Raw genomic sequence first — 144,179 nt, 5'->3', positions numbered from 1 at the left:
GGGGCTAACATGTAACAGGAATGAGCCGGTTGGTATGCTCAGATGCCCCAAAAAAGGTCAGAGGGGTCAGCCTTACCCTTTGGCAAAATCCACCTAGAGGTCTCTGGATTAGTGGGGTGGAGGGTGAGGTTTCCAGACGTAGCAGTGAAAAAGTGTCCCAAGGAGCCAAAAATATTGTTACAAATGTGACATGGTCTCTCATAAATAGACCTGGTAATACAGTCTGACCCAGTTTATTGGAACCTGAGTAAATATAGCTAGATATACATATATTCTGAAGTTTCTTATTTGTGACAAGGTTTTCGATACACAGGAGATCCAAACTCAAAGTTCACAAATCCAGATTAAAAAGTGGCCATGTTAAGCAAGTTAACTATTGACGTTATTGTTGACAGATCACACTGTGAGTAAATATTGATGGGGTATTCATGTATTGTTTCTGGGCGGAGTTTAAATAAACCACGTGGATTGAACTGCGTGGATTGTTACGTCAACCAAATGCTTCAGTGTCCAAATCATCCAACTCTAAATTGTTGTGGGGTTATCAGTTTACAGTTTTTTTTTCTTACCTGTAAACTGATATTGAGGATCTGGCACTGTTTGCATTCAAGCAGATAGATAGCATAGTATCTAGTATGTAGCCAGGAGGCCACTGTAGGCTGTAGCTATTTTTGAGTCATCATGGTAGACACATGGAATTCTAATTCTTTATTATTAGGCCTGTGGCCGATCTACTAACCAACACCTGCTCAAGACTTGGGAGATGATTTGAAAATGTATCAGTGACACATAATTTGGTGTATGGTATTTTGTTTGACAGCAACTTTGACATCTATTTGTTAATTTCGGTGGTGGGGGGTTCCTACCCGTGACAACGAAGCACTCGAGTCAGACTTTAAGAAGTTTCAGAAGATAGTGAGGTAGATAACTCACACAGGAACAAAATGTTGCACTGCCACCCAACAGGTTCAGATGTTTCACAATTGGCCCTTCATTAATATCCAGGGATTGACCAATGGTCTGTAAATTTCGATAAATTAGCTAAGCTTTATTTAACCCAAGTTAATATTCCACATATAGTATGCATGTGGAAGTAACAACTCAACATCAACAGTTGAGTGAGATGTTGTAATTTTTGGAAAGAAATGTGTTTGTTGCACTTCCTCTTGTGACATCATCTACTATTGATCAGCATTAAATATTTTTCTCTCAAAACAGACAGTCAAAATGTGTTATATGGAAAGTAGATGTCATTCTTGTTGATATGTTTGATTTATCAATTGAATGAATAAAAAAAAATTGACAAAGATCCACATTTGTAATAATTGTATACCATTCTTGAGCTCCTTTCTTTGATAGGTCACATACGCCTCATAAGATGTGAAACTGTGGTCTTGAAAGCAAAGCTTTCAATTAAGTGGTTTAGGGTTATGGTTATCATATGCTTATGAATGTTTTTAATGTTAATGAATGAAAAAAGATCCAGCAGATATTTCTGTTTGAAGGGTCTCCCAGCCTGTTTTTGTGATCCAAAACAAACAACAACATCGGCCACCTTTATACACAGTGTTTGGTTTAGCTGTAGATGCAATATCCTCAAAAAAGAATTCATCTAGGCCTGGCAAAGATACTTCTGCCTTTAACCAACATTGTCATTTAACCCACATGACTAAAATCTTTCTTCTATTTCTTTCTTGTAATTCTTGTACGACGCTTCGAATAACGTTCTGTCTTCATCGCCGACTCCAGAGATTGCATCTCTCCGACTACGTACTAACAAAGACTGACTTTGGACTACAGACAAACTAACATTAAAAACCCCACTTAAGGGAGGGGTGGGGGTGCATATTAGCGGAAACACCTAGCACCTTCTGTCTTCTGAACAGCTGCAATCCCTCTTGGAGAATTCTGTGCAGTGAGATATTGTACCATTCTTTGAGAAGAAAAGCCTCAAGTTCTTTGAAGGATGAGGTAGGCTGAAATCTACTTCACCTGCCATAACATTTCATTTAGTTTTGGATCAAGTGAGTGGCGAGTCCATGGTAGGAGGCTCACAGCAACCTAATGTTCATGAAACCTCTCCTGAATTTAATCCTGGAATAATGGGGACATCATGAGGGAGCAGTGTTTGCACCATAGGGTGCACCAGGTGTTATAAGGTGGTATAATGTACAATCATGTACATTAGAGCAATTATTGGATGCACTGACTCACACATATCTCCCATCTTGTTCAGCAGTTTGCAACAGGCTTTGTAGTTTGAAGGCATCCCTTGTCCTTTTCCAAATAGAAACCCATGTGGATGTAGGAAATAGGGTGAACCACAAGATATTACATGTATTCATTGCTCAAGGGTCCAGGTTTTGTGTCACTTGTACTAGGTTATTTGTCCATGTGTGGAATGGCAGCCCAGCTCTGGGCTGTAAAGTCAAGCTTTATTTTTGTTGGGACTGGGTCTCAGACCTGCTGATTTAAGTACTTTAACTTTTTAGTAGTACTTGAAAGTACTTAATAATGCATTTTGAGACGGTACTTTTGTGGCATTTAACTAATATCTTGTAATAAGTGTCGGCCTGTCCCCGTCGCTGAGCTTCTACTTATGACCTCCAAGCAATGTTGTCTGAAAACTCGTATATCAAAGTGTCAGTTGTCAAATCTCTTTAATAGCTAACACATACCACTAATGGAATATGACTGAACATTGTTGCAACATTTTGTAATTAAACTATTTAAAAGCTTGAAAACTCACTTTAATTCCCTTATTTTGTCCATTCTCTGTATGTTCAACTGTTTAACATAATTTGCATTGGCTGCAACACATAATGATATTACTTAAAGTAAGGATTTGTTTTCCACCGATTGTTGGAAAGCATTGGTTACTTCTTAACCACACAGTTCACGTTTAAATATATAGTTAGAGGGCTCTTGCATTTAGTAACCTTTTGTCTCCATGGGGTCAAAGGCTTTGACCAGATGTATTACGGGAGCAAAACAGTGCGTTCTCAGAGGAAATTTATTTTTACATCCATCCATCATAGGCATTCTCATGCATACAGTGCAGTAGTGGTAAAACAAAAAAATAGTTGGGTTAAAAATAACCTTATATCCATGGCACTTTCGCATAACTTTAGTAACGCTATCTATTAAGCGCTGTCTGAAGGACGCAGTGTTTTGAATGTAGCCTAAGTACTAAAACCAGCGCTGATAAAACCAACAATAATAGGAGCACATTAATATTGACTCACCTAATGAGAAGGCTGATGTTGCATGGCAGACACCAAATGCGTGATGTCTGGCTTAAGGGACGACAGTCTCAGTCGAAGATCTGGCTCAACATTCAGTTTATTCCTGTATTTTGTCTTCAATGCCGCAAGGACCGAAAAGCCAGTGTCACAGAGATACGTCGCGGGAAGGCATCAGAAATTGCATAGCTCTGTTGGACAGATCGGGATACTCAGAAGCAACATGAAGCCAAAAGTTTGTCAGGTACATCTGTGAGAAAGTCAGTTATCCTCCTATTTTGCGCTCAGGCCTGCGTGGGTCTTGTCACTGTGGCTGGCGAAGGGGTTTTCGATCCAGCTGTACTGCACATCTGGGATAGGAAAGTATTCGCACAGCTTGGTCCTCAAACCATGCAGGTGCTCTTTGACATGAAGGATCACGGTGACAGGAAGCTGCATTTCTTCATTTGTCAAAAAATCTGACAGATTCTCAAATGAGTCTAAATTGGACTGGTCACCTTGCTGGTGGTCACTTATATTTTATTCTGGACATTCAACATGGTTTCCTTGGAGACTCCATGGTTGAGTCCATTTAAGTGGCTGAAAATGTTGGCCAGGTATCCCAATTTAGCCAGCTACTCAAAATCACTGATGCAATGTGCGAATTCAAACTTTGTGTCAAGAAAAAACACCCTCACCTCATCACACAATTCAAAAGTCAGTAACTTCCCCCTTGAGAGCCACTGGACTCAGTAGCTACTTATGCACATCTCGTCACATAAAACGTGATTGCAGTGGGCCGCTTTTGATGAAGTTGACATGTACTATTGGTGTTTTGTCTTGAGGTTATGGCGCAGTTTACATTGTTTCAGAGCTTTGTTTGATAAAATCTCAGAACACACCACACACAGCGTTAACCGTTCGTATTCTGTGCCTGCCCAAAACAATCCCAATGCTAAATATTCAGCGCTATACTTTCTGCCGGAACATCGCTTGTGGATGATGTACCAATGGCTTCTTTCCTTTTCAGTGAGTCTGATGCTAGCCAACTATCCATTTTGATTATCACCTCAAGTTCAAAAATGTACAGGTGAACGTCGATCGTGGTCCAGTTTGGTTGGCTTCAATAAATGTAGTAGGCCCTACCATAAGTTCCTATCTATCAGTGATGATGCATTTTTGAACGTTTTAAAGAAAAAATACTAGGACATTTTATTTTCCATATTTAAAAATGTACATTAAAATTCTTTTTGTAATTAATAATTTTTTTTTTTTTTTTTTTTTCAATAAAATCCATGTGTCTTGCCCATGATTTGGCCCACTTGCAATACCCAATGGTGGGCAGTGGCCCTTAGGTTGAGAATTGCTGGCCTACATAATATATTGCATCAATATCAAGTAGGGCTCCAGTTTAATAAAGACTGCGTGCTGACATCTTTGCCCTGGAAGGGCTGGATTGTATTGGGCTGTGGTTGGCCCAAATGAGGTTTGATTGCTTAAACCATGACCATTTATGAAGATAACAGCGAACACATGCGAATAGAACGTGTTATCAGAATACATGCTAGGCTTTAGTGAAAGATCAATAATCGAAACCAACAGCCAAGGCCTGGGTGGAAAATTTACTTTAAGTAATAATAGATGACGATTAAACTTACCACTCCATTTTGAGAAAATCTATACCTCAGAAATGGTGCTGGGTGACTGAGTACCTCTGACTTACCCTGTAATGATTTCAAATGGAGGCAGATCCATGGGCTCCACCTGCAAGTTTCCACCGTTGCTGTTGGCTCCGACAGCCTCCTCTGCAGTCACCATACCCTCGGCAGGAGCTCCCTCATCCTCCTTCTTTATCTCCTTTTTTACATCCTTGGTCACTGCTGCTCCTTCAAGCCTCTCTTTTCTCATCGCCTGGGTGCTCTTTCTGTCAGCCATGGAGTTCAATTCTGTCCAGGAAATTTGGCAGTGTGTGTTGAAATTGGGTGCAAAGTTTGAGGGCGACAAATGTAAGAAGACAGAGAGAGAGAGAGACAGAGAGAGAGAGAGAGAGAGAGAGAGAGAGAGAGAGAGAGAGAGAGAGAGAGAGAGAGAGAGAGGCAGAAGGGCCAGGGGTGAGACAAATTGGGAGTGGAATGGTTGAATGGAATGACGAGTGTAGAGGAGGATGGTAGAGTGAGAGGCAGGGCAACGGGTGAGTGAGAAAGAGGGGAGAGGGGCAACTGACATATACAGGCAGCTGCAACCCCGAACACCAAACAGATCTATTAAAAGACTGTCAGGCTAAGGGGCAGTGTTTGTGTGTGTGTGTGTGTGTGGGTGTGTGTGTGTGTGTGTGTGTGTGTGTGTGTGCAGCGTGCAGCGAATCCCAAAATGTCGAACAGTCCATTTTAAATGAAAAAACTTTAAAGACAAAGTTTAATTATTGAGTGCATTGAACTTGTCATGTTGGGTATTACATTTGGCATTTTCAGTCTGTAATGTAATGTCTCTCTCTCTCTCTCTCTCTCCCTCTCTCTCTCTGCGGTGCATGCTGGGAGTTGGGTGTGTCAGAGCATGTGGCTGAGAACGACACTGTCCCCCCCAAAAAATATATTTTTTGCTGTTTGTGTGTGTGTGTTATATGTAGTACTGTATAAAGTTTATTTCTAGTTGTTGTTTTATTTGTTTATAGTTAAGTGTTAGTTGGGGTAGGCGGTTAAGGGGATGGCGTCTCAGCAGGCAGTGTTCGAGTCCAACCAGACCCGTCGGTCACGGTGGAGGAGGTTCTCCTGGCCGTGGGGGAGGTGGTCGGACACAGCAACCTGTCATTCGCATCAAGAATGAACAAAGCGGTTGTGGTTTTTCTGAAGGAAGAACGATTCGTAACTCACCTGATTGAGAATAGTGTATTTATAAAGGATGTGTATTTACCCTGGCTGTGCCCTTGACCAGGTTCACGATGTCGGGTGTCCACCCAGTTTATCCCCACCGAGGCGCTGGCGCGAGAGCTACAGCGCTTCGGGAAGTTGGCCAGTCCAATCCTCACAGTAGGGCTGGGCTGCAGGGACCAGAATCTGAAACACATCCAGTCTCTCAGGAGACAAGTGTTTACGTTTTTAACTCCCCCTGCTTGAAATGGTAGCTAGAAATGCTTTGAATGCGGCAACATCAGCCACAAGCGATACGCTTGTCCGCACCGGGAGCCTGCCTGCAGCCTGTGATGCGGAAGCCGAGACATTGCCGCAGACAGAGAGGTATAATGACACAAGAGGTGATGGAGAAATCCAGACACCGCGATCTGAGCCCCAAAGTGATCCCAAGTGACAAACACGATGATAACAATAAAATAAGTGAAAATGAGGCTGGTCTCAGTGGTGTGAGTTTAGCCTGGGAGGAGAACTGCTGATCGGGACATTGTCGGGCAGTGGAAAGAGCACTTTGAGGAACCTGAACCTGACCAATACATCCTCAGGTGAGGGAGAGTCTGAAGGCTCGGGGGAAGTCTCATCTATATGCCTGGCAGAGGTCTCTGAGGCAGTTAAAAAGCTCCTCTGGGGCAAGGCGCCGGGGGTGGATGAGATTTGCCCTGAGAGGCTGAAGGCTCTGGACATTGTTGGACTGTCTTGGTTGACACGCCTCTTCAGTGTTGCCTGGAAGTCGGGTACAGTACCTGTGGACTCGCAGACATGGGTGGTGGTTCCCATTTTTAAAAAGGGGGACCGGAGGGTGTGCTCCAATTATAGGGGTATGACACTGCTTAGCCTCCCTGGTAAAGTTTACTCCAGGGTGCTGGAAAGGAGGCTCAGGCTGATTGTCGAACCTCAGATTCAGGAGGAGCAATGCGGATTCCGTCCTGGACCTGAAACAGTGGACCAGCTCTTTACTCTTGCAGGGTTGCTGGGGGGGTCGTGGGAGTTTGCCCATCCAGTCTTCATGTGTTTTGTGGACCTGGAGAAGGCTTTCGGGCGTGCTCCTCGGGGGATCCTGTGGGGGGTACTGAGGGAGTATGGGGAACCGCGGCCATTGGTACGAGCTATCCAGGCATGTACAACCAAAGTGAGAGCTGTGTTAGTATTCTCAGCAGAAAGTCAAACACGCTCTCAGTGTGTGTTGGACTCGCCAAGGTTGCCCCATGTCCCCGATTCTGTTTGTGATATTCATGGACAGGATCTCAATGGGCAGCCGAGGTGAGGAGAGTGTCCGGTGTGAGAACCTGCATCTCTGCTTTTTGCAGATGATGTGGTTTTTTTGGTTCATCAGACTGTGACCTCCAGCACGCACTGGGGCGGTTTGCAGCCGAGTGTGATGCGGTCGGGATGAGAGTCAGCACCTCCAAGTCTGAGGCCATGGTTCTCTGCCAGAAAACGGTGGATTGCAAGGCCTGCCCCCATCCCCATGGAGGAGCTAACAGCTGCAGTAATGCAGCTAAAACCAGGGAAATCACCACACATAGATGGATTACCTGTAGATTTTCTTTGAAGCATTTCTGGAGCTATTTGGGATTGGACCTGTTGGATGTGCTGCTAGACTGTTGGGAGATGGGTTCACCGCCCACATCCTGTCGGTGTGCCGCCCTCTTTTATTTATTTTAAGAAGGGAGATTTGGCGCTCCTTAAGAACTGGAGTCCAGTGGCCCTGCTATGTACAGACGATAGTTTTCTGTCTAAGGTACTAGTCAACAGACTTAAAGACTACTTGGGGATTCTAATTAACAAGGACCAATCGTACTGCATCCTGGATAGATCAATTAAGGACAAATTGTTTTTAGAGATTTTATAGAAATTTGTAATGAATATAAAATTGATGTTGGTGTTTTATCCTTGGATCAAGAAAAGGCTTTTGATCGCATTGACCACAGTTTCTGGTTTTCCACCTTAAGGGCTTTCGGATTTGGAGAGGGTTTCTTGTCTTGGGTAGGGTTACTGTCCAATGGGGCATGGTAAAGGTGGGAGGAGGGTTGAGCTGCCCAATTCCTGTCAAAAGAGGAATAAGGCACGGCTGCCCAATTGTTAGGCCCACGGCCTCCCAGCACCACTAGAGGCCGCCCTTGCCCCATCTGCAGCTCCCTTCCCAAGCCCGATTGCACACACCTGGGATCAATTACCTGCACAGTATTTAGTCCCAGCTTCCTAGTCATTCCTTGCCAGACCGCCAACTAGCTTTCCCCGAGTTGTATCGCTATTGGCTCCCTGCCTAGTGCCTAGTGCCTAGTGCCTAGTGCCTAGTGCCTAGTGCCTAGTGCCTAGTGCCTAGTGCCTAGTGCCTAGTGCCTAGTGCCTAGTGCCTAGTGCCTAGTGCCTAGTGCCTAGTGCCTAGTGCCTAGTGCCTAGTGCCTAGTGCCTAGTTTATGTCTCGTTGTCTCGTCTTCCCCTTACCTGCTTGTCTCCTCTCGTCGACCCAGTCTGTCTCTTCAAATCCAGCCAGCCCGGTTTACCTGCCTGTCTCCGCTCGTCGACCAAGGCTGCCCGTCCTTCTCCATCCAGCCTGGTTCCTCGTCTCTCCACCCGGATCCTGGACCCCATCTCCTGGTCATCATCATCCCTGCCCTGCCCTGCTCCATCCCTACCAGACCGGGTCACCCTGGCCAGCTCCACCGTCCCGGCTAATAAACATCCTTTGCCTGCCTTCCGTCTCTCTGTGTCGTGCATTTGGGTCTCTCCTAGTTCTGGTTGTGACACCAATATCAGAACAACTTTATTCCTTGGCAATCTAACCCTTTTTAAATAGACTGAGGAACAAGATGAATGGAGTCTCCCCACCTGGATTAACACAGAGCTCACAATTGGTCGTGTCATCATATGCTGATGATGTCAATATTTTAATCAAAAATGAAAATGATATAATCGTAATAAATGAATGCATAAAAATATATTAAAAAGCCTCCTCAGCAAAGGTTCACTGGAAGAAGAGTGAGGCTTTTCTGATAGGACCGTGGCAGGGCAGGGTATCTCCCAGTCTGCCAGGAGGTCTCATGTGGGGGAGAGAAGGGTTGAAAGTCCTTGGCGTGTTTTAAGGAAGTGATGCTTTCCAAATGAAGAACTGGGAGGGCGCAGCAGAGAAGGTGTGAGCCAATTGTCTAAATGGAAATGGTTGCTACCCCAGTTGTCATATAGTGGGAGAGCTCTGGTAGCCAACAACTTGGTTGCCTCGACTTTGTGGCACACAAATTGATACTTTGATTGATACTCCTACCTCCAGCTCGGGGCCTAAGCGAGGACATACAAAGGACGATTGTTGACTTTTACTGGTCTGAGCAGCACTGGATCAAGGCATTTGCTCTGCACCTGCCAGTGGAAGAAGGAGGACAATTCCTCTTAGACGTTCCATCCAGGGTGTTGGGTTTCAGGCTGCAGGCAGCCCAAAAGCTACTTTAGACCCCAGGACTAAGCTGGCAGGATACAGCTTGTCTTTTATTGAGGAAAGCTGGAAGTCTTGGATTAGATAAACACTGGTTCCTGCTGCAGCCTCAAGAGGTGGACTTTACAGGACTAACACCTTTTTATCTTTCAGTCTTGAAGGCCTGGGAGGTCTTCAAGATCTACCGCCACCCTTTTGCAACACCAGGAATGTGGCTGTTTGAAGAACCGTTGTTTTTCAACACATTCATCATATCTCAGACTTTGTCTGCTGCTAGACTGAGGTCAAGTCTGTTCCAGGCTGGATGTATCAAACTTGGACATTTGATGAAAACACCAGCAGAGCAGCTCACAAGAACAACTGGCATCAGGTGCTCAAGGCTGCTGGAGAGGATTGTGGAGGAGGCCTGTGCGTCCCTGCAAGGGTGCTTCAGAGCGTTTGCCAAAAAAAGGTACACTCTTTCTGACTGTCTCTCCAGCTGCTGGGGAGTGGCAAGGGGTGGGGAGCTTTCTTTCCCTCACAACTCCAGTGCTAGGGGAGATGGAGTCAGTAAGGAAGAAAGCTACTTACTACCCTGCGTTAAAGTATCACACTTATGCTCTCTGGCCAGGATGAAGGCGTCAAGCTGGACTGAGTCTTATGGCCCAGGCTCTTCACCGAAAGGCAGCTGGTGGTGCCTGTACAAACCCCGCCGTCGATAAACACATGGGTGACCTCCAGTGGAGGATTGTACACAGGGCAATAGCTACATATAGACATGTGGTACACCTGGATCCAAGCACTGGGGAGGGATGTCCTTTCTGCTCATTCAGCATCTTTTTATCCAGTGTTTTAGACTTCAGGGTTTGTTTAGACAGTTAGAGGAAGGTTCCAGCAATTAGGGGAAGACTTTTCTTTCGAAGTTTTTAATTTTGGACCAAAATAATCTGTGGCAAAGAGACATGTAGAAAGCCTTATAAACATGGTCACTTCACTGCACATATGTATGAAAGTATGTATATGTATGTGACGAATAAACCTCTTGAATCCTTGAATCGTAGGGAACAGCAAAATTATCCATCTGGAATACAAGGAAAATATGTATGCAGGGTCATGGGTCAGTGTAGCCCACCTTGATGATGGCAGGACCGCTGGCAGCCCGTCTCAGGGTGGAGTTGGAATTTTTATAGATTTTTTTATTAAGATAAAATTGACAATTTTGTGAGAACCTGGGAATCATGCTGTGTTCCGTTGAGGAGGATTTGTTGGTGCTTCTCTTTTGAAGCAGTTTTATTTTATCTTAGTTTCCTATATTACTTATCTTGTTGTTAAGGCTTCCTATTTTTTTTTCAAACTCTGCTTGGTCTTGTTTAATGATGGAGCAGATTAATAGATGTAGTTGCGTTAACAGATGTAAATAAAAGGTGCTTGAAACCTCAAAAAAACGCTCTCTCTCTCTCTCTCTCTATCTCTCTCTCTCTCTCTCTCTCTCTCTCTCTCTCTCTCTCTCTCTCTCTCTCTCTCTCTCTCTCTCTCTCCTTGTTCTCTCACTATCATGCTCTATATGTGTTTGTGTCTCTCTCTCTTCCTCTCTTTTTCTCTTTCTTTCCCTCTGTGTCTCTCTCTCCCTCTCCCTCGCCCTCTCTCTCTACCTCTCTCTCTATCTACCTCTTCTTTATTTACATAACAAGATTTTCTTATATTGCCCAAGCATTAAAGTATATTACAGTATATTACAATTATGACATTAATCATAACATACAATGAAGTAGAATAAATATATAATACAAACAATAATGAAATTCATACAAAAAATAACAATAGATAATTATAATGATGATAATAATAACGGCACAATTTACTACAACAAAACTGATTATATAATAAAAGTAATAATAACAATAATAAACTGAATGAAAATATATATTTTTTTACCAGTAAATTTAAAACACCTACATTTTTCCTGTAGTCTAAGGCTTTTGGCCTGTAAAAAGGTTTAAAAAAAAAAAAAAGAGATCGTTTCTCTTTAATAACTCTTTTTCCATGGGAATTATTAAATAGACTTGACATTGATTCTGCCCTGCATGCATCTGTATGCGTTGTTTGAGGTTTTCCTACAGTGATTCGCTTAGGGTGTTTTAAGATATGTGATTTGAGAGAGGACCTCATACAGCACTTGACTGCCATATAGACAGTGCAATGGGTTCAATAACTGATTAGAATAAAATGAGCCAGCTCCTAATTGGAATGTCAATGTGTACTGATTTTTTGACGGGCTATGGACATCTATGATCTATGGATATGATTGATTGCAGAGAAAGTAGCAAGATGGCAAAGAACAATTAACAAAAGGGGCTTGACTGAGTGCTTTTGTAGAGCTAACCGTAATGTTGACTTGTCTTTTTCTGGACCACATGACCCCCCGCCTCCCCTTACGGTAGCGAAAATAAATAAACCAAGCTGTACAATGTTCCACTAGAGGTCAGCGATGCATCGTTTGCATTAACTGCGGCCACTCATATTATACTTATGTTATATACTATATTACTTATATATAATATTTGAGTGCTGGATGAGTGGCTTCAGCGATGGGTTCCTGACAGAAGTGGTTTCTCATTGTTTAAAGTAAATTATTAGAATTAGAATGACTTTTTATTTGTAACAGGGATAAAATCTGGGATTTCACTCCATACCTAGCCAAACCCATTAGAATGTGTTGCAATGTGAATATTACCTTGGGTCTAATGCATAGTCTGTGACACAGCCCCAACCCCCCTTTTTAAAACCCTTTAGGCCAGTTTCTGTCTGGGTCTGTAAATTTGTCTAACTCGGGAGATTCCTCAATTACTCAACGTCAAAGTGTTGAAAATATTTCAACATCCCAAAGAGGGAAGCGAGCGCAGGTAAATTAGTTACCTGCCGCCTGGTGGTCTCTGCTTGACCGAGGGTGTGTAGCTTTTGCGGTCGGTCCAAGTTTGTATTCATTAACGAGCCTGCTGATGAATCAAACAGAAGTTACACCGAACTGGGAATGTTCTTATGTACAGGTATATTAATGAATATGTTAATACGGGAAAACAACTTTCAGAATGATTCTTTCACGTCCACGTCCTAAATGCATCCATTATTTCAACACGCAGAATAACAACAGATGTTGAGCAATAATTCATAAGATTCACACATGATCACACAAGCATGAACAAAGAATGTATTTGCTCTTTGAAACGAAGTAGTGCGGAAAGCCCCTTTGCAGGCCACAGTGTGGGCATAGCAAAGGATGAAGCTGATGTGATTTTACCATGCCAAGTCTGCGGGCCTTGAAAGCTTCCGCCTTGACAAACATAAACCAGTCCAGCGACATTCCTACTGGCGCTTTCTTCCAACTCTGTGTGGAAAGAGAAGGGATGCAAGTGATGCTGTGCAAATGCACATCAAGTCACATTCAAGTGAAGTTAATTGTCATTGAAGCAAAATATTTAACTCGGATTTTACCCCAGTAGTGCCTCTTCTTAAAAAAATTTTTTTTTTCACATGTGTATGTATCATATTGTTGTAAAAATGTACATGCAGGCCAAATAATCTCACAATTTCCTCAAACTTTCAATCTTTCAACTAGACTATGATGTTGAATTGTCTCTGTATGTTTTCCAAAATACTCAAACAATACTAATAGAGATTCATTTTGGTTTTCTCTGACATCAAACAGAGTTAGGGTATTTTTTATTGAAAAAATAAATTAAAAATTATTAATTACAAAACGTTTTTTAATGTAAAAAATACATATAATCATTTTATGGTATTTTTTCTTTAAAACCTTAAAAATGCATCATCACTGATAGATAGGAACTTACTGTATGTTAGGCGTACTACGTCCAAGCCGGACCACGATCGACGTGCACCTGTACATTTTTGAACTTGTGGTGATAATCAAAATGGATCGGACAGGCGGACCTGTCAAGCAAAAAAGAAAGTTCCGGAGAAAGTGTAGCGCACAATATTTATCATAAGGATTTTTTTACAGGCACAGAAGACAAACCGTGACCCCTGTGCGTGGTGTGTTCTGAGATTTTATCAAATGAAGTTTGAAAATTTTCAATAATAAACTCAGGGTGTATCAGCGCAAGAAGAAAGTCATCAAAATGTCATGTATGAGCACCGAGAACGCAAAGGCAGTGGAAGCATCCTATCGGGTCGCCCGACTCATAGCCAAGCCTGGTAATCCGCATACAATCAGGGAGAATTTCATTCTTCCTGCCACAAAATTGATCGTGGGAGTGATGTTGGGAGAGAAGGCATGCAAGCCAATCAACCTCATCACACAGTCTGATAACTCAGTCAAACGCAGGATTGACGAGATGGCAGAGAATGTGTCAGAACAGCTGATAACGAGCATTTGAGATTTTTGGTCGTTTTTATGGAAAAGGGATATGTGGGCCAGGCGAGGTGACCGGTCAAACTTCGACTCATTTGAGAATCTGTCTGATTTTTTGACAAAGAAAGAAGCTTCCTGTCACCATGATCAATCATGTCAAAGAGCACCTGCATGGTTTGAGGATCAAGCTGCACAAACACTTCACCATCCCAGATGTGCAGTGCAGCTGGATCGAAAACCCCTTCGCCAGCCACAGTGACGAGCCCCTCGCAGGCCTAAGCGCAAAGAGAAGGACAATCTTTTTCAATCAATCTTTCAAGACTTTCTCACAGAAGTACCTGACAAACGGCTTATTTGCTTCTGGGTATCCCGATCTGTCCAACAGAGCTATGCGATTTCCGATGCCTTTTCCGACGATGTATATCTCTGACACTGGCTTTTTGCAGTTGTGGCATTGAAGACGAAATATAGGAATAAACTGAATGTAGAACCAGATGTTTGCCTGAGATTATTGTCCTTTAAGCCAGACATCAAGCATATGGTGTCTGCCATGCAACATCAGCCTTCTCATTAGGTGAGTCATTATAAATGTGTTCCTGTTATTGTTAGTTTTACGTTACGAACGTTACGCGAAAGTTCCATAGATATGAGTTTATTTTTAACCCACCTCTTTTTTAGTTTTACCACTACTGCACTATTTGTATGAGAATGAATATGAGTTTTAAAATATACACCCTCTGAGAACGCACTGTTTGGCTACAGTATTACTTCTGGTTGGATGAACACTTTTGAGATTTTCAAGTGGGCCACGAGTCCAAGAAGGTTGGGAACCGCTGCTCTAAAGTCACGTTTGATCGTGCAAGATTTACGGTTTTGAGAGTTGGGACTCTGGTAATCTAAAGAGCCATACCTTGGTATGAAATCTTGCATGGCTTTGCGAGATAAAGACTCTATATAAAGACTGGTTGTTGGTGAATGGAATCTGTTGTGTGCTGTTTTGGAAAATCGTTGCTCTCCACACACTTTAGGAACAAAACTGTTATCATGATATCTTATTATTGGTGGGGTCCCACACATCTTAAACCTCTGTTAAGTTTTGAAAAGTGTTTTTGTGTGCGCCAGTCTTAATTCTGACTGATTCTGACGTACTCAATTTGTTTCTGTGCCATAAAGAAATTACCTGTAGTGCTGTTCATAAGGCGCAGACGGTCATCCACTGCATTTTATGCCTCCAACTTGCCCAATTCCTAAAAAAAATTTTTCATGAGAGTTTTAATTCAATTCGTAATGCACATACTCATAAAACAGTAACAGAGCAAATATTCAATTAAATTTAAAAAAACCCCACATATTTTTCTGTATAGATTTAAGGGAGGTGAGACTCGCAGGTTTACTGGCCACTGAGTGGTGACAGCAGGCCACCTCCCTGTCTAAAACCTGCACTAACACATTTAAAATCATCTTGTGTTTTTTTCTCCTTTTTTCATTATCTAACCTCAATGTCGACAGCTGATTTGAAATTTCTGTCTATCAATCCGGTCTAGTGTTCTGTGTTGTATTTAACCAGTGGCTGGTTAAATAGGGCAGAATTTGTTGTGGTGATTATTGGTGCATGTCTACAGACAATTAGAATTTGCAAATAAACCTTAAAAGTCTGAGAAGAATAAAAATAAAAATATATAAAAAGATAAAAATAATGTCAAAATCACACAAACCCAAAAACAAAAACAAGATATATAAATATATAAAAAATACAGAATATCCAATACAATAGACAATTATTTTGATGTCGATACTGAATGTAATGACTTTCAGATACATTAACATTCATTCAGATGTGGGCAATAAAAACAAAAACAGATTAAGATGATAGGATTGTGAGGAAAAAAAAACATTGTTTGGAAGGGTGAGGGTGTTCAGTGAAAGCTGATAGATATCACAGAGAGCTTCTTCGTTCCATCAAGATTAAGCCCGAAAGGGTGTACCTGTGTCAGAGTGGGGAAAGAGATGTTGACATGCAAGAGACCTGTCCGACCTGTGTTGTGCATTTCCACAGTTTTTTTTTTTAATGAATGATAATGATATTTTCACCTGACTTTTAGTATCACATTTTCACATGGAATGCGATAGGTACATGCACAGAACAGGCAGACATCAAGTTAACCCTGGAGATGGTAGAACATTTTTGTCCCATTGACCTTGAAGAATCTCTTCTCTAAAGTCACAGTTCTCTGGAACAATTGGATTTTTTTTTTCATTTTGTGTAGTTGGACAGGCGGCATGCAGGGCAGGTTTGTTTGGTTAATCGTGTTCTTGGGAAGTAGAGGAGGAGTACAATAAGGATGATGAGATGAAAGGCGTGGCCTCTTGGGCTTGTGTGGAAATCCCCTTAGCACCTGCAAGAGAAACTCACAAACTCACAAAAGCACAACAGCACACTCCACCCCTTTTCACCCACAAGGGTATATAAATTCTGTGCAGGTAAATGTGGCAACAGGTGCAACTTCTTGCTGTGAAGAGAGAGAGAGAGAGAAAGAGAGAGAGAGAGAGAGAGAGAGAGAGAGAGAGAGAGAGAGAGATCTTATTTTGAAGAATTTCAAATTGTGGAACCCATACGATCACACTGGAATATCTCCCAACACCCCTTTTTACTTGTTTGCCTCCAATTCAGGTATATTTTAATCAATATAAAAATATTGTAATGGTGATTTCATCTGCATCTTCGCATTTCAAACTTTTTATTAACTGACAACTTTCTTCGTCACAAAAGACGCTTAAAAGGATATACCTATATATATTTTTTTTCTTTTTTCAAAATTTGTTTCACTCTGTTTTGGTAACCAGCATCTCCCCTGTGCTTCCCTGCTGCAGCAAGGTCCATGTCGTCGCTGTGTTTGAGCAGCGTCCTCACCCACGCCAACCTGACAATGTACCAGACCGGTGGTGTGGACGCCCTGGAAGATCAGCCCAATCTGTACAACCTGCTGCCTTCCAGCGGCAACCTCCAAGCACCGAACTCAACCTACAGCTCAAGTTTGACAGGTAAAAATCTCTATTGTACCGGCTGTAGTTGTCCCCTTTTGTCAAGTTGTAATTTCTGTCACTTCTATTGATCAAGATTCAAGATTTTTATTTGTCACATACATCGATCTATTGCTACTGTAAGCATTATTTGATAAAATCTATTCTGGTGGTGAATTTTGCTGTGGGGTGTGTTATGTGAAATGTTGACACTCCATTGCATTGCATTGAAAATAAACAGAAGATCCTATTTTAAGCCGAACAGAAATTCCAAGAATTTTTCAACAAAACAAAAAACAAAATACTTTGCAGTTCACAGATTCTGAAAAACAAAAACAGTGGGCTACTGATAGTACACACAAACACACAGTACACACTTAAGTCCTCAGACCGAAGACCTGCAGGTCCATTAGCTTCCTGAACTTTGTTTTCACCTCCTTTAGACGCCGACAGGCTCAATCATTTACCAGGTGGGAAAATATTTAACTCAGCATAACCGCCAAATAAAAGAATGCTGCCACCTCATTGTTCAAACAGTTTTAGTTCTGTGTTTGTCTGACCTCGGCGGCAGCGACCTGCCATGTGTGACAAGACAGGCTGGGTATCAGTTTACACCTCCAGTGGTCGAGCAGGTAGATCATAAAGTAATAGGCTCAAGAAACACAGCGGCGTATCACAGGGTTTGTGTCAGTCAGGGCAGCTGCGGTGAAGACAATGTAACCAGCCAAACTTTTAAGTTATTAAACAGTGTCTTTGAGAATTTCTCACTTCTCTCATTGCTTGATGAAAAACACAAGCACGACCCGATCTGAATCGGAAAACACAATCTCTCTCTCTCTCTTTTTCTGTATCATCTATCTGTCTGTCGGTCTGTCTTATCCTGTAGGCCTGTGGTACAAGCAGATCAGCCCTCACTACTGGACGCTGGAGAATGTCCTGGAGTGGATCAGTGACCACATTGACAGAATCAAGTTTGACGCCGCACACCTGAGCCTGGCTTACTGCACAGTCGACGGACCCACTCTCTGCCATATGACCCACGAGCAGATGGTCGGTCTCTTTGGGCCACAGCTTGGCCCGGAACTCCACCAAAGTCTCCTGGATCACAAAACCAAGCACGGTAAAATCACACAGAATCAGTTCACCAATTTACCAAAGAACTAATCCCATGCTGTCTAAAAAATGCTGAACCCTTTCATTTCCATGTTTTTGTTTTTTATTTTTATTCCAGAACTCCAGAATCTGTCAGGGACTGATTTGAATGAGACGTGTCAACTCCTGGATAACTTCTTGGACAACCTCAGCTTCCCTTTCCTCAGCAGCCTGAAAGTCGGAGAAGGTATGCACACATGTAGCTTTGCATACTGTCTCCATGTGGCGCCAAAACGGGGTTGGGTTATCCTCGACTTGACATTGCCACATGTTCACAGCTTGCGATGATAAAAAGGAGTTTAATTACGACCTGGCCCAGCTCACCATGGATCCCATGATTTCTCTGAGAGAAACAGACTACCTTTCCGACAGCGAGTACTCCTCATCCCCACCTGGTATGTGATGTTTTCTCATCTCATCAAAGTGGTTTCTATTGTCTTCTTTTCAGCTTTTGGTTTACCTGCCTCCCACCGCTAGAGTGAGTTTGAATTGTGCTTTCATCATGTGTGAAAGGTTGTACATTTGGCATCCACATCCCCAGCTCTCCAGAGTCCGGAAGTAGTGAATCAGACCCGGAGTTCTCCTTCCCTCAGATCGCAAGTGAGTACAAAGACAAAGATCTACTGTTTTTGTGGTTTTTTCGCCTCTAAAACTACACTGGGAATAGAGCTAACAACTATCATGAGAAAAATAAATTGTTAATTACAATAAAAGTGACTTTCGAAAGAGAGCAGCTGACCGTTGATGCTCTCATTTTGTAAGAAGACATTTCAAGAATAATTACCTTATTTATGAAAGAATGATTTGGTTAAATTATTACCCAATTAGACCTTGTTTTCTGAATTAGGTTGAAGTAAAATTTCTTAGCCAACATAGTACTGGTACTTCACAGTACTTTCAAGTACCTAGTTGAAGACACGTGTATTATTTCAACAAAGTGAGTGATTATCAGTGAACTCTCCAGATGTCAATCTTGGTAATCTTTCTTTTTTCTCAACCTATCCAGAGGAGCAGATCAAAACCGAGAAGGAGGAGTTTAGAGCCAAAAGACCCAGGGGGCGACCTCCAAAGCTTACCAGAGAACAGGGGGAGGGCTTCTACGAGAATCCCAAGAAATCTAAGCACGGTAAGACCACGATTTGATGTGGAATTTATTCCTTGCTGCAGTTAGCTGGATAGCTAGATAGATAGATGGATACTTTATTCATCCCCGAAAGGAAATTGCAATGTCCCAGAAGCTCACATCAAAAAACAATAGAATAAGAAATATAGACATATAATAATTTAAAAAGTCAATATCTGGGGAAAAAGTGAAAGTGAAAATAAACTAAACCTCACAGATATCTGTACACAATATGGCAATATGGGAGGATAATGGAAAATAAACCAGACATTTTGGAAATATATAATTTATAATATAAAATTATAATATCAAATGTGGTATCAAATATAAAACGGAATAATTACAATTATAATTCTAATTAATTAATTATAATTCATATAAAATAAAATGGCGGAATAATGGAATATAAACCTGAACATTTTAACAAGCAGTTTAAACCTGAAATGTTTTAGTGGTATAAACCTGAGGAATTTAATACTATGCATTCTGCGTAATACAGCAGCGTTGTAAACAATCCCCATCAGTTTGATGTTTGCATGGTGTCAAACTGTTTGAGCTGTTTGACGCTTTGCATCCATTTTGCATTTTATCCAAGGCCACAGTTCCACATCTGTTTCTTTTGATCACACACACACACACACACACACACACACACACACACACACAAACACACACACACACAAACACACACACACACACACACACACACTTTAATACATTAACTATGTTCAAAGATTTTAGATAATCAAATTTGTTCTTCTTCCAATTATCTTGTTTTTTTAATCCCCTCTTTGTTCATAATTATTTTGAGTTAATTCAATCCCCTTTTCGCCATTGCAGCACCGCGTGGCACTCACTTATGGGAGTTCATCAGGGACATTCTCATCCACCCGGAGAAGAACCAGGGTCTGATGAAATGGGAAGACCGGCAGGAGGGTGTCTTCAAGTTCCTCAAGTCGGAAGCTGTGGCCCAGATGTGGGGGCAGAAGAAGAAGAACAGCAGCATGACGTACGAGAAGCTCAGCCGTGCCATGAGGTGAGCGACCTGGGAGAGACAGGATGTTTTGTTTTTTTAAATCTGTCAGAAGATGTGATGCCTCCCACTTATGATATATATCTAAGCATGCTTAGAATATTTCTAAGTTGATATAATGACTATTACCTTGGTCAAAAACTTAGGGACTCTTCCCTACATCCGATGTCTTGGAAGAAAACATACGATTTTACGTATATGAAAACATATGATACGATATGACGTATACAGTTCGGCATAAAGCCACTTTTGCGGGTTTCACAGTACATCTGGGTCAGCCTCGTTTTACGCGCCGACACCCTCCCTAAAAATAGGTCAATCAATAAATAGATCCCCGCTCTCTCTGCAGGTATTACTACAAGAGGGAGATTCTGGAGAGAGTGGATGGCAGACGTCTGGTGTACAAGTTCGGAAAGAACTCGCGTGGGTGGCAGACTGAAGATGTCAGCATGGTCATTCAGGGTCTCAGACGCCAGGAGGTTTGATCAACAAAGCAGCGTGGAGTGAAGTTTGAGATTAAAACATTGACCTCTCCAATCGTAGATTGGATGGCATCACGTCACCGACGAAGCCCCCCACTTGCGAAAAACACTTAACCTCTCCTTCTTTGAGGGGGAGGTGTTGCAGAAAATGTAAGCCAATGTTGTTGGCTCTAGTAGGTTTTATGAACCAATATTAACATTGTATTATTTGTTTGCTATATTTTTTGTATATTTTTTGTGACTTACAACATGGTTGTTATGGTACCCTCGACAATGGGATGGAAATGACAGTGGATGCAGCCGGATTTTTGTGGTAGGTGGTATTGTAACAACTAAAGAGTAAAAGGCTTTTAATAGGCGTTTTGAGAGGTTTGTTTTATTCATTCTAAAATATAAAATGTAACAGAACTTACTTTCGCCACAGTATGAAAACACTGAACTTTAAATAATGTGATGAAGTACATGATTTTGTGTGTTTACACATTGTGTGAAACAGTGTGTGTTTAATGTGATGTTCTTTGCATAATTTTACACTCGATCTTATATGTCAAAATCCATCAAAATCTCTTGAGTGGTATGCTGTTCATACTGTTCTCATCCGCCATGGATAACTTGTTATTGTATGACAAATAAATCCCACTTGTATGGTTTTTCTTTGGTTCCTCTTTTTTACATTTATGGAAATAAACTGTGAAATACAAAACCTGTGTTTTTTTCTTGTTTCTCTTATTTCCAAAGTGCAGTTTTTATTGGGGTATATGTTTGTTTTGGGGTCTGTGATGTGACATTTGAATGCATTTGGAATGAACATTAAGCAGCTTTCATAGTTAGTTTTCTCACATTTTGCTGTGGTGTGACATTTGAATGCATTTTGAATGAACATAAAGCAGCTTTCACTGTTAGCTTTCCCACATTTTGTTGTGATGTAACATTTGAATGTATTTTGAATGAACATAAAGCAGCTTTCACTTTTAGTATTCCACATTTTTCTTCAAACTGGACCTTCGATGGTTGTGGGTTGAATAGTCTTGTTTTTTTGCAGTTTGTTTTCAAATTAAATTTTAGGGTTAGCGTTAGGCTTAACCGTAACCCGTTATAATTATTATTCATAGTAGTAGTATTTGCATAGTTATTATTACTCTATAATCAAGATGGCCACTTTTGTCACCTGGTATCTTCAGGTCAAACCCTGCATCCAAAAAGACATACTATGTATGGTATACTATGCCCTACTGTGGAGTGGTTTTCACACCATCCGCAGTTGGGGAGAGCCAGCACTGCAACCGGAAGGGGACACAGCTGAAGGAGATTGAGGTAATCAGTATCAGTGTGTTTTCATCGGTCGCGCTCTCTCTCTCTCACTCTCTCTCTCTCCTTCCCGAAAGTCAGGCAGGATTTTGTTTGTTTGAAAAGACATTTCTGTGAAATAAATGCCTGGCAAAGTCTGGATTTCGTTTGACTAGCCTCCTGGTCGATTTCTCTACCCCGTAAACAACAAGAGACTTGTCACACCTTCATACTACATGTTCGTACTAATTGTCTTTTGTCAGGACTCTGTCCCTTGCCAGAGATCGTATTCGCCAACAATGGAAGACATGACATCAGCAAAACCACACACCTTTGTGTTCATATTTTAGTTAAGTAAATCGGCTGATCGGGTACACTGCACTTTTCCGCCCGCATCCTTTGGAACAACATTTAACACTCAATATGAAATGTGAGTCATGAGGTGAACGACCCCACTTTGTATTGTGTAGTTTTCCAAAAACTTACTGGCTGACAGTGTTACCAAGATGGAACCTGGGTGAACTGTCTTTTCATAAAGTGACTTTGCCCTTGTACACCTGACTACAAACAATGTTTTGCTGTCAATGTCATAGTGATATGTCTGAATAAGAACAACAACAGTTGGGTAAATGTCCAAAACATAATGTACAGGCCCAAATACGGGCCCTTCTGAATACTGTAGATACTTGCACCCAAAGCCTTATCAATCTGAACTGACAATAAGGGTGACATTTAAAATAACTTCAACTTGCAGTGATTTTCTGTTTGATAAGGTCATTGCGAGGCACTGAGCAAAGGGATGACTCGTCCCCTTGCGAAAAACAGATTCAGAAGATTTAGAGACTCCCTAATACCATATCATAACTAAGTAAATCAACTACCAGAAAAAGAAATACTGTGTGCACGACACACACACACACACACACACACACACACACACACACACACACACACACACTCACACTTTGCTCCCACACCTTAGCAGAGTGTTAGAGCGCCCCACCCCTCTAGGCTAACATACAGTACCTGTTTAACAGGTGAATGTGGCTGTGTTCCAGAATGCTTCCCGAGCACGTAGCTTACGGGAACTCCTATGATCTCTGCCAGTAAAACTCGGGAGAGGGAGGGGTTGGAGTTTTCATTGCAATGACCTCAGTCCATTTTCATTGGCCGCACAGATAGCTGCATACCGAGTTACGATATCCTTGCCCGGGTTTCTTACAAAACCTAACTTTATAAACTTGATTTTTTTATTTTTGCACACATTAACAGAGCCTGACACAGGGTGGGGCTTTGTGTAAACTGTTATATGCCCTATATTTATTATGGAAAGAATTGTTAAATTACCTTCATTCTGGCCAAGCCTGTATGATTTATAACTTAGTCTGAAAGCTTCAAGCTTGTCTTTGGTGCCAGCAGTAGCCAATAAAATATAGGGGGAGAGCCATGCTCCTTATATTCATCCAAAGCTCTCTTAGGCCATGTGACTTCATTTTATGGAATACGTGGCAATGTATGAAAACTACAGAGTGCAATCTGAGAGAAACCCTGTCTGATGCCAACCCCCACATTTGTAACTCAACAGGACAGAGGGTTTGTTTGATCTGCTCATAATAAAATTAAGATTAACAGTCGGTTGACACAATCTGTTATTTGGCAGCTTGCCATTGTACATTGTACATTGCCATGTAGAGCAACCTACAGAACACAAAACACCTCCATCTCCTTCAGAGGTCTCAGTCACCAAATTCAGTTTTGTGCGTATAAGAGAAGTGTTTGTCTGTAAACTACATCTAATTTGTCCCATGTCTAACCCATGAATGTTATATTCTCACAGTTAAAACATTGTACTCAGTTTCATTACAAGGAGCTGAATTCTCCACTTTAAAGAGCTTCAGTGATGCTTTTTTTGTGATTTTATTTGATAGTCACAAAATGAATGCGCGCATAAAAAATTAATATATATTTTAAGATTTAAGGTGTTTATTTGTATGTGATCCATCGTTGTTATTTACCTCAACTGCATCAGTAGGTTCAGCGTTGCTTGGTTCTCTTGGGCAGAGCAGGTGGTTCTGAGCTACTGTGTAGATTCAAACTGACTGCTACTGTATGGAGGTGTTTTCTCAAGTACAGGTAAGGGTTTAGGGTGGGAGACGGAGTCTTTCTGGCCGTAGTGCGCCAACATGGCGAGAGTTTTTATTGTCACCTTGAACGATAAGGTACGCTGGCCACAAGTATCAATCACAATTGATAATGATGAATATTAAAATAATGATGATGATGATGATAATAATAATAATAATAATAATAATAATGATCATCTCGGGCGTAGGAGGAATGGCGTTCTGCTGCTGGGCTGCTGACGAGCCTGTGTGCGGGCCTCCCCTGCAAGACAGACAAATGTTAAGAAATCTCCCTGCCTCGAGGTGGACCAATCAGCGCCTGGTGGCGCTGAGTGGGCCTTTTCAAGGCAGCTTGGTGGCCGCGGGAAAGAGAACCGTGCTTTTGTCCGCAGCCGGTGCTTGACCACGCCCCTTTGTCCGCCACATCCATATTTCATGACACTAATTTATCAATTAAGTTCTGCATGTACTGCATGTTCATCTATGATTTGCATCTACAAACAACCCAAAAATCTGGGTATAATTAGGGTTAATTGATAATAGTCCTGACATTGGAGGACTTCTGGGTGTTCCATAGTATTTGGTCACAAGCCCAGCTCCACTAAATATATTCTACTTTATCTTTGTTTTTGTGGTATCTAGGTCACTAATACTGTCAGTCTGTAATGGCTGTGTTTACTGACAACAACCATAAATGCCTGGTTGGAATTGCCTCCTGCCAAAACCTAGTGAAAACCACATGGTACACTCTGCACTGATGTGGCACGTGACTTTGAAACGTGATAAGAAATTATTCTCTGACTGGAAAAGATGCACAAGTGAAAGGGAGGTGCAGGATGTCAACACCCGATAAAAGAGGGTAGGAAGGTTGAGTGAAGGTAGGGCAAGAAGAGCATAGGAAAATAAAGCTCTTCTAGATTTACAATGGAAATGTGACAGAATGTGACTGTTTTATTGAAAGGGTGAAGTGCAGAACATGCAAACAACCTTGCAAAATTAGTTATGTACAAAATTGAAAAAAGACAAAAAGAAAAAAAGATTGTCCCTGATTAGAAACAAAAGGTCCTACAATTACTTATTTTAGGTATATAGAGCTCATCAGTAAGTTTCCGGAAGTGAAAATCCCATTCATATTCTGAATCGAGGATTTAGATTATTCGCCATAATGTCGTAACCATCCAAGGAAGACTCACCACGAGCTATGAGATTGTGAAACAATGGTATATGCTCCTGTAGAAGCAAAAGTCTGTATAATATCAACCTTGTTTTAAGAAATACATGCTATATTCGCAATGTCATAGAGAAGTACCACACTACCCACAATCCTAAAGTGTAACAGCGATGTCTCTCTCTGATTGGTGGAGCTTGCTGTTACCATGGAATTGTTTACTGCACCCGCAAATGTGACTGTCAGCTAGTGTGTTACTGCTACCACTGAACTGAAACACTATATTTTCTCAGACACACACACACACGCACGCACACACACACACACACACACACACACACACAAAACTACAATATTTTAAACACTATAAAAATGACGCTTCAAGAAGAAGCGTGTTAAAAATATTGTTGGAAGTCGTTGGAAAGGTATCATTAGATGATTTAAGAGATGAGTGGTTCCTTCACTATTAAAATAATTATGTACACAGTGTTGTACCTTTGCCTTTTTTTTCTGTTTTCCATTTTTTCTTGTTTCGAGTCCAATGTTTTATGGTACAATGTACAATTAATCTCATAGTTGGTTGACTTGGTTCCAGACTTAAAACCTGTGTAAATGAATAAAAAATTAACTTCCGGAAACTGAGACGTTCAAAAAGTGGGCTGTTGAGCTTTATAAGATTGGTAATACAACACGCTTAGGTTAATTACTCACACATGTCTGACAGATTAAAGGAAAATACCATTTAAGACAACTTTTAATTGAGCTGATATGATATAATATTTTCAGAAAGACTTTTCTTCGAGGCTTGCTATATAATACTATTTTTTGATTATTGATTATTTGATTATTTAATATACTGTATATACATACAATTTTAAATAATACATTTAAAATATATATAACTATTTTTAGACTGTGTTTTTTGTTATTTTTTACAATATATTGTATTTGAACATACTGTATATTTTTTCATTTGCCAATGTTTTTTAAATAATTTTCACTAGTTTCTCAGTGTTTCTAAATACTCGTACAGTATACAAATATATACAGGGGAGGTATGAAGTAATGCTCATTCAAGTATGTTGATGACTGAAGTTCCATTGAGGAATTCCATTGTACAACAAATCAATTGGTAGATCAATTAACAGGAAAAACCAGTTTCCTGGCACTGCCTTCGACCCTGATTCGTTGTTTCTAAACTTTGGACACACCTAAAACCATCGTTTCATTATGCTTTTGACAAAGCTTAGAAACTATCCTGCTGCGTAACCAAACCGCACTTAGAATAATGGAATCTATTATCACAAGGCCACGTGGAATTTTCGGTGTCAGTTTACTTAATGCCAGCAATGGCTGTCGGGAAGAGATTGGCTAGTCTGGACTCTCCAGCAAGAAGCCTAATTTGTACTAACACAAGAGTGGCCAACATACAGCTGTGTCACGGTCCCACCAGGACACCTGGCAGCATCTGGAGACAATTATTTTTACGACAATTTTAAGATCAAGTTGTTTCATCAGCTTGCCAGCCGCAACACTCATAACACATGGGACAAAGTCTGATTATACAGTATATTTAATCAATGCTGTGCACCGTGTTTGTGCATGATGCCAAAATAAACCTCTGAGTAAAAACAAACAAGTGTACACACACACACACACACACACACACACACACACACGCACACCCACACACATGCACACATGCACACACACACACACACACACACACACACACACACACACACACACACACACACTCTTTCATTTTTTCTAACAACTATGGGTGTTATGTAATTCCCAGAACTGGAACCCGAGCTCAACAATTGCCGGTGCGTTTTGTGAGAACTGGACACCCTCTTTTCTTAATCTGGAATCCCACTGGACTCCCTGAGGGGGAGTCAAAGGGTGGCTGTGTGTGTGGGAATGGGGGTGGGTTGTGTTAGGTTGCTAGAATGACAGGGGGGTCCGTCCCTGTGAAAGTCTTGTGAGCACATAGAAGTTTACTTAGTAGGTGTGAAATTCCATGAGACTAAAGGGATGTTAATTTAATTCCCAGCTTGATTCTACGGACAATTAGTTCTTGTGAGCCATTATTTATTGTGGCTGCAGTAGCCCATTTCAAACTCCAGCTAATCCATCCATTTTCCTCCGCTTATCCGGGGCCAGGTCATGGTGGCAGCGGGCTGAACAAGGAGCTCCAGGCCCCCTTCTCCCCGGCAATGTTTTCCAAGTCCTCCTGGGGGACGCCGAGGCGTTCCCAGGCCAGCTGGGATATATAATCTCTCCAGCGCGTTCTGGGTCTACCCCGTGGTCTCCTACCAGTTGGACGTGCCTGGAAAACCTCCAAAGGAAGGCACCCAGGAGGCATCATGATCAGATGCCAGAACCACCTCAACTGGCTCCTTTCGACGCAAAGGATATACAGGGGAAAATAAACACTGATTTTGGAAGCCCCTCTACTCCAAGCTCCCTCCGGATGTCCAAGCTCCTCACCCTATCTCTCAGGCTGAGCCTAGCCACTCTACGGAGGAAACTCATTTTGGCCGGTTGTATTCGCAATCTCGTTCTTTCGGTCCCTACCCAAAGATCATGACCATAGGTAAGGGTTGGGACGTAGATGGAGTGGTAAATTGAGAGCTTTGCCTTCCGGCTCAGCTCCATCTTCACCACAACGGTCCGGTACAACGCTCGCAGCACTGCTGATGCCGCACCAATCCGCCTGTCCCTCTCACACTCCATTTTCCCCTCGCTCGTGAACAAGATCCTGAGATACTTGAACTCCTTCACTTGAGAGAGCAACTCGCGGCCTCAGACTAGGAGGTGCTGACTCTCATCCCGACCGCTTCACCCTCGGCTGCAAACTGCCCAAGTGCGTGCTGGAGGTCACGGTCTGATGAAGCCAACAAAACCACATCATCTGCAAAAAGCAGAGATGCAATTCTGAGGTTCCACTCTTGTCACCTCGGCTGCGCCTTAAGATCCTGTCCATGAATATCACAAACAGAATCGGGGACAAGGGGTATCCTTGGCGGAGTCCAACACTCACTGAGAACGTGTTTGACTTTGTGTCGAGAATGCAAACACAGCTTTTACTTTGGTTGTACAAGGCCTGGATGGCTCGTACCAACAGCCCCGGTACCTCATACTCCCTCAGTACCCCCCACAGGATCCCCCTAGGGACACGGTCGAAAGCCTTCTCCAGGTCCACAAAACACATGTAGACTGGATGGGCAAACTCCCACAACCCCCCCAGCAACCCTGCAAGGGTAAAGAGCTGGTCCACTGTTCCACGTCCAGGACGGAATCCGCATTGAGAGAAGAGAACAATCTTTAATTGTCACGCAACACACCACACTACAACACATGCATAAACACACACATGCACATGCTTTGGATGGTGGCCGGCGAAATGTGGCCTCTGCATTTGACCCATCCTGACCCGTCCTTCCCCCAGGGGGGGGCAGCCAGGAGCAGTGGGCAGAATTTGTCTACGTGCCCGGGGACCTGTTACCAAGTGTCCGTTGCTGGTCAGACGATGATGTGTGCATGTTTTTAGTGGGGTCCTTACTGATGGCAGGTGGAGGAAACCCCATGTGAGCACGGGGAGAACATGCAAACTCCACACAGAAAGGCTCCTATTTGGGAGATAACACGCCGGAGCACGGTGCCAACAGCATGGAGCACGGTGCCAACAGCGCGCTCCGGCGCATTCTGGCGCGCTCCGGCTCCCCCTGAATCTGAGGTTCAACAATCGGCCGGAGCCTCCTTTCCAGCACCCTGGAGTAAACTTTCGTGGGGAGGGTGAGCAGTGTGATACCCCTATAATTGGTACATACCCTCCAGTCACCCTTTTTAAAAATGGGAACCACCACCCTGGTCTGCCACTCCAAAGGTACTGTACACAACATCCATGTGAGACTAAAGAGGCAATGTCAGCCAAGACAGCCCAACAATGTCCAAAGCCTTCAGCATCTCAGGGCAAATCTCATCCACCCCTGGTGCCTTGCCCCGAGAAGCTTTTTGACTGCCTCAGCGACCTCTGCCAGGCATGTGGATGAGACTTCCCCCGAGTCTTCAGACTCTGCCTCTTCCCCTGAGGACGTATTGATCGGGTTCAGGAGTTCCTCAAACTGCTCTTCTCATCGCCTTCTTCTTCTATCACAATATCCCCAGTCCGGGTCAGCTGAACACAGCCTGAGCCAAGCCCTGCTTTCCCTTTCTGAGTCGCACAACAGTTTGCCAGCACTTCCTTGATGCCAAGCTAAAGCCTCCCCGAACTCCTCCCACACCCGGATTTTTCCTTCAGTGACTGCCGAAGCCGCAGCCCTTCTAGCCTGCCATTACCTGTCTGCTGCCTCAGAAGACCCCTGGGCCAGCCAAGCCTGAAAGGCCTCCTTTTTCAGCTTGACGGCTTCCTTCACCGCTGGTGTCTACCTTCCGACCACAGCTCCTAGAAGCCGCCTCTGCAATGGATGTTTTGAACATGACCCACTCAGATTCCATGTCCCCAACCTCACCCGGGATGCGCGAAAAATTCTTCCGGAGGTGGGAGTTGAGTTCATCCACCAGGCGTTCCCAGTTCACCCTCACTACACGTTTGGGTTTACCAGGTCTGTCTGGCAGCCTCCCCCGCCATCTGATCAAACTCAGCACCAGGTGGTGATCAGTTGACAGCTCTACTCCTCTCTTCACCCGAGTGTCCAAGACATACGGCCACAGATCTGATGACACGACCACAAAGTCGATCATCGATCTTTGACCTAAGGTGGTCTGGTACCACACTTACACTTATGAGCCACCCTATGCTCGAACATGGTGTTTGTCATGGCCAATCCATTACAGAAGTCCAATAACAAAAGCACCACTCGGATTCAGATCAGGCAGGCCGTTCCTCCCAATCACCCCCTTCCAGGTTTCTCCATCATTGCCCATGTGAGCGTTGAAGTCTCTCAGAAGAAAGATAAAGCCCCTAGACGGAGCCCCTCCCAGGACACCACCCAGAGACTCCAAGAAGGCCGAATACTCTGAACTGGTGTTCGGTGCATAAGCACACACAACAGTCAGAGCTTTCCCCTTACCAACTTGTAGTTGCATAAAGGCAACCGTCTCATTCACTGGGGAGAACTCCAACACAGCGGCACTCAGTCAGGGGCTCGTGAGTATCCCCACACAGGCTGGTGCCTGTCACCCTGGGTAACTCCGGAAAAGGAGAGAGTCCAACCCCTCCCTAGGAGTTTGGTTCCAGAGCCAGTGCTGTGCGTAGAGGTGAGCCCAACTATATCGAGTTCGTACCGCTCCACCTCCCGCACCAGCTCCAGCCCCTTCCCTGCCAGAGAGGTGACATTCCACATCCCTAGAACTAGTCTACGATGCCGAGGATCAGCAGGCCCAGGCCCCCACCTTTACTTGCCGCCCAGCTGACATTGCACCCGACCCCAATGCCTATCCCTGCAGGTGGTGGGTCCACAGGGTGGACCCCAGCTAAGAAGAAGAAGAAGAATCTTTAATTATCACACAACACACCACACTACAACACATGCACATGCTTTGGATGGTGGCCGGTGAAATGAGGCCTCTGCATTTAACCCATTCTGTCTTGTCCTTCCTCCGGGGGGGGCAGCCAGGAGCAGTGGGCAGCATTTGTTGACGCGCCCGGAGACCTGGTGACGAGTGTCCATTGCTGGTCAGACGATGATGTGTGCATGATTTTGGTTGGGGTCCTGACTGACGTAAGGTGGAGGATACCCCATGTGAGCACGGGGAGAACATGCAAACTCCAGACAGAAAGGCTCCTATTGGGGAGATAACCCACCTGGAGCATGGTGCCAACAGCGCACCAGTATAGTAATACAGTAAAGGTCTCTTAGGTCTCCAAAACACGTTTATGGCGGCTTTTTTTTGCTGAAAATACCGCTGTTTTTACTATGCATTCTAGCCATTCTAACATCCTTGTAACCCATGCTGTTCCAGGACGGTCTGTTTAGTGGGTGGAGCCACCCTCCTGAGGCCCCTATTTCTGTGAGCCAAATGGGTTTGAGCACAAGTTATAGGTTCTCTGAGCAAATGTGGTTTGAGCCTTACTTCCGGGTTCCATTGTATTTCACCTTATCAGTCCACCAAAATCTGTTTCTGAAAGAATTTGAGGTGAGAAATACTCCATCCAGTTTCTGAATGTTCACTCATATTAGATCTACAAGGCCTCATTTAAAAGTTTGTTTCTACTTTCGGAACAAACCTTCGAGACTGAGACTGAGATAATTTTTTGTTTCATGTAAATGTTGAAAATAAAATACATCTACAATAAAAACATACAATCTTCATTGGTTTTGTTTGGAGAAGTGCAGTGGATTGTGTGCCACAGCCTAGAGTCTATATCTACCGCAAAGATTTGAACTGAGCAGTTACCAACCTCCAGCTGTGGATGGAGTTACTCAGATGGAGGGTTGTTCTCATTAAATTGAGGCCCTAAATGACAGAGCTAAGGGCTGCAAATCTGAGCGGCTTGTTTAAGTACATGTTTTCTGAAATAGACGGCTCACAAAAAACTGACTGGGTTGTGTTATTTCACAGTGTATGTGTTAATAGGCCCATCAGAGACCCAATGTACAAGCACTGAAAAAAAATGTTTTTTTTTTTTTTTACAATAGGTCCCCTGATGGGGCCACAGTTTTTTTGTTTTTTTTGTCTCTGACATTATTGCATGCTTAACCATGAGCATACTAATTTGCATTCAAATGTAATATTAAATGAATAATCAGAAATATTAGACAATTTGTTACGAATACCAAGGAGGAGGCCATTGGCTATGACACCAACATTGCCAGATGTGATTACTCTGAAACTCGAGGCAAAATTGTTAGCAAAATTGTCATGATGTGTAGTGTTGGCTTCGCCATGATGGCTGGATGATCACCACTCACATAACAGCCAATCAGAATTTTCTGTGATAACAGTAAAAAAAGAGCGTGCGGCTGGACCAATAAAACATGTTTGGGTGTGATTCCCCGGGTTTCCCTTGTTGCACATTTCACCGGCAGGTCAAGGTAGGCTCATTGTAACAAGTTTTAATCATTTTCTGTCCCTCACTTGATCATGTTGCTAGTAATGCAGAACCAAGATGGTTCTGGCTTTATAGCAGAGGGGACTTTAACGCCGGCCGTTTGGTAGCTGAATGTTGAGCCACGCTTGCACAAATCTCATGGGGGTACATCCAATCACATTGCCAAGCGGCACAGGTTTTTATACTTTGCAAATGCAGTTCTGGGTGCGCTGCAGTTTTGATTTTAACATACAATAGTAATTCTGGAGTCCGCCGATGTATTACGATTTTAAATACATGGGTTTATATTTCATTCTGACTAGCATGAAATAATAGCAGCCATACTGGTTTCGCTTTTTCTCTGAACGGTCTAATAAATTAAAGGTTTGGCGAGAATGAGGACATAGGGCCATACCCTCTGTTAGCATTTAATTCATGGATAGAGTACAATTTAAGTGGATATATACACTGTATATCAGCGTTTGCGTGCCTGTGTACTCATCAGCCAGTGTGGTAAACATTTCCATGGTAACAGCAAGCTCTACCAATCAGATATGTCACTTAGGATTATGGGTAGTGTACTTTCCATGACATTGCAAATAAAACATGTTTCTCCCTAAACAAGGTTGAAAACATATAGACTTGTGGCTTGTACAGGAGCAAAAACAAATTATATTCATTGTGTAATATTTACTCAATTATTTATAAACTTTTCAAACCCTAATCCTAGTGTGGCAGTTTCACCACCACACACCACACAAGTGGCGTGCTCAGGGACCTCCGGCACAGAGACGCAGACGACAGGGGGTTGTGAAGACCAGTTTATTGTAGAGATGAGGCTAGCTGGAATTAGCCAGGAGCAGATAGAACATGTCATGACAGAGGGCTTCCCTCTTGATTGAGTGCATGGACAGGGTTTTTAAACCTGATGCTCGTTAGCCCAACCAACGAGCATCAGGTGTGGCTACTCAAGCCACCCCATCCACCACATATCAACACCAAACTGAGGCCAGGAAGACTTCCTGGCCGAAGCCTGCCTGCCCCTCCTCCACCAAGCAGAGAAAAAAAAAGAAAATAAATGCTTTAAACAGACTCTGACCCAGGGTTATTATACTTAAAAACACAGACTCTGACCCAGGGTTCCTATACCTTAAATAAATAAAACACTGGACTCTGAACCAGGGTTCCCATACAAACAAATGTCCAAAAATATCCCAGAGGACCTGAGTTCCTCGGAGCAGCACGGTCGACCGGCCTCCTTCCACCATGGCGCCAACGGAATGCCCCCTCCTCCCTTCTGGAGCGTGTATATAATATAGCAATGTATATAATAATCAGTTTTTGCTCCTTTATGCTCCGAATGATATAAACCTTGTTTTACAAAAAACATGTTTTATTCGCAATGTCATGGAGACTACACTAGCCTTAATCTTAAGTGTAACAGCAACGTCTTCGATTAGTGGAGCTCACTGTTGCAATCGACATGTTTACCGCACTGGCTGATGGAGACACAGGCGCGCAAACGCTGATCTTTATATCCAGTTAAGTTGTATCTATGAGTGAAATTCATTGTGAGGGTATGACCCTATATCCCTATTGTCGCCCAACCATGAATTTTACAGACCATTCAGAGAAAATTATGTTTTTTCCAATTTTTCGTGCTTGTCAGAACAAAATTTTAACCCATGCCTTTTAAATTGTAATACATCTAATTGTTTTCAATGTTGATTTTTGTAGAATGAAAAAATCTCCCCATTCGAATGTATAGTTTTAAATTCCGTTATGTGTAACACAAAATAAGTTGGACAACCGTGCTCTAATCCAACCATGTTCAATCTAGTGAACACGATGAAAAAGTGTGAGACCAGTTTGGTAGAACATAATTATGTATATTTTGCATATGATTTTTCACTGAGAGATTTGCAGTTGTGTTACATTTGCTTGGTTATGCATGTCATTTCTCAGAGGTTGGTACTTAAATGCATAATGTGGGATTTAAATGAATAATATAGGACAACAACATGGATGGGAAATTACAGAAAGTGTTTAAAAACCTGCTTCTTACTTCCTAGGAACAGCAAGGGAAAATCCCTTCCGTGTATTGCATGCAAAACAGCTTCTTGTGACACACAGAGGGACTTGGTTCTGAGGTGGATATCAACTGCATTTAACTTGTTTGTTGAAGCCACATGGAACCTGTGACCTGAACTTAGACGTAGATGTGATTTGGTTAGCAGTCAGTTTCAACTTTACACACAAGAGAAAATTAAATCTTTACTTGATGCCAGAGGAGGGCTAAGACAAAGTTTGACAGGTGCACTGATGGCTAATGATTACAATTTTGATGGGGATGGGAATTTTGATGGGGGAGCTCATCTAATTAATGAGTTACCCCTTTCTACTGTATCTACATTTTGTAAAGTACATTCGCACAAAACATTGGACCTGATTAAATTACATTTGCACAATAAATTAAAAAATAGAATGGTCATTTTTCAATCCAGGACATTAAAATGTTGGTTACCATCATTTATAATTGTTCATAGCACAACCTAGCTGAACAGTTTATCATCTAAAGCTACTACGTTACTACTCCACTGCAACTTCCAACCGTGCTTAAAGAGAAATTAGTGTCAAATCAGGGTACTTTTTTTTAAAAATAAATTTACAATCTTGGGTTTATGGAGAATAAAAAAATGTATTTTTTAACCCACAGCTATGGTAAACAATACAGGACAAATGAAGGTTTGCGGGTCAAAAACAAGGCCTTTTTTTTCATATCTTGGCAGGTGACGTAAACAGTTATTTAGGATGGTGAATGTGAAAAGGTTCTCCCTTACCTTTTTACCAGACCCCATTTCCCCAAGAATGACCAAAATATCCATTTTTAAATTCTTCACTTTATTATCTTATCAAACTGGAAACCACAATACTAACCTCTTTAAAATAGAGTGCTACAGGGATGACATATTTTTCTCAGCCAACCCGGAAGTTAGCATCGGCCTGGGTCCGTTGACTAAAAGCCAATGGGACTTTTCCATTGGATTTTGGGTTATTGCAGAAGATAAGCTCTGTGGCAAACAAATGTTTATGATACTTACATGTTTTCATCAGCAAGATACCACACCACTCTTATGATTTTTGAAGCATAAATGCAATCGCCAGAAGTAAAAAGCTAACATTAGGCTATGAACTAACTACACCACCGTCACCGCACTGCAGAGATGAGATAACCTTTTACTCCTGGTGTTTATCCCCAAAACAACATTTTATCCAAAACTCCCAGCTGTAAGCTTAGCTTATTTCACCCCTGATGCTCCGATTTCGATCCAGTGTTAGGGAAGGGGCCATGAAAAGTAAGGCCACCATGCAACCTCCAACTCTGATTTATTCCCGGCCAAAAAAATGCAGACCACAAAAATAGTGAAAAACAGTGTTACTCCAACTCCACAATTCAGTACTACATCATTCACAGTCTTTTCACATGTTTTTAGCAATTACTTTCTAACATGTATAATGTGTTTAGAAACAAATCACTGAATTCACATTACAGGAACTTTAAGCTTGTATAAAGAAGCACACAAAGAAACACAAAGCTTATTTCAGGCATCTAATGTGGTAGATAAACGTTACTCTCACCCTTTAACAACATAAAAGAGAGATCAAGGAAGCCGAAGTTTGAAAGATAAAGACTTTTATTATCACTTGTGAACAACAACAAGTACTCCTCCTGGCCTTGAGCTTGTGTAACCACATATTGAAATCTGTCCACTGGATCCTTGTTCACCTCCTGGCCCTGAGCTCGTGTCTCCACATATGGAACATGTCAACTCTACACATTCCACAGAGCCACTAAACTCATTCATCCCTTAACATCTACAATGGTAGCATACTGTATCGGCACTGGGGGAGAGTGGTATCTTCTTTACTCAATATTTCCCCACACCTGATTCATATACTGGTAGGCAAGATAGTATTTATATTACCATTGAATGTTATAGTAAATTTCTCCCATATATCCCCCCTTTGGGGCTTACTAAGTCCCAATAATCAATTAACATATATTTGTCAATTTACAATCATATATGGCTACTTGCCAGACAGCTAGATAAATTATCAGCATTCACATTTGGTTATCAGAAAAACCTGCTTTTCTTTCTTTAATCAGAATTCACAACCTGTAAGTTTATCAGGTCTCACAACCTGTTCTATGAAAAAAGATTACCAAATGTGTTATACCTTTAAGTGTTTCCATCCCATCAATCAATTACCCTTTATTACGAAATATGTGATTAGAAAAACACATTATAATACAAAAGTAAAAAACATTTGGTATAATATAAAAAATATGTTCAGCCTTGCATGTGTTGTTTCCTTTATTAGTGGTGACATATGTGACATATAGTGGTGACACATTATATGATTATAGCAAAGAATACATGACACTCAAATAAAACTTGACCATTCAATTTCAATGTTTCAACATGCATTGATTCATCATGGCCTTTAAAAGCTTAGGCTTTTGTCAGTCCGTATTCCTCATCACCATCATCATCACTCTGGCTTCCATCTCCAACATCTTCCCATTCTAACTCTTTTGGCTTGACTATGTCCCTTGACATGAGGATCATTTGTTTCCTCAGTCTAGATTCTATCATGGATCTCAGTATGGGAATACAACAGCAAAAAATTAAACCCATTTTTATTAGTAGCACCAAGAATATTATACCTATTTTTGTCAACATAATTTTCCATCGTCCCATTTTTAAATCTAGCCATGCAAGCCAATCTTTTCCATAACCTGCGTTGTCTTTGACCTCCTGTCTTAGATTTTTAAGTTTATTCATTGCAAGAGTGAACGATCCATCTGGAGAGGTATTATTTGGGATAAAGGTGCGTCTGCATCCTGGTTCTCCTCACGCTCTTCCCTCGTCCTTGGCTGGGCGGCTTTGGTGCAGTGGGTGAGGTGGTACCAGGTGGCGCTCCCTTCCACCTGGATGGCTGTTGGTGTTGCACTGGTCACTTTGTATGGTCCCTCTCTCCTGGGCTCGTTCCACCGTCTCCTGAAGACCCTTAGGTACACGTGGTCACCGGGCTCCACCCCCCTTGGTGGGTCATCTTCTGGCTCTGGAACTCTGTCTTTCTCCTGTTGGAATATACGCTTGTGTATGGCAATTAGTTGTTTAATATATTCCCTTATTTCCAATTGCAATTGTTCCAAGGAGGTCCCTTATGGGGTCCTCTAATGTTAGGTGCAGGCATGAGTCGACCCGTGAGCATTTCATGCGGAGTTAAATGTGTCATTGTGTTATCTTGCATGCGATAACTCATTAGTGCTAGTGGGAGTGCATCTACCCAATTCAATTTAGCACTTGCACAAATTTTGTTTATTTTTGTCTTGAGTGTCCCATTCACTCTTTCCAACATCCCCTGTGAATGAGGATGGTACACACAACCCAGCCTTTGACATGCAGCTGCTGTATGACTTGTTTTACTATTTTTTGAATAAACGCCGAGCCATTGTTGAGCTAATTTCTGTTGGAATTCCAAATCTTGGCATGACTTCTCTAGTCAGAAATTTTGATTACAGTGGCTGCACTTTGATCTTTTCATGGGACTGGGTTAGCCGAATGCACAAGTCCTACATCGGTGTCAAACTTTGACCATACCTGTTCAGGTACTCTGGCTGCCATCTCTGTCTCTATCTTTATCTGCCTATCATTGTGTGGCTTTCCTGTTTCCATTGGTTCCTGTTGTTTCTGGACCACTTCCACTTCTTGTAAAACCCCTATCATGTGTGTATAAAACAAAATTTAAAAATACTTTCCGCAACATGACTGGAGAATTAATAGGTTATCTGTTCCCTCCCATTTTAGTTGTTTTTCATAGAACATCATTGCCCTCAAGTGTTTAGCTTCAAAACCCTTGTTTATCAGTAGAGTAATGTGAGGTGCTTTGTCAGTGTCTCTAAACCATTTTTTTATTGCTGATGATTGGATCTGCATCCTGTGCTGTCTTCGCTGCTCCTTGTGGTCCAATTACTATGTGTTGTGATTATATCATTAATTTTGGGTCCTGTTGTGGATCATACATTAGGGTGCAATGATATCCTAACCTTGACTCTCTTGCCTGAGGGATTTGAACTCTAATGTAGCTTCCCCACTTACCCATTGTTACATTGACTTACTCTTGAATGTCATCTATCCAATAAATGTTTGCTGTGTCTGGTTTTGATACTACCATTTGAGGTACTGTCCCTGTAGGTTCAACCAATATGCCTTGTGGTGTGCATAATATTTGTGTTCCTAATTTGCATAATGCCTCTCTTCCTATTAAATTGACCAATGTGGTGTCTGAAACCAAGATAGGTAGCGTAGCTACACGTCCGTGCAGCTTTAGTGTCACTGGAGCTGTCATAGGTGTTAACTGCGTTTGCCCCGAGAATCCGACAGTTTTGGCAAATTTTCCAGCCATGGGGAGGTGAAAGGCATATTTTGAACCTACACATGTGTAAGTTGCTCCAGTATCAGCCATCATTGGTGTGCCTCTGTCATTTATTAGAACCTGCAGTATTGGTTCCTCATCAGCCTGTTTCGTAATTGCTACATGCTGACCCTCCCCCTGTGGATTCTCTGGGCACCCATAGTACCCTTGACCCATCCAGTGTCCTACTTGTCTCTGTTGGCCATTTCCCTGTCCCTGCAGCTTTGGTGGGTAGGAGTTAGTTAAACAATCCCTGCTAAAGTGTCCTTCCTGGTTACATTCCCAACATACTATAGGCCCTCTGCGCTGTCCAGGGGGTCCCTGCTTTTGAGCATATCCAAGACTGTCCTTGCTGCTAAGCAAACTTAGGCTGTCCCTGCTGCTGAGCATACTTAGGCTGTCCCTGTGGTCCCCTATATTGATTCTGTTTGTTCCCAAATTTTGGATTCCCACTATATGTGTGTATACATTAACAACAGGTGGGGTGGGTGGCCCTTGGCTCTGAGGCTGTTGTGCCAGGGGAGAGAACACCTGGGGTGAAACCTGTGCCATCTCAACTCTTTATGGGATTTTGATGAGATCAGTCCCACCACATCTTCTAGCTTGTTTTTAATTGAGCTAGGCATTGTCTCTATTATTGAGGTTCTGAACAAGATAGAGACCAATGGATCCTCCTCAGGATCTTTCTCTGTTTCCATGTGCCATCTCATGACTTGTTTCTGCAGGAACGATGCAGGATTCTCTGTGCCGCCGATTGTATGGCCCCTCAGGCTCTTGTGATCCACATGGGTTGGGTACTCGCCTCTGAGTACACCCAAGGTTATTTGTCTGTATCTGTCAAACGTAGTCCCATCAAAGGCCTCATCCAGCAGCTGGCCCAAACCCCCCTTCCCCAGTATGCTCTCCAGCTTGGATATCCCTAGCACTCTGGCCAATAAAGCTTTCAGGTCACCCACTGCCATTCATTTTCCCACTGTATGTTAATCAAATATCCTAATTCACTTTGAAGCCCCATTATTTATATTAGGTAGTTTAGATACTAGATACTAGTTTAGATACTAGTCCCTCCAACTCCTGGGATCCCCATGCGGCATACTGAGCTTAAGATTCAAGATTCAAGAGGTTTATTCGTCACATACATATACATACTTTCATTCATATGCAGTGAAATGTAATGCAACGCACCCAGTGATTACACACAATATGTCCTAGGAACATTTCTTTCTACTAGACCAACTAACTGATTCCTAAAATGTAATACAGTAAGTCGAATACTTATAGACTAAAATAAAAATATATAGAATAAAATAAAATAAATTAAATAAAATGGAATAGATAAAGGGAATAGGCTTAGGTATATGGGATAGACTTATGTATATCGGATAGGCAATTATGTATTTACAGATACAGTATGTGCATTAAAGTGGCATGTGAATAAAGAGAGGTAGTGTTTGTGGGATAATACAGCACAGTATACAACAGTATGGCGCAGCAATACGGTAACACCAAACAACCCAGAACAGTGACACAGGATGCGGTAGAGTATGCTACATACAGTACAGAAGGGAGTGGAGCCTATGTGTGTGGCTCAGTCAGGACCCCTGGTGAGGTCAGCATTGACAGTTCTTTTGGCTTGCGGTAAAAAACTCAGTCTCAGTCTCTCTGTTCTCGCTGTGTGACTGCGAAGGTGCTTGCCTGACCGCAGCAGCTGGAACAGTCCATTGTTGGGGTGATGATTCAAGATTCAAGATTCAATTCAAGATTCAAGAGGTTTATTCGTCACATACATATACATACTTTCATATATATATGCAGTGAAGTGTAATGGTGAGGATCCTTGATGAGGATCCTTCATGATCCTACGGGCTCTGCTACTACACCTCCTGGTGTATAAGTCGTGCAGGGAAGGGAGGGTAGTTCCATTGGTACGTTCAGCTGAACGCATCACCTTCTGCAGGGCCCGCCTGTCCTGAGCAGTACAGTTCTCAAACCAGGCAGTGATGTTGCCTGTCAGGATGCTCTCCACTGCTCCACAGTAGAAGGACTTGAGGATCCTCACCGAGACCCGGAATTTCCTCAGCTGCCTGAGGTGGTAAAGATGCTGCCTCGCCTTTCTCACCAGAGTGTCTGTTTGTAAAGTCCATGTTAAGTCCTCTGTGATGTGGACGCCCAGGTACTTGAAGCTGCTCACCCTGTCAACAGAAGTCCCATTAATCACCAAGGGCATGTGCGTCCTCGATTGTAATCCTCGCCTAAAGTCCACAATCAGCCCCTTAGTTTTGCTGACGTTCAGGTGTAGGCTGTTGTCCTGGCACCAGAGTGACAGGTCAGCCACCTCCTCGCGGCAGGCCTTCTCATCGCAGTCGGTAATCAGGCCCACGACAGCGGTGTCGTCAGCAAACTTGATGAAATGTTGGAGCTGGACTTGGTCACACAGTCATGTGTGTACATGGAGTACAGTAGGGGGCTGAGGACGCAACCCTGGGGGAATCCTGTATTCAGGGTGAGGGAGCTGGACATGTGCTTCCCCACCTTGACCACCTGGGGCCGGGCTGTGAGGAAGTCCAGGATCCAGGCACACAGCGGAGTATTCAGTCAGAGCTCCTTCAGCTTGACAGCCAGTCTGATGGGAACTATGGTGTTGAAAGGTGGACTGTAATCGATGAACAGCATTCTCACATAGGCCCCCTTCCGGCCATCCAGGTGCGTGAGCGTGGTGTGCAGTACCTGGGAGACCGCGTCATCCATGGATCTGTTCTGCCGGTACGCAAACGGGTTCAAGTTGCGGGGGAGGGAGGCGCAGATATAATCCTTAATCAGCCTCTCGAAACACTTCATGACCATCGAGGTGAGGGCCACTGGACGGTAGTGATTCAGGCAGGCAGGAGAGGCAATCTTCGGGACAGGAATGACGGTGGACCTCTTGAAGCAGGACGGGACCAATGATTCAGCCAGGGAGATGTTGAACAGCTGATATATATATAGGGGGTTCCTAACCCCTCCTGGGAAGGGAGACCAGAGATTACAGTCCTGGGTGTGTACGCTACAATAACCACTAATTAAATCCATTTAAGACATGTCAAAGCTTCCTTCTCTGGGATACCGATTATCAGTCCATTCAGCCAATTCTGTTAAATATGGTTGTGGTAGTCTCTCTCCACCAGTACAGGTTTAGGGATGGAGACGGAGACTTTCTGGCCCTTGTTGTGGTTAATGAGTAACCCCACATGAAAATAACCTATTACATGTTATAACACATGAAAAAGCCAATTACATGTTATACTCAACCACCGATGCGATAAAATGAAAATTGAGTGTATCAAAAACCTTTCAAAAAATGTATTTGTTATGCGACCAGTAGAGGGAGCCAAAGTCTAGTACTTCATGCAACCAGCAGAGGGAACCAAAGTCTAGTACTTCATGCAACCAGCAGAGGAAGCCAAAGCCTTTCATAAAGAGGGGGATCAAATGCACCCCAAGATCTCATGCGCATGTACGGGGCGGCCGAGAATTGTAGAGTCAGCTCTTTACTGAGAAAGGAACAGCTGTCTGGAAAATTACCCCCTCCCCTTTCTTCCAAAAAAGGGGAGGGTGCTCAGCTACGAAGGCAGCGACTGGCTGTCTGGCTAAATCCTGTCAAACAGGATTTAGAGTAATTCATGACACTGAAAAAGGCAGAACATGTAAATGAGCAAGCTTCTCCGGGACTACAAAGCGGAGAACAAAGAGAAATAAGATCAGTTGGTTTTGCAATGCCAAATTAGAGTTTATTGGTGTATTTGTCCCTTTGATATACAAATAAACTTTTTTTGCATCAGACTCTGTCCGGTTCCACTGTTTTTTCTTCTGAGTTTTTGAAGCCAGAACAACATAGAAATGTTGTGCAAAGATCCAGATTTTTTACTGGCCTGAGATCTGGACCTTTGTTTAACCAAGACACCGGGTTTGCCAACATGGCGAGAGATTTTTATTATGAACATGAACAAAAAGGCTTGCTGGCTGCCTGTATGAATAGTAAAGAATAATGATTTTGGGTGCAGGAAAAAATGGCCACTCTGTCTCCTGGTCGGCTGACAAGCCCGTGCGCCCGTGCCCCTCTCCCAGACAGACAAACATAAGGAAAGCTCCCTGCCCCGAGTGGGCCCAATCAACGTCGTCCGGGCGATAAATCGGCCAATTTGAGGAAGCTTGGCGGCCACAGGAAAGGAAGCCATGCATGGTTCTATTAGTAGAATCCTATTGTATTCTGAATCCATTCCCTAGGGGTCATATTGCTAACAGGCTTACTTGAAATATCTAAAGGTTGCTGGTTCGATCCCAGGCTCCTCCTGCTAGCATGCTGTAGTGTCCTTGAGCAAGACACTTAACCCCTAATTGCTGATGGCTGCGTCCGTCGGTGTTTGAACAATTGTAAGTCGCTTTGGATAAAAGCATCTGCTTAATGTAATGTTAGTAATTCCAAAGCTTTTCGTTCCCTCCTGGACAGATCATGTTCAGATTTATTCTTAATGGTAACAAGTTTGCATTTTGATTGCTTACTGGCTTGTGAACCCATGATTATGATTAGTCAATTACATGCACTTGAAATGTATACACAGATTAGTAAATGTATCACATGTACTAATCTGTGACTGTATATGTATTTGCTAAATAAACTAGTCTGTAGGTCTTTTCCAAATGTTTTTTCTTTATTTTTCTTTTGTTTATTTTGGATAGTGGACTGGAATGCTATTTCACCAAGCTACTCGAGTCTTTTGTCTTATTTTATTTTATTACATTCCCATTTCAAACGCAGAGTCATGGTTAAGTACAATCTTGTCTCATTTAATTATAATTTTTATTTCTTTCTTATTTTAAACGCAGATTATTAAATTTTTTTTTACATATACGCAGGTTCATGTTTGATGTCATCAGTCTTGCCTCGTACCTTATTAATTATTATTATATATGTGACACACCGCAGCAAAACCAGATTTGTCGCACATTTCTAAAATCGCTGAAAAAAAGTTGAAAAAACCTTTCTAGGAGGAAAATAAGATTTTTGGTTTTTGTGTTTCTTTGTGGGGGTTTTTTTTGTGTGTTTTTGTGTTTGTGTAAAAAGTAGATACATTTTAAACCACAGAGTAAAATATTCCTGTTAGATTACATAGGGAAACACAGTTCACTTACCAAGACACGATAGAGAGTCAATTTTAATATCAATGTTGTTATAAATACCTTGTTTGGCTGGGAAGACCAGCAGTTCCGTTTTCACCAGGTTTAGTTGAAGATGATAATCCTTCATCCATGTGGATATGTCAGCGAGACAATCCCAGATCTGCGTCGAGACAGTGGGGTCGTCAGGCAGGAAGGACAGATAGAGTTGAGTATCATCCGCATAGCAGTGATATGAAAAGCCATGTGAGCGGATGATCGGGCCCAGTGAGGTGGTGTATATGGCAAAGAGGAGGGGTCCCAGCACCGAGCCTTGGGGCACCCATGTAGTGAGGTTGTGAGGCACAGACAGCTGGCCTTGCCATGTCACACTGAATGAGCGCCCAGTAAGGTAAGATTCGAACCAGGAAAGTGCACTGCCAGATATGCCCCTACTTGAGAGTATGGACAGGAGTATGCTGTGATTGACAGTGTCAAACGCAGCTGATAAGTCTAGCAGAATGAGAACAGCAGCAGCTCTAGCAGTTTTTTAAGGCCTTTGTCACAGACAACAGGGCTGTTTCGGTGGAGTGACCACTTTTGAAGCCAGATTGAAGTGTATCAAGAAGGTTGTTTCTTGACAGGTATTCTGTTACCTGTCTAGAGACCGCCCTCTCTATGGTTTTGGAAAGGAGTGGGAGGAGTGAGACCGGGCGATAGTTTTCTACTTGAGTGGGATCGAGTGAGGGTTATTTGAGCAGTGGTGCGACCCTAGCCACTTTGAAAGCAGAGGGGAAAGTGCCGGAAGTTAGGGAAGAAATAATCATATGTGTGATTGCCGGGGTGACAGTCGGTGATATGGCTTGAAGGAGGTTAGATGGGATCGGATGTAGCGAACAGGTAGTAGGACGGCTACATGTTAGTAGTTTAGATACCTCACTTTCAGCGAGGGGGGTAAAACCAGGGAGCGATGAGCCTTAGGTTGTCCGTGGTGCAGCTCGAAGCAAGAATGAGATCGAGCTCTTTGCCAGCCTTGTGAGTCGGTGGAGTCAGGACCTGTCTTAGGTCGAATGAGCAAACCAAAGACAGGAAGTCAGCCGAGCTCGCACTGTCCAAGTGGATGTTCATGTCCCCGAGGGCGAGCATGGGACACTCATGCTTAGGAATTGATGACAGCAGGGTGTCAAGCTCATGTAGGAAGTCACCTAGTTGTCCTGGTGGACGGTAGATGACGACCACATAGGCTTTCACCGGAGCAGTCACCAAGATGGCGTGATATTCAAAGGAGACATAGTTGTTTAAAGGCAGCAGTGGATTAAATTTCCAAGTGTTGGAAAGCAGGCCTGTCTCACCACCACGGCCAGATGGTCTGGATGTGTGGAAAATGTGTAGTTTGTGGAGAGTGCAGCCGGGGTTGCGCTTCTTCCGGTTTAATCCACGTCTCAGTGAGAGCAAGGAGCTCCAAGGAGAGGTGGTTGGCATGACCAGAAATAAAGTCTGCCTTGTTAACTGCAGATCGACAATTCCACAACCCAACAGAGAAGGAGGTCTTTGCAGTAGATGTTTGCTGCAGAGACCTGCGGTTACCCAGATTGCATCGGCGTATGGTATAACGAGGCTTTCTGGGTGACCTTGAAGTTGTAGAGATGTGGTAGTAGCACATTTTGTATGGAGTGAGAAAAAGAAGGCAGGTTTGCCTTGTGCGGTGTCCTTGCTTCGGCGGACGTGCAGAGGTAGACGTGTGTCTTCACACGAGAGCGACTACAAATGGGCCAACGCTTCAAGGGCACGACCATAAATAGGTGATAGAATACAGCTGCTCACGTGATTAGGACTTGCACCTGGCTAAAAGCACGCCCACATAAGAGAGGACTTACCTGAAGAGGGGATGTGTCTGGAAACACAACCTTGTTGGCAGATCAGCAAATAGCAGTGAAATGTGCAGAGTCAAAACAGTAGTCCTAAGTTGCAATACTACAATACTAGATAACATAAACAGAGCAGTAATACACTACACAGCAACCTCAGCACTAGAGCTTGTCACATAATATCGAAGTATGGTGTATGGTCTGTTAATAATTATTATTTTATGCAATGGGCACTGTCTTGGGAGGCTACTCATTCCCAGACACCTCATATTTTCCCGCTTCGAGACTACACAAAGTCTCGACAAAGATAAGAGTCATTGAACTTACGACGTTAATTGGCTTAATAGAAATCACCTACTAACAAACAAACTGATTATATGATACCCTTCTGAACATGCTTAGTCGTAGCAATACAATACATTTGTGGAGTGTGAGAGCGGAAAAACCCATCTGGCAGCTCCCTTTCTTAGTTCTTTCAACAACAATCAAGTCAGGAAAATTCTCTCACGGTTCCTCTGCCCCAGGCAACCACCTATTGCACTCCATATCAATTAACCACAAAGAAAAAGGGTTTAGAAAACTGTACAGGATGTTACATGTAAATGCATACATTCAGAACCTCAGAAATAAATCAAAAATTTTGTCCAAAGTCAGGCTGGTCGACCCATTGGACCCTCCAATGAACCTGTCCCTGCCTATTATCAATGTCCCTCAAAACCCCGCAAAAAACAAAACACCTGAGGACCCAATATATCCATTTCACCCTGGTACAGAAAATCAAAGTAATATGTCTTGCTAAAAATACCGACTGTAGAATACAGACTTTTCATCAATAAAATAGGTTACATTGTAATAAACAAACTCCAATATTATAAAAACCTGCATAACACCTATGTATGTATTGAACTGTTGCTTTTTAACACCATCAATCTTCAATGGTATTTCACTCGACACTCCTGATCATGATGTCCTCATTCAGGGTCCGTCGTCCATTTTCATCCTCCATTTTTGAATGTCCATGTTTGAGTGTTCAAGTCCATTAGGCTGTTAGGATCTCTGGACACAGCCAACCTCATACTGGTCCTGAAAGAAAAATTCACCAGCCAGTATTTTGCACACACAACAAATACAGTATAATAATTTCACTTTTGCATTACACTTTTTTACTTTACACATTTTCCTTTTCCCCCCTTTGTCCGTGCATTTTCTCAATTAAAAATAGTTTTGAGTCTATGACAGAATCAGATATTCTGTATAGATATTTCTCTACTAGTGTTAGCTCCTAACTACACACCTCTAATGCCAATTCAGACCTGAATACTGACAGATTTTAACAATGCAATTTTTAAGCACACCATTTTCACAATTTTTCACAAACACCTTGGCTTTGCAGATGATGAACAGCTCCTAGACATTGTTTAATTCCCAATTTTTGCTGAATTAATTTTACTGTTTTATCCACAAACTCTTTCCCATTATCTGAAGATATGCGATCTGGAAGTCCCCACCTGCTTATGACCTCATGACACAAGAATTTGGCTTGGCAACTGACTGAGCATCATTACGCTTAATTGGACATGCTTCAGTCCATCGTGAAAATCTATCCACGTCCACTAACATGTATCTTTTACCTCCTACTGGTCTTATCATGTCAACAAAATCCACAACCAACTCACGCATGGGACCTGTCGGAGTTGGAATGTGACCGGGTGAACTCTTCACACCCCTCCGAACATTGTTTTTCAGACCGATTGTACATCTGCCTATGACATCTCAATTTGTTCAAGCAAGTACGGTGCCCAAAAACCATACTCTTTCCTGATTTTTCTTATTACCTCCCCCCTTGCAACATTGGCTAACCCATGTGCTTCCTGAATCATCAGACCTAGTAGGTCTCGGGTTGCTACCATCAGTCCTTCATGATTTCTCCACATGCTTCTGCTCAACTCCTTCAGCCACCATAAAAGTCATATGTGGCACACTTTTCTCAATGTCACGCTCTTTATCAAGATAATCATCAGTGTTTATCTTCATAGCTGCTCCTTTACTTCCTCATTCCACCACCAAGAATCCCCTTCTTTCGGCTGCTCCCCTTAGGGGCCCCGCAGTGCATTATCTACCTACAATTCCTTCTGTTCTACTCATCTATAAACCTTCTCTTTGGCCTCCTTATCTTCATTCTTCTTATCCACCAACTGTATTTGGCTGAGTTTTCTGAGAGTCTCCTGGTCTTGTTACTTCCTCCGCTTCAGCCCACATCCGTCTGATTGCGGGGTCGTATCCTCCAATAGCTTCATCCGAATCACTCACACTCTCTTCTCCTATTTCCAGGCTTCTGACTTGTTGCCTGCTTCCCAAACGGTTCCTTCTCTTGGTACTGTTGGAGCTTGGATACATCTTTATGGTTGTTGTAGCCTTGCCCATCTGTATTGCTCATCCTCATCTTTGAAGAGATAGTTGCCCTCCGTTGTCATCACTGGGAGCTGAGGATAAACATCAGTGAACTTCACCTCCTTCTCATAAAGCGGGGGCTTCTTTACATATGTTGTATGTGAGAAGGGTGCGGTAATCTTCTCCATCAATTTTCTGCTTCCTTTTCATTTTTCTTTATTTCTTGTCTACTTTGTTCTCTTTTTTCCTTTGCAGCTTCGAACCATGTCTGTCCCTCCTTTACGAACAGCTGCAGAATGCCAAGTTCTGTTTGTCTTTTCTCCGTGCGTCTCGTTCCTCTTCTTCCTTTCTTTTGATTTACTTTATATGTGGACACAAGCACCTGCATTGTTTAATCACATCCGGGTTAAGAGTTCCTTCAGCTGGCCATGTTTGTTCAATGTCAGGTCACCGCTTGCTCCATTTTCCTGATATTTTTGCAATATCTTTAATAAGAGGATTATTCTTTTGCACTACATCAATAGAAGTGATTACTTTTGTAATTCTTGTATCCATTTCTTTTATTGTAACTCAAATTGATTTATTTAAAAATAATTTATAAAGCACCGTGTAATCACACTCAACCAAAAACAACTACATTTTCCAACCCCAAAGGAGACCAATAGCTTCCCACTTATGAAAGCAACTTCACTTGTTTATGATGTGATACATTTGATCATACTCATTTATCTTAAATGTCCATCAATGTTCACCCTCAAAACAGCCTCAATCAAGGTAAACCATACTCAGATAATGAAACCAATATTCACAGCACTCAACCGTATCTAGATCAAATCAGTTTTTCCGCATGTGATCAATCAAATCAATAATACTCCATTATTTAGTCAGTCCGTTGCCAAGTCTCTTACTAACTAATTGCAAACGCTATATAAGAAAAATAACTACTGTAATCCTATATTTGAGAACAAGCAATCATGTACGTTATAACTAAATGTATAGGCATATAGGTAAATGCAGGTGTCTATTGAAAAGAGTTTGTGGATAATCCGTACTGGCCTTATTCAAACTAGATTCAGAATTCTTATGCGCTGTCATCCGCAAGCTCCCGGCGTCTGTGAAGAACTGCCAGATGTCTTGTCATCTGCCCCTTGGATGATCCAATTCAGACACATTCCATCTTCTCTGTCTTTCCCCCAGTTCTCACTCAGCAAGGTAAAAGAGAGGAAGAAAGAAAAAACAAAAAGAACAACACAAGAGTTCAGTGTCTTAAGACCACTCAAAATTTTTATACATACTATAATGCAATTCAATGAGACATACATTATCAGCTTTTTTATTTATCGCGCATTTGAATTAAAGCAATGTTTACTTTTATGAGGTAACACTCACCCTGCGAGTGGTAATTTGCTGGAGCAGGCAGCATCGGCAGGTGAGGCCCAGCAGATCCTAGTTCGTGACGCCACTTTGTAGATTCCTGATGAATTTGATGTGTTGATGAAGAAGGAGAGACCGCTGACGCTGACTTGAGTAAAATAATAGATTTATTACAAAAGAACAGCATCAGACCTGACTTTACCTAGGAAGTCCAGGAGAGAACCCAGCTGGATGGATTCTCTGTCGAATGACACTCAGGCAGGTGCTTTTATGCTAAGCCAGATACAATGTTGACCATCTGATTCCCCTACATAGGTCACCGTTCACGTTTTCGACTCCCTTATCACCGGGACCCCTGACAATGGGCTCTGTCTCTCTCTTGAGACCCCTGGCATAGTCTGTTGATAATTATTATTTTATACAATGGGCACTGTCTTGGGACGCTACTCATTCCCAGACACCTCAATGGTTTTTTGATAAAGGAGCTAAGACACTGGGGAATTACAGTAACCACGTTGCTATTTACGGTGGCCCTGAGAGCTCAACGGACTGCAACTTAAGAAAACAGATGCAAATAGACAAAACACAAGGAAATTACGAAAAACACAACAGAAAACACAACCGCAAAACCAAATTACGGAAGTGAGCCACACCGGATGCACTGATTTATCGGCAATAAAATATCTTCTTTTTGTTTCGGCTGCTCCCGTTAGGGGTCGCCACAGCGGATCATCTCCAATAACTTCTGTTCTGCGCATCTTCCTCCCTTATACCAACCGCCTGCATGTCCTCCCTCACCACATCCATAAACCTTCTCTTTGGCCTTCCTCTTTTCCTCTTGCCTGGCAGCTCCATCCATACCATCCTTCTCCCAATGTAATACTCATCTCTCCTACACACATCTCAATCTGGACTCTCTCACTTTTCCACAAATTGTCCAACCTGAGCTGTCCCTCTAATGTACTCATTCTTAAACTAAATAATTTTGTTTCTGTAATTTTATATAAGAATTTATACAGGTAACAACCTACTCTTACAGACCAATCATGTCACGCAAGACCACCATGTCTAACTCCTCCATATGCTTCCTCCATGAAAGTAATAAATACTTCTACTGGCCCCGTAATAGTGTGATGAAGTTCGCGAACGATTTGAATCTTTAGGGTGAAAATGGGGATTCACTCACTTGTGAGTGTATCACTGCAAACGAATCAACTGAACTGACTGATGAACGGATAGTTTCAGGAAGTTCCCTCACCCAAAAGTGTGGTGAAGTTTTCCGCATCATTTGAACGTGGAAAATCAGAGCTTCCAAACAAGGTGTCACTTGTGCAAATCAAGGAAATATTTTTAAAGCTATGACTTGTTAATGACAAGGGTGTGGCAAACCGTGTTTCTGAGATAATCACCTCCAAAGTTTTACTCACACCAGGCTCATTTAGCTCCCAGAATGCAAATGGGGTCGGCAGACAAACAAAGCCTCATGGCTACTTAACGTACTGCTGAATGGGTCAATCACGAACAGCTTTGAACAGCTCAACATCACACAACTAATTTTGTTTTTAAAAAAGTTTTTATTTTACAGTAATTACATACATGTTTTATAAAAGTGGAATTCTTTTTGAAAAAAAACGGAAAAAATAATAATAATAAAAAATAAAAAATAAAAAAAATAAAATATATATATATATATATATATATATATATATATATATATATATATATATATATATATATAGTATTTAATTAGAGGATTTGTATGCCATTGCATCTAGGACAGAGTTAGTCTGCAAGTGGAGTTCAAGTTCTCAAGCTGCAATGCAACTCTTTATTAATTCTTAAATCATCAATAGCTTCTGCAATAACTCTGTCCTGTGGATGACCTGTAGAATGACAAGAGCACAGTTTTTGGTTATAGAGAACCACCACCAACCCCCCTCTTTGGAGAACTACTATCGTGTTTGGGTCTAAAAACAACTGATCACTACTCCAAGAGTGGGAGAATCACCACGGGTGAGACAAATAAGCATATAACCAAACAACATTTACACAAAAACATAAACATTGGACGACAACATGTAATGAAAAACTGTTAATTAGGTCCAGGAAAACTGGAACTACAACTGGTCACGTGGCCTCTTCCTGTCATAGTTATGGCAGTAAATGAAGGAGGAGAGGAGAGTAATGCACTCGAAGCAAGTGTAGTGGTGTGCGTGTGTGATGGGACCGCCATGTATGTGTTTGTGTGTGTGTGTGTTTGTGTGTATGTGTGTGTGTGTGTGTATGTCCACCGGTGAGTGTACATGACTTATCCCCATAGGTACTGGTGTAGAATGTCGGTATTATGTTGTGGCGCCTTCAAGCAGCGGAAAGGGCCCCGAAGCCCCCCGAACTCCGCAGCCCTGTAGACAGCCTCTGGCTGCAGGAGAGCCCTGAGTACCCTGCCCTGTGGCCACGGAAGACCTCCGGGCCCCCAGAAAAGCCCGAGGGCCATGGAGCAATCCCCACGCCCAGCCTCGAGGAGCATTACCCAGTCCCAGGGAGCACTAGAAGACCCCGCACCCCAGAGGTGCACACATACAACCTACCCCCAGGTGCAGGCACAAGACGCAGCCGCAGCCACAGAACCTAGGCCGCGGGTGCAAGACATGGACCGTGGGCCTGGATCCCGGCCCCACAGTGACAGACCAACAGGCGAACCGGCAGGACTCCCATGCCCACCCACGCCCCGCGCAAGGGGGAGGCCCACCCCACCGCAGTCGACCAGACACCCCACCTCGATGTTACCCACCCCCCTCCCCCACCGATGCCAGCAGGCCACCAGATACACAGGCCCTCCACCACCCCCAGCACCTGGGGTGCCCGCCGCAGAGAAGCCGTGCAGCAGAAGCAAAAGGCCAACAGCCGCCCTCCACACCCCGACCCACACCCAAGCAGTCCCCCCAGGGGCCCCGGATGGAACCCAGCGGCGCTCTGCGCAGCCCTGCCAGGTCGCAGCACATCATAAGCCACCAGGCGCAAGCCGTCAGGATTCCAGCGCAGCAGGCAGGGGGTGCCAACAGACCAGCCTCCCGCCAACCACGCCCCCACACCAACCCTCCATTGACCGGCCACCCCGGAAAACCCCAGTGCTCAATGTGTGCTGTTGGCAATTGCAGTTAAAATTGCGAGGTTGGGGGTGCGAGTCCTTCAGGCAAGTCGAACCCGAATCACTCACACCCCTCCTGTCTTGCAGACCCAGCCAGCCTACAGCGATCAGCCACGGGCGTAGATCGGTCTGCTATGTGCCTTCACTATGCCGGGCCCCAATCAGGCCCTGGTCAGCCCCCAGCCGCCGAGCATGCGGACCACAGAACAGAGGGCGGCAGAGGGCGGCAGACGGCACGGATCAGATAGGATTGATGGATGAATTATTGGCTATTATTGGCAGGTATGGTAATTGGGCACGGGATCAGAGGTGGCTGTACGCCTGTTGCTCGTTAGAGAAATCAATGAGCAACAGGTAAATCGCCCATCCCCACAAACACACACAGACCTTGCCACTCTCTACAACTGGTGTGTGTCTCTGCCTGTGTCTCTGTCAGAGGCAAGAAACTGCCACAAAGGCCTTCACTGCTGCCAGCAAAGTTGCCAGGTCCACAGCTTTTCTTGCCTGCATGTTGTTTGGGGGGTTGCGCAATGAGAAAGATGGACTTCTGGTTAACTTCAGTTGGAGCTTGTTCAATACAGACATGTATGGCAAGGAACTTTAAGCATCTGAATAAAACATATTTAAACTGTATACAATGAAATTTCAAGAGTTCTGACTTTTTGTCTGCTCTGTTATTACTGGGAAGCACTTTTTTTTTAATTATCTGGAAGGCAGCAATCATCTGCAAGACAAATGTGTGAGCTGAAATTATTTTCAGCTTTCTGTAAATAGAAAGACCATTACACATGCATATACAGTGATTATGATTGTCTGGTGTATTAATAGAATATGGTTTATGAATCTGAGAAATCCCCAGCCCATGTCCTGGTCATAGAAACCCTGAGCCGTGCTCTCTAATGATGAAAAAAACATGTGCGCTCCTACTAAATAAAATATATATTTTTTTTATAACATGCCCATTTGATTTACATTTTTATCAAGCGTGGCTTAATGCTTTTCAAGGACGTTTGGCCCAGCTAGGACGGTATAATAATAACCTGAATCTGTATAGCACTTTTAATTTTTCAAAGTACTTTAAAATAACAATATTAACATATATAATGCATGTCAACATATTATAAAATCATAAGTTTTGCTTTAGTTTGGTTTTGCCTCTGCTATTCCATCTGTGGCTTGACGACGTCAAGTAGTTGTGCATGTCTATAGGCATTATATGGTTGGTTCATTTTTAGATTGTTTTACGGGAGACACCCACTGAAGGCATCGTTCTGAAATGCATGGTCCACTAGTGTTCGTCGTACTGTGCATCATAGCCCTGGTTATCCAGAGGGCATTTGATGAAGTGTCCATCATGGGCTGATAGCCAAAATTCACTCCAATGGGGTGTCTGAGAAGCTACTTGCATGGATCGAAAGCTACCTTTCCAACAGATCCATCAGAGTTATCCTGTCAGAGGCCAAACCTAAGAACCCTGCTCCATCAATGCTTCAGTACCACAAGGCTCAATCTTTGGTCCCCTCTTATTCTCCATCTTCATTGACAACGTGGTTGATGTCTATGGGAACAAGATGTATGCCGATGACTCAACCCTGTACGCCCCTTTAAGATCTCCAGCAGAGAGGGCTGAAGTGAAGGCTAACCCTAAGAGGGATCTCCACCAAATGAACAACTGGGGAGACAGATGGAAGACCACCTTCAAACCATCAAAGTCCTAATTCATGACACTCTCAAGGAAGGGCATCCCAACATAGCTGGACCTACACTTTGATGGTCAACAGCTAGCCACTACTAAAGAGTTTGACATCTTGGGAGTCACAATTGACAGTAAAATGTCATGGTATAAACATCTGATCAACGTGCACTGAGAAGAGTGGCCAGCAAACTCATAACACAGGTCGTAGTGTCATGGAATATGCTTCACTGAGCTGAATGAGTGCCCCACCTACTCACCTCGGCCTGCTTGACATCCAGAAGAAAGGTCACACACAAACACACAACACACAAAATAAACAAGATACACAGAGAAGAAAAATAATAGATGATGGATTGTTATTAGTAGTAAGTCTTTTTCTTTCATTTGATATCGTATAACACTGTATAATATTGAATCTTCTTTCGGCTGCTTCTGTTAAGGGTCGCCACAGCGGATCATCTGTCTCCAATACCTTCTGTTCTGCGCATCTTCCTCCATTACACCAACCGCCTGCATGTCCTACCTCACCACATCCATGAACCTTCTCTTTGGCCTTCCTCTTTTCCTCTTGCCTGGCAGCTCCATCCTCAGCAATATTGGATATTTACTACTATATATTTATTGTGATTTTATAGCCCCTTTCCCACTTGTACTGAAAGCCGTACATCCACTGGCAATTTCGTATTGGCGTCATGTTCGAAAAGGAGCCGGTCTCAGTGTAATGTAAAAGTCATTCCATTAATTTCCCCACCCTCGATCTAGTATCGTTTCCTGTAAAATGCCTCACCATTTACACACCACCGGTTTAAGATGTGCGCATGCAGGCAGTGAGGCTGCCAACATTACTAAAATAATAGTCCACTTTTTTAGTCTTTTATTAAATAACATTTCTGTATATTGTTTTCAATTAATGAACAATTTTTTCATCAATATAATGTAAAACAGCTGTATGCCTACACATAGATAGATAGATAGATAGATAGATAGATAGATAGATAGATAGATAGATAGATAGATAGATAGATAGATAGATAGATTTTTTTCTTTGCTTTTACTGGGCAGTCCTTTTCCTTTTTGCTTTCCTGTTGGATCTGAAATTCATGAAGCAGCGCTTGTTTGCCCTGCCTTTGGGCACACAGTCATGAAAATCTGAGTAGAGAAATAGAGTGCTGCTTAAAGGGATTGCAGGACTCATGAACTCCATAGGCATGTATTATTTATATTTATAGGGATGGTAGCTCAGGAGGTAGAGCTGGTCGTCTAGTAATCCAAAGGTTGCTGGTTCGATCCCAGGCTCCTCCTGCTAGCATGCTGTAGTGTCCTTGAGCAAGACACTTAACCCCTAATTGCTCCTGATGGCTGCGTCCGTCGGTGTTTGAACAATTGTAAGTCGCTTTGGATAAAAGCGTCTGCTAAATGACTAAATGTAAATGATTTCAGTTTAATTTATCGGTATTATTTAGGAAAGGCAAATGAGTTGCAAAAATTATTTTGCATTCAATGGTTGTTTGCCACAAAGGTCATCGCTAAAGAAGCTGGTTTTTCACAGAGTGCTGTATCAGAAATACTTTAATAATCCAAGGGGGAAATTACTTTTGATACAGCTCCAAATCTACATACAACATATTCACATACAACATATAATAATTATTCAGAAACATATTTATCAGGTTACAGAGGTCAGGTTACAGAGAGGGGGTGTCTGACTCTCTGAGGGAGGCGTTATAGAGATTGATACCCTCAGGCAGGAATGATTTCCTGTGGCGCTCTGTGGTGCATCTGGGTAAGAGTAGTCTTCTGCTGAAGGTGCTCCTCTGTTGGGCCAGTGTGTCGTAGAGAGGGTGTAAGACATTGTCCAAGATGGACTGAAGCCTGGACAGCATCCTCCTCTCTGCCACTGTCGTCAGGGTGTCCAGCTCCTCTCCTACAACATCACCGGCCCTCCTGATTAGTTTGTTTAGTCTGTTGTTGTCTGCGATCCTCAGCCCACTGCCCCAGCTTGTGACAGCGAAGAAGATCGTACTGGCCACAACAGACTCATAGAACATCCTCAGCATCGTCCGGCAGATGTTAAAGGACCTCAGCCTCCGTAGGAAATAGAGTCGGCTTTGGCCCTTTTTGTAGACTGCCTCGGTGTTTCTGGTCCAGTCCAACTTGTTATTGAAGTACACCCCCAGGTACTTGTACCCCTCCACAGTGTCCACAGGGACCCCCTGGATGGAAACAGGGGTCAGGGGTGTTTTTGCCCTCCTCAGATCCACTATGAGCTCCTCGGTCTTAGTCACATTGAACTGCAGATGGTTCAGCTCACCCCAAGTGACAAAGTTGCCCACAACAGTCCTGTATTCACTCTCATCACCCTTTTTAATACAACCAACTATTGCTGAGTCATCAGAAAACTTCTGAAGGTGGCAGGACTCAGTGCAATAGTTGAAGTCTGAGATGAAGAGGGTGAAGAGGAATGGAGAGAGGACAGTCCACTGTGGGGCCCCAGTGTTGCTGACTACTCTGTCAGACACACAGTTCTGTAGGCGTATATACTGTGGTCTGCCCATCAGGTAATCAACAATCCAGGACACGATGGGGGACTCCACCAGCATCGCAGCCATCTTCTCACCCAGAAGAGCCGGACGGATGGTGTTGAAAGCACTGGAGAAATCAAAGAACATGACTCTCACAGTGCTCGCCGACTTGTCCAGATGAGTGTAGACTCTGTTCAGCAGGTAGATGATGCTGTCCTCAACTCCCAGGCGGGGCTGGTAGGCGAACTGCAGTGGATCAGTGAAAGGCCTGACCATAGGCCTTAGCTGCTCCAGGACGAGCCTCTCGAAGGTCTTCATGATGTGGGACGTCAGAGTCACCGGTCTGTAATCCTGAGGGCCACTGGGATGCAGCGTCTTCGGCACAGGAACGAGGCAGGATGTCTTCCACAGCACAGGGACCCTCTGGAGGTGCAGGCTCAGGCTGAAGACTTGACTGAGTACTCCACACAGCTGGGGGGCACAGGCTTTAAGCACCCTGGGAAATACACCGTCGAGGCCTGCAGCTTTGCCAGAGTGGAGTCTCGTCAGCTGTCTTCTCACCAGGTCAGGCGTGAAGGACACTGTAGAGGTGACAGTTGGGGGAGGGGTGGGGTCCTCAGGTTGTGGAGGACATGATGTAGAGCAGGGGGGAGGGGTGGAGTAGGTGGGTGTGAATTGAGGCGGTGAGGAGCAAACAAGGGGTCTGTAAGGAGGAGGAGTAGGGGGAGATAAAGTGGCAGTTGTTGTTGAGCAGCCAGCAGCAGAGACTTGTGGGGGACGGGCCGCAGTATCAAATCTATTGAAAAATAGGTTCAGTTCACTGGCCCGGTCCGCACGGCCCTCCAACCCCATGCCACCCGTCTTCTGGAACCCAGTGATGGTTCTCATGCCACTCCACACATCCCTCATGTTGTTTTGCTGGAGTTTTTTTTTCTTTTTCCTTCTTGATTGTAAGTTTGAGTACCCCCTGCACTCTCCTCACCTCATCACGGTTGCCATCTCTGAACGCCCTCTTCTTTTCGTGGATGGCCTTAATGTCCTTAGTGATCCGTGGACAGTCCGAGCTGGGACATTGCAGTCCACACAGAAGTTGATATAGTCCATGATGCACTCTGTGAGCCCATCAATGTCCTCCCCGTGGGGCTCACAGAGTGCAGGCCAGTCAGTCACTTCAAAGCAGTCCTGCAGTGCCTCATAAGCCTCCTCCGACCACCTCCTCACAGTCCTTGTGGTCGTAAGCTTCCTCTTCACCAGAGACACATAGCAGGGTTTGAGGTGAACCAGGTTGTGATCTGACCTGCCCAGAGGGGGGAGAGAAGAGGAAATGTATGCATCCTTAATGTTAGCATACATCAGGTCCAGGGTCCTCTCCTCTCTGGTAGGACAGCTCACATACTGTTTGAAAGTCGGCAGAACTCTGTTCATGGTGACATGGTTAAAGTCTCCCGACATGATGAGGGCACTGGGGTGTTGAGTTTGAAGTTTGGAGATGGTGGTGTGTATGATGCTACAGGCAGATGTTGGGTTTGCAGAGGGAGGGATGTACAGGACAACGATGATGACATGCGAGATCTCTCTAGGCAGATAGTATGGACGGAGTCCAACGGCCAGCAGTTCAGCATCCGGGCTACAGAGCTGTTCTTTAATGGTGATGTGACCAGGATTACACCATCTGCTGTTAACTAGAACGGCAACCCCCGCCTTTCCGCTAACCGCTCTCGGTACAATCCCGGTCCGCCCGGACAGTGTGGAAGCCATCGACAGAGACGCTCTGGTCCGTAATGTCCCTGTGCAGCCAGGTCTCAGTGAAACACATCAGACTGCACTCCCGGTACTCTGCGCGGCTCCGCGTTAGTGCCGTTAGCTCGTCCATTTTGTTGCTGAGAAGCCGTACGTTTCCCATAACACCGAAGGGGAGACACGGCTTAAATCTTCCTCTCCATAAGCCCGTCCCGTCTCAACCCTCCCCTCTTCCCCCGACGTTGCTTCCCTCCTCTGCATCCCCGGTGTGTTTTCTTCCAGAGTTCAGATGGTATATCAGTATGTATGCCGGCCGGCATTAGCGCGATCAGCTGTTCTCCGGAGTAAACAAAGGCAGCGTGTCCCGGTGGAAGCGGCATAATAAAAACAACACGAAAAAAAAAAAACAACGAAAACTCTCTAAAAAAAACTTCGTTAGAGAGAGCAGGACTTCACAGAGTTAGAGTGAAAAAAAACAGAACGAACAAAAGAGAATAAAAGTTAAGAAAGTTAAAAAGCAGACTCAAAAGTAGGAGCAACGTAACAGGCAGCATGGAGCTTTCGCGCACGCGCACTTCAATTGAAGTGTATCCAAGCATATTCATAGAAAGTTGAGGATGGAAAAAATGTGGTAGGAAAAGGTGCACCAGCAAAAGGGATAACCGCAGCCTTGAGAGGATTGTCAAGCAAAATCCATTCAAGAATTTGGGGGAGCTTCACAAGGAGTGGACTGAGGCTGGAGTTAGCGCATCAAGAGCCACTACGCACAGACGAATCCTAGGCATGGGCTACAAATGTTACGTTCCTCGTGTCAAGCCACTCCTGAACCAGAGACAACGTCGGAAGCGTCTTACCTGGGCTGTGGAGAAAAAGAACTGGACTGTTGCTCAGTGGTCCAAAGCCCTATTTTCAGATGAAAGTAAATTTTGCATGTCATTTGGAAATCAAGATCCCAGAGTCTGGAGGGAAAGTGGAGAGGCACAGAATCCACATTGCTTGAAGTCCAGTGGGAAGTTTCCACAGTCAGTGATGATTTGGGCTGCCATGTCATCTGCTGGTATTGGTCCACTATGTTTTCTGAAGTCCACAGTCAACACAGCCATCTACCAGGAAATATTAGAGCACTTCATGCTTTCTTTTGCTGACAAGCTTTATGGAGATGCTGATTTCATTTTCCAGTAGTAGCTGCCCACACTGCCAAAGGTACCAAAAGCTGGTTTAATGACCATGGTGTTACTGTGCTTGATTGGCCAGCAAACTCGCCTGATCTGAACACCATAGAGAATCTATGGGGTATTGTCAAGAGGAAGATGAGACACCAGACCCAACAATGCAGATGACCTGAAGGCTGCTATCAAAGTAACCTGGGCTTCCATTACACCTGAGCAGTGTCACAGGCTGATCGCCTCCATGCCACGCCGCATTGATGCAGTAATTCGTGCAAAAGGAGGCCCAACCAAGTATTGAGTGCATTGAAATGAACATACTTTTCAGAAGCCTGACATTTCTGTTTAAAATATCCTGTTTTTTTTATTGATCTTGTGTAATATTCCGAGACACTGAATTTTGGGTTTTCATTATCTATAGCCACAATCATCAATTTCAAAAAATAAAGGCTTGAAATATGTCACTCTGTGTAATGAATCTATATAATATATGGGTTTCACTTTCCGAAATGAGTGACAAAATATTGAACTTTTTCATGATATTCTAGTTTTATGATGTGTGTATAGATAGATGGATTAAGGCAACAGCACCCCAAAGCCAACCTTCTTGGACACTACAAGTGAGTAGCTGAAGCAAATACACTGTCCTAACAATAGGCATCTGAATTACGTGAGCAAGAATTTAGACAGATTATTGTCAGTGATCATTTGCATAGCTGTTTTTGCCATGCTATAACGCATCTGTGAATAAGGTATATTGATTAAGAATTATACAAAATTGCCACCAAATAAACACATGAAAACAAGTGAAATGGGCCATTAGGGTCAACACATCATGTGGGGAATATGGTGTGCAATTCATCTTCCAGTTCAGTGGTTTTAAAACTCTGGGTTGTGACACTCGCTTGTTTACTCACTCGAAACACCCAATGGGTAACTACTGCGTAAGTTAGACATATATTTAGTTTTCAGTGTGTAAACTTAAAATTATTATTAATGCAATCAAACAGATCCAATGACATGTTCATGACCCACTAATGAAAGTAAACAGACAGCAAATCTCTGTCTACACACTAATGGTCACTTGTATTTCACCGTTTTTTTGCAAATTTGGCTGTCATTGTTGCTGAGAAAAATAAAAGGTATTGCAATGGTAATAGTGCAAGATTTGCAACCACTCGTGCTGCTCAGAATATTGTATATCTTACACAGTCACAATGTTTTTTTTATTTTTATTTATTTTTTGTGCTATTTTGCTTGCATCATTAGTACATGTGAAGATTACTTATTTGAGAATAGAGCCTATTTGAAGGAAAAACAATATGAAATGAATTTATAATATTTAATCCTGAGTGAGTAAGTGTTTCATTTGGTGATTCTATGTTTATGGTAGCTCAGGCGGTAGAGCTGGTGGTCTAGTGATCTAAAGGTCGCTGGTTCGATCCCAGGCTCCTCCTGCTAGCACGCTGTAGTGTCCTTGAGCAAGACACTTAACCCCTAATTGCTCCTGATGGCTGCGTCCGTCGGTGTTTGAACAATTGTAAGTCGCTTTGGATAAAAGCGTCTGCTAAATGACTAAATGTAATGTAATGTTAAATATTGATATTACAAGCCGTTTTTTCATTTATATCAAACTGGTTATATAGGCTGTTCAGATTCGTCTTGTCTCCTCTACTGTAGATGGAAAGAAATTGATACATATTGTAAATACATTTTCAAGGCACTGAAAATCTCTCACCTGTCCTTGGTTGAGCACATAAGGGAAAATGTGAAGTCACAGCATTTGAGAGACCAGTTTACACTGATGTTACGCTGTCATTGTGTAGTTGTTTGCCTATTGCTGCATGTGTCTGGTCCATTCTGCCCTTAAAAGGGCGGGGGGGGGGGGCGCGCTGATTGGAAAATAAATTTGCTGAAATTAAATTACAAACACAGAAGTTGAGTAGCCTACAGTTTGTCTGAGCTGAGAATATTTATAATGGTCCCAATATCATTTGTTTCTCAGTCCTAGCTCAATCCTCATATTGAGACTCAATAGAATTATAAGCGCCCCCATTCTGAATAGTTCAACCCACGGCTGGAGCACCACCAGACCCGCTAGCATCGAAGCTAAGAGCTGAGCATGGGAACTGCTCTGTTTTGGCTGCAGAGACCAGCACAAATCTTTTAAAAGAAAGAGGAATCAACACCAACTGTCTGGGACAAAAGTGCAGATAAGGGAAATGTAATTATTTAAAAAAATTATTGTATATTGTGTATATCGGGGGGACTGTAGCTCAGGAGGTAGAGCTGGTGGTCTAGTGATCTAAAGGTTGCTGGTTGGATCCCAGGCTCCTCCTGCTAGCATGCTGTAGTGTCCTTGAGCAAGACACTTAACTCCTAATTGCTCCTGATGGCTGCGTCCGTCGGCGTTTGAACAATTGTAAGTCGCTTTGGATAAAAGCGTCTGCTCAATGACTAAATGTAAATGTAAATGTAAATATTGTGGGTAATGTTGACGGTAGGCTTCGCGCCGCAATCAAACCTTGTGGATCAAATTAGTTAAGATTAAACAACTGGATTGCTTATTCTCACCTTAAACTTGTTCAGAAATGTATTTAAGATTTAGGTGGACTGCTTTGGTCACAGAGTGAAAGTTGTAGCACTAACACTTCTACTTTAATAATTATCTTGTCAAGGCACCACTCGCATGTTGATTTAGTTGACAAACTGATATGAGGTGATGGTTTAATATGAGTAAATCAATCATTAAGCTTAATTGATCATTCTAAGGATCGGAGTTCTTGTCCGTTTAAATTGACAACTGGACTCAACGCTTAAGGAATACCAACAGACATACTTCTTTCCAAGAAATTGATTTATTTTATCATGCTAATCTGCTTGAATAAATGAAATAACAGGAAACATACGAAACATTTAAATAATAAAGTCAATGCTAAGGAAAATAAAATGATAATGAAAATAAGTGATAAAATAAACAACGAATGCAAGATTTAAAAATGGTCACACACTCAAACGATGGTGGTGTAGGAAGATATGTGACTCATCAAAAATAATAAAACGAAACGCTGAGGGGGTTGTTGACTTCTCTAAAGGGGAAAACGGATTAAATTCAACAAATCAACCTGTCGTTATGAAGCGTCTTACGGATCCCCAAATCGTGGTGAGGAGTTTCAGCGGCTCCCCAGAGCTTTCGTGGGCCAGGTGGAGTTTGTGGATAGTCGCTGCCGCTCGCCTCGTCCGCCAGGGACTTTCATCCATGTGGCGTTGGCGGACTGGAAAGCTTCGCCGGCCTGGTAAGGGCTTCAGCGTGGGCCGTAGCATCCTTTTTGCGGAGTCAGTCCGAGCGAACAGATCCGACTCTTCGATGACTTCCGGGTGCTTTGCTGGTCGTGGTTGTTCGTCAAATATTGTCAATACACTAACTTACTCAGTTAGGGTTTGAATCTTTTGTGGATTGGTTGGAAAAACAAAACAAAAACAAAAAAAAAAAAAAGGAAAATAAGGTGACGTTGTAAAAACGCTAGGTTTAGTGATAAAAATCAAGAACGGATATAAGAAAATTAAAAAAAAATAAAAAGTCACATATCTTCACACAACACGATGTTCAAACCAATTAATGATTTCGAAACAAACCCCTGTGACAATATTTACATGCAAAAAAATTAAAATAAAACGGAACACATGGTTCAGTCATCTTTAACAACCATTCTCCCAGTAACGTAACATTCGTGACTAACGATTAAGACCATTACTAACTACCAACTTAAAAAAACATAATTTCAACACTTCTAATAAAAAGCATAAAATCATCATCTTTAATCAGATTATATCACGCACAATGGGATATTGTGATATTGATGGTTTGATGCAGTTTCTCCCGTTGGCCACTAGATGGCAACCTGGCAACATGGGAAATTAACACAGCCAACCAGAACCCTCAGAAGCGAGGCGACACAATGCAACAGTGCGTCAGGAACTAGGGGGGTTAAAGGCATGTGACCCTTGGGCCACATTCCAGCATGAAAACAAATATCGCACCAAGGAATAGGGCTTTATATTCAACTTCATACTCAGGGAGCAGTTTTAAAAACTTAATTAAATCAACTTAAACTTAACACAGAAGACAGTGGAAGCGGGACAGTCTCCTTGCTGGTTGGAGTCAACTACGGGTGGGCTCCAGTCAAACTGACTTGTCAAGCAATAGATTTTTGTAGAAGAGAAATCTGTCGATTTATTGATAGGGTATTTTCAAGCTATTAATATGTTTATCAAATGTACAAGAATATATCTATTGAACGTTTTTCTTAATTTAAAACTTGAACAATAAATAACTGATCACAAAAAAATAATCAAAACACTTTATGACAGAAACAACTCAATAAATACACATTTATAGATTGTGAAAATGTCCTGCATCCTCCTCTGGTTAATGGGAAGAACCCGCCATAGCCGCCGTTCCTGGCTTCTCTATCTGACCCAAGGAGAAGAACTGGCACAACCTTCCTCCTGTTAATAGCCACAATGTATTTATAGATTATTATTCATTCCAGCGATAAAACACATTAAGCCAGAAGCTGAAATGTGTCAGAAATATAGATGATAAATTATAAACACTAAACTCACAAACTAATCCAACTACGTTCATTAACAAACAGACTCCAAATGTGAATACAATTTAAAGTAACGAAAGCCAAGATTCACTAAATTCACTTACCCACTGAAAGTTGAGAAATTTCACAATTTGAAATTTAAAATCTCAAGAATGCTGCTACGTGAGCACGTCGTGGACGGAATGTAGATGGACCCAGAAGAAATTGATGAATCGTCAAATGACGCAATGCTTTCGTGTTGCTGACGTGTCACTGACGATGTCACTTCTGCTGTGGCCCAGGGGTTAGAATGGCTAGAATGCATATTCTGAGTGGTATTTTCAGAAAAAAAACTTTGAATAAATGTTTTGGAGACCTCAGAGACCTATAATATAGACCTATAATAACTAGAAAAGGAATATAACAGGTCCCCTTGAATATAAACCAGGTACACTTTTTAAATTTGATTTTAAGATGGTTTTGTTTTAACCTGTGCTGTGAGCATGCTGGGCACACAACACAGAGTATTTCTATGCCATTGCATCTAGGACAGAGTTAGTCTGCTAGTGGAGTTCAAGTTCTCAAGCTTGAATGCAACTCTTTATAAATTCTTAAATCATCAAGAACTGCTGCAATAACTCTGTCCTGTGGATGACCTATAGGATGACAAGAGCACAGTTTTTGGTTATAGAGAACCACTACCAATCCCCCTCTTTGGTGAGCTATTTATCTTGTTTGGGTCTATAAACAACTGATCCCTACTCCAAGAGGGGGAGAATCACCACAGGTGAGACAACTAAACATAGAACCAAACAACATAAACATTGGATTGTATTGAAAAACAGTTAATTAGGTCCAGGAAAACTAGAACTACAATTGGGTATGTGGCCCCTTTCCTATCATAGTTATGGCAGTAAATGAGGGAGGAGAGGAGAGAGATGCAACCAGGGGGGTGCTGGGGTGCATTCGAAGCAGGTTTGGTGGTGTGTGCGTGTGTCTGTGTTTTTGTGTGTGTAATGGGACTGCCTGTATGTATGTGTGCGCGCGCGCGTGTGTGTGTGAAAGGTGTCCACCGGTGAGTGTACATGACTTATCCCAATTGGTTATGGTGTATAAGGTTGGTATTATGTCGTTGCACCTTCAAGCAGCAGATATGGACCCAAAACCACCCCCCTGAGCTCCGCAGCTGCGTAGACACCCTTACGGCTGCAGGAAAGACCTGAGCACCCTGCCCTGCGGCCACAGAAGACCCCCAGGCCCCCAGAGAAGCCGGAGGGCTGCAGAGCAACCCCCACGCCCAGCCTCAGGGAGCATCACTCAGTCTCAGGGAGCACAAGGAGACTCGGCACCCCAGGGGCGCACACATACAACCCACCCACAAGTGCAGGCAGGACGCAGCTGCAGACACAGAACCCGGGCCGTGGGTTGCAGGCCCGGGTTCCAGGATCCAGGCCCCAGATGGCAAGATGGCAGCCACCCGCCCCATCCCCACCCACATAGCTCGCACCCCACCCATCCCGCAAGCCCTAGGCCTATTGTGTGCTGTATGTACTGAGTATGGGTTTTGGCACTGGGAGAGATAGGCGAAGCGTGACCAGATCAACGCAGGGGCGCAGCAGGCCAGAGAGTGACCACGCGGACCCCACCCCGGATCCGACCGTGCCCTAGCACGCCCACCTCCCGTACCTAGTGGCACCCAACCTACAGCGATCAGCCAGGGGCGCAGAGTGGCCCACCATGCGCCTCCGCCATGCCGGGCAGCTCTGCGTCCCCATATGGCCCCTAGCAAGCCCCCGGCCGCTGAGCATGCGGACCACAGAACAGAGGGTGGCAGACAGTCCCACCACCCTCAGCGTGACCCCCCAGCATTGTGCGCCCTGCAAACTGAGAGTGGCCGAGGACAGGCACCCTGGCAGCCCGGTGTGATGACAGGAGTCTGCTCCCCACCGAAGAACGCCACACAGTGAGCCCTGCGCCAAGCACACCCAGCCAGGTTCAGGCCCCCGGGTGACAGGACCAGATGGAACACCTAACCAGCTCTGGCACGGTGGGCCATCCACCCCCACGGGGGACAGAAGGACACGCAGGCCCCGCCACCCTGCCCACGGGGCGTGCGACCCCAGCAGCATGCCAACATGCCGACCACGGGGCCGAGACCCGAACTCGTGAACCGCACCCTGAGCCCCAAACCCGAGCCCCAAACCCACAACCACGGCCCAAACCAACACACGGACGCCAGCTGCCGGTATATCTCAGGAGCACCCCCACCAGAGACAGGCCAGCTCAACTCCACCGCCTGGTCCCTCTAAACACCCCCGTGGGGCTCCGGGACCCCCTCACGACCACAGGCCTCTGCATCACAGATGCCCCCAGAGTCAACCCAACCTAGGACATGCCTCAAAACACCATGACATTTCCCTGACTAGGAAGACAGTAATAAAAGTAGCCCATATTTCATTAAATTAATTAACATTGTTTTTGTTAATTAATAACTGTAATCATTGGGATGTGGTGAGATTATGTCTGTTTTTCCAGTTGGGTAATATTAATTTCTTGGCAATTGTTAAGACGATCAAAATGGGCTGTTGGTGTTTCAGTGGTGGGTCAACTGAAGAGAGGTCACAGCGAAGCCATATAGTCAGGGAGACTGGAATGCTGTGACCCAGACGGGTTGATAGCTTCTTGGTGATGTTGGTCCAGAATGCGAGGATGTTCCGTGATATGAGCTCTGTGCAGAATCTTATATTGGAGAAGTTGCATTTTAGAGTTGCAGGTCATAGAAAATGTGTTGTTGCAAATAAGCTTCCACATGTTGATATCGGTAGGAACAGCAAGGTCTCTTTCCCATTCCATTGTAGGTAAAGATAAAGTGTCATCTGTTTTTAATAGAAGTTTGTGTATTCTGGAAAAGGCCTTTTTTAAATGACCGATATGAGTGAGATATTCAATCATTGGAGGTGGTTGTAGGATATTGTTCGTCAATTTGATTTTAACTTTTAGAGACTTATGTAATTGAAGGAATTGAAGGAAGCTGTGGCCACCGATATTATACCTTTCGGTTAAGTCTGGGAAGGCAATTTTTTTCAAAAATGTGTTCCAGGTGAGTAATTCCTTGTCTTTTCCAAGACTGGAAGATTATTTGAATGTTTTTAACCAGAAAATCGGGGCCTGCCAGATTGGCGTGAATTTGTTTGGAGATAGTGTGACCACTGAGTTTGAGGAATCTCGAACAGGCTGACAGAGTTGTTGCGATAAATGGTTTTTAAAGCAATTATGTTTCCTTATTGATTCAGTAAGGAATTTTAAGATGTTTTTAAAAGTTAAGAAATGTAAGTTAACAGACTGACTGGAGGCTGAAGGACACATCCTTACAAGTTACTCGGAAGGACAGATGACGAAAACCGTAAGTTCTATGTTCCGTGGTTCCATAGAAGTTTCTCAATTTTCTAGAAGAACTGTTTTGTTTGTTTGTTTCCCACTTTATGTTATTATTTTTTATTTATTAATTTTAAACTGTGCTGTCAGCATGCTTGGCATACAACACAGAGAATTGGTATGCCATTGCATCTAGGACAGAGTTAGCATGCAAGTGGAGTTCAACTTGTCAACCTCCAAAGCCACCATTTTAATCATTCTTAAATAATCAAGAACTGCTTGAAATAACTTTGTCCTGTGGACGACCTGTGGGATGACAATAGCACAGCTTTTTGTTACACAAGACCGCCTCTCTGGAGAACGATTTTACAATGTGTTGGTCTGTAAACAACTAATCATCAACAACATGTATTGAAACAGAGTTAATTAAGTCCAGGAAAATTGGAACAGCAATTCGGCACGTGGATTCTTCCTGAGATAGCTATGGCAGTAAATGAGGGAGAAAAGGAGAAGGATGTAATCGTGTGTGTGTGTGTGTGTGTGTGTGTGTGTGTGTGTGTGTGTGTGTGTGTGTGTGTGTGTGTGTGTGTGTGTGTGTGTGTGTGTGTGTGTGTGCGCACTGGACTTGTCCCAATTAGTTCTGGTATATGAGGTCAGAATTATATCATAGCGCCTCCAAGCAGCAGAAGGGCCCTGCAGCCATATAGACACCCCACAGCCCCGAGCACCATGCCCTGAAGCCACAGAAGAACCCCCCAGCTTCCAGGGAAGCCAGGAGCCCACGGAGCAACACCCACGCAAGGCCCCGAGGAGCATAAACCAGTCTCAGACAGCCCAAGGTGACCCTGCACCATCGAAGTGCACACATACAACCCACCCCCACGTGCAAGCATAAGACGCACCCGAAGGTGCAGAACTCGGGCTGGGGAGGCCAGGCACGGACCACAGGCCCGAAGCCAGGTCCCGCACCGACAGACTGACACCTGGCCAGAACCGCTCCCTCCCTCCATTCTTTTAAGAGGTTCAGGTGATAGGTCTGCGTGCCCCTCCTCTGGGAAGACCGCTCTACCTTGACCTCCCCAACCCGCCGTGTAATTACCAAAGTTACCAAAGTGTGCGTGACATAAAGTTAGTCAATCAGGATTTCCTTCAGAATCCCGACTCGGGAGATGACCTGAAACAGTGCCTGTGCTACATTTTTGGCCGTAACGCTGCGCAGGGGCACTGCTTTGGGATATTGGGTAGCATAGTCCACTAGAATCAACACAAAACAATTCCCGCTAGCAGTGCGGTCTAACTCCCGATCTAGGTCAATCACAAGTCTTTCGAATGGGGCCTCGACTCGGGGAAAAGGTCCTCAACGACTCTCTAGGCTTAGCCAGAGGATTGACCAACTGGCATTCAGGACACGGGGTGCACCACTTGCGTATGTCTGCCAAAATGTTGGCCAATTGAACCGGGCCATTATCTGCTGGAGATTTTTATCGTGTTCGTGGTGACCTGCCATCGGGTTAAGTTGAGCCACCTGGAAAAGCATTTCCTTGGTGCCTTTCGTAACCAGCAACTGGACAATTTCCTCCCCTGAGTGATACGGCTCACTCTATACAACCTGTCCATAATCAGTGAAAAATACAAGTGAGTGAGGGCAGCGTCTGGGTGCACCAACGCGCCATTGATTGTTACTACCCACTTGAAGGCCACGTGTAGGGTATCATCTCACAACTGTGCTTATGGAAAATCATTGATGGGGAAGACTATTGGGTCCGGGGAAGATCTCACTTGGGATACCTTCCTCCTGCTCCTGGCCCAGTCGCGTCCGCCGACATTCCCAATTTGGTCCTGGCCGGGATATCCACAAGGAGCTGCTCCATCTCAATGAGCTCAATCATATCATCCAGGGTATGGACCTCTGGACAAAGCCACCACAGGCGGCCCGTAGTGGTGTAGTCCAATCCCAGCAACCATAAGCGATGCCTCACCAGAGTCTTCCCCACCCGGTCCAGGACCACCCTCCACAGGACCCCCGTTGTCCAGGTTCTCGGGGAGCTGCCCCTCATGTGCAAAAACACGTTGCATCATATGGTGCGGTCCCAGATGATATATGTGACCCACCACAGCAAAACCCACATTGTTGTGTATTTTTTAAACAGCCAGGAGTAGCCAAATAAATTGAAAAAAAAACTTTCTAGGAGGAAAATTAGATTTTTCCAGATTTGTGTTCCTTTGTGGTTTTCTTTATCTCGCAACATATTTTCAAAACCGAATTTAAATTTTAAATAGTAGAAAAATGTTAAACTGTAGAGTTAAATATTACCGTTAGATTACATAAGGAAACACAGTTCACTTACGGAGACACTGAATAGCGCTGAACAACGCGGATCGATCGTTTCCTTTAATGCGACCGTCCAGGTGAAGATCATTCCTCCATATTCCATGTGTTGTGAAGTCACAATGTGAAACCGATTTGATAGAGTTCAACCTTTAAATCGCACTTCTTTTACACACACACGGAGACATCATTGTGGAGGGGGCGTATCCCAACGTATATCACCGAAGAAGTCATGCTGCTGTAATTTCCGTAAACAAGACGAGGATCCTTCGGTTTCACTTGTCTATGAAAACTTTCATCTCTGTGTTGTTATGGATTACGTGAAGCGGGTGGCGGAAGATCTAAATCATATCGCGGACCTTAATTTGACCAGTGCGATATATCCAAGTCAGTGTAAGCAGCGCTTCATTTTCCGCGATGATAGTCAGTTCTCCGACAGTCACGCTGAATCTAATTTATCATTCATAGCATCATTCATCATCATCATTCATAGCATTCATATCATAGCATTATCCCGGCGGATTTCAACCTGAATGTGGCGATGGGGTGTTTTCAAGAACCACCGGAGGACACCGACTATACGCCTGTTACAACAAGAAGTTGATGACGTGATGAAGTCCGTTGAGGTTGGTGATTCAGATTGTGAACAAGTAGTAATGCACAAGATTCTCAGGGTGTAGCTGGGGTAGGGTTGGGGTGAGCCCACATAATAACTCCAAAAACTTTGAAGATATTTGGCAAACGCACATTTATATATTTAATAACACACCAAGGCTGACATACAGAGATTCTTTTGTGCTGTCCGCACTTTTAAACTCCTTAATAATTCCACTTTTATAAAACGTGTATATTCTTACTGTTAAATAAAAGCCTTTTTAAAAACAAAAGATGTTGTGTGTCGATGGCACTGTTCAACATTCCCTCAAAGCACAAGAACAATGCAGAGATTGCCCCATTCAGCAGGGTGTCAAGGCCCCATTCAGCAGGGTGTCAAGTAGCCATGTGACAGGTAGCTAGGTTGTGTTGGTCCTCCAACCATTTGCATTCTGGGAGCTGGCTGAATGAAGCCAAGTGTGGGAATACTTTGAAGGTGATTATCTCAGAATTACAGTTTGCCACTGTGGTGGATGGGATGGCTTGAGCAGCCACACCTGACACTTGTTGGTTGAGCTAACGAGCAGCAGGTTTAAAAACCCCATCTTCACACACACTCAGGATGGAGAACATCATGACATGTTCCATCTGTTCCTGGCTACTTCCACCGAGCCGTCTCTCTACAATAAACTCTTGTTAACAACCCCTGTCGCCTGTGTCTCTGTGCCGGAGGGCCCTGAAAACGCCACTTGGGTAGCGTGTGGTGGAAACTGCCACAGTGGCCACTGTGGGGCTCCCAACCTGATTGTGTGAGGATGGGGTATTTAAACCTGCCACTCGTTATCCCAACCAACGAGCGTCAGGTGTGGTTGCTCAAGCCATCCCATCCTCCACATACCCCCAACACCGAACTGAGGCCTGTTCCTGGCTGAAGTCTAACCCCCCCCCCGTGGGGCCTCGGGCTGGTGCACTGGCTGGTGACGGCATGGCTGGACTTGGCTGCTGCAGGGGCTGCTTAGAGTGGTAGCCTGGCTGCCGGGCTGCTGGATGGTCCCGACGATGCCTGCTGGGTGAAGAAGCTAGCTGCCAGCGGTTAGCTGTGGTGGTTTCTGTGCTGCTTCTTTGCCGGTCCTCTGCCGGACCGCCTGTTGCTGCTGCTAGTCAGGAGAGGGTTGGTGCTGGGGCCACCCGTTGTACCGCTGGTGGCTCTGGGGCATCTTCGGACGGCCCTTCTGTCCCATCCCCGTGCTACAGCCCCACATTGGGCTCCACTGTGGCAGTTTCACCACAACAAATCCAAGTGGCGTTTTCAGGGCCCTCTGGCACAGAGACACAGACGACAGGATGTTGTTAACACCAGTTTATTGTAGAGAGAAGGCTAGGTGGAATTAGCCAGAAGCAGATGGAACATATGACAGGGCTCCCATCCTGAGTGTGTGAGGATGGGGAATTTTAAACCTGCTGCTTGTTAGCCCAGCCAACGAGCGTCATGGCTGCTCAAGCCATCCCATCCACCACAGCCACACCCTTGTCATTAACAAGTCATAGCTTTAAAAATATTTGCTTGATTTGCACAAGTGACACCTTGTTTTGAAGCTCTGACACATTACTTTTAAATGATGGGAAAATAAATTCAAAAGCCACCAAATGTACCTAAAGTCTGCGGTAGGTCACATATTCCCACTTTCTCTCCCTATATATACAGTATATATACTGTATGTATGTGTGTGTGTGTGTGTGTGTGTGTATGTGTGTGTGTGTGTGGGTGTATATATATATATATATATATATATATATATATATATATATATATATATATTTTGTGAGAGAAAAATGATTACGATCAACTATTTTGAATGAGGACAAAGGCCTCTACCTCCAGAAGGGGGTTTTAAAACATTTGTCTCTGTCTCCCCAGGAACCCCCCAGAGTTCATGTAAAGAGAAATGTTTTGCTCTCTACAATGTCCATTTTAACATGAAAGAAATCAGATCACACTTGGCCCTGTTTACCTTCTATGGAGATGAAGAAACTCAACAGGGGGCGCAGACTTGTTGGAGACCTCTGACCCAAGCCACACCCTGTTTTTCTGTATAAAGCCTCTTGTCTTTTCCTGTGATATCAGATTGATCCGAGCTCTGCTTTGTAGCAGTACTGAATCTTTCTATTTATTCTGCAGAATAAATAATCTTGAATATTCTCAGTTTTGTTAGTGGGCGGATTAACCTCACCGATCATTGCGGAAGAATTTCTTCCACAATGAATTTCAGTTATTTTAAGTAAAATAAACATTTGATACTTCAAAATAGATGTAGCAGTATGCTACAGCATAGCAGTTTTGTCTTACATCTTAGTAGTATATTGCAGTGTTTGTCTTACAACACTGTATGTATCTTACCATTCAGTATGTCACTGCATTGTTGTGGCCCACGACATTTTAAGGTGTCCACTATCAAGTTCCTCACTGTCATTTTTGTCTGGATTTTATTTTGTCTTTCCTTTAGGTTCCTTTAGGTTTCCTTTATTGTAAATACAGTTTTATTTATTATCACTACTATACCCTTATTTTATGAATTGTGTAAAGTTGAGTTGGCTCTGAGACTAAGAATCTCATTACTGGCAATGATGCTTGTGTTGTTATCAAGTATTTGACAATAAACTTGAAGCTATGGATACAGACCTAGTTGAGTGCTCTCATTACAAAGCTATTGAACTTTGTTTTAAAAATGTATATTAAAAAAAACAGCTCCCATTTTGAAATTAAAAATCTGTGCAACATGTAGATTAAAATAAAACATTAAGACCTGTTCTTATTTATATCACAAAAAAAACAATTGAACTTTGAAAGATGACCTCTGGTCAGGGTTCAAAGGACAATATCTCAGGTAATGGGTTAGGGGTAGTGGTGAAAATCTGAAATCTCTCGGGAATGTGATTGTGTTTTAATTGTGAAGTTAGCACCATCTCATGGTGAAACACTGCAATTGAATAAAGGGGCGTGTTTACAGTCTAAATTAAACACGCCCTGTCAGGACACATGAGAAGGAGGGGCAATTCCAGCCGAATGGCAGCCTTCTAGGAGCCACACGTGGTTGGCTGGAAGCTTACTGAAAGCTAGTCGCAATTCGGCTGTCAACCGGCTGGAAGAGCCCTCTTCAAGTGGCTCCTACTGTAGGAGCACCTCCTGCCAGTCGTGCTCCTGCTATCTACATTGCTCGCGGTCCCTTGCAAATTCCCGGAACTGCTGGGTCTTGTCGATCTAGATGTGGACGAGAGCCGCAAGCATCTGTTCCAACGGTTATTGGAGCCAAGGTTCCGCTCGTCTTGATCCATTCCATCACTGTTCAGGCGCAAATATGTGGCGGGTTGGCCACGGTGGGGTATGAACGAGGCAATATTCAGAGGGGATGAACAGCACCTGACGGCGTGTGTTTTATTGTAACTGAACGGCTTGCTGGCCAAACATATAAAACGGAAATCATAGATAAACAGCCAGATGTTTTGTCTGTCTCTTCCTCGCCCAAGGTCCGGCTGGCGCTTTTCACGACTTCCCACACACACCCCCTCACTGAAAGACAAAACAGACATTAAAGAAAACTTCCAGCCCCCAGTCAAGAAAATCAGGGCACCGCTTGGGCGCTGGTTTCCCTGACTCGGTGTGTGTGTGTGTGTGTGTGTGTGTGTGTGTGTGTGTGTGTGTGTGTGTGTGTGTGTGTGTGTGTGTGTGTGTGTGTTGGGAGCCTTGTTTGATACTTGTGTGGTGTGTCCACACCTTGTCTCGGGTGGTGGGATGGGGGTGTTGTTTGACATGTATGAGTGTGTATGTACGTGTACATGTTCACAAAACAAAGTAATTGCTTCCTCTTCGCCACACACCTGGTTGCACCTCCGAGCCATATTCACACACCTGCACAGGATGCAAGGGAGAGAGACATTGCATAGGTATACACACACACACACACACACACACACACAAATTCCATGTCATAAATGTCTCGCTTTATAAATTGATTCGTGATATAAATCGTGATAATAGACCGAGGGGGGAAGGGTGTGTTCTTCAGAAGGGCTCAAGTGAAGGCTCTTCATCTGTTTCAGGTAGAAGTGCAGGATTACGAAAAGGAAAAGACAAACAATCATTGAGCTCCATAGCCCCTTTGATGCTCCAGACCTTCAAAATAAGACTGGCATCAGAAGAGTCACCAATGAAGATTTGTTCATGGTTCCTCCTTGGTGAATAGAAGTTAATAGATACAATCGAAACACACTGAAAACATACTGCCTTTGATTTTTGATTTTTTGATAGTGTGAAGTGAAGTGTAATCCACAGTCTACAAAATGTACAATTGGGAAAGAAAAACTTTTCTTTTGGCCAATTTCATACAATAATTGCAATACAGGACTTCCCACTAATGTGTGTCAATATTATTGTTCTTCCTTTGCCTAAAGACTTGCCAAGTAAGGCAAGTAAGACCACATATTTTAATCCTGACAGCCTCTCTCTTAAAAGTTTTAACTCACTGCCAATGACTACAATGAACACAGGGCGCCTCCTGAGAAAGAAAAAAAAAAAGTCCTCAACCCAGGGAGACTCACTCTGGGTAGGAAGCTCCAGTAAGACCTGCTTTTCTGACACCTGGAGCATTTGGACACCTAAAGGTAAAGCAAATTTTACTTTTTGCAGGTATTTCTGACAACTAATGACAAGGTGCAAATTTAGGTTAAGAGTTGTGACGCATGAGTATTTTCAATTGCATTGAATTACATTTAAAATCTACTCTCTGAGACCAATATGTAGGACTGCAACAGGATGTTGATCTATTGCTTTCTATACCGCTTTACACACTATACTGTTTGACACATATGGACATTGATCTGATGATTTTTATTTCTCAAAACTCGATACACATTTTTCCAAACAATTAATCACACTGTGAATTTTAAGAATCAATACTTAACAAAAATGGTCAACGCAATTTTGGTCTCAAAATAATATTTTGAGACCGAAATATTATATTTTTTAGAGCAATAAAAACCTTCTGAGCTGAAACATTTTTTAAATATAATTTTTTATATTTCAATAAAATAAAAAAATTGAAAATTAAAATCGCGATAAATAATGACAAGAAATCATCAGATATAAGCATTTTTATCAGCAAAATCCAGCTGCCCTTTGACCATTTGGTTTGTCTTCTACAAACTTTTTTTACTTTCACTAACATAAGAGACTCGAAACAGTAAATGGCATGGCTTCAAGTTGGCAATGGTATGCTTTGGATGTACTGCGTAAATTGTAGAAAGTACTTTTAAATTAAATGTGATAGCTTTCTGTTCATGGCAGGGGCAACTTCTACTGTGCTTAAATGCAATCCGATTGGGCAGACATTGAAGTCTTTAAAAAACCCTTTAAAACCTTTTGGAAAAGGAGCAACTCACAATATCGTCATGTCTTGAAAATAAGATCACATACTTTATACATTTTATGATAGAATATTTTACATCGTCAGCAGTATACATTATCTGTACAACCAAACTACTAGCTACAACTTCCTGTTTCTAGTCTCTTACGGATAAAGGCAAAATAGGGCGGATTTGTGGAGATGTAAATGAGTCAATAAAACCTTGAAAAAACCTGAAGAAACGCACAGTTGCACTATTTAAAGTCTGTCTGATTATTGATGATAAGCTTCCAGTTTTTGAAAAGGAAATTTAACATTGTTTTCAAAGCTTAGACATAAACAAGCTTAAGCTTAAAAGTGATTACCTGCTGCAGAGCAGCAAGGTCTAAGTTAGTGAAGCTATACTTTACTATCGAGCTCGATTCAGTTTTTCTGTTTATTAGGGTTGGGAAAGAACCAATATATTTGAATGTCACTTTTTTCCAAAACTGAAAAGACAGTGACTACCAAATCAAAATCTGTAAAAAACATTAAAAAAAAAAGCAATTAACATCAACATCTTGCCTGTTTCCCAGTTTCCCAACAGGAACCTATAGTTTTGGACGATGGAAATCCTTCCTCTGTCGTGCTAGACAGCTGCTGACGGATCAGCGTATCCTTCAATGAAAGACACAGTGTATTGATTACTGGTTGTGCACGTTAGTTAATACATTTCTTAAATTTGCACAATGAGTGCAACCTCATCCCACTCATTTGTAGGGCAGAGAGCTTATTATCAAAGCTGTGCCAGTGGCCTGACCTACTGTCAGTATTCCTCTGATGTTTTAAGCAGTACTACTGCAGACGGTCATAAGCGCCTCTCATCCCAACAACACTTAGGGCCCAACTCACAGGCTAACATTCCTGTCATCCTCTACCCTTCCCCAATGGACTCCATCAGCCTTGGCTTCTACAAAGGCTCCTTCAGGGGCCATGGCTTTCTCCCCTGCCTGTCCAGCTTCCACCAAAGCCACTTCAGCGTCAACGAGTGTGCCTTCGAGCCGGCATTCATCCAGAAACGCAACGAGCGCGAGCGACAGAGGGTGAAGTGCGTGAATCAGGGCTATGCCAGGCTGAGGGACCACCTGCCGGGGGGTAGTGGGGACAGGCGTTTCAGCAAGGTGGAGACACTGAGAGCGGCCATCGATTACATCAAGTATCTGCAGGGTTTGGTGGAAGGGAAGGGGCACACCTTGAGACCTGCTATCGGTGGAGCGTCTCCGAACCACCAGCGAGACCCCCCCTGCTCTTCCCTCTCAACAAGCCTGGACTGCGGTGCGGAGTCCGAAGTTTTTGAGTGCGAGCAGTATGGCCATGGAATGGGGATTTTGGTCAAGTACATTTCTCACATTTGAAAATATGGAATAAAAAACATGTCCATATCTATTCCATATAAAGTGCAAAGTATAAAGTATTTACTTTAGTAATACATTTAAACATAATTTAAGCATTTTTTGTTATTTTAAAATAACTGCAACGGTATCGTTTGAAATATTCTGATAATAGTTTCAGCGAAACTAAGGAATTACCAAACATCGCTAACAAACAGACATTTTGTTCGATTTCTTAATGGAACATCACTGATTGGTTGCTTTTACGAATAAACTACTGTCCATGAGCACTAATTAGTAGACTCTTTGTTTTACAGCCATCCTATTTACCAAATATAATATATTTTGTATGAGCACCATATATATGATCATCATATACATGATATTAAATTATATTATATTATATTTTATTATATTTTATGATATTATGTGGTTTTATGGGCCGTGGCCCATACATGTATCTGGGACAGGACGCCATTGGCCCACTTGGACACTTCTCAAATTTGGACACAGAATTTGTGGAGTCATCTGAGAAGCAACACACACCCTCATTCTCATTATTGGCTTTGGCTGATAAAAGCATATCTGCTGAGACCAATTTGGATTCTTTCTACAGCTTCTGAAGACAGGATAGATAACAGTGTCCACTGTAGAAAGACTTCCTCTGCACACTTGGTCCCCCTCAACTCTAAGCGTCCTCTGGACATGTTCCTGGACTTGTGCCTCCAGGAACATGCCACCCTACTCCATCAGAGCCACACCCATTGTCTATATTTATTTTGTTTTAGGAGCCAACTGTTAAGTGAATGCATGCCTTTCACGTGGAGCAGAGAGACAGAGAGGGCGACAGAGCATGGTCTAAGGCTTAGAGATTAACCGTGAGAGAAGAGGGACTCAGTTGCCGCAAGGGTTTGGGGCAGTCAAGAGAAAAAGGTTAGCCAGATAATTAGATAAAAGCGAGATTCTTTGCCGGCTGTAGAGCGTAGTTTCCACAATGGCAGATGGCAGCAATCCTGCGATGTCGTCCTACATTATGGATGAGGAAACGCTGAAGAGAAAGCAGAAGGAGAAGCTGAAGAAGCTCATGGCCACAGGAGGTAACCCTCGTCCCACGCGTTCCCTCTTCTTCCTGACGCTAAAGAACCCCTTCCGTAAGGCCTGCATCAACGTTGTGGAGTGGAAGTATCCTTCAGGGTCTCAGGGGTGCTTGGAGGAATTGGATCAAGATTAAGAGTTGAAGTTTCCCATCAAAGCTGGAGGCACAATTATGATATATTTTCTGAAATCATTAAAAATACTGCATTTTTCTATGCGCCCATGTATAGTCAAGTAAGTAATGACACCAGATAGTGAGGGCAAGAATGCAACAATGGCCTTATATAGTTAAACTCTCTTACAGGCATTAGATTATGGCGAATTGTTTGTTGGTATCTCAGTTGCATTTGCGCTTTTGGCTATTAAACACTTGAATGCACATTACATAATATGACGTAATGAATAACACAGTGAAACTATGTCATGTTGGTGTCAGGGCAAGGTTGTGCAAGAGGCTAAAGGTGAAATGTTCTACGTCATTCTTCACAATAATAGACTTTATTTCTACGCTGAGAAAGGAATTACGTCTCCTGCCTTCACCGCATTTCAAGACGCGAGCTCAGCAAGCTAAAAAATATTCTTTAACTTTTTAGCGTCGCTGACTGATGCTTAGCTTGTTCTGAAGCTGCTTTGTTGAAGCCGCCTGGTGATATTGAGGGCGGGGGGTTGACAGCTGTCTAATGTCACTTGCTATAAACAGGACTGCTAAGCTAGGCAGAAAGCTATCTGACCAAGTGAAAGTTGTATAAGCCACTGAAAACCTGTGTTTTAATTCACTTTTTTAATGGTTTTGATCTTTCTATTGGATCCATTTCCAAAATGTATGTATTACCCTAAGGGACTGGCTCAGGCGAGGGGCAGAGCCTGGGTTGAGCGTGCAGGAGGCACGACGTGATGCAGTGACGCATGATGCTGCAAAGTTTTACATTACACCCAAGATGGCGGACAAGGCTACCGACTTATCAGTAATTGTGACTTTTTTTGCTTTGATACTCAGGCATTTGGACATATCAGCAATACAAATGTGTATTATCTTCTTATTTTTGTTTGTCCTTGTATGTTATGGCGGTAAAGACCCCTTTTCACCGTCAGCAAGTGGCTGTGTTGATGCCTATCTCTTTCATGTGACTGACGCATGATAGTGGTCATCAACACGCAACATGCCCACTTGCTTACGGTGAATTCTCTGGACAACCGCCTGCTCTGTTCACACATACCGCTCAATCTGATATTACACAAACTTTGTACAAGCCGGGTAATGTCCATCCAATGTCCGGTCCAATTGATTCGGACATCTGCATTCACACACAGCTCCGGATAATTTCAGGGTTGCAGTGCATGTGTGCAAGGAGCAAATTTCTGCCAAGAAAATAATGTGTTGGCGATAGGATAGAGTGCATGGGAAACCCCTTCCGTGGATCACAGGGAAATCAATAAGAACCCAAAACCTTTAAGCTTGACAAGCTAGCACGCTGTAGTGTCCTTGAGCAAGACACTTAACCCCTAATTGCTCCTGATGGCTGCGTCCGTCAGTGTTTGAACAATTGTAAGTCGCTTTGGATAAAAGCGTCTGCTAAATGACTAAATGTAAATGTAATGTAATGTGACAACTTCCACCACACTAATTCAGAGGAGTCGCAACTGCTGAAAAATGTTGTGTGGTTGTTTTAGATGTTATTAGGTGTTTTTTTAATTTAGTGCATCTGGGCAGAAATATGCTGATAACATACATGATGTGAAATTATTCTTGTGCCACAATCTTATGTTTAATTTCACATTTACATTGTAAAAAAAGTAATATAAATTATTTTCCAGTGTTCTGCACAAGAAGAGAACAGGTAAAAAGCTCTTTCAGGTTTTCTTTCAAGCCATATTTTTGTACCATAGCAAACTGCCAGTGGGGGTAATATTAGGTTGATTGATTGTTTTTGGACCACAAATACCAAATACAGATTTTCTTTCTTTGATTAATTTATTTAATTCCTCAAGATTTAGCAGAGAGCTTGTGCTCTTATAGCCTTGTGCGCTGCTACTGTGTTCATTAGTTAATATTGTTATAAATTTTGTTAGGCCGCACAAAACAATGTTAAAAAGTTATTATTAAAATAATTATTTATTTATAAGCAAAAAGTCCTTCATGGAGCACAGCAATAGGGAAAAAATCAGAAAAGCACCTAAATGTCCTATATATAATATGTCGTGCAGCCGTAGTTGGGTTAGGGTTCACAACTATGAAGGTCGTTCAGTGGTAAAGACACCAGAATCCAAATGCACAAAGTGAGCTTCCAATATATTACTTCCAGACCATTTGAAATCATCATTTTACTCGCAATCTTTGCAAACTGTGTGGCCCTAGCTGTGTATTTGCCAATGCCAGAAGAGGACAGCAACAACACCAACAGCAACTTGGTAAGTCACTGTTATACTGAGTGTATATATATATATATATATATATATATATATATATATATATATATATATATATATATATATATATATATATATACGCACACTGTATGGACAATGGTCATCAAATGTAGTAATTTAAATGTGAAACACACATGCAGTCCCACAGCCACTCACTTACACTCACGCCGTCCTTGCATGATGTCCTTGACTTCATATTACAGACAGACAGGTGTTCATTCCCTGCAGTCTGACTCAACAACATAAATTTAGATGGACTAACTTCAGCTGTCTGTATTTTGTGTGTGACTGTGTTAATGCATGTGTGTGTGTATATATATCTAGATATATATATACAGACACATACACACACACTACATATTTATTACTACAGCTAGCAGTCAGAAAATGTATGTATGTATATATATATATATATATATATATATATATATATATATATATATATATATATATATATATATATATATATATATATATATACAGACACACACATACAGTATATATACACACATACATTACATCAACATATAAGTATCATATATACAGTGTAATGTATATATACAGCATATATGTATGTAGATAAATACTGTATGTATTTATCACACATCTTTCCTTATCTACACATCTTGCATCGAAACAAAATATTTTTATTACAATTAAAAACAGTTCTCACGTATCTGATTTTATTTCAGTTAAGAATACATTGTTACATCTTCAATGTATTATTTTTTCAGTGAAATTCATTATGTGATAATGCATGTAATGCAATAAAAAAGTGTGGTCCTTGAAAGAAATCCAAATAATTTTGTGCAAAATAAAAAATCTTAAACAGAGGCACATATACTAAGTAGCAGCATTATATGTATGCTTTTTTGTGTGTGTTTTTTGGCCATTCAAATAATAAATTAACACAAAAACAACAGCAGAAAAGTGGGAGCAGTTAAATCTTGCGTCCTTCAAAAAACCACGTGTCCAGACTCACTTGGGCAGCAATACCTCTATATTTCTAACCAAATCTTTCTTGTTATATTTTCTGTCTTACAGGAAAGCCTGGAGTACATCTTCCTTATAATATTCTCTATCGAATGCTTCCTAAAGATTGTGGCATATGGCTTTCTGTTTCACGCGGATGCATACTTAAGAAATTGCTGGAATATTTTAGACTTTGTTTGCGTATCTGTTGGGTAAGTTGCAGTTCTCCCATTTTTTTATTAATCTAGAATGTTTGATTCTGATAATTCTGGTGTTTAGTTTTGCGGTTAAACTTTTGTGAGGATTATTTTGAAAAATTATTTGAGAATTGCTTACAGTTGCTATATTTGACACCAGTAATTCAAGAGAAATAATGACTGAAAATCATTCACTGGAGAATGATAGTCATCCTTTAAGTTCTAAATTCATGACCCAAATCTGGAACTGAGTATAATGTTTACTTATTTTCATGAAATGTCTTTTGCTTGATTGCATTTTGAACGTTAATATTTGAGTGCCTTCTATTAATGTAAAACATTGAGTTGCATATTGTGTATAAAAGGTGCTATACAAATAAAGGTTATTATTAAATAGATAAATGTATGTTAGGGATATTTTTTATCAGATCAGAGATCAATGCTGTCCAAATAAAATAAAATGAACAAAAAAAATCGATACATTTTCATGTACAAACTATAACCTATTGGTGCTTCTACTACGGATATTCTCTGTTCTCTGCCAAGGTTGTTCACTGTGGTCGTGGATGCCATCAACCACATCAGCGGGGTGGAGGCCCCGGTAGGAGAGAAGGGTGGTGGTTTTGACATGAAAGCCCTCCGAGCATTCAGAGTCCTGCGACCCCTCAGGCTCGTGTCTGGAGTTCCAAGTAAGAAAAAGTTTCTTTTGACCCCTGCCTGTTGCACATTTCAGAGAACAGATATACTCTATGTTAGATAAGGAAATTTGTGTAATAAAAAAATGCTGCTTTGATTTGCACCACAAAGTAAAAAAACAAAACATAATTTTCGAAATTGGATTATAGGATAATATAAAACTTTATCCATCCCTGTGGGGAAATGCATATGTCAAAGCAGCAAAACATAGTGCAAAAAAATGGGGGGGCGAGGGGCACAGATACTTTCACTAAAATTAACCTAACGAAAGTACACCACCGAAGTTTATAATACATAGGTTACATTTGTGCTCTAAGTAGCACAAAATAAAAGCAGGATACTGGTTTCGCTTTTTCTCTATTGGATGGTCTATTAAATTCAAAAAGAGATATAAGACCTGCTCTATGAGAAGGTAAAAAAAATTTAATTTATATTATTCAATTTAGATTGAATGGTCTTGGAATCCACACTGCCATGGCAGGGTTGATTTTTTTTTTCATTTGACTTTGTTGTAGAACAAAACCAAACATGTTTTTGGAAAGGTCTCATCTTGTAAGTTAACATATGTAAGTTTGAGAGATTTCAGTGGAACCTAAACTGAGATATTGTCCTTTGAACCCTGACCAGAGGTCACTTTCAAAGCCCTATATCTCAGTAATAATAAGAGCTACCAAAATAAGGTCAACAGTTTTGGACAGCTCTGGACATGTACTTTTAGATGGGTGGTAGTGTCAATACGGGGTGCCACTTAAAATGACCTAAAATATAATTCAGGGCTTTGCAAATTACATATGTAAATCCTGACAATACAGGTATGTTCCTAACCAAATGAACCCCGAGTAACACATGCATGTCGTTTTTCCACCGATAAACTACTTTTGTATGCAATTTCACCAAGATGCATCACAAAATGGTGCAGAATTGTAGTTTTTGTAGTTGGCTCGGGTTAATGTTTTAAACATTTATAAATAATTGCGCTTTGGAAATGACATATGTAAATTCTGACAAAGCAGCCATATTCCCTGACCAAATAGAGTTCTGCAGGGATGAAATATCTTTGTAGGCAAACATTTACATTTACATTTAGTCATTTAGCAGACGCTTTTATCCAAAGCAACTTACAAGGGAGAATAACATTCAGCTACAGGGAGAATAACATTCAGCTACAGCCAAGGCAAAGGTAGCATCACCCAGGTTCCCTTGACAAAAAGCCAAGGGGATTTTTCCATTGGATTTTGGATTACTGCCGAAAATAAGTTCTTGCAAAAGTTGTGGCAAATGAAGGTTTATGATACTTACACCTTTTGATCAGCAAGGTAATCTTCACAAATAAACACCATTATTATGATTTTGAAGCATAGATTCAATTGCCAGTATTAAAAAGCTAACGTTAGGCTATAAACAAACTACACCACGTTCACATGACTTCAACGTTACCACTATTGTAATTAAATTTTGCAAGCCTGGAAAGTTTTAGTTGGAATAGTTTTTAAGAGCGTGAGTATAAACGCAACTAGTGGCTGTCAAGGCAGACTAGTGAGTGGATGACTTTCCATGTTCAGTGTGATGACATTAAAATCTTTTAACCACAGACCTTATTTCAGGCAAATAACCAACCCCATTCAAAAAAACCCATTGACATTCAGATGATGGAATAAGAAGTGCAGAAATGAAGAAAATGCAAAATAAACACTTTTCCAGGTTTTAGGACTCATTCCTGAACTACAAACCCCTAGTAATACATGCATTTAGTTTTTCACCACTTAAATTGTTTCATTTTTAGTAATGATAAAATGTTATATAGTTTGTTATATATTCTTTCCTCTATATATAAAGTTTGTGTATATATATATATATATATATATATATATATACACATACAGGCACACACACACACACACACACACACACACACGCACGCACACACACACACGCACACACACACACACACACACACACACACAGCGTTCCAAATTGTAATGCAAATGATATTTGTCTCTGATCTTCCTAAATAGTCGATGCAAATGACAGTCAGTATAATTTTCAAGTCATCAACCGTTAGGGTATAATTTGAATGTTCTTGAACAAACCTCCCAATTACAACTGAATTTTTTTCAAAAATAAAAAACTCAAAATGCACTGTTCCCAATTATTGTGCACAACAGAGTTTCAAAACATTTTATAGGTTGTAATGAACTGAAAATGGTCATTTGTTGAATTTGCAGCATTAGGAGGTCATATTTACTGAAATCAAAAGCTATTTCAATCAAAAACATCTTAACAGACCAAGTTACATACAGTAATTGATGTTGTGACAACCTTTTATATCAACAATATCCTCATCTTTGGAAGATATCAGGAGCTGGCTGTTAGTTTTGCTTCTGTTCTCCTCTGATTTACTCATCTTTTTGTTTCTCTTTACCTTCTAGTCACTAGCCTACTGCAGCATAATTGACTGTTGTGTTTTCCAGACCCCTTTCTGCTTCGTGATAGGCTGTTAGTATTGCGCCAGTATTATGTATTTTGTTGTGTAGATTAGGAAGCAAGCTCCAAAGAGAGCATACCAAATAAAATTGCTCAAACGTTATTATCGTTATCAAGCTTAAATTGACCACAATGGACCATAAACCACACAAATTGTTGTTCTTTTACTTCGAATTAGCATAAACCAGGTCTCTATTTATCTCTACTCCATCTAAGGGCATGTCTGCTGCTGCTCAGAGATAAGAGAAGAGGAAGACATGAGTCGTATATGGTGCATGGTATAGCGCACTGACTTGTTCAGGTTTGTGCTGCAGTATCACAAGCAGTGGATGCTGTGTTCCTTGAGGACAAGTGGGCTGATTTAAAAGTAGATTGTGGATTGATTTATTTATGAGTTGAATGGAAGCTGGATGGTGCTTTGATGTGCATATGGTGTAATCTATCACTGCAATCGTGTTAGACATCCTCTTTACAGTCTCTCTAGTGCTTTTTGTTAATAGAGAATTGGATATATTATGTGTTCGATTAATATTTATGAATATATACGGATGTCCTTTGTTACAAGCCTTTATCATACCGATAAAGGCTTTTAAAGCCGATGTTATGAGGACTTGGACATGGGCGCTTGTGGGCGCGTGACTGACTATATTTTAATTAATCGACTATTTTTACTGAGTAAACCTAAGGGGACATGGCAACCATTGCCTCATTCTGCAGTGTAACCCCCGTGGGTCAACTATGCTGTTTCCCTCCAGGCCTGCAGGTGGTGATGAACTCCATCCTGAAGTCCATGCTGCCTCTGTTTCACATCACACTGCTTGTCTTCTTCATGGTCACAATCTACTCAATCATGGGTCTGGAACTCTTTAAGTGCAAGATGCACAAAACATGCTACTACACAGGCACAAGTAAGCAATGAAAGAACTGTATTATCAGTACCTTAAAACAACTTAAATCATAATGATAACATGAGTGTTGGTATCAAGCTAAAACATCATGCATTGAGGCATGTATGAAAACTATGTCCATCATGGTTGTGGCAAGTGTGTGCATAATGCCATTATAGCATCCCTCAATGCAGAGATGTGAACCTTTACATAAGGCTGCTTGTACGCATGCACACTGTGACAACCTGGATTTTAATTACCAGCTTTCACCACCAGTGTATACCCCCCAGAAACATCCATCTTCAATCTACTTACCGATTTGTTCGCGGTTCGCGCCACAATTCAACTCTCTTCTGTATCTCTCATGCAGAGATATTCTTCAGGATTGTGTCAAGGCGCCTGACAGACTTCCTCCTCGGGAATTTATACATCAACACCTTGGTCCAGAAAGGTGGGATCCCAAAGGTACCGGCATGTCTGGACCACACAGGCGTGGTTACCCAGCTGATCCGGGAAGCCCGGGAGAACAAGGGGGATCTGGTGGTGCTGTGGTTGGACCTCACAAACGCCTATGGCTCGATACCCCACAAGCTGGTTGAGGTGGCTCTTAACCGGCACCACGTCCCCGCCAAGTTCAGAGACCTCATACTGGACTACTACAACAGCTTCAGTTTGAAGGTCTCCTCCAGGACTACAACATCGGAGTGGATCAAGCTCGAGAAGGGGATCATCACTAGATGTACAATTTCAGTGATCCTCTTTGTGCTCGCCATGAACATGCTGGTGAAGTCGGCTGAGGTTAAGTGCAGAGGACCACTCACCATGTCCGTTGTCCAACAACCTCCCATCAGGGCCTGCATGGATGACAACTACATCTGTCCGGGGGAGCAGGTGGATCCAGAAGGGTCTGGAGAAATTGATCACTTGGGCTCCCCTGAGCTTCAAGCCAGTGAAATCCTGATCCCTTGTGCTAAAGAAGGGCAAGAGCGTCGACAAGTACCACTTTAGTGTTGGCAGCACCCTGATACCATCGATCAGCGAGAAACCAGTGAAGACCCTGGGAAAACTGTTTAACAGAAGCCTGAGTGACAAGGCAGCCATACGAGCGATCAATCAGGAACTGGAAACATGGTTGGTGGTGGTGGACAAGTCAGGCCTTCCAGGCAAGTTCAACGCCTGGATATACCAGCATGGCATCCTTCCACGGATCCTCTGGCCCCTCTTGGTCTACAAAGTCCTGATCTCCATCATTGAGGGATTCGAGAGGAGAGTCAGTAGGTTCCTAAGGAAGTAGTTGGGTCTTCCTCAAAACCTGAGCAACATCGCCCTTTACGGGAAGAACAACATGCTGAAGCTCCTCATCAGCAGCCTGAATGAAGAGTTAAGGGTGACCAGTACAAGGGGGGTCCTGCAATACCGGGAGTCCAGCGACACAAAGGTCTCCCAAGCCGGCATCCATGTCAGAACAGGTCAGAAGTGGAAGGCAGCAGAGGCTGTCGAGGTTGCTGAGTCTCGCCTGAGACACAGCGCAGTGGTGGTCACCGTGACACGTGGAAGGGCTGGCCTTGGTAGTAGTTCAAAACCATGCTACGATAAGCGAAGGGGAAGGATAGGAGGGCCACGATCCAGGAGGAGGTACGAGCATCGGTCGTGGAGGAGCGTACCACTCGGATGGTTGGAATGCAGCAGCAGGGAGCCTGGACAAGATGGGAGCAAGCGGTGGGGTGAAAGGTGACATGGGCCAAGCTCTGGAAAGCAGAGCCCCATCGCATCAAGATCACGGCTGTGTATGTTGTTTGACTGAACCTGTCCAACCTTCATATCCGGGGGCAAGTCGAGTTACCAGCATGCCCTCAGTGCCAGAGGAGAGCATGCTGGTTCTCACAGGAGTGACGAAGCGAACGGCCTTAAAGATGGTCACAGAGGCAGCTGAAATTGCCTCAAGTTGGCTGTGGACCAGGAGAGGAGAGGCGTGGGTGAGGTAGTGCAACCTAGACACAAGCCGGGACTTTATCAGTCCCGGCTGGGTCGCCAGACTGGGTGAGGGTATCTGTTCCGAGACCCGAAACACCTAATGAACCCAGGATACAACACTGATGATGTGTCCAGGTGCATCGCAAGCTGTATATATAAAGAGTTTTGTGGAGCCCGGCAAGATGACGGCTGTTTTGTTTTGACGCTGCAGCCACTTTGCCGGTTGTACGATTGTGGCACAACACAGAGCAACACGCTCAAATTGTGCAGTAAAATGTAGAAGTGAGATCATTTAATTCCTTGCAAACCCTTTATTTAACAATCACCAACGCTCATCCCCCGATTTGCAATAACCGATATGCTCCCAGATCGTCAATATCAACTCTGCTCAGCTGTTTCCAGAAGCCAGTCATCCTTTGTGTGTCTGTGTGACAGTTTGACTTAGTTAGGGAAGCCAGCCAGGTCTGCCTCCTGACATTTGAGATTGGACAGTCAGTCTTTCCACAGTTTCCCTTTGGGATTAATAAAGTACCTTTATCTTTTATCTTGATCTTCTATATTGTAAATCAAACCACGCAAAGATGCACACCAATCAAAATGTACAACAATAACAAGAACACTACAAGCACAGAATCTTAGCGCAAACATCAAAATATTTATATATTTCAAGATTTTCACAAACACACAGATCCCACAGTTCCAGGGTCCATACAACAAAAAATAATCCAACACAAAAATTCCATTATGGGTGATGAACGGGTGGTAATTTCTGGCCCAAAGGAAAAATTGGGTTCTGTTCAGTTCATGGAGGTAAACAAGTTTTAATTAGGCTCCCTACTTAAAGAGCAACCAAAAAAAACAAAAACCTTCAAGAAAAAGGAAATAGTTTTTCCACACTCCCAAAGTCAGTCAGTGGGAGACTGGACTTTCCTGCTGGGTTGTGGGTGAGTGATCGGTTTCCGGAAACAGCTGAGCAGAGTGGAACGATCCTGCACAGTATGGATTATTGCAGATTGGAGCACAAGTGTTGGTGATGGATGAATGAACGGTTGGCAAGGGATTTAACAATCTCAGTTCTACGTTTTACCGTACAATTTCAGAGTGTTACGCCACGATCGCATCGCCAGCGAAGTGGCTGCAGCGTGAAAACAAAACAGCTCTCGTCTCCCTGGGCTACACAACACTCTAAATGATATAACACAGAAGAGAGTTGAATTGTGGTGCGAACCGGGAACGAATCGGTGAGTAGATTGAGAAGATGGGTGTTCCTGGGGGGGGGTGTACACTGGTGGTAAAAGCTGGTAATTAAAATCCAGGTCACACACACACACACACACACACACACACACACACACACACACACACACACACACACACACCTGAACACACAAAAATGCACATTATTGTGTGTACAAACAAAGTATAAACACATTACCATCCATTTCCACCAATTTCACCTTTTAGAAATCATTGCCACTGTGGAGAATGAGAAGCCAGCTCCTTGTGCCCAGGCAGGGAATGGTCGGCGCTGTGCCATCAACGGGACAGAGTGTCGCATTGGCTGGCCTGGTCCAAACCATGGCATCACTCACTTTGACAACCTGGGCTTCTCCATGCTCACCGTCTACCAGTGCATTACAACACAAGGCTGGACGGATGTCCTCTACTGGGTAATGAATAACCATCTTATGGGTTTTCTATGAAGAACAGCTGCGATAAAATCACAAAATTACAAAAAAAAAAACATGTATCAAAAACATCAAATGACTATGGTTATAAGACACCAGTAAAAAATAATGGATTGGATATTGTGATCACTTTGCCCAATAACATGTCCTTTAGTATGCCATGAAACCATAATTTTAAATTGTAAATCCAATATTATACTGTAAAAGAACATTTTGTTGCATTCTAGTTGCCATGGCAAGCACAGTAGAGTTTTTTTTCCTGCTTGCTACATTGGTTACACGTGAAGGTTGACTGCAAAGTGGAAAGTCCTGCATTATTCCCATGTGGGATCAATAAAGTTCCATCTTACTGTCTATTGTCAACTGCATATTGCATAATGTATACTGCATGTACTTTATGGCTTCCCGTTAATTTTACTGACATATGCAGTCCAAAGTTAACATTTTAAGGTATTCCCAGATCTGTACATATTTGTTTCTAACAAAACTCAAAGTATTTATATTAACTTTATGCATCACAATATGAGTAAATAATATTAGTAATAGATATCCTGATGTTTCCTTGTGAAAAGTTTGAATTGTGAATGAACTGTTCAATAGTCATGTATATACACGTAGAATATTTGATGGTTAGGAAATCGGGATCATACTGTGAGTAAATAATGAAGGACATACATTTTTGTTTCTGGCTGAGCTTCAGCACATTAAATTTAATGTTTTTTAAAGGGATATTCAGGTTTGTGAGTAAATTTGTACCTGGCAAACCCCCAGCTCACTTGAACTAGCGATTCACAATTCATTGCTGTGGATTGATAAATGGTTATGTGTCCAAAATTGTTCTCAATATAGCTGCATTTAAAAACAAAAACAACAACTAGGATCTTGTTTTTGTGTTTTTATTTCAAGATGCACTGATGGAAAGGTGCATTTCTCTAAATGCACAGTAGCTAGTAGTGATTCCCTCTGCAGCTTTACTTTGAGCTGGCACAGTTGGCATGCAGCCGTAGCTATCTCAGTGCTGGACACAGATGTTTGAAATTGGTATCAATCATCTAATCTAAATCTGGGTCAGATGAAAATCAAATCTCCCCAAAAAAAACTGGAGTGTACTGGATAAACCCCTTTGATTAATTTCAACAGCTTTTTTTTTCAGTTTTTCTTTTTATGGGTCAACTGAACATTTCCCATGTCACCCTCATTTCTGCTAGGTCGGAGAAATTAGGTTCCACTGTGCATGTAAGCTGAGATTGAAAGCATAGCTGTTCATCTAGCCAGGAGGTTCGACAGCAGTATTTTTACTTAAATTTAAATTTGAAATATGGGCAAGGAAAATAAAATAAACAATTTTCAAATAATGGAATAAGTGCTACAGTGGAGCTGCTGAGTGGCCAATGGTATAATACCAAAGGCCACCTAACTTTTGATTAATTGTTTTTGGGATAAATTAAGTCGTATAGATTAACTTTGCTTATTTCCCAGGTGAATGATGCTATTGGAATGGAGTGGTCTTGGATTTATTTTACCACCTTGATCTTAATTGGCTCCTTCTTCGTACTCAACCTGGTTCTAGGCGTACTTAGTGGGTAGGAACACGATCACCCCCTGGGCATCACCATTTTCCTTTCCTTCATCAAAAGAAATACATTATCCTCTTTGACCTTTGTCTCGTAATCCAAGTGTCACTTTATTGTGTGCCCCCCCCTTTTTTTTCGCATTGCTTGCATTTCTTTCAGCGAGTTCACTAAGGAACGGGAGAAGGCCAAATCCCGTGGGGAGTTTCAAAAACTGAGGGAGACCCAACAGCTAGATGAAGACCTTAAGGGATATATGGACTGGATAACCCAGGCTGAGGTCATTGAGAATGACCAAGAGAAACAGGGTAAGGGAATCCACAAAAGGGAATCGAGAGGTGCCAGAGCTAGACTTCAGTAACAATTGCCCAATTCACAAAGATGTCTGTAGAAATGTTCTTACTTTGTGCAACAAAATCTGGATGTGCCAGGTCTCCACCAGATTAACAAGGATCCAAAAATCTTGCGGGAACTAGTAAATATATAAAAATATAATATATTTATTTTTTTTATTGTATAATATTGAATGTTTCTAATACGCAATCACATTAAGTTTAAGCTTGGCTATACAATTTTCCAGGGCTCTGACATCTTTTTGATTAGTGCGTAGGAGTGGTCTGGATTTTTTTCGTGACTGAGGCCCATTGTGTGCATTCGTGTTTGTTTGTTACCCATCAGGACTGCTCCCCCTGGAAGATGGAGGATCAGAGGCAGATAGCGTCAGCAAAATGGACACCATGCAACGGATCATCTACTTCTAGTTAGTACTGCCCTGAATCTACCTATGTATATTTTATTACACAAGAGGATGATTGAGCATAAAGTTTAATGCAAAGAAGTTACCATTTGAACTAGCTTTCATATGTTTCTACACTCCTGTCAGCCCTTTCATCTCCTTCTATTGCAACTTCCTCCTCTGACCAGTAAGCAGTCTCGCAAGTGGAATCGTTTTTTCCGAAGGAAGTGCCGCATGTATGTGAAGTCAAAGCTGTTCTACTGGTGGGTGATCCTGCTGGTTTTCCTTAACACACTGGCTGTTGCAACTGAGCACCATCAGCAGTCCCAGAGGCTCACTGACTGGCAAGGTACAAGCGGTTATCCCACATTCTATACTGCGTTAAGTTGAGTGAGTTAAATCAGATTTCGAATCCCTGAACAAAAGCCTCAAAAGGAGGTACCTGGTACTTTTTATCACAAATAATTTTGACAGTGCAGGCAACGGTGTAATCACAGTCAAATAGTCCAATGGTGTCAAGGCATGTCATGTTATTCTATTTCCTTTTCTTTACTCATCTGTACCTCCTGGCCTCCTCTCTGTTTTATTGTATTTCAACAGACAATGCTAACAGGCTGCTGCTGTCCATGTTTGCCATTGAGATGTTTATGAAGATGTATGCACTCGGGCTCCCTTCTTACTTCATGTCCTTGTTCAACCGCTTCGACTGCTTTGTTGTGTCCACGGGCATCATGGAGCTTATTTTGGTTAACATGGACGTCATGTCTGCAATGGGAATTTCTGTACTGCGTTGCATAAGACTATTACGTCTGCTCAAAGTCTCCAAGTAAGACAAGTTCTGTTAAGAAGAATTAAATTATCATGATTAATAGGCTTACGTCATTTACTCTGTCTTTTACCATTTAGAGCAACTTGTAACCACATGGTTTTGATTGGTGCTTTATTACAAAATACTTACCTACTGTGTTTTCATATCATTGTTTTAAGTCAGAATAGATAATCCCAATTTACTTCTTCAAAAACTGCTTTTTGATAATAAAATAACAGATGAAAATGAACAAATGAAAATAAAAAATTCTAAGAAAGAAAAGAAATAATATAATAAATAAAGGATGTAAATATTTTCACTATAAGGCTACACAAAAGCCCTTAAAATGAATGATGATTGACGATAATTATCTTTCCTCCTGTATCTCAGATATTGGACATCACTCAGTAACCTGGTCGCTTCCCTCCTGAACTCAGTGCGATCCATCGCTTGCTTGCTGCTACTCCTCTTCCTCTTCATCGTCATCTTCTCCTTGCTGGGCATGCAGGTGTTCGGAGGGAAATTCAACTTTCCAAACCAGCCCAAACCACGCAGCACCTTCGACAGCTTCCCTCAGGCGCTTATTAGTGTTTTTCAGGTATTACCTCCAAATGAACACCCCTAGCCTCTGAAAAAAGATGACTAGTAAGAAGTGTGATGATGTGGTTTGGGGTTTATGGCGGGGGGGTTGGTGTCTGCCTGCCTCTGGGCGTCAAAGGACGGATGCAAGAATGTCAGGGTACTCTGGTTTCCTCCCACATTCCAAAGACATGCAGGTTAGGTTAATCAGAGACTGTAAAAAATTTACCGTAGGTGTGAATGTGAGCATGCATGGTTGTTTGTCTCTGTATGTTAGCCCTGTGATTGACTGGCGACCTGTCCAGAGTGTACCCCGCCCTTCGTCCAATGTCAGCTTGGATTGGCTCCAGCCCCCCCACGACCCCACAAGGATAAGCAGTATAGATAATGGATGGATGGATGGATGGATGGAGGTCAGGTTGGGTGCCCCTCAGTTGCTTGGTGCTTGGTGCTCTGGCTGTGGTGGGTGTGCATCAGGTCTGTCTGTCATTCCTGCATAGGGCTGATTATGCCACACCTGTCTTGAAATCCTAATGCCAAACACAAGCTCAGCATACACACCATGCAACAAGACCAGGTAAGGGTTTGGGGTATCTTGTGCCAAGTGCATTCAGTTGTGTGGGTGGGTCTTTGGTGCTCATGCCATGGCAGTGCATCTTTCCAGCTGGATCTGGGGGCCCTGTCTGCTTGCTCTCTGGGTATGGTGGTACTGGTGGTTTGTTGACTGTGGGCTCTGTTGTCTGTGGTTGCGGTCTATGACTTGTCTCTTTTGCAGCAGGTGCACTTTGCGCCTGCACATGAAGTGCATGCGGGTATTGTTCTTTGGCTCTGGGGATTTCTGTGGTTGTGGGACTTTTTTGGGGATTTTCTTTTATTCTGTTGTTTTGTCAATCTTTTGTTGTGTTTTTTTCTATAGTGTTTATTACCCCCCTCTTGGTGTAGCAATAGGGGTTAGCTGTTTATTTCATAAAAACATGGTAAGGTTGTCCACTGAATAGGGGGTTTGTGGCAGCCCCTAATGTATAATAAAAAGTGACATTCCAGAGGTCATCCAAAGGATGAAGTTACAGTATTCTAAGTATTTTCAATGATTTCTAACGACTGACATTTGCAGGTTCGGAATTGGAACTTCCAGATTAACTCTGTCTTGAATGCAACGGAATAAAAATGCCCTGTTGACATCGCAGTAAAAAAAAAAAGAAATGTGATATTGAATTCACAGGTATTCTTACAACTCTGAACATAGCTCAAACATGCCAATTGAAAAAACGTTCTGATTTGTGTGCTAGATCCTCACAGGTGAGGACTGGAATACAGTTATGTACAATGGTATCATGGCCTACGGTGGACCCAGCATGCCAGGGATACTGGTCAGCATTTACTTCATCATCCTCTTTGTCTGTGGAAATTGTATCCTTAAAAGTTAAATTATTTATGTTTCATTGTGTGTTTTGTGAGGATTACCCAGATATCTTATTTTGCCTCACAATGCATAAACCTCTCCACAGTTCATAGGTGCAACCAAGCAACCAAGAACCGCTTCAGAAGGCCTGAATGGTTCCTAATTGAGTTCCTGTACCTTGGTGGAAAAGCAGTTGTGACATTCAATCAATATGAATAGTGGATAATGGGAATGTTTTTCAAGAGAACACAAACATTTCATGGTATAACAGAAACATTTTGGGAGAGAACAAAAAATTTCCCTGTGTAACATATTTATTTTGCATAAAAGAGTAACCTGCAAGCCATATTTCCATTACCATTTTCTGACCAACTCCATATTCCAACATTTCCAACTATAATTGTATCCTTGTGTTTAACTTAACCTGTTGTTCAGTCATCCTGCTAAATGTTTTTCTGGCAATTGCTGTTGATAACTTGGCAGAGGCGGAGTCTCTTACCTCAGCTCAGAAGGAGAAAACAGAGGAGAAGAAACGCAAAAAAGCGCTCACGTGAGTGTGTGTATTTATGTCCTCAGACATAAATATGGAGTATATTCTAATTCCTCAGTTTTAGAGCGTGTGCTCCAGGTCGTTAGCAGCACATCATCACACAAAGCAGACCATCTCTCCCGAGGAGGAGGTCACATCCCTTTCAGAAAGGAGGCCATTGCCAATTCCCATTCAAAATTAAGGCACCCATCGACAGTAATCTCAAACCTATGCTAGAACTCACGAAAGGTGATCTCAGTCTCTGTTCTAGTCCACCCATCTCTCTCACAGGTTACAATCAATTCAGTTTAAACGACCATACTTCCTAGATTTCTTTATCACAGATGACGCAGATTTTTATACCCAAGTCATTATTTATCAGTTTAGACTTTAACATCTAATCTTTCATATGGAAAAAGATTCCTTGAGAGGTTCAAGCAAAACCTGCAAAAAAACTGCAAACCTGCAGTGATCCCAATCAGGAAGATTACTGCACAGAGGTGTGTCTTTTTTAGATCATGGACGTGGCTTGCAAGCAGCTGCTAGGTAGATTATTTATTTGTGGGTGGACAAAAACTCCTCTTTGATAAACGATAAGGTTATTATATGTAAGGGAACATGTCATGGATTGGTTCTTGCCCTCTCCAAGAGGTTGGTACTATTTACGTGTCTCTCAATCTAGCATGGCGAGTTAGAGTAAGTGGCGAATAACACATTTAGGTCTCTTTATCGATGTAATCACACAGCAACCTTAAATCTTGAACTTAAAATAAGCATACCTAATAAAGTTAAACAATTTCTACAGTGCCAGTCCGGCTAGTTTAGTAGGCAGATAACCTGGAGTGTGTATGACAAGAACGGATGGACCAAAAGCACTGAAATCTTAGCAATGGACAGAATCACACATTTAAAGGAATTTTCCCCAGTCGTTTTGAAACCATCCCAGCAGTTGGTGCGCTACTATGATGGTTTTAAAAGGACGGGGGATAACATATTGGGATTTTAGCAAACACAATAGGAGACAAAACTTATGAAACCAAATTTATTTTCTCACAAGAGGGACTCATTTAAAGCATTTCTGACCATCTCATAAGTTAAGTGTACACTTTACAACCCTCAAGACAATAATTCTTATGATTTTCTTGAGATCTTGAGATCTTTTCTAGCGCTCAAAAATCAAAAGTCCTTTAGTGTATTCTAGATATTACAGACTAGTTTATATTAATGTTTAATATTAGGAGGTATGAATATTTCACGAGTAGAATAAACAGTAAGGGAAACATTTGGACCATGGTGTTTATTCGAATACAGATAAATATTACACCCAGTTTACTTTTTCCTCAGGGCCAACATGCCGGACAAAGCTGCAGAGGACAAAGCACTTCTGGCAAAGAAGTTGGCTGAGCAACGAGCCAAGGGTATTGAAGGCATCCCTACAACTGCCAAGGTTAAGTGACTGTCAGCCTATGGTCATGTTTTCCAAAATAATACAATGAAATAAAACAGCGTTTTTAATTGTGAAATTCTACATTACAGCTGAAAATCGATGAGTTTGAGTCCAATGTTAATGAGATCAAAGATCCCTTTCCACCAGCAGACTTTCCTGGTAATCCTCACAGGCGTTTCAGGCAATCCAACTGAACCTGCAAGTCTTTCACTATATAATTGTGTTTATGGCATGAGACCATTTTATCCTTTCATTTTGTGTTGTAAAGGTGATGATGAAGAAGAGGATCCGGACATTCCTGAAAGTCCGAGACCTCGTCCAATGGCAGATTTGCAGTTAAAGGAGGAAGCAGTACCTATGCCAGAAGCCAGCTCATTTTTCATATTTGGCCCTCAGAACAAGTATGGTGATTGTGGCTGTAATGGCAAGGAAAACTCATGGAATTGTGATGTGTATGCAATAGCACTAAATGTAGTTTAGTGCTAGAGGAACGTACAATGAAGTCAAGACAAAGAACAGTGTTCAGCAACAGTCAGGTCAATGGTCAAAGCTTCTCCATCTGTAATGGCCTTCATTAGGGTTCATAGCAATAGGTTCCATAAACTCTCTAACCCATCAGGGTCAAACACCAGACCCCCCCCCCCGACTTAAAATCAATGTTGGTTTTTAAGAGCTCAGCTTTTGCATACACTTACTCTCAGTGCTCTTTTTCAACCGACTCGGTAAAGACTTTCCTTCTTCTAGATTCCGTAAGCTGTGTCACCGAATAATCAACGCCACCACTTTCACCAACATCATCCTTCTTTTCATCCTCCTGTCTTCTATCTCGCTTGCTGCCGAGGATCCCATTGACCCCATGTCGTTCAGAAACCAGGTGACCGGACTTCCTTTTCATTTTGTGTTCAAGGTACTGTGCAGATGAAATTTGGTTATAACATTATCTATTCATTATTTTTAGGTTTTGGCCTATGCTGATATAGTCTTCACTTCAGTGTTCACAGCAGAGATTGTACTCAAGGTAAAAACAGGCACTAGTACCTACTGGTTCATGGCATTTTGCATATGATTAACATTACAATGCACACTCAAGTCAATGTAAGTAAATATGAGTATCAATTTACTTTTAGATGACCACGTATGGTGCCATTCTACACCAAGGCTCTTTCTGCAGAAACTCTTTTAACATCCTGGATCTTCTTGTGGTCAGCGTTTCCCTTCTGTCAATGGGCATGGAGTAAGCAGCACTGACAAACTGACCTCATTTTATACAAGTTCACTTCCGCTGTCACAGTAGTGTTGCATAATTTTTTCGATATATCTTTATTTAAGGAATGTTGCATTATATACACATATACACACATGAACGAACATACTGGAATCAAATAGACATTTCCCCACATTATACCCACCCCTTATCCCTTTATCCCTCCCTACCTCCCCTGGGAGCAAGAGCACACTCAAAAGCAAAGAGCAATGAAATTTGGCAGAATATCACACATTCAAGGAGAGAGGAAAATACAAGAATAAACAAATAAATTAATAAAATAAGATGTTAATAATAAAAAATAAATAATAAGACAGATAAAAAATATATAAAAATACATTGGTAATAGAAGCAATCGGCTGAATAAGAGAGACATCAGTCGGGTAGTATGGTATATCAGAGGGTCAGTCCCTTTACATAAAAGGGGACCATACTTTAGTGAACTTGTCACAAGACCCACTCAGTGTATGTCAAATTTTCTCAAGCTGGAGCAGGGACAAGCCTCTGGTGTCCATCTCTTGAAGGGGGGATGTTTATTGGATTTCCAATCTATGGATTTCCAATCAATTTTCTATGGAGTACCTTGAATTGAATTAAACCATGCCTTATACAGATTGAGGAAGTTTGTATAGCGGAGGTGTGATTTGCCCAGTTATCCTCAGGGATAACCATTTCTAGGTCGTGTTTCCAGGCTTCCCATATTTTGGTCCTTGTTGGCGGATCAATATTTTAGACAATATTGTATGTCTATGTCTAATGGATTCAAATTTAATAGTTTGTATGTGGAATCTTTATTTGACGGTTTGGGGTAAGTAGGTGAATCTTTGGAAGCAAAGCTGCAAGCTTGCAGATATCTGAAAAAGTGTGATTCTGGGATATCATGTTCTCTGTGTGAAAGTTCAAAAGACATGAATGATTTGTCATCAAATAGGTCATCAAAGAAGATTAGTGCATCTCGGTGCCAAAAAGCAAAATTTTAATCGATTTGTGAGGGTGTGAAGAGATGGTTAAGAGATAGGAGAGAAAGGCCATTTATCTGATTCAGAATGAAATGTTTGCGAAATTGTATCCAGATTTTAATGGAGTTGGAGACTACACGATTGCATACATATCTTAGTATTAGTGCATGCTGACAAGGGAGCAGGTAGTAAGGAGATTGGGGAGATTGATGCATGTGAGGTGATTTCCAGTGTCGGCCAGGCAGGCCCATCTTTTTCAGAAAAAGCTGCCACCCAATTGCAGTTTGGAGATATTTGCTGCCCAGTAATAGTGAAGAATATTAGGGAGACTCAGTCCTCCTTCAGGCCTTTCCAAATATATCTTCTTAATTCGGGGGGTTGTTTTGTTCCATCCAAAAGTTTAGATATATTTTCCTAGTTTAACAAATAATTGTTTTGGGAGCCAAACAGAGAGTGCTTGAAATAAATACAGGAATCTTGGTAATACTGTAATTTTGAGGGTGTTAACACGTCCAGCTAGTGAAATGTGAAGGCACGACCACTGTTCTAAATCTGCTTTTGTACGTTCTTACGTTGTATTGAAATTTGCTATTATGAGAGTTTTAAAGAAACTAGTTATATTTAGGTGTAGGTACTTGAAGAATTTATGTTCAATCCTGAAAGGGAACTGGTCATATTTTAGTGATTTACCAATATTTTCAGGAAAATGGAAGCTTTTGGTTAAATTTAACTTATAGCCTGAGAGGCTCCCAAACTCCTCTAGCAGGCGTAGGAGGTGAAGTCTGGACTGTGCCTGGTCGGCAACATAGAGCAACAGGTCATCAGCTTATAGTGAAACTTTGTGAATTGCATCTCCCATTGTGATGTCCCTAATTCTCTCATCATTCCTGATCACAATAGACAGAGGTTCCCATGGCTATGTCAAACAGAAATGGTGACAAGCAACAGCCCTGGCGGGTACCGTTATGTTTTGTAAATAATCTGATATTAGGCCATTCGTTTTAACAGCAGAACTGGGGCTGTCATATAGAATTGTAATCCATTTGCAAAACGTTTCCCCAAATCCAAATTTCCTTAAGACTATGTGCAAGTATTCCCACTCTATCCTATCAAATGCCTTTTCAGCGTTTAGTGGTAAGGTCACCTCAGGCAGCTGTACTGGATGGGTTGAATGTAATATATTAAGGAGTCGCCTCACATTAGAGAATGGTTGGCGCCCTGGTATAAAACCTGTTTGGTCTTGATGTATGATTGTAGGTATTACATTGTTTAACCGGGTTGCGAGAGATTGGGTCACTATTTTATAGTCGCAGCATAGGAGACTGATGGGCCTGTAGGATGAGCGGTCAAGTGGGTTTTTATCCTTTTTTAACGGTACTGATATAGTTGCTTGCCTGAGGGTTGGCTGGAGATGGCCACTCTATAGTCATTCATCATACATTGCATTAAGAATGGGTATTAGTTTGGAAGAAAATGCCTTCTAATACTCAATCGGGAACCCATCTGTTACCGGGGCCTTTCTGCTCAACATGAATTGAATAGTGGCTTGTATCTCACTGGCTGTGGGTGACTTATCAAGGGAGGTCTGAGCATCTGAATTGAGAGTGGGGATATCTAGTGCATCTAAGAAAGATTGTATTGAACATCTATTTGTTTCTATGTCAGAAAAAGTATGTCTGGGTAGTATTTCTTAATTTGATTGCTAATAAGTTGAGGGTCGCATGTGGTTGTGTCTGGGTAAATATTTATCTCTGTAATTTGGGAGTTACTGGATGTTTGTCTGAGATAATAGTGAGTAATCTACCTGTTCTGTCTCCATGTCAATAGAATGAGTGTTTTGTTCTAAATAGATTCTTGTCTGTCTAATGGGAGGAGAGTTTATTAAATTCTATTTGTAAAAGGAGATGCTCTTGGTACAGTTCTGACGTGGGTTTCTATTTCTAGGAGATGTTTATTCCATTGTTTATTCATGTGGGCTGTGTAAGAAATTATCTGACCTCTAATATAGGCTTTGAGTGTTTCCCACAGAGTACGTCCTGATATGTCTGGACAGTTGTTTATATCAAGGAAGAGGTCTATTTACTGATGGATTTATACTTTAAATTGAGTGCATAACAGTAGCGAGGGGTCAAGCTGCCATGACCGTTGGGGCTGTACATTATCACGAAAAAGTATGTCCAATTGCACTGAAGAGTGGTTTGATTTAACAATACTATGATACTGTGAATTGGTAACTGATGAGAATAGATAGTTGTTGATTGAGAAATAATCTATCCTAGAGTAACTTTTGTGGACTGGAGAGAAAAATGAGAATTGTTTTGTAGTGGGGTTTGATTTCCTCTATGGATCTGTGAGACCATAGGACTGCATGAAAGAGTTAACAGTTCCTGCTTTGGATAACTGGCTGCCTGGCTTGGGGTTGGATCGATGCAATGCGATTCAATGCACAGTTTAGGTCTGGGAAAAAGGAACTCCACTTGGGTTTGACTAAAAATTGTGGGTCATCCCAGTTTGGACCATAGATGTTTATTGGATATATTAAGGATATTTGGAGTGTTGCATAGCCTGCCTACTAATATGATATATCGGCCATTAGGATCTTAAATTGATTCCATTTTGTCAAACTGGATTATTTGAGTTGTGGTTAATATAAGAGTGATAAACCTGCCTGATCCAGTTGTTTCTTAGTCTAGTGTGGTGATTAATCTTTAAGTGTGCGAGTCTGGATTAAATTATTTTAGATATGAAAAAAATGTATTTTGTTTGACCGTGTCAAAGGTTAAATTACTATATCTGTTAACGATGTATGATTGTGTTTATCCCATAGATCCAGTGCCATTTCAGTGGTTAAGATACTAAGGGTGCTGAGGGTACTTAGGCCCCTAAGGGCCATCAACAGGGCTAAGGGATTAAAGGTAAATTGACTTCTGAAGGCATTGATGAATGGCACAGCTAATTTATTTGATGTTTTGTTCATGCTTAATTTCCTCTTTATGTGTAGCATGTGGTACAGTGTGTATTTGTGGCCATAAAGACCATTGGAAACATTGTACTGGTCACCATGCTACTAGACTTCATGTTTGCCTGCATTGGAGTCCAGCTCTTCAAGGTGAGGTGTTTCATAAGGGTGGGTCAAATGGAGTTCCATTCCTGGTCTGTAATAAATATAATGTAATACAATTAAATCTCTGTGTCCTTCCCAGGGAAAGTTCTATGCTTGCACAGATCCTGATCAAATGAATGAGGAAACATGCCAGTGAGGAAATATCCATGAACTCTAATCCCATCGAAAGGTATTCAATGCTTTGTTCTGAATTTTCTAACTCCCTTTTGTGTTTTCTCAGAGGCTGGTATGTTAAATACCAAGAGGGAGCGCTAAATGAGATGGAGGTCTGCAAAAGGCAGTGGATCAACTCTGAGCTCAACTTTGACAACATCCTCAATGGCATGCTAGCTCTCTTCACAGTCTCAACCTTCGAGGGATGGCCAAAGTAAGACATTATCAGTTGCGGTTCTGTAAACTGTCAGGTTTTACAGCCAGGTTCTACGACCCTGTAACATACATCCAAGTGGTAGGCTAAACAATACTTGCTCACACCAGCTGGTCCCAGTCCGACCAGCATTTGTGAAGGGAAATTTCAAGGCTATAGTAACATTCCACTTCGCCTACCATACGCCACCCAAGTGGCGTGTTCGGGGACCTCCGGCACAGAAGAAAGGTGTTGTAAACACTAGTTTATTGTAGACAGTTGGTCAGCTGGAATTAGCCCAGGAGCAGATAGCAGGTGTCATGACACAGGCTCCTATCCTGAATGTGTGTGGAGATGGGGGTTTTACCTGCTGCTCGTTAGACCAACCGACGAGTAAAAAGTATGCAGCCACCCTGATCCCAATTATACAGATCCAGGTCAGGTGTGTTGCTCAAACCACACCATCCCCACACCACATCCACCAAGGCCATCAACTCAAGCATAGCTTGTTGGATAAAAAGCAGTTTTCATGCAGACAGCTTCAGATGACTCACTTTATCAGAATTACAACCAAAGTTGAACACATACAATGATGCGTTGTTACTGTGTGTTTAATATTTTTCACATGTGATATTTGGAATGGGACATTTCACAATCAACCACATGGCACCACATATGAAATGCATTTGAAAAATAAATTGACAAAGCAGCTAACGAGGTTCGGAGAAAAGAAACGACAACTTTTCCAGATTGGGTAAAATTGTGTGATCTTTATTTCCTGTTATGTGTCTGATTATTATTCCTTACTCCAGGCTACTTTACAAAGCAATTGACTCACATCTAGAGGATTCTGGCCCAGTATACAACAACCGTGTGGCCATCTCCATATACTTCATCATTTATATTATCCTGATTGCCTTTTTCATGATGAACATCTTTGTGGGCTTCGTCATTGTCACCTTCCAAGAGCAAGGGGAGCAGGAGTATAAGAACTGTGAGCTGGATAAAAACCAGGTGGGTTATGATGGCATGTGAGAAATGAAAGAAGAAACAGTCTTTATTTGTCATGCAACACACCACACTACAACACATGCTTGCACACACACACGCACATGCTTTGATGGTGGCCGGTGAAATGGATCCTCTGCATTTGTCCCATCCTGGCTTGTCCTTCCTCCGGGGGCACAGCCAGGAGCAGTGGGCAGCATACGTGGACGTGCCCGGGGACCAGGTGATAAGTGTCCATCGCTGGTCAGACGATGATGGGTGCATGTTTTTGGTGGGGGTCCTTACTGACATGAGGTGGAGGAAACCCCATGTGAGCACGGGGAGAACATGCAAACTCCACACAGAAAGGCTCCTATTTGGGAGATAACCCGCCGGAGCACGGTGCCAACAGCGCCCCAGGCGGGAATCGAATGTGCCAGTTTTTCGAGCAGTACAGTCTGGTAAGATTGTTATTAGAATCTGATGCTTATGCAGTGATGGTCCTGGCTCCTGTGGTGCCCTAGGCAAGATCTTATTTTGTAATTGTTTAAGCAATTGGGCTTCCACCCTTTTAAATGGAAAAAACAATTACAAAATAGTGCAAAATTAAGTTACTTTGACAAAAATATGTCAAGCAATTGTCAGTGGGACCAGGAGATAATTCTATGGTATAGGTTTCTCACCACATTGTTTGAATTTTCCAAAATCCGAAAATTTGATGCACAAAAAAAAAATAGGAAAATGGTCAGGGGTAACGTGTGTGCTGACTAGGAAAACGGCTAAAACCCAATTTGATGCTGGTATGGTCCTTTAATATAGTTGCTTCTGACTGTAATGAACAACAAAATAAATGGTCCAATTAACATGACAGTACATGCTTATAATCATATTTATTTGCCTTAGAGTTTTGTATTTTGTAAAATGACATAAATGCACTATTTATTTCCACCAAAAAAATGTATGTCACAGTAAACTATGATACCTCACTGCAAATATGAAAAACAATGGCTTTGAAAATGACAAATGATTTTTACGTTTAATGTTACAATGCAGTTTACAGAAATCACATACAGCAGGCCTAAATGTTTGCAATGCATTTCTAAGTGCAAGCTTTTCGACAACCTTTTTCTATGCAAATCTACAATTATTTCCCTACACTTGGAGGAACATAGGGGGGATTAGGGGATGGTAGCTCAGGAGGTAGAGCTAGTAATCTAAAGGTTGCTGGTTCGATCCCAGGCTCTTCCTGCTAGCATGCTGTAGTGTCCTTGAGCAAGACACTTAACCCCTCATTGCTGCTGATGGCTGCGTCCATCGGTGTTTGAATAATTGTAAGTCGCTTTGGATAAAAGCGTCTGCTAAATGTAATGTAAGCATGTAAAACATACACCCAAAGGAACATGGGTGTTATAGAAATGTGTATGAGTACCAAACAATATAAGAGAAAAAAAGGTTGATTTACAGCAACCAAATGACTGAGTGCAGGATTAGAACCTGCAATGTTTACCTCCACAGATGTATTTAGGCATATATACAGAGAAGTGTTTACCCATGCTAACACTGTAAGTGTTACACTGTTTAACCAATTTATGTCTCCCTCCCACCCTCTATAGCGTCAATGTGTCCAGTATGCTCTTAAGGCCCGACCACTGCGCTGCTACATTCCCAAGAACCCATACCAGTACCAGGTCTGGTACATTGTCACTTCCTGCTACTTCGAATACCTCATGTTCCTCCTCATAATGCTCAACACAATGTGTCTGGGAATGCAGGTATGGCTATCAGACACTTTACATGTCTTCATGTTTGCCATTTAAAACAATAGTGTTAATAATGTTTTTTCATATACCTGGAAAAAAAAAACCTTGAAACAAAGAGAAAACATATGTGACAATGCTAAGTCTTAGTATGGAAGTCCGTAGAGACCATGCAATATTATTATTTTTGTTATCCCGAGATTACGACTTATTTATCTGGTGATCACGTGATAACAAAGTTGTTTTCTCGTGATCGTGTGGATAAATAATTATTGTGTAAAAGCATAAACAATTAAGACAGGTGACATCATTCGGTTGAGTGCCACTGCCAACAACCAAAGCAGTGACCATACACGGCAATGAGACATCTATCTATCACCATCATTTTAAGGTAAGTTAAGAAAATTTCAGTGATAAAAGCCTACCTGACATATACTTTGAACCTTATTTTCATGTAGTATGCCCATGTGGGGTTTGTAACAGCTAACTACATATGCTGTTGCTACTGTAGAACAAAGTTACTGTTGTTTGATATGCAGGAAGTTAAAATTGGTTCAGTAGCTAGTTTCAGATTTAAACTAATGTGTTTTTCGGGGCAAAATGATGCATTCAAATACACCAGCCTTTACTCTGTGACTGACTGAATGTGAGTCAGAGTGTTAACTAATTGGTTTAATGAAATTCTAATGTGTGTTAGTGTGGGTTAATTGTGGTCACAGTGAACATGTAACTGATTAGTTGGTAGATGAGACTTGCTGATTAACGTCAGCTATCTGGATATTTATTTCTAAATTTTTGTAGAAATTGACAATTTCATTGTGGCTTTTAGGAACTGAGGCGTTCCTGAGGAGTGTCTGGAAAACTCCAAGAAGACAAGGTAAGCAATTCAATACAGCCATACGTGTAATCGGGGGAACGCACACAAACTGTTCAGTGGATTGAACAGATAGCTTATTATAATAGCTGGTAATGATTTAACATTAGGACCACAGTGAAGATGTTTCCACTTGGGCCTAGCCCTTTTTTTTTTAAACCAAAATGTATCATATTTACAAAGGCCTACAAGGGGCTGGGTGATAATGACGATAATTACCTAAATATAATTTTCCTCAATTTCAGTATAGAAAATGCTGATATGATTACTTTACATGCTAGGATAGCATGTCCACTTCAGAGGTGGCTTATTGGTCCATTAGGAAGATATTTTGATAAGGAACATGGGGTCTAGAGTGTAAAAACAAACCACCACTAAATTAAATTACCACATTTGAAAGATGTTGTCAAATTTTCACATTGTACACATATCCCTTAGACATCATCAATAGATTTGAATTAGGGGCTTAGAACAATGTTTTATTTTCTAAATTGTTTTAATTCTGTTTTTCTTGCCAGAAAAGCTGAGACCAGGTCCCCACAATAAATCCTAATGGGATTTTATGGCACTCTCCATCAGATTGATGAATGTGGAGCAGTTATCCACATATTTGGCACGATATCCGGGGAAGAATCTTTTTTTCCCAAAAAGGATTTCGAAGAAAGGCAAACTGGAAGACATGGATTCATGGATTGTCGGAAGGGCTCAGATGAACCTTTGCAAAACTGTCATAATATCCAAAGCCTTGATGAAGAGATCCAGTTCAGGATTCTGAGACTTTACATATGCAGCAAGACAAAACTCTAACCCTAACCCTAACCTCTTCAAACTGTCCTCCCAACAGTCCTCAACCACCCAACAGTCCCCAGGCTCTTGAAAACCCTCTAGTTCCCATGCAGGGTTCCATACAGTCCCAAACCCCCAGAAATGCCTCAAGAAGGGCCATGATCACCAAGCGTACCTCAGTCTCCCCACATGCTTGAGACTCTACTCATGCCCCGCTCTCTAAATTACAAAATAGTGGTTTTAAGTTCTAATGTCTGTGGTTGATCTATATGATACTGATAAATTCACCTTTCAGAGTAACCATTGAACAGAGCCAGTCGTCTGTAGTGACTGGGTTTGATACCAGTTCACCCCAATCAGCAGAATAAAGGGTTAGGGTTAAGCAGTTATTGACCCTATCACCATCTGCAGAGATTCGGTGGTAACTGTGCGAGACAAAAAAAAGGCAGCGCTGCACAATCCTCTTCAGGGAGCTTTTGCAACTGAAGCGCATTTATAAGGGGTGTCACGCCCAGACTTTCCAGTGATCTGTAAATAACATTTGACATTATAGGTATAGGTATGTGTATATATATATATATATATATATGATATATTTATATATATATATATATATATATATTATATATATATTATATATATTTATACTGTATATATATAAATCAGTGAGAACTAGAATTTCTTAAGTAAAAGTATAAATTATAGATTTGATATATCCATACACACACATATACACATATATATATATATATATATATATATATATATATATATATATATATATATATACATATATATATATATATATATACACACACACATATACACAGTATATATACATATATATATATGTATATATATATACACTGTATATTTTACATAGATATATATTGATTATTTTCACACCGCCTGTCAGGATTTGGCATAACACCGGCGCATTAATTTAAAACTGATAATTCCTTAAACAGGCAAGTGTACAGCAGTGGTGTAAATGTGTAATGACTCTCCAATGGGGACACCCCCACCCCCGCTGACGCATGGATTATTTACTTTTCCACATGGATAATTGCGATCAGATGCGCTCACATATCATAAGCACAATATATTTTGTAAATGGGATGCTAAAATGGAGCAGATAGCGAGCGCAACTGATGCGCAATTCATGGTGCTATTGGTGGCCGCAATCCATTGCTTTGTGAATTCGCCCCAAAGTTAATTGGATTTTTGCTTATGGATGGAGATTTGGCAACTTACCGATGCAACTGGCACCATTCTATTCGATAGAGGCACTATCTCTCCCCCCAAAAAAGTTTTTTCATTTTATAAGCCCATCTGAGAAAGATGTTGTGACTGAGGAAGTAAACCACTTAAAAAATGCAGACAAGGAGGAAATAATCAACATTCTCTCTGTACACATCTGTTCTGTTATGCTAACTGAACAGAACTTCTGAAGATTATTGGAAGGCACAAGGAGCTCGGCAGCAAATTGCATTCATTATTAAATGTTGGAAACCAATTCTTGCAGCAGTTCGGGAGTCAGTAAGTGCCAAAGGGTTGGATGCCGTACTTGTGGATCTCAAAACAAACCCATCTTCTTTTTTCGACTGCTCCCATTAGGGGTGGCCACAGTGGATCCAATACCTTCTGTTCTGTGCATCTTCCTCCCTTACACCAACAGCCTGCATGTCCTCCCTCATCACATCCATAAACCTTCTCCTCGGCCTTCCTCTTTTCCTCTTGCCTCAGCATCCTCCACCCGATGTAACTCTCATCTCTCCTACACACGTGTCCAAACCATCTTAATCTCGCCTCTCTCCCTTTTCCACAAAACTGTCCAACCTGAGCTGTCCCTCTAATCTACTCATTCTTAATCCTGTCCATCCTTGTCACTCCCAATGAAAATCTCAACATCCTCAACTCTGCCACCTCCAGTTCAGCCACCTGCCTTTTTGTCAGTGCCACAGCCTCTAGACCTTCCCCTTCACTCTTGCTGGAACCCGTCTGTCACAGATCACTCCAGACATTCTTCTCCACCCACTCCACCCTGCCTGTATTCTCTTCTTCACCTCTCTCCCGCACTCTCCACCGCTTTGGATGGTCGATCCCAAGTACTTGAACTCATCCGCCTTCTCCACCTCCACTCCTTGCATTCTCAGCTTTTCGCCGCCCTCCCTCCCCTTCAGGCACATGTTTTCTGTCTTACTCCTGCTGACTTTCATTTCTCTTCTCTCTAATGCATGCCTCCACTTCTCCAGGCTCTCCTCAACCTGCTCCCTACTCTCGTTACAGATCACAATGTCATCCATGAACATCATAGTCCACAGAGTCTCCTGCCTGATTTCATCTGTTAACCTGTCCATCACCATTGCAAACAAGAAAGGGCTCAGAGCTGATCCTTGATGCAATCCCACCTCCACTTTGAATGCCTTCGTCACCCTAATTGCACATCTTACTACTGTCTGACTGCCCTAATACATATCCTGTACCAATCTTACATACTTCTCTGCCACCCCCAACTTCCTCATGCAATACCACACTTCCTCTGTTGGCATCCTATCATATGCTTTCTCTAAATCCACAAAGACGCAGTGGAACTCCATCTGGCCTTCTCTGTACTTTTGAGCATTCTTAGAGCAAACATTGCATCAGTTATAATCTTTCCTGGCATGAAACCATACTGCTGCTCGCTGATCCGCACCTCTTCTCTTAACCTAGCCTCCAGTACCCTTTCACATAGCTTCATGCTGTGGCTGATCAACTTTATTCCCCTGTAGTTACTACAGCTCTGTACGCCTCCCTTATTCTTGAAGATGGGTACCAGTACATTTCTTCTCCACCCCTCCGGCATCCTCTCCCTTTCCAGGATGGTGTTAAACAGTCTCATTAGGAACGCCACTGCCATCTCACCTAAGCATTTCCATGCTTCCACAGGTATGTCATCTGGGCCAACTGCCTTTCCACTCTTCATCTTCTTTAATGCCATTCTCACCTCATTCTTGTTCATTTGCTGCACTTCTTAATCCACTATCCCCACATCATCCACTCTTCTCTCCCTCTCATTTTCTTCATTCATCAACTCCTCAAAGTACTCCTTCCATCTTCTCAACACACTCTCCTCACTAGTCAGCACATTCCCATCATTATCCTTCATCACCCTAACCTGCTTTACATCCTTCCCAGCTTAGTCCCTTTGTCTTGCCAATCAGTAGAAGTCTTTTTCTCCTTCCTTAATGTCCAAAATCTCATGCAACTCGCCGTATGCCTTTGACTTTGCCACTTCTCTCTTCGCCTGCGTCGCATCAGCTTGTACTCCTGTCTACTTTCTTCATCTCTCTGACTATCCCATTTTTTCAAGGACACTACAGCATGCTAGCAGGAGGAGCCTGGGATCAAACCAGCAACGTTTAGATTACTAGATAACCAGCTCTACCTCCTGAGCTACCATCCCCTACTCCCCTACTTACCCATCACCTTCTCACCCATACCCATCTCACATACATCCAACCCACTAAAGAATTCTTCTTTCTTTCCATCTCACACCCAACTTGGGGAGCATATGCACTGACCACATTCATTATCACCCCATCAATTTCCAGCTTCATGCTCATCACTCTGTTTGACACTCTCGTCACCTCCAAAACATTCTTGACATATACTTCCTTCAATACTATCCCGACCCCATTTATCCTGTCATCCACTCCATGGTAGAACAGTTTGTACCCGGCTCCGATACTCCTGGCCTTACTCCCCTTCCACCTGGTCTCTTGTACACATAGTACATCTCCAACCAAACCCAAAAAGTCCATAAAGTTGCAAATGTGCATGTCCCAATCAGAAACTACCATATCCAACCACCTGCTATGTCACATCAGAGAAAGAGACAAGTGGGAGCTTGGTCTCTTTCTGCAGTACTGCACTGGATCAAATGTTTTTCTGTCCAAGACTATTGAAGTAACATTCAGGGAAATGTCAGAATTTGAGAGATGACCTCTGACCCACACATGCACATGTGGCTTAGAATTGGCAAGTGACTATTTTTAGGGTGGAATTTTCAAAGGTTTTGAATAGTGGATGGATGATGGATATGGTGCAATGTGGTCACTGTGCAACCTTTTTGCTAATTTTATTTTATTTTATGTATGCTACCTTGTAGTAGGATGAGTGTTTAAGCTAGAATCCTTACTTTCCAGTAGACAAATGTTCTGCACAAAGTTTGAGCAGCTCCTCTTAAATGGTTCATAATTTATCTCAGTTAAATTGCCTTTTGGATTGAAGAGGATGTTTTGAGTAAGAATCCTTACTTACAAATAGGCAAGTTCTATGCACAAAGCATGTGCATCTGCTTTTCAATTGGTAACGTCTTTTGTGTTTGCACTACTTCATTGAATTGTTTCCAAAACTACCTGATTTTGGAATACGGATTTCAGATTATTTGCACTGTGATATCCCTACTTTTTTCTGGCTTTGACCCTCGCCCGAACTGTCTTTTTGGATTTTGGAGGGCCGAGCCAGGTTTTGTGAAACCTGGCTCGGCAAGCGCTCGGCTAACGCTAGCTAGCCTGTTAGCCTAGCGTTTTGCTAACTATGCCGGCATCGATGCCAACCTCCACGGATTGTGGGAACTGTCTGCGCCTGGTCGAAGGCTCGAGAAAAGTTGGTCTTCAAAGACATCCACAGCCTGCGTGAGGATGTGAAGAAGAAGGATGAACTGTTTGTGCGTCTGACCTCCATCACTAGCACTCAGGCTAAGCACATCTCCTGCTCCATGTCCTCTGCTGTAATCGGACTTAGACTCCACTCTCCCATGGACCAGATCCATTCTCACTGCGGGTGAGTCAGATCCATCTGACGCCCCGCCGGCTGTGATAGAGAAGCCATGGCCCAAGTCTCAGACCTGCTCCACCCCAGAGCCTTGGACTCTGGCGGCGAGCCGTTGCTGGCGTTGTGTTCGCTCCTTGCGCAGCTCCATGCTGGAGACTCTCCGGCTGGAGAACAGATTCCAAGCCCTGGAGCCCACAGTCGATGCCAGGGATATGCGGGAATTCCCTCCTTTGGGCGGGGGCTCACAGTCCACCGTGGCATCGAGGGCACCAAGACGGTCTCTACCGCCGCTGGCCTCATTCCCACTGCCGCCAGACTATCCATCCCCTGCCCGGGCATCCGCTCCCGAGCCAGTTGGTGGCTCCACTGACTTGGACCTACCTGCGCCGCCTCCAGGAGGAAGGTGCTCTCCTGGCTCGGCTGCTGCTGTCCCTTGGAACTCCTCTGCTGCCGGACCTCCATCCATGCTCATTGTCGGCTCCTCCATGGTTCAACACATCACCCTGCCTGCGGCTAAAACCATCTGCTATCTCCTGATGACCAACTCCCCATACACTCCCTCACTCAGTGTACTAATGATATTAATGCATGGATGTCAAAGAACTTTTTACAACTGAACAAAGACAAAACAGAAATACCCACCTTTGGTGCAAAGGCTCAAAGACAGAAAATTGCAGCTCATCTTAGTTCTTTGTCCCTGGAGAGCAAGAATGAAGCAGAAGAATGAATGTAATCATAGACGGCGATCTAAATTTTAAGAGCCATATAAATCAAATCACAAAATCAACCTTCTACCATCTAATAAACATTTCAAAATTAAGTGGCATCTCCTTCACCTCCTATCAAAAGCAGACTCCGAAAAATAAATCCATGCATTCATAACGAGTAGATTGGAATACTGTAATGGCCTATTCACCGGCCTCCCTAAATCAGCTGTGCAGCGGCTACAGTTAATGCGGCTGAACGCATTCTCACTGGGACAAAAGAAGTTTTAACATATCACACCTGTTCTTAGATCTCTACATTGGCTCCCAGTCAAAACTAGAATTGATTTTAGGATTCTGCTACTTGTATATAAAGCTATAAATGGCCTTGCACCTCAGTATATAAAAGAAATGCTAATTATACACGAACCAGCAAGAACTCTCAGGTCCACAGGTCTTTTAACTATCCCTCGTACCAACTGTAAAGCAGGAGAAGCTGCCCTCTGTATCTATGCCACAAGTAAATGGAACACCCTACCGAGGGACCTGAGAGAGGCCCCCACACTGAATACTTTTAAAAGCAGGTTAAAAACCTTGCTGTTCGCTACAGTCTATGACTGACTAACTGACTGACTGACGTCTGTCTGTCTGTCTGTCTGTCTGTCTGTGCTACTGGTGCTGGTGCTGGTGCTGGTGCTGGTGCTGTGGTTGCTGCTTACCTTATACCTAAACTTAACCCTTGCTTACCTTATGGCTAACATTAAGCATCTCTCTACCCTATACCCTAACTTAAACATCTCTAACCTTATACCTCAACTTAACCGTCTCTAACATGAGTGAGTTCTCTGGTTCCGGTGAGAGCTACCACTTCCAGTCCCAGTGACGTCTTTGCGTGTGCGTTGCTGTTGTCTTTTTTTGCTGTTGTTTTTTGTTGTTGCTGCTGCTGGAGTTGATGTTGCTGCTGCTGTTGTTGTTTTGTGGCTGCTGCTGCTATTTCTGTTGCTGTTGTTGTTGTTTCTGTTGTGATATTACAGTGAAAGGATCATAAGAAGGGTGTGTTTTCTGAGAGAGTGTGTCAAAAGGATCTCCCTCCCGAGGTCAGAATGAAAAACTTGACCCGTAATTCAGAGACGCTAGTTAAAGGGCTGTGACCGGATTGGTTGGAGTCGCTTTTATTGTTGTTTTTGTTGTCTTTGTTGTTGCTTTTGTTGTTGCTGTTGTTTCAGGGGCATTCTGATGTTTGTATTTCTTTCTTCGTGTAAAGCGCATTGTGTTGCCCTGGTATGAAATGCGCTTTATAAATAAAGTGTGACTTGACTTGCGACTAAATAGTTAAATATGCATTATAGTAATTCATTACAACAAAATGATTACATGAAGTCAGCTGTGTTGGATTTAGCAGTAAGTCAATGTTCCATGTTTTTTCAAAATCCTACATTCCACTGATGAATGTTATTACATTTCTTGTGATTTTATTCCACCAAATTATCACATTGTTCCATCATTACATTGTTCAATAATGGACATTTGTGAAGAAATGTCTATTTGCTTTTTCTTTAAACAAGATTGTTGCAATAATTAGCCTGTTTTCATGTTTCATGTCAGTGATGAACAGATAATGCAAGGGTTAGGCTACAGTTTGCCCTTAAAGGTGATCATACATTTTCTCTTCATACTGTACATATTCACACACGCTCTTTTACCTTTTTAAGCTAAGGCTAAAGTTATAGGCCTAACAGAAGCCATCTTATCAGGTCTTTGTGGAGTCTCAATGCCTCTTGACCTGGCTGTAAATAAATTTCCTCCATGACAAGTACACGATCCAAAGATCCAAAAAGTCATGATCACAGGTCCGTGTCCAGCTCATCCTGCAAAACAACACAGGGAATTGTTAGGTATCTATTAATCAATGTGTAGGTGTTAAACCAGCATTCTGGCCATATGTCTTGATCTGTGTCGGGATTGGCATCAAAATGCAGATTCTGTCCAGTCCTAAGCCAGAACTAAGCAACATTATTATGGGACTTTTATCCATATTAGCGGTAAACAGACAGGTGTGCCGTTTCTTAATCTTAAAAGTTTGGTAGCTCGGTGGTAAGGGATGGTAGCTCAGGCGGTAGAGCTGTAGTCTAGTGCTCTAAAGGTTGCTGGTTCGATCCCAGGCTCCTCCTGCTAGCATGCTGTAGTGTCCTTGAGCAAGACACTTAACCCCTAATTGCTCATGATGGCTGCGTCCGTCGGTGTTTGAACAATTGTAAGTCGCTTTGGATAAAAGCGTCTGCTAAATGTAATGTAATAAAAGGTAAATGCAGTCCTTAAGTCAATTTTCGTTATAGGAAATACAAGAGAGAATTTACTGAAAGAACTAAGGCACAATAGATTAGTCCTACCCTGAGACATGACTAAAGGACTGGAATCTTAAATGTTGTAATTACTATAACGTTATCATGACAATAAACTAGGCCTACTCAGTGCTAGAATTCAGTTTAAGAGCTCAGTCATTCTCTTGCATTGTGGCCTATAAGAATAGGACTAAGAACTACAGCACCCATGATATCCTTTTCATAGATGAAGGAATAAAAAATAATAAAAGTATCATAGTTATAACAATAAACTAATTATAGTAAATAGTGAAATGTCAAATCAAGAGGCTTAGGCGAAATCTAAACCTGAATTTATGAGAGAAAACAGAATAGTATGAAATCTTCATTAATGGCATCGCCAGTGAATTCCCCTGTTGACTCATATTCCATAGCTATATAATTTAAATAATTGCAGCTCTACGCCCCTCTCTGACGGCTGCGCCCATGGCGCGCCAGTGATGAGCCTGTGATCAGTGTGCCAAAACTGTGTTTTTATTTTAGAAGTAGGTTTGTTAGTTTTTTACTTTGTTTGCTCATGTTATGAAAAAAGCACCATGGGGAGACGCTCACCGCCACTCTCTTACCAAACACCCCCCACACACACTTTTCACAAATTTACACCCTTGAGCATTTTGCCGTTTGTAGATATCCCACCAGCTTTCAATCCTTTGGTTTAAAGCGCATGTTCCTTGTAAAACACAAGGCCCATGGACAGTACCTGATTCATCTTTGTGGAGAAAATCCTGTAGTCTGTTCACATGTACATTTTCCGTACCGAAGTCCGAATTGATGATTTGTGGACAAGCCCCCTTTTCAGCAACAGCATCAAAGTAACACCCAGCAATCAATTGAGTGTTTATATTGGTGAAGTAGGCTTGCATCCCAAAGATATGGCATGAAAAGCCACTAATGGACCTGGTAATTCCAATACCTATTGTAATATGAATCGATATGACATGAGTAATTGGGGCCTGGTACTCTGTGGTGGCACCTGCGTAGCTTTCTCCCTCTCCTCTGCCATACACCTAAGTGATCCAAATTCTCACGTCTCTCATCATTAGCCGAGTAAGCTGCAAGCAATTTAAGCGACATCTCTCAAACATCATTCTGTAGGCATGAAGACGTTCCTGTTCCCCTAGTTGGCTGGCTATGAAATTGACGACCTGCTAAGGTTAACTGTAATACTGACACCATTAAGGGTACAAATGCGACAGCCTCCTTTTCAAGTGTCGTACACGGGAAAGGAGAACAACATGGGGAAGTTGTCAATTATTGAGAAACATAATCCAATTTCTGCATGAGTCAGTCCGTGGTCAAAGTAAAATATTACGCGGTCATCCATCACCGTATAATTAGCAGCTATGAGTCAGTCCACAATGTGATTTAGTGCCCTAGGCTAAAAGTTATTTTGTGATCTTGAGAAAACAACTTTTGCTATGCCATGAACACGAGAAAACAAATTTTGTTATCTCGTGATCATGAGATAAATTATTCTCGATCTCACGATAACAGAACCAAAAATAATAATATTGCATGGCCTTTACGGACTTCCGTGTAATAGAGCTGGGAATCGACTTGTAATTATCTATATTTAAACACAGAAATGCTAATTTAATCACTAAATCACCAAATGATTCCATACCAAGACTCCTGTGAACTACAGTACAGCCATTGCCTCTTTTTCTCATAATATCGTTTAGCTATATTCCTAATTAAGAAAAATCTTTCGAGTCCGAAAATCCATTGGATTTTTGTCTTTACAGCAATAGTCACACTTTGGTTGTTTTGCTCTAAGATATTAGATCAAAGATGCGATTAAAAAATGTTTTATTTAATTTTATCATTACTTTTTTTTTACATTTCAAATTAATCACAAAATGATTGCGTACATTTCCCCAGCCCTAATAGTACATATATGTTTTTTTCATTCCTGTTGAATTACAGCATTGTAACCAGTCAGACCACGTAACCCACCTCTCAGACATGCTGAATGTGATTTTTACTGTGCTCTTCACTGTGGAAATGGTTCTTAAACTGATGGCCTTCAAAGCCAAGGTCAGTCACACATGCTATTAAGTATTGTAAATTAGCCAAATTGTATCACAACGAGCACTGACCAAATGAAACACCAAACTCATCAAAGGTTCTTTTTCACAGGGTTATTTTGGAGATCCCTGGAATGTCTTTGATTTTGTTATTGTCATTGGCAGTGTTGTGGATGTAACCCTGAGTGAAATTGATGTAAGTAACAATCGTTCTCTTTTTCACACACAAAATTTGTAATCATTCTGCTGTCTGTGCCTTGAACGTTGTAGCAGTTTTGCCTACCCCACGCCACCCAACTGGGATTTTCAGGGACCTCCGGCACGGAGACACAGATGACGTGGTTTCAGACACTTAATTTATTGTAGAGCATTGGCTAGGTGGAATAAGTCCAGGAGCAGAAGGACAAGTGTCATGACCACGGCTCCACTCCTGAGTGTGTGTGGGGATGGGGGTTTTACCTGTTGCCCGATCAAAGCTGTGTCTCTGTCAAGAATTATGGGTCTCCAGCAGGACATTGACCCAACAAAGGCTGATCTGAAGTGGCCATCAATATGCACAGCTTTTTGAGGGCCCTATGCAAAATGTTGTTTGGGGGGCACCTATTTTGTGAAACTATGGTGGGGGGATTCCAAACCCTCTGAGGTGGTCTTGGGGCAACTTTTTAATTTTTTTTAATTAAAATCAAACATCTCAAGTTGACCCCAGCAATTAAAACCTACAGAAAAGGATAATAAATGGGAAATACTGGGGCTCCCCTACATCAAGAAACTCCTGGATTACTACAGGATTTACCGAATCTGCATTATAACGTCTCCCAAATGTGCATAGAGACAGATGCTGCTTTTCCTTAATATTTGCTCAGGAATCAAAATTAACGCAAACATTGCAACAGATAAATACTAAACACATAAAAATATCCCTTTCCCCCTGAAAAATAACAACAATAAATACAATAAATTTGGCAATTACACAGAATGAACTTAAAATAAAGTAGCCCATTGCACCGAATAAGAGGGAGCTTGGCTCCAAGGGAGGCCGTCTTTTTAATTAAAAATAAAAAAGCCAGCTTGTGGGCCCCTTGGTGGCCCTATGAAACTGCATAGTCCACATATAGCAAGAAACGGCCCTGTCAATAAGTCTCGTCTTAATCCCATTGAACAGCTGTCGACAGATTTGAAAACACCAGTTGTTAGAAAACACCCTTCAATCCATTTTCAAGGCCAACTTGAACTTGCCTCCCTACCGTATAGCCACCTATACATTTACTTCCTCTTGTCACCGCTGACCTCACTTCCCGTGTCTCTGTCTTCTCTCATAGGCAGCGCTAGCTTCCTCTGGAGGGCTGTACTGTCTTCACGGCTGCACTGTAAATATCAATTTGTTTTACTAACTTCCATAACTTTGTCATTCCCTGCTTAATGTACCAGTTACGAGACACCAATTACAAATTACAACAACTGTTACGTACTGAAGATATAGGCAAGCTGTTGTTATTACAAACAACTTATCTACACAGTGAATATACATTTTTAATACTGAGCAACTGTTTCTAAGGTTTTCTTCAAAATACTTTGGTGATATTAATTTTATATTATATTATTGTATTATTTTTCTCTAACAATGTAATAGTACTTCTCCTTTCAGATCTCTTGTTTGCCTGCCAAAAAGGCTTGTTCTTTAAAAAAAAAAAAAAAAGGAAAATTATATTAAACAAAAAAAAATGTACCCAAAATTAAGCTCGCTGAATTGTGGTTCTTGGTCCATTTATGAAAATACAAAAATGCTAAGAGATGAGAGTTAACAGTTATCATAGTTGAGAGACATGAAAGTTTGTGTTGAAATGCTAGAAGTTGATGTTTTTCAACATCAATACCCGAGCACATATAATGTTTTTTCAGTAAAACAGAACGCATGCTTGCATGTGTCTAAAACAATGCCTTACTTTCATTATTCTTTATTATTTTCTTCTTTCAGGATGTGGATCCCATGCAAGCAATTGCAGTGAGTTGCATTTATTTCCACAAAGAGATTCTGTTGCGGAAAGCATTGATATCAATATATCAATATAAGTTTGTTCTTCAATACTTGCTTATATATTTTTCATCTTTCTCTAAAGTCTGCTGAGAACATGAGTGTATCAGTCACCTTCTTCAGACTGTTCCGTGTTATGCGTCTAGTGAAGCTGCTCAATCGCTCTGAGGGCATACGGAATTTGCTTTGGACCTTCATCAAGTCCTTTCAGGTGGATAGTCCACTGATGAGCTGCTGATATGATGGACCGGTGGGTTGTCTTTGATTTGTATTGTCTGCCATGCATCACACTGACAAAACTGGTGGTTTTGTTGCAGGCACTGCCCTATGTAGCCCTGCTCATTCTCATGCTATTCTTCATCTATGCTGTGGTCGGGATGCAGGTATGGACATGACAGACAGACAGACAGACAGACAGACAGACAGACAGACTGACAGAAATTCACCAACATTTCATGTTGTGCAGATATTTGGAAAAATTGCCTTGATAGACGGCACGTACATAAACAGGAACAACAACTTCCAGACATTCCCACAAGCTGTGTTGCTGCTGTTCAGGTGGGTGGCCTCATTCTGCATTCACGTAATTATTATTACCCTCACACCACCCTTGGTGACCTAAGTCTTAGATTCAAAACATGATATGGCTCTTCACTAAAAAGGAAGTACTAGGAAAAGGAAAATACTAACAGCCCGGGCAGTTGTTGATGCTCTTCAACATTAAAACCCAACTACTGTAAGTCCTACAAGGTCATGATGTCCTTTTTGATTAACAACAGCCCGGTCTACTCTCATTTTTACACCCAGGGCGTGCAATAATTGTTTCTTTTGAGATAAGTGCTTCCACAGATTCTGCTTCAGTTGCTATGGCTCTGATTGAACCCTTGTTTCTTGTTCAGGTGTGCAACAGGGGAGGCGTGGCATGAGGTGATGTTGGCCTGCATGTATGGAAAGAGGTGTGATCCGAAGTCAGACTACTTGCCGGGGGAGGAATACACTTGCGGAGCCAACTTTGCTATCATATATTTCATGAGCTTCTACATGCTCTGTGCCTTTCTGGTAAACGTTTGCATGCATGCCCTAAAGATGTAGGTGTATGTACATACAAATATCAATCCAGAAATTCATGCATTTTGCCTGCTAGTTGCTGTTGCTCTTGCAGATACAGTAGAGCTCTAGTAACTATCTTTTATATTTTCTGTTACTGTAAATACAACATTTTATTGATGATCTTGATGCAAGCACAAATGGAGAAAACAATATTGTCTGTGTAAACCCCCAACCAAAATCTGATGCTCATAACAGATTTACTGATACGAATATTCCAGACAAAATTCTGAAATGTTGAGATGTAAACCTTAAGTGGCTTCAATATGTTACACCAGACTGCCGTCACAGTGGGATGGAGTCTCATCTGACCTTTTCACGCATGTTTAATCATTTCACATTAGGCTTCTGTTGCAGTTTATTTTGTTTAGCAATGAATAACATAAGAAGTTATTATAATACAATTATGAAGCTAATAAATAACGTATAAATAATGCAAAAACATGCACATCAAGTCTAGAGATAGTAATAATCATCTGGATAATATGTACACTTCCAAAATCTCAACCAGACATTATGCAATTACGCACATTTTCCCCTGCATCAAACAAGCATAAATGATGGAAGAAAGATTACCCAAGAAAAGCAGTAGCAATGACCAACGCCCAACAGGGAACATAAACAAAGACACAAACAATGAAAGCACAGATTGAAAATTGAAGGTGGTTAAGAGCTGAACATCAGTGTTTGGTCTTACTACCCCTACACTTTTATCAAAACTTGCGATTGTAAGATGTCATCTCTCCTATATCCACACACAACATACAGTACATTGACTGACTCCTGTCTACAGACTACTGTTCTTTAAATTTTCTACATGAACCACTCCGTTTACTGTTCATTCGTGAACTCCTAACTTTTCATCTGTCTCTGGCTGTTCTGTTTAGCTTATGTCATACTGTATGTTCGAAATGCAGCACCTGATTTGATAATTGGCTTAATGCAGTGTGTTGTAGGCATATAAATTGATAATGTCATCACCTTTGCAAAGGGCTTATTGCTCCTTTTCATAATTCTGTGACACTAAAGAAAAACAGATACATGTGCAGACCTACTGTGAATCCAACATTTCCTCTGTACAGATCATCAATTTGTTTGTGGCTGTCATCATGGACAACTTTGACTATCTGACACGTGATTGGTCAATCCTTGGGCCCCAACACCTAGATGAATTTAAGAAAATCTGGGCAGAATACGATCCTGAGGCAACGTAAGTTTGCGTTTATGCAAGGTCCCATATGCGTCCAATATGTTGTATCCCCATGTGCCACATACCTTGCGCAGGGGGCGTATTAAGCATCTGGATGTGGTAACACTTCTACGAAGGATAGCTCCTCCTCTGGGCTTTGGCAAGTTCTGCCCACATCGTATTGCCTGCAAGGTGAGTATAATGCAAAACCCACCATGGAAATGAAGATGTGTCACATATTTTATTACCATGCCTTAATGTGCATATGTGTCTCCAGAGACTGGTCTCCATGAACATGCCTCTCAACAGTGACGGAACGGTCACGTTCAATGCCACACTTTTTGCATTGGTCCGGACAGCACTGAAAATCAAAACTGAAGGTCTATATTCTCTCCGTTAGTAGATAGATGGAAGTGACTGCATACCAAGTTGTGAAAAATGTGGCTGTTTATTTACATTTAATTTGTGATGAGTCAAATAATAATAAGACATGTCGTTCATTCGATTCAGTTGGTAACTAATGCAATGGTGAGCAAGGGATAACTTCTGATGAACAAGAGTCTGTTGACTGCTTGCACTCTGTTGAGTTGGGAATGGACATGGAATTCTCACAAAAATCATTGTAATCTTTTAAAATTCTTATTTTAGAAATATGGATCCCAAAGGCACATTGTGTCAAAAATATTTATTTTGTCAGAGAAATTGCAAAGTGTGAATCACAAAAATATTTTTGTCAAACTGATGTGAATCAGACTTTTTTCACATTCATTTAGTTGTAATATTCTCTAAATGTTTTTAGTTTGCAAATTGAAGATTCACTCGCTTGCTCACTCATTGACTCCAAACTTTGCTAAAAGATTTGTTTGCAACAAAATCTTCACAAGTCTTACATGACTACTGGATATTAATGTACTCTTTCAATTTGGTCAGGAAATTTTGAGCACGCAAATGAGGAGCTAAGGGCAATCATCAAGAAGATCTGGAAGCGTACCAGCATGAAACTGTTGGACCAGGTCATCCCACCAATAGGGGGTAAAGCAACAAATAATCTTGAAGGACTTAACACATGACTCCGGGAAATTTGCCCTTTGTGTGACACTGTGACATTGACACATCGTGACACTGTCAAGAAAGTGCCCTTTTTGGTTCATCATTATATATATTATGATGTTTTGCTTGGCCTCTGATGAATTTTTTGTCTGTGCAGATGATGAGGTCACAGTTGGGAAGTTCTACGCCACCTTTCTGATTCAGGACTACTTTAGGAAGCTGAAGAAAAGACAGGAAGAGTACTATGGATTCCGACCAGCCAAAAATAATTCAACAAATGAGATCCAGGTTAGAGTTCATATCTTGTTTTTTGACTCTTTTGAGCGTGACATCATCCGCTGACGATGACAACAGCCCCTTGGGCACTCATTGTGTCTTTTAACATTGCAGCATCAAATACAACTCTAAAACAGGCAGTTTCAGACTACAAAATTATTCTGACCAGTTACCACCAATCACTTTTTGTTACAAGGTTCATCATGATTCAACATGTACAGGGATGTCCAAACTATATGTTCCAAGATTTCACTCAGGGAGATTCTAATATCAAGATTTGGTACTTTATTGTTAATAATTTATTTAAATTAAAATGTCACTGATCTCAGGGTAATATGATACAGTCGTTTTGGGAGACTCTGGTGTTTCCGGAGGCGCTTGTTGGCAGGTGTTGAGGAATCTTCGTCTTTTGTTTTATTTTTTCCATCTAGATCACCATCTTTTTCAGATCAAGAGGTGATAAGAAACTTTGGTAAAGTTTTGGTGCACAACAACAATCAATACATTTTTTATTTCGCCAAGTACATTTGCATGTACTAGGAATTTATATTGGTGAGGTTTGGTGTACTCCAATGCAGACCATAGCATTAAAAATAAATAGCTTAACAGCCTGAAAGAAGGAGGGTAAAAATTAAATAGGAAAAAAAAAAAAATTAAATGTAAAAAAAACAAACAAACAGTATGTAGCAGCGTATGGATGCAACATGCGTTGCCAAACAAGTTGCAAGTTGGTCAATGTTTTTGGATTTTGAATTTAACACTTTCGCACTTTGGCATTGCATGCTGAGAATTTGAACCTGCAACCATATACTACCCCTCAACAAACAGAAGGACCTTTGATACCTTAAAGCTAGCCTTACACTCTCCTTGTTCCCTTTCCTTCTAGGCTGGTCTGCGTAACATTGAGGAGGAGGCTGCTCCAGAACTCCAAAGGGCAATTTCAGGCGACCTCATGAACGAGGAGATGGATGAGACCAATGAAGGGGGCATTTTCAGGGTAAGAGAAAAGTAAAATACTAATAAGGATACATAATAACAAATATCACTTTATCTATATTGCACCTTTTATTAAACTGAGTTTACAAGCTAAAATTACCCTCAGTGCAGGTTTATTTCACATGTATTTCAGTTTATCAGTGTGCTTGCTTCTTAACAACCCATACAGGATTACATGGGAATCTTTCTTTGATTATGGTGGAATGGATATATCATATTTTATTGAGTCAGAGCACACAAGGTTTTTATTATTAGAGCAAACAAGACAGCATGCCACATAACGTGTGTTAACATATCATCAAAAGTTAGACATGTTTTTAACTAAAAATTTATACAAAGGAAACATTCACTGTTAAAGGTCTGCGCACCATGTTGCTGTGACATCAGGTGTGTTATCTTGGTAAACTCAGGCGTGAGCCATCTCCTCCGAAATTCCAACATGGATTTTCCAAGTAGGAGAATGGATGTTTCCGAGCATTAGCTCACGTTATTTTTGTTATTTTTGCATTATGTCACAGCCTACATGCGCTGCACGCAGCCAGGATAGATAGTGATCAGAATGTGACCATTACTTTTATATATTTATTATAATAAATTTATGTTGTTGTTAAATGCCTGATTTTAATAAGGCCCGTGTGAAAATGGCTAACCTATGTGTGGTGGATGGGGTGGCTTAAGTAGCCACACCTGATGCTCATTGGTTGGGCTAACGAGAATCAGGTTTAAAAACCCCGTCCACACACTCAGTCAGGATAGGAGCCCTGTGTCATGACATGTTCCATCTGCTCCTGGCTAATTCCACCTAGCCTCATCTCTTCAATAAATCGAAACTGCGGCAGTTTTGCCACCACACCACACCACACCACACCCCACCCAAGTGGCGTGTTCAGGGACCTCCAGCACAGAGACACAGATGACAGGGGGTTGTAAACCCCAGTTTATTGTAGCGATGAGAAAGATTAACGTCTGCAAATTACAGGTCAAGTTTTCATTTAAACCTCGGGAGGCAGATCCTTTTATCTCTATCTCTCTCTCTCTCTCTGAAAAACACACCCTTCTTATGATCCTAACACCTTAATCTCACAACAGAAGCAACGACAGCAGCAGCAACAGAAACAAGAACAGCAGCAGCAACAACAGCAACAACAGTAATAATAGCAGCAACAACAGCAGCAGCAGCAACAGCAGCTGCCGCAACCACAGCATCGGACAGAAATAACAGCAGCAACAGAAACAGCAGCAACAGCAGCAGACAACAGAAATAACAATAGAAACAACAGCAGAAAATATCTGTGCAATCATAAGAACAGTCAGTGCAGAAAAAACAATTCTCACAGCATAGAAATCACACACACACACACACACACACACACACACACACACACACAAAAACAACAACAAAAACACCAACAAAAGCAACTACAACAGCACCAACAACAGAAACAACAAAAGTAGCAGCAACAGAAACAACAGCCAAGAGCTGTTCCCAGCAGCTGTTACCAGCAACAGAAACAACAACAGCAACAAAAACAACTGCAGCAACAACAAAAACAACTACAACTGCAGTAGCAACAACAACAGCAGCAACAACTAACGCTGGCGGAGTGGTAGCCAAGCCAACGTCCATGTTCCAAAATCGCAAAAAATAGTTCAGGCGAGGGTCAAAGCCAGGAAATAGTAAGGATATCACAGTGTGAACAATCCAAAATCTAATCCAAATGAGGTAAAATTGGGAAACGATTCAACGAAGTAACGCACACACAAAGACGCAACCGGAACCGGAAGTGGTAGCTCTAACCGGAAATAGAAATTTGAACAGTGTGCACCATCTAATCTCAATCCAGTCACGGTGCTTTAATTAGCATCCGTAAATTACGGGTCAAGTTTTCATTAAAACCTCGGGGAGGAGATGGTTTTGACACTCTTTCTCTCTCTCTGAAAACACACCCTTTTTATGATCCTCTCATTGTAATCTCACAACAGAAACAACAACGGCAACAGAAACAGCAACATCCTTTATTGCTTAATATACCAGTAGTAGAATCTTAAAATCAATTCTAGTTTTAACAGTGTAGAGTTCTAAGAAGAGATGTGATGTGTTCAAACTTTTTTGCCCCAGAGAAAACGCGTGCAGCTGCATTTTGGATTAACTGTAGCCGCTGCACAGCTGATTTCGGGAGGCCGGTGAATAGGCCATTACAGTAGCCCAATCTACTTGTTATGAATGCATGGATTCATTTTTCAGAGTCTGCTTTTGACAGGAAGCCTTTTTCTTGATATTTTTTAGATGGTAGAAGGCTGATTTTGTGATGTGATTGAAATGGCTCTTGAAATTTTGATTGCCTTCTATGATTACACCAAGATTTCCGGCTTCATTCTTGCTCTCCAGGGACAGAGAACTAAGATGAGCTGCAATTTTCTCTCTTTGAGCCATTGCACCAAAGATGAGTATTTCTGTTTTGTCTTGCTTCAGTTCTGAAAAGTTCTGTGACATACATGCATTAATATTATTAATACACTGAGTGAGGGAGTGTATGGGGAGTAGGTCATCAGGAGATAGGGATATGTACAGTTGTGAATCATCTGCATAATTATGGTAATTTATTTTGTGTTTTTTACAATATGTGCAAGTGGGAGCATATAGAGGTTAAATGACAATGGGCCCAGAATCGAACCTTGGGGCACTCCACATATAATATCCATCTTGTTCGACCCAAATTCTCAATGGACACAAAGAACTGCCTGTCCTGTAGGTTGGTTTTGAACCAATTGAGAACCGGGCCAGATAGGTCCGCCCATTTTTGTAATCTCGCTAATAAAATCTGATGGTCAACAGTGTCAAAAGCAGCACTGAGATCCAGGAGCAGAAGACCAGATCGTGTTTTAGCATCAGTCTGTGAGGCCCACAGCCTCCCAGCGCCAATAGAGGCCGCTCTTGCCCCATCTGCAGCTCCCCCCTTGAGCCAATTGCACACACCTGGGATCAATTACCTGCATCACCCCACACAGTATCTATTCTCCAGCTTCCCAGTCACTCATTGCCAGACCGTCAACTAGCTTACCCGAGTTGCACAGCTACTGGCTCAGTTCCTAGTTCCGAGCTCCTTGCTCCTAGCGCTTGTTTCAAGTCCCTAGCTTATGTCTCTTTGTTTCGTCTTCCCCTTACCTGCTTGTCTCCTCTCGTCGACCCAGTCTGTCCATCCCTCTCCAGCCAGCCCGGTTAACCTGCTTGTCTCCGCTCGTCAAGCAAGGCTCTCCGTCCCTCTCCATCCAGCCCGGTTTCCTGTCTCTTCACCCGGATCCTGGAACCCTCCTCCTGGTCATCTTCATCCCTGCCCAGCCCTGCTCCATCCCTACCTGACCGGGTCCCCCCGGCCAGCTCCACCATGTGGTCTAATAAACATCCTTCGTCTGCCTCCCGTCTCTCTGTGTCGTACGTTTGGGTCCCTCCTAGCCCCGGTCGTGAGAGTACGGTCTGACTATAAAACATGGACCCAGCCGACACAGAGGGGCTCCGGCGTGCATGCCGGCACCAAGGAGTGTTACTTGGTCAACATGACCAGGCCCTCCGGGACATCGTGGATCACCTCCGGACCATCTCGGCGGCCGTCAGCAGCCTGCAGGTTCCTCCGGCTCCCCTGGCCCCCCTTTCTCCTGTGTTCCTCCCTCCTCCCTCCACCAGGGCTCCCAGCGCCCCCCTCGTCCCCCCCCTGAATCCTACCTTCCGGCTCCAGTGCCCTACGACGGCGATTTCGGCACCTGCCGCGTGTTCCTTGTGCAGTGCACTGTGGTATTCTAGCAGCAGCCATCGTCGTACGCCTCTGATGGCGCCCGCATTGCATTCCTCATCTCCTGCCTGAGAGGGACAGCTCTCGGCTGGGGTTCTGCGGTTTGGAGTCAGGGTGGCCCCGAGAGTCTCTCCTACGATCTGTTCACCTGCGAAATGATGTCGGAGGCAGCGGAGAGATGCATTCAGTGGCTGTGGACGAAGAGGCGAGATCATGCTGGGCCCCAAAGTAGCGTCTGTGTTGTTATTGTTGCTGATGGGATCATAACGGGCCACAGCAAGAAGAGGACCAACACAGAATTCTGCTGTTGTTTGTTGGTATTTGTTGCTGACTGGATCACTGGGGTGGCAGCCGGGAATTGAACCCCCGATTTTGTTGCTGCTGGCATGTTGGCCTGGCGCTTTAGCCACTACTTTTTTATTTTGTTTTTTTGTTTTTATTTTGAGGAACCCTTGTCACTGGGGAAGAAACAGGAAGTCAGGGGACATTTAACTGTGACACAATGAAACAGGTGGAGGGAAGCCATTTTTAGCATGGTTAAACAGTCCACCATTCTTTCCGGATGCCTTGAGTGGATCATTTTTGCATTTTGACTTTGGACTTCGCATTTAAGGGACTTTTGTCAAAACAAAGGGACACTGGTGAGACCAATCTGGTTTATTTGTTTGTTTGCGTGGTTAGTTTTCTCTTAAGTTCGAGTATGAATTGTTTGTTTGCATGGCTGTTTTTTTCTTGGTTTTCTCTTGAGACCAGTCTGGTTTATATGTTTGTTTGTGTGGCTAGTTTTCTCTTGAGTTGGAGTATGAATTGTTTGTTTGGGTGGTTTTCTCTTGAGTTGGAGTGAGATTATTGTTTGCCTTTCCTGTGATAAGACGGTTAATGGAATGGGTTCATACAGACTTACATTGTTTGATGTTTGAAAGTGAATTTTCTGTGTGATGCATAACTAAAGAGAGAGAGTAAGCCAAGTTGTAGTGTTTTGGGAGTGAATTGTATTTGATGTAATTACAGTGTATATCTGTTGTAGTCGTAGTATTCTCATGTGTAATTTGTTGGTTTGCTTAGTAATTAGTGGTACTACTTGGTAGAGAGCCCAACATGGGCATATGGAGGGGGGTGGGTTTGGGATGCCAGGCATCACTGTTGAGCCTTCTGGAGGTGTCATGGGCCTAAGTCAGCGAAACACTGGTGAAGGAAGGTGCTTGCTTGATAACCCCAGTGAAATGCTCACAAGAGTTGCTCTGGGTTGGTAGGTTGATTTCGCTGGTTGTGTACCATAATAATGAGCAAGTTGAGTATGAGATGATGATAAGGTATGTCGCGTATTCTTGACTGGACACAGGAATCCCTTACCTACAGCGCAAGGACTTTAACATCTTTCCTGTGAATGCCTGAAACAATGCATTCCTCCTTAGCTCTACTGTATGTGCTAGCACAAAGGTTCTATTAACGTCCTTTTCTGTGTACTGAAACCTGTGATCGTCAGAACAAAATTTAAACCCATGCATTCAAAATTTGAATAGATCCATGCATTGAATACACAACTGCTTTCCTTAGTCTAAGTTTATTTTATATGGTCGCAGCCAACCGAGACACAGAATACTCAAAGGAGTGCCGAGAGGTGTCTCAGCAATACTGAGTTTCCAAACGGTATTTATCGCAGCTCCTTCACGAGATGACCTTGAGGGGCTAGATCCTGTGTGCTCATGGCTTCTTGGTGAAGAAAAGAGATTAATTTCAGGTTAGAGACCTAAACTAGATGGCCTTGGCATACAGGCAGTATCTTCCCACAAAAACACAGTCCAGTACTATTCTATTTGCCCTATCATCTTTAATTTGCCACCATATTTCCTTCTCTTGTCATTCAAATGATCACAAAACATATTCATTAAACATCATCAAACATAATTGAAACACTATATCATGAAAGAGAATGAAAAGGCATAGTAATGATTTTCCACTAGATGTCAACTGCGGCTGCAATGGCAGCGCAGGTGATGTTAGCATGATGTTACCTTGTGGTTGATCAGAAGATGTTTCTTGTGACACCATAGCAGTGGCAGCACGTTGAGTATGGAGATACCAAGCAGCACACACATCGTTCCCCTCATGGCCCCGGACATTTGACGGAACAGGTGCCAGGGCTGCTCAGGATCAGCCGTGACACCTTAAGTCATCTTCATTTTCCCCCCACGGTAGAAATAATGCAGCTTAACAGGGTAGGTTCTTCAACTGACTCCCAAGGGGACTGTAATGCCAGTAAGGAGTGTAGTACTGGAGGGAGTTTTTCTGGGCCTTCTATGCTCTGGGTTGTCATTTCTGGTGCCAGACAGGTAAGACAGCCACTAAAAGATATCACCCCTTCCTTATCTGGACTTTCCCCCGAGGCAGTAAGGCTTCTAAAACCCCTTGCTGACCACGCCAGGCTTTACATCCTCGGTTGGTTCTGGAACCTTCCGGCAGTGGATTGCGTGACCCCGGGTATCATGGAGGCGGTAACTAGCAGCATCTGGAACGGGCCCGTTCATACTCGTCATACTTATGCCCCACCGGCTGTAATACAGGACCATGGCCCAAGTCCCGGACCTGCTCCACCCCAGAGCCCTGGACCATAGCAGCGAGCAGTGGCCGGCGATGCATGCGCTCACTGCCCTCCCCCCGTTTTAGCGACAAAGTTTAGCCAATTGCGTCAGCTGCACAACTGGCTGATGGGCTACTGCTGCAACAGAGGCATCCCCTACATGGTCATCTTCACCACATTCTTCAATAGACTGGATTTTTTTAAGCACAATCACCACCTGACGGTTAGTGAGTCCCACACATCCACTCACTATACAGTCACTTCCTCCATCGCCTAGTCCACCAGCCCAATCAGCTCTCCTAAACGGGACTGGTAACGGGACCCTCAGCTATAACCACTATCATTTCCTTTCATAGACCTATGATAGCACGCTCATTATCATGCCCTCTTAAGGCTTATCATAATAATATAATTTCAGTTCCTCAACAATGTCTGTTACCTTCTGCTGCTGCTATCTGTAAACCTGTAAACTTTTGTCTTTTAAACATCAGATCTCGAAATAACAAATCCTTTTTATTTCATGATTTTATTACTTTTAATAATGTTGGATTATTTTTAATCATCCCAAAGACTTGGTTAAGTCAGGGAGACTGCAGTCCTCTTGTTAAGCAACAAGCAGGACTTATGCAGGACTTATACACCTCCTGGTGTATAAGTCCTGCAGGGAGGGGAGTGTAGTTCCAGTGGTACGTTCAGCTGAACGCACCGCCCTCTCCAGGGCCCGTCTGTCCTGAGCAGTACAGCTCCCAAACCGCGCAGTGATGTTGCCTGTCAGGATGCTCTCCATTGCTCCACAGTAGAAGGACTTGAGGATCCTCACCGAGACCCGGAATTTCCTCAGCTGCCTGAGGTGGTAAAGACGCTGCCTCGCCTTTCTCACCAGAGTGTCTGTTTGTAAAGTCCATGTTAAATCCTCTGTGATGTGGACTCCTAGGTACTTGAAGCTGCTCACCCTGTCGACAGAAGTCCCATTAATCACCAAGGGCACATGCGTCCTCGGTTGTAATCCTCACCTAAAGTCCACAATCAGCTCCTTAGTTTTGCTGACGTTCAGGTGGAGGCTGTTGTCCTAGCACCAGAGTGTCAGGTCAGCCACCTCCTTGCGGCAGGCCTTCTCATCGCCGTCGGTGATCAGGCCCACGACAACGGTGTCGTCAGCAAACTTGATGATGTTGGAGCTGGACCTGGCCACACAGTCATGCGTGTACAGTAGGGGGTTGAGGACGCAGCACTGGGGGGATCCTGTGTTCAGGGTGAGGGAGCCGGACATGTGCTTCCCCACCCTAACCACCTGGGGCCGGGCTGAGAGGAAGTCCAGGATCCAGGCACACAGTGGAGTATTCAGTCCAAGCACATTCAGCTTGACAGCCAGTCTGGTGGGGACTATGGCATTGAAAGCTGAACTATAATCGATGAACAGCAATCTCACATAGGCCCCCTTCCGGCCATCCAGGTGCGTGAGCGTGGTGTGCAGTACCGGGAGACCGCGTCATCCGATCTGTTCTGCTGGTACGCAAACTGCAACGGGTTCAAGGTGCAAGGGAGGGAGGCGCAGATATAATCCTTAATCAGCCTCTCGAAACACTTCATGACCACCAAGGCGAGGGCCACCGGATGGTAGTAATTCAGGCAGGCTGGAGAGGCGATCTTCAGGACAGGAATGACGGTGGACCTCTTGAAGCAGGACGGGACCACTGATTCAGCCAGGGAGATGTTGAATATTGTAGTGAACAATGGGGCTAGCTGGTTAGCACAGGTCTTCAGTACTCGCGAAGATATGCCATCTTGCCGCAGCTTTTCTGGTGTTCACCCAGAGCCCTCCTGACGTCATGCTCTGACACTGCGCTCATCCCCAGCAGTGTAACTCCAATTAGCTAGCTGTGCTGTCGCCAGACTCAAACTGCGCATTAAAGGAATTCAGTTCATTGGCAAGGAAGCGTCCACACTCGTGGCTGGGGAGGAGCTGCTCTTGTAGTTTGTTATAGTCCGCAGCCCCTGCCACAAGCGTCTGGTGTCCTGTTGCTCCATCTGTAGCTCCAGTGTGATCTGTCTCTCTATACATCTGTTTAGTGTCCTTCACCACCCTCCGCAGATTGTATGACAACGCTTTGTAATTGTCCATATTTCCGGACACAAGACCGTCGTTGTAAGCGGCCGTGCGAGCATTCAGAGCGCAGCGGATGGAATTATCAACCCACGGCTTCTGGTTTGGAAATATCCAAACTTTCACCATGGGAACGATGCTGTCCGCTAACGTAGACACGAAGCTCGCCGCTACGTCCGTAAACTCGCTGACGTCACTTGAACTTGATTGGAAAATGTCCCAGTCCATGTCAGTCAGAACGTCCTGAAGCACAGCCTCTGATTGGTCTGTCCACCGCTTCACTCCCCTCGTCACCACCAATTCTCGCACGATAAGAGGCCTGTAAATGGCAACCAGCGAAATCGTGGAGTGATCTGATTTCCCGAAAGCAGGTAGCGAGACGGTCTTGTATCTGTTCTTGTAAGGTGTGCAACAATGGTCCAAAGTTCTATCTCCCCTGGTGGCACACGTGATGTGTTGGTGAAAATTAGGCAGAACTTTTTGAAGGTTCACCCTGTTAAAGTCCCCAGTCACTACCACAGCCGCGTCGGGATGTTTGTTTTGAAATCGGAACAAAACATCATACAGGTCAGACAGTGCTGTGTCGGTGTCCGCTTGTGGTTGGAATATAAACTGCTGTTATGTGTTGAACGTGCTGAATTCCTGGGGGAGATAAAATGGACGGCATAAGATTTTCAGCTGTTCCAGGTTCGGCAAGCAGGAGCGGGAGAGAGATTGGTGTTGTTGGGGGGGCACCAGCGATTGTTTACCATGAGGCAGACGCCTCCACCTTTGGATTTCCCCCGATCTGTCACCGCGGAACACGGAGAAGGACTCGGCTGGACGAATGGCTTCATCCAGCACCAGCAGGTTCAGCCATCTCTCCATCAGCAGAGGATGCAGCAGTTCCTCGTGTCCAGGGGAGAAGACAGGGGATCCTGAACCCATCCTTCCACCCCTGTGCCTTGCCGCCACACACACCTGGAAGATCGAGTCCCTCGTCACCCAAGCACAGGAGCACCAGCCCGACCCAGGTACCGGACCCCCTAACCGCCTGTTCGTCCCTGACTCCGCACGCTCCCAGGTTCTGCAGTGGGCCCATGCCTCCCGCCTCAGCTGCCATCCCGGGATCGTACCCTGGCCGTCGTCCGCCAGCACTTCTGGTGGCTGACCCTGCGCCCGGTCCAAGACCTCCACCCGACCCCGCTCCGGCCTCCTCCGGCCATTATCCATCCCAACTCGTCCTTGGTCCCACATCTCCCTGGACTTTGTCACCGGTCTTCCACCATCCCCGGGCAACACTACACTCCTCACGGTGGTGGACCGCTTTTCTAAGGCGGACCACTTCCTCGCCCTGCCCAAACTACCATCGGCGAGGGAGACCGCAGACCTGCTGGTGGCCGAGGTGTTCCGCCGCCATGGCATCCCGGCAGACGTGGTGTCGGACAGAGGACCCCAGTTCACCTCCCAGGTCTGGCGCGCCTCCTGCTGGGCCTGGGGGCACAGGTCAGTCTCTCTTCCGGTTTCCACCGCCAGACCAATGGCCAGACGGAGCGGGCGAACCAGGAGGTGGAGGCCATGCTCCGCTGCCTGACAACCACCAGCCGCACCTCCTGGAGCGACCAGCTGCCATTGGCCGAGTACGCCCACAACACCCTGGTGAACGCCTTCTCCGGCCTGTCGCCCTTCCAATGCTCTCTGGGCTACCAACCCCCGCTGTTCCCTGCCCAGGAGGCTGAGATCGCCTTACCCTCCGTCCAGGCCCACATTGGTCGCTGCCGGAGGACATGGAGGAGGGCCCGCTCTGCCCTACTCCAGGCCACTGCCAGGTCCCAGCGGCAGGCAAACCGGCACCCTGCGTCTGCACCCACATACGTCCCCGGACAGATGGTATGACTCTCCACAAAGGACTTGCCCCTCAAGGTGGACTCCCGAAAACTCGGGCCCCGGTATGTTGGCCCCTTTCCCATTGAGTCAATCATCAACCCCTGTGCCGTACGCCTCCGTCTCCCACCCTCCCTCCGTGTCCACCCTACCTTCCATGTATCCCTGCTTAAGCCGGTGGTTTCCAGCCCTCTCTCCCTCCTCGCCGAGGCCCCACCACCCCCCCGCACCATCGACGGCCACCCGGCCTACACAGTGCGGCGCCTGCTGGATGTGCGGCGCCGGGGGAGGGGCTTCCAGTACCTCCTGGACTGGGAGGGATACGGCCTGGAGGAACGCTCCTGGGTCCCCCGGAGACAGATCCTGGATGTCTTCCTCATCCGAGATTTCAACCAAACTCGTCCTTCCGGCTCCAGGTGTCCGCCAAGGGGCGTCCGTAGAGGTGGGGGATACTGTTAGGCCCACGGCCTCCCAGCGCCACTAGAGGCCGCCCTTGCCCCATCTGCAGCTCCCTACTCAAGCGCGATTGCACACACCTGGGATCAATTACCTGCACATTATTTATTCCCAGCTTCCTAGTCATTCCTTGCCAGACCGTCAACTAGCTTTTCCCGAGTTGTATCGCTATTGGCTCCCTTCCAAGTTCCTTGTGCCTATTCCTAGTTCCTAGTTTACGTCAACCCTGTCCGTCTCTCCAAATCCAGCCAGCCCGGTTTACCTGCCTGTCTCCGCTCGTCGACCAAGGCTGCCCATCCATCTCCATCCAGCCTGGTTCCCCGTCTCTCCACCCGGATCCTGGACCCCATCTCCTGGTCATCATCATCCCTGCCCTGCCCTGCTCCATCCCTACCCGACCGGGTCCCCCTGGCCAGCTCCACCGTCCCGGCTAATAAACATCCTTTGCCTGCCTTCCGTCTCCCTGTGTCGTGCGTTTGGGTCTCTCCCAGTTCTGGTCGTGACAGAGTGTGGTTTCTTAACAGTGGTTGTTTTTTAAGATACTGTTTCATTAAAAGTGAGTGTGTGGCTCCCGAGTCTACCACACAAGAGATTTCCTGATCATTAACTGTCAATTTAATTATTGGCATTTCATCATATGCTGTGATTTGGTGACAACAGAAACATGCTCTCAAATTCCTAGTGACCAGTTCTTTATCTCGCAGTGTTGGCGATGAGCGGTTCATATCTAACAGATGCCCAAGATGTCGCCACCACACCCCTCCCGTCCACGGCTGGGAGCCCAGTTTCTCCCTCTCCCTCAGCCTTGATTTGTCTGGCAGTGGGTGTTGTATGGCCTGAAGTTTGGCCATCTGCAGCTGGGCTTGCATTCGTTCAAACTTGGATCTCTCATTAAGCTTTTTCTCTAGCCTCAGCTTCTCTACGTACAGTATATGGGGTGATTGTGGACGACATCTAATTACTATTGCTCGTACTAGATGCAGGTCTAGGTACGGCGTCTATGGGGGCTGCCGCTGGCGGTTGCTGGATCTGTGCTAGCATTTGCCACTGCGGTGGGTCCGGGACAGCTGGCACATTGGGCACTGGGGGAGGTTGAGGAGTCACAAACAGGCCGTCTAAGAGAGGATCAACTTTGGGAAACTGGCTGTGGCCAGGGTTAATGGGCCCTTTAACATCTTTCCTACACCTCGGCTCACACTTTCTTTTCCTCAGCATCATCTCTTTCTTCCACATACCAAACGCTTTTCAATTTACTTTTTTTACTTTTCCCTTCTTTTATTTTTATTTTTATCTTTCTCGTATTCTTCTAGATTCTGCCCTTTATTTTCAATTTGATTTCTACTAAAACTCCCATCAAATTTTCTCCCTTTTTCATGACCCATTTCAGTTTCCAACCATGCATTTAGCTGGTCCTTGCCAATTGGATGGCTCTTTTTTTACTTACTTTGGAACCCATTTTAACGAGCCCTGGATTTACGGGTTATGATCCATGGCGCCTGTACGATTAGTTTTAGCACATTGTACTCGGCAGGCTTAAATCCTATTTATCCGTTGTAATTTATAATGTCTTTTATATACTATTGTTATTATAATTATTATAAGTAAAGTTATTATTAATGTTATCTACCGTTACTAGTAACTACCATGTCTATTCCAAGTGCAAGTGATGTCAAACATCACTTGCAATCCTGTTCTTTACGCCTATTCCCCGAATAGCATTTTTAACCTTGTCAAGGCGATGTCCTATGCTCACTATCCGGTCCCTGTCCAGAGATCTTTTCCCTAGTGCTCCAAGTATCCTAGATACTTAAAGAAGCTTTGTGTTCTCACCTTTTGACCTTCGTACTTTGCTTTCGGAATCGCGTATTGAAGAGTCCAGGCAGTCAACTAGCTGTTTAAGCGCCTTCGTCCCTCTCCGCTTATGTTACAGGGGGCTAAGGCTCTGATGGTCCTGGACCCGAGCCGTGCACAGTTTAACTTCAGGAGAGACTAGAATGGAAAAAATCAAATTTGTGATCCCAGCTTCAGAATTTCTACTATTGTGCCCAAGTGTGAGACAAATTAATGAAATATTGAATTCACAACTGCTTGCCTTAGTCTACCTTTATTTTAGATGGTTGCAGCCAATGCAGACACAGTACACTCAAAGGAGTACAGCAAGGTGTCTCAGCAATTCTGAGTTTCCATAGGGTATATCCTTGACAAAATGAACCTGAGGGGCTAGACCCTGTGTGCTCAAACTAACCGCACCAAGGGGGTAATCAAGGGTTTTATTCAACGGATTAAACACAGCATATGTGAAAGTATCCTGTTGACATGTTCTACAGTTACGATGAGTGACCAGCTCAGTTAAACTTTTATCACAGCTTGTAGCAACTCTGATTTCTCTCTCTTTCAACCCAGAGGCAAGGAGGCCTGTTTGGGAACAACACAGATTTATTTTCAAAAGAAAATGAAACGACCAACGCCACTCAGGTGACCAGCCAACGGCCCCTTCAGATGTCGGAAAGTGCCAACAATAACAACAACACCAACAGCAATCCGTTAAATACACAGAATAGGTCTGTTTGTTAGTCTATGTTCACTGTTGCTCTTTGTTATCACTTGTGATAAGGAGAGCTTTCATCATTTTACCCTTCACTTCTGTTGCAGTAGCCTTGGCTGTGAGATCTATCCACTGAATCCTACAACTGCCCAATTTTCGGTTGACATTGAGCAAACTCTTCAAACCTCCACATCCCAGCATGTAGCTGGATGTAGCACATTGGCTGCAGCTGACAGACTTATCCAGGAGGTGAGTTGATGAGTAGAGAATCTTGACCTCATTAAGGGTGAGTCTCATGATGAGATACACCTATTTCTATAAATGATTGGACAGAGTATAGAGTTGATTTAATTTCTACTTTATACCCTTAACCAACTGTTGAATATTCTGATGACTATTCTGTGAATACCCAGATTCCGATAAGAACTTCATCCCTGTGTTCCAGCATCTCAAAATCTGAGTTATTTAAGTGATGCAACTTGCATCTGAATGACAAGTAAAAATAAAACCTAAAAACTAGACCTTAGTTGTTTGTAAATGCAGCTATAAAGGCTGATTTAGATCTGGAACATTTTTTGACCAAAATTGTTTAAACGTGTTTTGGTTTTTCTCATCCTAATATACACAATATGCCCCACTTAAATATTTGGCTTTTAGATGCTAGAACGTGTGTTTCCCTTATTTCACAGGTGCTAGGCTAGTTGATTCCCCTTGCAGCCTTTTACTGGGCTAACACAGTTAGCATGCAGCCTGTCAATGTCTTGGTATAGTACACACAGCAATTAAAAAGTTATTGACCCTATCTTCTGAATCTGGGTAAGATAGACAAAAAGCATAGTATTGTATGTATTTCCTAAAAAAACTGGAATATCCCTTTATTTTTCACAGAAGGGAATACTTTTCCTTTGGCTCCATGTGTTGGTTAAAAAGTGACAATACAATTAGATAAATCATAACATAATGAAATACAATGACATGATGTATTTAACATTATAGTTATCCAGAGAATCTGTGTTATGTTGGATTTAGAATTGAGATTATGTTCATAAAGGAACAGTGATGATCAGAGAGATGTCACCAATGTCAATATCTGCAATTTGTTCTTTCAGACCTTTATATGCGGTGGTTTGGAAAAATTGGCTGAAGACCCTGGATTTGCATCCATAATAAGGACAGAATTGATTGAAGCCCTAAATTTAAATGTTGATGACATGGAGACAACCACCAATAAGCATGATTCGAAAGACTACACACCCCACCCCTGACAACCTGCTCCTACTGTGGGGCTGGAATGAGGGGAATTGGCATTCAGTCAGTTGGTGATTTGGAGTGTAGCTTGCATTAATGCCTAATTTATGCTGACAAAAAATATATATTGTGCACAAATAAAGTGAATTTAATGTGTGTGGTTGAATCGGCATATGTTATGAAAATGAATTAAAAGTTCAGTTGACATAACAGTCTCTATATGTAGGGCCAGTAAAGCTTGTTCAAGGTAAATTATTGAAGTTCCGAATAGCAATGAAGCAAAGAGTTTGTTGTAGAATTTAAAATTGTCAGAAGTTATGAAACCGCAACCTACATAAATTTTTTGGCAGGACAAAAACAAGGAAAAATAATGTGGATGGTGAGCAATAAAAATGATCTAATTAGTTTTAGCCACTTACTTTTACAGTATGATTTGTGAAGGTGCATTCGGAAGGGTAGACAACTGGCAGTGTCTACCAATAGGTAAGGTTGGATAAATTATACAAAATAACAATAAAACGAAAGAGGAATATTACTCAAGATGATTATAAATTACAGAGTTTTTGTCATATACATAATACATTCATTTTGTAACTCATTATTTCCCTAATTTTAATCCTGTAGTGGCCATTACGCTTCTGATATGGCCCCTGAAACACATTTTCTTTCTCTGAATATCCCCCCACCACCAACTTTGTTGTTTTCCATCTTGTCCCGTCGACTACAGTTGCCCTTGTGCTATGTCGCAATGCACTGCAGTGCAGCGTACTTCACATATGTATTATGTCATCCTGATACTTTTTAAATAATGACTGAGTATGCTTGGATTTGGATATACTAAATGCTAATTTGGCAAACTAGTAGTAAGCAATTATGCCATGGCACAGCGCTAGGCTCCACTCTCCCTATACAGTTCTCAACTGGTCAGCGTTCCCTCATTGCAGCTGTTGCTGGGCCCCAGGTCCACCAAGTCTACCTCCTGCACCTGAATGGTAACAGGGGATTCAGGAGGGCTTCCACCACCAGCTCCTTTGTCTTCCCAATATCATGTTGCAAGTTGGAGCCGAAGATAGATGAGTCAACAGAGAACTTCTACAGGTGGCACATTCTGGATTTGAAGCAGGAGTCAGAGGTCGAGGGTCAACGGGAACAGTTACAGGACAGTTCCCCATGGTGTGCTGGTGTTACTGATGACAAAGTCTGATCTTCTGTATCTTTTCGAGATGTGGCACCTCCTTCAGCCTCAAGGTGAACTCAGTCCGCTCGTAACACCATGAAGCTACAGTTCTTTGATCAATGTGTGATGTAAGTGCTGTTATAAGGTGACAGTTTACGAGATGGTTGGATTTAAGTAGGAACATGAAATCTCAGATCTTCACAGCCTGAAATTATTTGGAGACATGCTTTCATGAAAAACTATGGGATGACCTCAAGCACATATGTCAAACTCAAGGCCAGTGGTACTACTCCATCAAACAAACCTCCCACTACAAAGTTTCTTCCCACCTAGTTGCTGTCCCTCTGCCCAATCACAACCCAAGCACAAACAGTACAAGTGGCCAACGATGGCAATGCAAATACTTAAATCTTAATTCAAGCTCAGCGTAAACAATAGTGTGAAAAACCTACGCAATATGAGTAGTACTTTTCCCCTCTGTGGATGGTACGTACATAAGGTACTGTATTGGACAAATCCCTCAGTGTACTGGGGTAAACCTGTACACTGATTACTCAAATCAATGGAGAATCAGAATGACTTACGGCGGCGGTACTGAATGCTTGACAACTGCCCTACATTTTGTTTACTGTTCCAGCTACTAGCTTAGTGAGGCTTGTTTTTAGCTGAGTGGCTAAGCTAACCTAACTACTCAAACATATCAACAATGCCCAGTGAGAACTGTGTGCTTCTCCAGAAAGAAAACAGGAAGATCGTTGATTTTAAGGAGGATATTCAACAGCTTTCTGATGAACTGCAGAAGAAGGGCTTTTTTTTGTCCAACTTTGTGGATCTGGCTTCTGGGCAGTCCAAGCAGATTGCCACTCTCAGTGCAACCTTCCAGGACAGTTTTGTGGGACCCCTCCACTTGCCCACAGCTTTCTTCCTGCTGGACACCCAGCCATCGGTCATCCTGGACTGAGGTGGTAGTCCACTGTGGCGGGGGACATTTGGAGAGGGCTGCCTCACCACCTTGCCTATCCCTCTCCAACCGCTATGTAACCCTGTCTGACGACACTCCGGTCCACCCAGCTGGTGATCCTGCGGTTCCAACTCATCCTGATCTGGACCCCTCTCCAAAGACAGCACCTGCTAACACTGCAGCTTCTTTATCGCTGGTCACTGACAGTTTTCATGTGGCTTGCTAGTCCACGACGAGGTCAAGTCTACTACCCTCTTGGATAAGGACCTCCTCCTTCCGTCATAAGATCCTAAAAGATGCCATGGTCAGGCGCTCTGGTGGTCTTCTTTACCCAGAGCCAGCAGGGAAAACAGCCCTGTATGAGCAGGAGTTCCCTCCTCTGGGTGGAGGATTGAGGTGCTCATTGAGTGTACCGCTGTTACCGCTGGTGGCTGGTACTATGACGGCTGGAGAGGTGAATTCCACTGCCCTCTGTTCAACCGCTGCTGCAACGAAGCAGGCGGTAGACCCCTGACCATAGCTAGGAGCGAGACCCAGGGCTCACGTCAGCTCTACGCCACACAAGGCAGAGCCCTGGACAGCAACTCATGGGATGAAACACAGTGGCGGTGACTATCCCATCCGTCTGTTGTTCAGTCTGCTGTGAACCCTGCTAAACAGAACTCTTCTTCAGTGCAATTGAAGTTTGTATTGTTGAAAATTAGAGCGCTCTCTAATAAGAGTTTTAATTTTAATGATTTTATCTCCCAATATGGTCTACATGTTATATTTCTTTATAAATATTGGCTCTCCTCCACTGCCTCTGCAACACTTATTGAGGCTTCCCCCAGCATATTTTCTACAAGACAAGGCAAAAAAGGGGGTGGAATAGCAACAATTTTTTTAAAGTTGTTCACCTGCACCGAATGCACTTTTGGAATTCTCTCAACCATTTAGCCATGGTTATCAGAACTCAACAACACATTCTTGCAATAACCATTTCTAGACCCTCAAAGCACAATCCTATTTTTTTATTCCCAAAGCTCTCCAAATTACTGCCGATTGCGCTTGTCAAATATGCTACAGTATTTTTACTGGGTGATTTTAACTTGCATTTAAATGACGGTTCAGATACTACAGCAGTGGAATTTATGGACCTTGTTACTAGTCTTGCTTTTCCCAACATGTGAAGAATGCCACTCACAACCGTGGAAATACACTGGACCAATTTTTTACAAAAGGTACAGATGTTGATTTTTCATCTTTCTTACAGGTTCCGGTTTCTAATCACTCCCGTATTTTTTTCAATGGCCCTCTCTGCATTCCAAGTGAGTGTTACATTTACATTTAGTCATTTATCAGACGCTTTTATCCAAAGCGACTTACAATTGTTCAAACACCGACGGACGCAGCCATCAGGAGCAATTAGGGGTTAAGTGTCTTGCTCAAGGACACTACAGCATGCTAGCAGGAGGAGCCTGGGATCAAACCAGCAACCTTTAGATCACTAGACCACCAGGGTCAGAATGAGGACGCAACCTTACCGTCCACCTCTGCCAAGCATCCTTCTTGCGAACGTCCAGTCCCTGGAGAACAAGATGGATGAACTTCGAGCGAGGATTCAATTCCAGCGTGACACGAGGAATTGTTGCGTCCTCTGCCTGACGGAAACATGGCTGAACCCACTGGTGCCGGATGAAGCCATACGTCCAGCCGAGGCCTTCTCCGTGTTCCGCGGCGACAGAACGGGAGAGTCGGGGAAATCCAAAGGTGGAGGCGTCTGCCTAATGGTAAACAACCGCTGGTGTAACGCCAACAACACCAAATTCCTCTCCCACTCCTGCTCGCCGAACCTGGAACAGCTGACCATACTATGCCGTCCATTTTATCTCCCCCGGGAATTCAGCACGGTCATCATTACAGCCGTTTATATCCCACCGCAAGCGGACACCGACGCAGCTCTGTCGGTTCTGTACGATGTGTTGTGCGGATTTCAGAACAGACATCCCGACGCGGCTGTGGTGGTGACTGGGGACTTTAACAGGGCCAACCTTAAAAAAGTTCTGCCGAATTTCCACCAACACATCACGTGTGCCACCAGGGGAGACAGAACTTTGGACCATTGTTACACTCCTTACAAGAACGGATACAAGCCCGTCTCGCTCCCTGCTTTCGGGAAATCAGATCACACCGCGATCTTGCTGCTTCCTGTTTACAGGCCTCTGATCGCGCGGGATCTGGTGATGACGAGGGAAGTGAAGCAGTGGACGGACCACTCGGAGGCTGCGCTTCAGGACGCTCTGACTGACGTAGACTGGGACATGTTCCGAGCGAGTTCAAGTGACGTCAGCGAGTTTACGGAGGTTGTAGTGAGTTTTGTGGCTACGCTCGCGGATGAAATCGTTCCCACGGTGAAAGTTCGGATATTTCCAAACCAGAAACCATGGGTTGATAAATCCATCCGCTGCGCTCTGAATGCGCGCACGGCCGCTTACAACGACGGACTTGTATCTGGTAACATGGACAATTACAAAGCGGCGTCATACAATCTGCGGAGGGCAGTGAAGGACGCTAAACGGACGTACAGAGACACCGTGGAGCTGCAGATGGAGCGGGGGGACACAAGACGCTTGTGGGAGGGGCTGCGAACAATAACTAACTACAAGAGCAGCTCCTCCCCAGCCACGAGTGTGGACGCCTCCCTGGCCAACCAACTGAACTCCTTTTATGCGCGGTTCGAGTCTGGCAGCAGCACCGCTAGCTCGCCGGCTAATTGGAGTTACACCGCTGGGGACGAGCGCGCACTCTCAGTGTCCGTGCACGAGGTCAGGAGGGCTTTGATGCGGGTGAACACCAGGAAAGCTGCGGGTCCAGATGGCATATCTGGGCGAGTACTGAAGACCTGTGCTAACCAGCTAGCTCCGGTGTTCACCACAATATTCAACATCTCCCTGGCTAAATCAGTGGTCCCATCCTGCTTCAAGAGGTCCACCGTCATTCCTGTCCCGAAGATCGCCTCTCCAACCTGCCTGAATGACTACCGTCCGCTGGCCCTCACCTCGGTGGTCATGAAGTGTTTCGAGAGGCTGATTAAGGATTACATCTGCGCCTCCCTCCCCCGCACCTTGGACCCGTTGCAGTTCGCGTACCGGCAGAACAGATCCACGGATGACGCGGTCTCTCAGGTACTGCACACCACGCTCACGCACCTGGATGGCCAGAAGGGGGCCTATGTGAGAATGCTGTTCATTGATTATAGTTCAGCTTTCAACACCATAGTCCCCACCAGACTGGCTGTCAAGTTGTTGGAGCTAGGATTGAATGCTCCGCTGTGCACCTGGATCCTGGACTTCCTCACAGGCCGCCCCCAGGTGGTCAAGGTGGGGAAGTACATGTCAAGCTCCCTCACCCTGAATACAGGATCCCCCCAGGGCTGCGTCCTCAGCCCCCTACTGTACTCCCTGTACACACATGACTGTGTGGCCAGGTCCAGCTCCAACACCATCATCAAGTTTGCTGACGACACCGTGGTCGTGGGCCTGATCACCGACTGCGATGAGAAGGCCTACCGCGAGGAGGTGGCTGACCTGTCACTCTGGTGCCAGGACAACAGCCTCCACCTGAACGTCAGCAAAACCAAGGAGCTGATTGTGGACTTTAGGCGTGGATCACAATCGAGGACGCACGCGCCGTTGTGGATTAATGGGACTTCTGTCGATAGGGTGAGCAGCTTCAGATATCTGGGAGTCCACATCACAGAGGACTTAACATGGACTGTTCACACAGACA

At 43.0% G+C, this 144,179-nt stretch overlaps 3 protein-coding genes across 7 annotated transcripts in view; 2 read left to right on the top strand and 1 right to left on the bottom strand.

Moving 5' to 3' along the window:
• Window positions 1-5,342, bottom strand: part of apobec2a (apolipoprotein B mRNA editing enzyme, catalytic polypeptide-like 2a) — a 17,048-nt gene extending 11,706 nt beyond the window's left edge. For 3 of the 5 annotated variants that reach the window (XR_013844182.1, XM_080001566.1, XM_080001567.1), the window contains exon 1: window positions 4,945-5,342. Coding sequence is in view for 3 of the 5 variants with exons in the window: in XM_080001566.1 (XP_079857692.1) it covers window positions 4,945-5,156 (212 nt within the window). In the remaining 2 variants the exon portion in view is untranslated. The remainder of the gene's footprint in view (window positions 1-4,944) is intronic. The other 2 variants (XR_013844183.1, XM_080001565.1) reach the window with 2 other exon arrangements.
• A 582-nt stretch (window positions 5,343-5,924) lies between these two features.
• elf3 (E74-like factor 3 (ets domain transcription factor, epithelial-specific)) lies at window positions 5,925-20,722 on the top strand (the record flags this gene model as incomplete). Its single annotated transcript, XM_080000408.1, has 11 exons — window positions 5,925-5,964; window positions 6,153-6,288; window positions 6,587-6,672; window positions 16,780-16,950; window positions 17,816-18,049; window positions 18,161-18,268; window positions 18,360-18,476; window positions 18,595-18,681; window positions 19,088-19,207; window positions 20,045-20,240; window positions 20,587-20,722. The coding sequence occupies 11 exons, from the start codon at window positions 5,925-5,927 to the stop codon at window positions 20,720-20,722; spliced, it is 1,431 nt and encodes a 476-aa protein (XP_079856534.1).
• A 57,608-nt stretch (window positions 20,723-78,330) lies between these two features.
• Window positions 78,331-138,429, top strand: cacna1sa (calcium channel, voltage-dependent, L type, alpha 1S subunit, a). Its single transcript, XM_080000230.1, has 43 exons — window positions 78,331-78,698; window positions 80,915-81,020; window positions 82,083-82,222; window positions 82,754-82,896; window positions 86,143-86,295; window positions 89,713-89,918; window positions 91,416-91,519; window positions 91,670-91,815; window positions 92,186-92,267; window positions 92,432-92,592; window positions 92,844-93,069; window positions 93,442-93,649; window positions 94,920-95,040; window positions 95,468-95,582; window positions 96,906-97,008; window positions 97,098-97,167; window positions 97,277-97,409; window positions 97,753-97,882; window positions 97,967-98,026; window positions 98,136-98,242; window positions 102,059-102,146; window positions 102,233-102,340; window positions 102,435-102,487; window positions 102,576-102,722; window positions 103,514-103,715; window positions 105,302-105,460; window positions 116,938-117,048; window positions 117,151-117,234; window positions 118,358-118,405; window positions 119,014-119,040; window positions 119,156-119,281; window positions 119,388-119,453; window positions 119,537-119,628; window positions 119,970-120,129; window positions 121,260-121,387; window positions 121,462-121,558; window positions 121,644-121,746; window positions 122,297-122,398; window positions 122,574-122,704; window positions 123,579-123,689; window positions 136,884-137,041; window positions 137,133-137,274; window positions 138,135-138,429. Exons 1-43 carry the CDS (start codon window positions 78,511-78,513, stop codon window positions 138,288-138,290), a joined length of 5,301 nt encoding a protein of 1,766 aa, XP_079856356.1. The 5' UTR covers window positions 78,331-78,510; the 3' UTR covers window positions 138,291-138,429.
• Window positions 138,430-144,179: the final 5,750 nt, after the last annotated feature.

This window comes from Zeus faber, assembly GCF_960531495.2.
Source record: "Zeus faber genome assembly, chromosome: 5".
NCBI lineage: Eukaryota > Metazoa > Chordata > Actinopteri > Zeiformes > Zeidae > Zeus > Zeus faber.
This window is presented reverse-complemented; position numbering and strand designations above follow the sequence as displayed.

Coding starts and splice junctions, on each gene's coding strand:
- cacna1sa (XM_080000230.1), top strand. CDS start 78,511: ATGGCAGATGGCAGCAATCCTGCGATGTCGTCCTACATTATGGATGAG. Junction 95,583..96,905: donor AAACGCAAAAAAGCGCTCAC/GTGAGTGTGTGT, acceptor CTTTTTCCTCAG/GGCCAACATGCCGGACAAAG. Junction 121,559..121,643: donor CACATCGTATTGCCTGCAAG/GTGAGTATAATG, acceptor ATGTGTCTCCAG/AGACTGGTCTCCATGAACAT.